We start from the raw sequence: 138,716 nt of genomic DNA, 5'->3' as shown, positions 1-138,716 counted from the left end.
TCTTTAGTATTTTTCAAATACTCAAGAATGTTCTACCAATGATTCTAACTTAGATCTTGCAAGTATCCTTTCACTATCCTAGTGAGTATACCATTTTCAGTCTCATACATGGTGTACATGATAGAACAAATTTTACACATAAACACCTTATGTATGTTGGATTGAAAAAATTCAAACAGCCTCTTAGATCTATCTCTATAGATCTTCATCCTTAGGATGAGAGGTGTCTTTTTCCAAGTCCTTTATGGAGAACAATGATAATAGTGAAATCTTTATTCCCTACAATATAAAGAATATCATTTCTGATTAAGAGAATTTTATTCATATATAAAATAAAAAATATACTCACAGAACTATTAACCCATTTGTATTTACAGGATTCTTCTTCATTCTCAACGAAGCCATACGTTTTGATCATTTATCAAAATGCACATTCCAACTCCGAAATACTTAGCATTGCCTCAGGAGAAAATATCTCATTATGGTCAATACTATAATGTTAACAATATTCTTAGGCAATCAGATGAGCTTTGTAGGTCTCTACCTTTTCGTCTGCGCTCTCTGATCCTATTGAAGATCTACTTACATCCTATGAATTTTATCCCTTCGAGTGGATCAACGAGTATCCATACACCATTGATCTTCATAGACTTTATTTTGGATTTTATGACTTCAAGTCACTAGTCGGAGTTGGACCTCTGCATGACATCCATATAGACGATAAGATCCTTGTTATTCTCATCGAGTTCAACAGAATCACGTCCTTGACTTAGATACCAAAGTATCTATTCAACGGATGCGGTACTCTACCGGATCTCCTTAATGGTGCCTCTACAATAGATTTCAGATTTGATCTAATCAAATTTGATCATATGGGTTTACCGGATTGTGTCGGTTCTTCTACCTATCGAACTTCATAAGTTCTATATTAAAAGCATCAATACCTTCACCAAAGTATTCCTTTTCTAAAAAGAATGCCGAACAACTGTTATTTTTTAGTAAGGTAGAAGTAATATCTTTTAGATTCTTTGGGGTTATCCTATAAAATAATACATATAGAATCAAGATCCAAGCTAATCGATCTACAAATGCTCGACATAAACTAAATATTCCTAAATCCAAAGGTAAGAAAATATCGGCTTACGCCTAGTTCATATCTCATATGGAGTCTCTGCGACTGATTAATTTGGAATCTAGTTCAGAATATGACAAGAATTTTAAGAGCATAATCCTAAAAGGAGACTGACAGACTTACAAACTCTATCATGGATCGAACTATATCTAACAAAGTTGATTCTATAAGAGAGAATCTTATTCTCTTCTAGATATGTCAAAAAACTCACCGGAAGGACATTCTCCTCTTTGATCTGATCAAAGAGTTTTAATACTCTTTCTAGTTTGTTTCTCTACCTTATTATGGAATCATTTGAATATTTCAAATAATTCAAATTTATGGCAAACATGTTCATAGATCCAATATATCAGTATGTATCAGATTCAGAACATCATTGACTTGTTCACCTTTTCTAGCAAAAAGTGACTTGGTCATCTTATTGAGGGAATAGGATTGACAAATTGACAATGATTCATAATCATTGACTTCGAGAATTATCTCCTATTGATCCTATTCTTATTTAAATGACCAAGTCTAAATTGTCAAAGATAGACATACAAGACATTATCTATTTTAGGATATTTGATTAATGTGTACATTACACTAACAGACTGCATAAATATCATTTCTTAGTTGTCCACCATGATTTTAACATCATTTATAATGATATCACAAAAATTATTAGATAATAATGATAATCACTAAACCGACATTATTAAAATTGAAAATAGGCTCGATGATTCCTAAAATCAGGATTGGAACATGACTTTCAATTTCAACATTCAAGAACCTCTTGCTGTTTTCAAACTTTCTACAAACCTGAAGTTGTTGCAACAATTTGCATGGACTTTCAATATCCAATACTGAGGCAGTAGTGTCATAGATAGAGAATCATAAGGTGTTATCATATAAGTACTTTATCTAGCAATCTTTAAATGATTTCTCTTCCTTAGCCTGTTCGGATCAAGAGACTCTGTCAGACTAGATTAACCTTAGACTCTTTTGTCAGTTCGGACTTCTTAGTCCAAGCACAACTCTCTTGCACCTTCTTTTTCTTTTCTTTCTCAAAGAATTATTGCTCCACTGAAGACATATCTTTAGAGGTGCAAAAAAAACTCCTTCAATATTTGAAGGATTTCCTCCCACTAAGCATTAATGAATTTACAATTAAAATCATGTTCTTTGCTTTCAAAATACAACACATGGTGATACGATCATTTGGCCACTTTTGATAAGTGCCTTTAATCACATCATCTGTGTTGAATGTGGGAACTTCAGGTGCTGGATCCATAATCATATGTACGATCCATTCATACTCTAGAACTATTTGTAACTTCTGATACCATCTATCAAAGTTGGGTCCTATAAATAAGTTACTGTCAAACAGTGAATGGAGCAACGGATATCTAGCCATAACTGAAAGAAAAAACTCAAGACCTCTATGTTTATGAATTGATTAAGCCTAAAGACTTAGACTTTAGTCTAAAAATTCTCCTATTATTTTAGTCGAATTGGTAGCCTCTACCTCCAATCTGAGAAATTATTCTAATTCTTTAGCGGGTACTAGAATCCACACAAACTGCACACGAGTCCGACTTTGGTCAGCTCACCCATGTACATCTATGAGTAGGTTCTTAACTAATTATTTCATCAAATAAGTTTTAATCATTGATTTAGGTTCAGATAAATTTTTAGTTGACTTTCGTCTTCTCTACAAGTCCTAGTTAGGTCTAACTATTAACATGATCATACTTACGAATTTAACTATCAAATAATAAGATCCGACTTTGACCAGCTAATCTGATCACTTGACAGAAAGACTCGACTAAGTTATCATATTATGAATGATAATTTCAATAGCAGATGAATACCAAGTCTTTGGGCCTCCAATGATCATCATACTAATGGACCTATTATCATCCAACTTAATGGGATATTCTCATAACTAGCTCATTTTAAGAACCTAATAATTTAGAGAGTTTAATTTATGAGTCAAGAGAAGAGAAGAGATCAATCAGTAAACTACAATCTTTCCACTAACTTCATCAAGTCATTGAATTGAATTAAGATCATGCTGATTGAACTGGCATCTAGATCAGTCACACTGATCAACCTTAATGATATGGGTCAACTCGAATCACTTAACGATCTAATCAAGATATAATTCATCAAATTGACCAGATAAGTGAAATCGGTGGGAGGATCTATTAAGCTTGCCTTAGACACTATCGAAATGGCTAGGTAAGCCACTCTCAATTAAAAATCATCGATCGAAATGTCCAACTTATCTTAGACACCAATTGATTAATTAGTTTTGATTTGACCAACCTAATGATTCGAATTCAATCACTGAGCCATAATCAAAGTTCATTTGGTCTAATCAAAGATATGGACTTGACTATCTACAACTATTATATTGGTTCTAGAGAAATTCTGATTTAATCTAATTCAATAATTGATTAGATTTAATCAATTTCTCTGGTTAGTCCATTAACTCTTTGATTCTAACCTTAGGTCTAACCCAATTAAGAGGACCTGATTTGAGCTAACCCATATCTCCATATTTTATGCAAATGATATTAGATCTTTAATTCATAATTCTAAATCTAATCGATTCTATACTTAATTCTCAATTAAGTTCAGCATCAACATGGGTTTAGGTTATGGTTTGAAATAATTTAATCTTTTTATTTTGTAAATAATTTACAATAAATTTTATGCAAAGATTTTCTATTGTGAAACTGGATTGACTCAATCAACAATGAGCCAGCTACACAAAGAGACTAAGTCAACTTAGTTCAAAACTGGATTAACTCAGTAATTGTGTGAGTACGATTCAAAGAGTTTCAGATTTGAAAATTCTTACATAACACTAAAATAAAATTAATCATAATATTTTTAGATCATATCTAAAATTTTTATGATTTGAGATTTTATTTTTTTATGATTAAAATAATTTTAATCATATAGATTAGATACTTTATTTTTTATACGACTTTATATCACATACAATAAACCTAGGATTTCAAGATTTAAGATTTTGTAGAAAAATAAGTTTCTCATTTCATGTTCTTCTTCATGGGATCTAATCACATGACACTCCTACACACCATAAGAGTACCCCATCGAATGAGAAGAGAGGGCCTTTAAAACCTTCTTGCTCCTATGACCGGACGGTCTGGTGATCAATCCAATCCAAGTACTTGCTAATCGGATCTTCTAATCTAATCACATATCATATATACATGAATTTAGATCTAATCTAAATTATATCAAATTTAATTATAATTTTAGATCACATCTAAATCAAATCATAAGCATCACATGCATGACATAAAATCAGATTTTATCGAAGATCAGCATAAACTAGGACAATCTTTTCACTGTAAGGGATAAACTCTATAGCAGGATAATCTTATATCAGTTTGTGCGATCAATCATTAATTAAATTTAGATCAAAATATCATATATCATATATAAATAAAATTAAATTTTAAATTAAATATATGTATATATATAATATGTCATAATGAACTTAAGCTCTAATACCACTGTTGGAAAACGTAGGCGATTTCATACATATATTTTGAAACTTTTTCAAAGAAATTATAGTGAAAGATAATTAGATTAATCAAATTAATCTAACATGTATATAATCTGATCATCAAATCAAACTACTCTAGGATCTATGACATGATATATTACATATAAAATCTGAAAAATACTGAAGATAAAATTAGCATGCATGCATGTGAGCAGTAGATCATATCTACTTCTAATCTGAGCTTAGAACTCGATATCTGAGCATGGATCGATGATCATCACTACTGAGAGATATGGTAAAGAAGATCCTTACTGATTGCTCATAACCGCATATGCATCCGGCCTTTACGAAAAATCTACTCGAAGCCCCGATCTGATCGATCTTCTCAGGAGTGTTAGCTTGCACAAAGATCTTCTTTTTGACTAATCTGGATCTTTTTCTTCAAGTCTCTAAAATATTTTTAGAGATTAAAGATAATCATCTGAAGGAGATGAGGATGTGAAAGAAGAAAGAAGAAAAAATAATTTTTTTTTCATATTTTTCTCTCTTCCCAAACCTTAAGGACTGAACCCTAGAAATCAGCTTTTGCGCTAACCCAAAGAGAGAGGACTCTCCTCCTCTTTTTCACATCATGAACTAATATCCTAAGCCCCTTCATGTGAAGAACTCTTCTTTTGATATCTTACACATACAAAAGAAACCTCAAAAGCCCCTTTTATAGATGTGTAAGGAGATTGGGTGGAGAGTCCAACAATGTTTGGACTCTTCCATACATTGTCGCCTCCTCTCATGATTCCACGCCCAAAAGAAACATGGGACATCCCAACAAAAAATTTCTCACATCAAATTAGATCCTTATCTGATTTTCCACAGTGAGAAACTCCCTTTTTTGGTCGCACAAAACATAAGAATAAAATAAGTGTATGGAGAGTTTGTAGATAATATCAAATATTATCTAAAAGGTATCCTATTTCAAATCTGATTTAAACATACCTTTTAAAATTAGATCTCATCTAATTTTAGATGTGAGAAAGAGAGGGGAAAGGACTATTTGGCATAAAAAATCTCATGCAAAAACTATTTGTGCATGAGGATATATGGCATCAAAGTGGGAGGCGCACGGGAGAAGAGTCCTATTCCAATAAAGACTCTTAATTTTCTTATTTGAATCCAAACCAAATCACATCTAGTTTAGCCCAAATAAAATATATAAAATTTAATCTAATTAGGTTCATAAATTATTAATCAAATTTTAATCAAATTAAAAATTGATTGAACTAAAGTCCTGATCAAATCAGGGACTATTCTTTCTTAGCGATTAGATCATCTCATAACCTAATCGGATCAAACCTAATTGAATCCAATTCAATTAGATTTTATTTAATCCTCTTTGCTCAATCAAATTAAGTTAATCAATAATTTAATTGCTAATTAATCTTTCATTAAGTTATTAACACTTAGTGAATAAATTTATTATAACTTTTGCATAAAGTTAATCATCAATCGAATTGACGATTAAGTCCTTGAACGATTCTCAATCATTGATTAGCCACATGATCAGTCAAAATTTTTTTTTTGAGTATGATCCCGTAGGTTCGAACCTAAACCCATAGTATAGAAATAACTTTCTGAACCAATCGATGTAACTATCTAGCAATGGTGACTCGATGTCCAGATAGGTCGAATAAAGATGAAGTAACATTCAAGAACCTATTGGTGTATGATTACCGTATAATTTATTCCTTTGATCTTAATGCTCAAGGACGACTAAAGATTTAACTGTCAATCCTAGATAAGTCATCCACATTATATTTCAATCTTTTTCAAATCCATCACATGGATTATCCGAGCTCAAATTTTACTAAATTAAAATACATTGATACATTAACTCCACTAACTCGGAGGAATCAATCCCATCTTGACTCACGCACCAACTTGACAAGTACTTGACTGTACCAAAAAAATTTTCATCACTAAATTAGAAACTCAGTTAGTCTGACATCAAAGTATAGTGAGTTGCTTGCAAGTTATCGTGATGATCTCAGGTCGGAGGGATACTTATATTCATACCCTTTGCAAGCTATCTTTGACAGTAGAGTGCTCCGTAGTTGGTCACGTTCAGTGACGATATACTCTTACATCTCACCTATATGCCATACCAGTGTCTCCACATCATTTGATTACGAGGACAACCAACGTATGTGGCACACAACAACCTACACTTGATATCGCTATCGTCCTAATAATAGCGTATCGTTTGGTCACGAACCAATTTAAAGATTACGCGATAAATCCTTTTTTATCGATCAAAGTAATTCTAAGGACTTTATCACAGCATAGGAGTTCATTAGAAGATGTAACCTTGTGATGAATAAGGTCAAATAACTTTTATTATTTATCAATTCATATACAATTATATTTACCACAATCGTTAAAGGATTAGCTTTAAGACACATTTTTCAATAATAGATCCTTGATAAAATATAAAATAGTGTAAAAAATTAGTCACTAACAGTTAATAGCATTATAGGTTCCAGAGATCACAATAGTCTCGTAGGAAAGGAAATGAGGGGGATTGAAAAGATATTTGAATGTAGTAGGGTGAGAAAGGAAACCTCATGTTGGGAATGTCCTTGTTTGTAATAAAATAGTAGTCTATCTTATAATCTAAAAAATTAATGATCAAAATTAGAAATCCTATAAGTTCAAGAGATTATAACCGCCTCACAAGAACGGAAATAAGGAAAGATATAGGAGGATAGTAGGGGAAGAAAGGAACAATCATGTTGGAAATTTTCTTGTTGATAATGAAATAGCAACTTGTCTTGTGGTAGATGAGGGCATCTTTCTCGGTACGGAGCTTGAGCAGTATTTGGTGGAACAATCAAAAAAAGTCCATAGCCCAACATTGATATGCTAGCTTTATATAAGAGGGCTGAATGAATTGGTTGATGAGCTCTAGCTCCCCACCCACATCTCCATATGTAATCAATGGGGAAATGCAATGCTTTCACCCTCTTTTTGTTGCATAAGAGAACGTTATGATTTAGAAGCCTTAGCTCCTCAATCTCTCTCTCACAGCCAATTGCTCACTCATTTCATCAATTATCAAATAGGCTCCATCTAGTAAAAATGCAAGAGATTTGAATGTAGAAGAGATCCAAGAGAAAGTACAACTTAAGGTAAAGGATAGGGTTTGGTGGAGGAAAACATGGGACTTGAAAGTTATATCCTTGACAATTTTTTAATAGATTTTCATTTTGATCATGTGATCATGTTATGTGTAGGACTAGAATTAGGCTTGGGCTGGGCTTTGGGTTAGGCCCAATATAGTTCAGATCGGCCTTGGATCTACTTATAGAATCTGTTTGTTTTTCGGATCGAGTTGGGATATATCTTTGACCCAGTCTGGATCTGGGCCCAAGTCCGAGCCTAAAGTCCAGTCCGTAAGAGCCTAATCAAGTCTCCTCTCCCAGGCCCAGATGCAATTGGACCGCATCAAATCCCATGGTGGATAACATGCCACGCTACCCCTTGTATTTCACCTATTCTCGATTGTGCACTATCCATCGTGCATATGCTCTGGGATTTGCCTTGGTACACTTGGACTTGGTGTTCCGAGATATACTCTGGGATTTGCCCTTCTCCCAGTCTCTATTAACCCAAGCCCCAGCCGTCCCTAGATCTCCCTAAGGGCTCCTATCAAGAAAGTAAGGTAGAGCGCGTTCGCTTCAACAAGGATCATGCTACCCTTTAGCTCGCTGCTGTCAATGGCCGCCATGCCAGTGTCATCATCCCCAATAACTCTGACCTCATTGACATTCTTGCCATGAACGGCATCGACAACTCCATCTCCGAGGGCGACAGCAGTAACGACCTCTTCATCTTTATTGATAACCTCCTCTTCCTTTTTTTCATTTTTGCTGGCCTCTTCTTCCTCTTGCACCACACCCACGGGGGCCTAGAGATGACCTCGGAGGCCTCAATGGCTCTATGAACTTCAATCGCTTCAAATCTAAGTTCCAAGAAGTCCTGATGTCACCTTCACTGACGTCGTCAGTGGCGACTAGGCTAACCTCAAGCTCTAAGAGGTCATCGTCATTGCTGAAGACCCAATAGTCGTCGTTGTAGCTGTGGCTAGAATGGGTTAGGATTTAGGTTTTTTTAAAATTTTTTAAGAGAGGAAACCTGATTAGGCTAGCTTAATCAAGTTCAAGCCAGGCTTAAGCCCAGTCTTGGGCCTGAGTTTTTTAAAAATTTTTGGACCTAAGTCCGGTTCGAAGTCTGAAAAAAATTTCGAACAGAGGTGTGGTCTGGCCCACTTTCGGCCTTAGTTATGTGATGGCTATTAATAGTTGGATCAATCCAAATAATCATGAAAAATGTCAATATTTAACTAAAACATACATGGTACAAAATATAAGTTTACAATAACATTTAAAACAAATGCTATACTATATGAATACTTATCAAAAAATAAGTAGCATTTCTACTAAAATGCAAAATAGTTAAAGAAAAAAATAACAACATTTAAATAATATTTCATCAAAAAATTATTTGGTCATTGTGCTAGTGATTTTTCGTAGGTCTCAAATGTCAACATCCCTTTAAACTATTGAAAAAATCCTTTAAGTGGATGAAATAATCATTATTTTTAAGATCTTCTTTGTCGACAATCATCATCTTGATTTTCCTTAAAAAAAAACATCTTCATCTTGATTTCACAACTATTATACTAAGAATCGAAATCTTTTCTATTCTAATTATTTTTCTATAGTTTTATCTTCGTGCTTTCTATGATCTAAGTTTTTAACATAGAATTGAATCGATTCAAAAAGAACTCACGTTCATCAAAGCTTGTTTGACAAACTTCAAGATAATCTTTTGTATAAATTCATGTTCTTGTTTTCTTTAAAAATTTATCATATCAGTTTTCTAGATAAGAGAATACGAACGATTGATTTTGGATGGATTAAATAAAAATTATTTTATAACCAATCTAAATATTTTTATACATAAATGCTATAAGTTTACACATATTTATATTTACCTAGCACATACATGTGCACTGTAACTACGATAAGTTATATTATACATATTAGTTACATTTGTTATTTTGTTATATATCAATTTATAGTGCAGTGAGAGCTTTTATACGGATTATGATCTTAGTTTACTTATTTAAAAATTATTTTAATTCTAAAATATCTAATATTTTTTAGATTTTTATTATAATTTTTATTTTATTTAATAATAATAAAATTATTTTTATTTAAATTTATTTAGAATTATTTTTTCTGGTGTAAATCTAAATGGAATCTGGGATACAGTACGCAAGATCTCGAAGGATCGTATGGGGCTCCGTGCAAGCCCACGTTCCCTCCCTCGCAAGCAGACTTTAGCGCGATGCAAGCCCGCATATTCTCGCCCGGCCCTCTCGCCTACGCAAAGCACCCGAAAACATCCAGAAAAAAAAGGATCAAATCCCAGGCCGCGGAGCGCAGTACGACCAACGCTTCACGCCCAAACCCCTCGCTAGCCGCCGCTTTTCCTCCCAGTCTCTACCTCCCTCTCCCCTCCCTGCTCTCTCGATAAATACGTCTCCGTTTCGTCCCGCCCCCTTCCCATCCCACTGCATGCGGTTCGGATGAGGAGAAGATATCCCGCTGCTGATGGGAGCTCAGAAGAGCATCCATGCCGGCAAAGGTCCGGTTTTTCTCCCCTTCTCCTCTCACCACCTCCTTTCTTTTGGTTGATGTGCTTATTTTCGGTGGGATTTTGATGGGTGTTGCTGGCTTTTTTGATGGAAAAATGACTCAGCGAAGATAGACTTCAATGTGGACCTGTCCCACAAGCTATGCTCGGCCCTCTTGTTACCTCCTCTCAGGTGCCTTCCTCTCCTCCTCCATTGTAACAGTTTCCATTCACTTTTCTCTCTCCGCAATCAAAATCCCTTTTTTTTTTTTCCCGTCGTGTTCAGGAATTCTAGCAATCCCTTCTCCCAGATTATTGGAAGGTAAGGATGGTTGTTTTTTGTAAAAAGTTGAGTTTTGATTGGATAGTTTGCTTGGTTTCTTTGGTTATTGATGTAATTGTGGTGGTGTTCTCATAGGCTTTCCATCAAACACCCCAGCCTGTTTGGGAGAAGCGAGAAGTTGGACGTGTTGTGGGATAAGGGGCTCAATGATTCTAATATCCTCATTGCCTTCAGGCGCCCGAGGCCTGAATGGCTCTCTCAGCAGTCATTTGTCATACAGGTCAATCTTGGTATCTCTTTGCTTTTTGTTTGCTGAATTTCTTTATTGTTGCTGTGCATTTTACCGGCGTTGTTGGTGGTAGAATCTTTGAGTCTGGTGTTCTGAATGAAACAAAAGGAAGGAAATAGAGAAGATGAAGCAATGTTAATACTACTTTTTTCCCCCAGTTTTCTGAAACTAGATGATATAGTGGATAAAATGTTTGAATACCTGGTTGAGGTTCTTTGGTTGTGTTTCAATTTTGGTGGTTATTCACGAAATCATAAATCCAATTGCTCTGCTTCTTAAGTGGCTTCTGTTTTAAATATCCAGCATTCAATCACACCTGAGATTGCGGTGCATGGATTACCTGTTGATCATTTCTCTCATTCGGGAAGTGGGGGTGTCAACCTTTGCCGCCTGTCAGTAGGAATGGACCTCAATGAGCCTGCTACTTCTCATTGGAGCAGCACAACCAGCATCAAATTCGAGGTGGGTATCAATATCATTCTTCACAGTAAATGGTAATGTAGACTGAAGTCATTGTGCGTGATCTCTTTGTGTTTGATCTTTTGTAATTCAGCATGTTCGTCCTATCAACAATGATGGTCGTTCGATAAATAGGGATCTTGATGGTTTTCCCATAACTTGCAGGTAACTGGACCAGTATTTCTCATTGATATAGTGTCAAATTAATCTCATGAACCAATTTTTAACATTTTGTTTCATGTAGTGGTGGTTCTCATGACAATATGGTGGTTCTGAAACAAGAATCACAATATGCAATTGCTAATGACAATAGTTTCACAAGAGTAAGTCCCCAGTGATATGGTCATGCTATCATTTCTTTGGTAGAACCAATCTGAATTCTCACACATTTGCTTCTTAAGTCTAAAGCTAGCTTTTAATCTGACTGTCTGTGGCAGCTAAATTTTCAAATGGAACAAGGATTGCCTCTTCTATCAAAATGGCTAATTTTCAACCGATTTAAATTCATTGCCTCAAAAGGAGTCAAATTGGGGCCAACATTTTTAGTGTCAAGGTGGGAAAAATGTGTTGTACCTTCTTTTCCTTTTTTTGGTATATTTTTCATCACAAGCAACTCTTACCTTTTTCATCCAACAGCCTGACAGGTGGTTCCATTGTAGGGGACATGGCACCTTATCAAGCATTCACTATTGGGGGACTTGGCAGTGTTCGAGGTTATGGTGAGGGTGCTATTGGCTCAGGAAGATCATGTCTAGTTGCTAATAGTGAATTCACAATCCCACTGGTATGTGAACTTTGCTTTTTCTGAGATTGCTAAACATGTCTTCCATGGTATTGACACCTTTCAGTTGGATCATCCAATCCCTCAGAACAAGTGGGATCATCCATTACATTCTTACAAAGAAGTTCTACCTTTCAATTGTTTTATTTTGGAAAATTCAAGCAACCTTAATTGTATATTCTAGGTTAATAAATGAAATAGAAATTATAAACATGAAAAATCTTTAGTCTTCAACTTTTCATAAAATGTTATGTGCATGGCACTGATGCATTATCTAGTAGTAATGTGTTAGTACGAAATCCGTTTATTACTAAAGATTACTGCAACTGAACTAATTCATGAACTGCATAAGTTTGAGTTAAGTGGCAAATTACGAATTTTATAGTCAAACATTCTTTCTGTTCTGTAATTATATATTTCAATGATCCTACCATAAATCCAAAATTTTCTTGTTAAGAATACTTCCTGAAGTTTTAATTGGATCAACTTGTAAGTTGAGAATAGAGAACCTAGAATATTTGTGGCATTGCACCTTCCAAGAAGGCATTTGCTATCTTATAATGCGGCATGAAATGGGTAACAGATTCTCTATCCCGGTTATGTATAGCATGTACTACCAGGCTACTAAGGTCCATTGTGTCACTAATTTTTAATGCAAAAACTTAATTGAAGAGCTATGTTTAATCCAAAATTTTCTTGCTAAGAATACTTCCTGAAGTTTTAATTGGATCAACTTGTAACTTGAGAAGAGAGAATCTAGAATATTTGCAGCATTGAGCTTTCCAAGAAGGCATTCCCTATCTCATAATGCAGCATGAAATGGGTAACAAATGCTCTGTCCTAAGTTATGGATAGCATTTATCCATTATTTCACTATTTTTCAATGCAAAAACTTAATTAATGGCAATCTTCAAAGAAAATACTAGAATTTGACTGGTGGCAAGATTCAAGCCATCTTTATCTTTTTCAGATAAAACATAAGTGAGAGATGATCTTGAAAATTTTGTGTCAAAAGTTTGTGCATCTTTCTCATGGCTTTGAAGACACTCAAGTGCAAGAAGGTTATGCAGTTGCATTGAAAAATTTCCTATCTTGCACTTGAGTTTTGCAAGAGTTCTATTTTTTCAATATGATTTTTTTTCTTTGGTTTGTAAGTCGATAATGTAATGACACTTGGAGACACACTGTAATTTATCTAATTCTGTTCATAATAAGCAATAAAATTTCTGCCTGAGTCTGAAATAGGGAAAGCATCATTTATTAATTTCCTTTATTATGTATATTAGCTTTTGTTTTGAACTCAAAAGTTACATATAAAGCAAAGCACATGAAGGTGGTCAAGCGGCAAGTCACGCATCACATTAGACAATCCTTTGAAACTTGCCATACTCATTGCCCCTCAAAATTTTAAAAGGTGGCCATGGTATACAGGTGGTCAGGTCACTGGATAGTGCATATTCAGTATATGGAAGAAAAAGGCAAATGCAACAGCAGCAAGAGAATTAAAAAAATAGAAGAAAACAACAACAACAAGAGGGGGAAAACTATTGACCTGTCCATTGCTGTCCACCAACGGTCTTCATTTGCTGGAAGTCACCATCCATTGAGCACCTCAAGTCAAATGATATGGTTAGGAGTTTTAGGCCTCGATGAAGAAGCCAAGATGAGAGAGGTATTGGGAGAATTAACGGAAGTTAGAGAGGTGTTGGCTCTTAATCACTGCCTGAATCCATCCAACCTGCATCTGCTTGCCCCAACCCATTTAGACCTGCCTCAAATCAAGTGGGATGTGAACCCCCTCTGCCCCATATGCAGGCTGTGGACTGCATAGGTGGCCCAATATGCAGTCCAGCGCATGTGGATAGCACGTACTCTATATGCCTATGCACCTGTGGCCGCATATATGACTATTAAACACTGATTTTCTAAGGTTGTTCAGAATAGGCGACATTCCATTATTGAAAAACAAACTGAATTGAAATCCTTCCATCTAAAATCCCCCATCACCCTATTTACTGAAGACTTAAGGCCCTCTCAGTAATTCTCACATCTCTAATCTCTGAGCCCTTTAATTCTTTATTCTACAAACTATTTTGTTGGTTAAGGTGCCCCAATTTTCTCTTCACACACTGTCACCATTTTTTGTTGCTTTTCATTTAACCATCCCCATCACTTTCCTTTCCGTATAAGCAGTAGGTTAATTTGATTTGGCAGGGTTCAGGAAATCAAAGATTGCCAAATGCTAATATTAATGATTGAAAGTCTCTATGCAGAAAAGGACTATTGCATAAGAACCATTGAAGTAAAACAGGGTGATGTTGAAGGTAGCTTTTAAATAAGGAAAATGGAAGATGAGGAAGCATGGAATATTATGTGAAAAGCCTTCAGAACATTTAATTGTTGCTTTTAGGAACTTTAAATTAGTGATATGGTCCAGCATTTGTCTGCAGATACAGATCGTGGCTTAAATCATACTGTTTGCACTTTGCATTATAGCTCGTTTCTCTCTTGTGCTTTACACATAAGTTAAAATGATACATATTCTTGAATGAATATGGTAGAAATGAGATGTTGTCTTGAATATGTGGTAAAACTAGGATAAGCCTGAGATAGGAATGGAGGCAAATAAGTTGCAGTGGTTTAGGACAATGTAAAGAAGAATTGATTGAGATGATATGGACATCTGCAACATAGATTTGATCAGCTTTGATAAGAAAGGTTCACTTGTCTATATCCTAGAGGAGGCTATGGTTAGAATTATAAATAACAAAGGCATGTGAACGTGTAAAGTTAGCTTAAATTATTGGGTCAATATTTGATAAGTCTAATTATGAAACTTAATAATCATGTGCAGTTGCCATGTCAATGACCACCAAGGGATAGCATCCTTGTCAATTATGCTAAATGCCTTCATTTTTGTATTTAGTTTATACGTATACTCTCTTTAAATTTTTCCCTCTTTCTTCCTCTGTTTAGACTCCATTACATATAGTTGCACTATCTCTCTCCAGACGATGCTTTAGAGAGGGACAGAGAAACAAAAGAACACATCAGCACAAGTATCAGAAAGGGATTGTGTGTATTAATCATTTATTGTCCATCTCTTGTTCTTCTCATTTGCCCTGACTGTGCCATGCACTAGTATATGTAGAAATATTTTGAAATATAAAGATTGCTTTTAGTTAATCACGATATTAACGACTCATTAATTAAGTTGATTGATTCATCTATTGGTTGATCAAACATATTAGAGTCATTAATCAAATTTGACTTGAACAAGTCATAATTTGACATTCTAATTGCCTGATGCTGCTTTGTTGGTCTTCACTGTTGTACAGTGAAGATCCAAATATCAAAGATTTGAAATTGGTGAGCCTTAGAAGAATCTTGAGGCAAAAACCGTTGCTATGGATTCGATTGGTATGACCTAAGATTTAAAGTATGTCTTGGATATAGGATTTGCTGTGATTATACATGTTTTGTTTGGTAGAAACCCTTTTCCTCCTCTCCTTCTCCCTTAACCTGCAGCGACATGCTACAAATGAGTGCAAATCCAACCACAAGTTTGGCCAAAGACTACCCTTAATGGCTTTTATATGTACATACTGAATTCATTCTATTTCATATATCAACAGATTTGGCAAGATATTCAACTTAATGCTGCTAACTTCCTGTATATCCATTTTTCCCACAAAACCTGATCTTTTAATGAGTGACAAAACCCTAAGGGGCTTAGAAACTCTACTTTTCCAGTGCTTTTCTCATTTTGCTGGTTGCTTTGCTTAATTGTTAACATCATACTCTATATACTACAATTATATCTTCCTCCACAATATTATTTTATTTGATCATGATGGCTCTCTTTGCCCTATTTGTGCAACCTTCAGCCTGGGGTGTTTTAAAACATTGTCCCTTAATAGGTCAAACAAAGTTTAGTTTGCCAAGGACATTAGCTGTTTGCAGTTGTATTGTAATGTTCCACTGTTGACCCCCCACCACTAAGGCCGAGGTATACTATCATGGTATGAGCTTCATTCGGTTCACCTTATTTACATCTGTTCAGAATGTTTATTTTTTCATCATTTTAGCTTACTATGGAATTTTTCTTTGGTTATCTATTTTTAGTGGAAAATGATTTTATATTTCATTTGTCATGGATTCTTTAGGCGGAAGTGTCCAGAAAGCAAACACACTTTTGTCGTTTTCCAATATTTACATATTCTTCTCAAAGGCATTACTCTTTGAGAGTTCCTGCCCTATATTTTCTTGAATGAGATGGTGGAAGCAAGGGGAACTTGATAGATTCTTGACAGATGGTGAACTCATTGTGGGACTTTATCTCCCTAAACCAGATCAACACAAGGGGAAGAAGACAAAGATCAGAAAGATCCCCTAGCCTTCTCCTCTTGGATCAATGCTATGAGGTGGTACTAAGGCTATGGGTGGAGGTTGGTAGGAGATGGCGTGGTAGCGGGTCAACATGAGAATGGAAAGAGGTGGCGAGGTGGAAGGAGGTAATGGGTTGGAGAGGGTGGGTGGGGGTTGAAAGAAACCATGGGGTTAGAGAGTGGGGAGGCTGAGGGATTAACGATTAGATGGGCTAAGAGGCAAACTAGATTCGGGGATTGCAATATTGGGAGGGGCTAGACCAGGGTTTTGGTTGAATGGTGGTTGTATTGTGATTGAATTAGTCGCTCATGACCCAAACGTCAAGGTGGTTTAGTCTGGGTCACCATGTCCCAAGCAATGAGTATGTATGTAAATCGACCAAGTCCGGTTTTAGCAGGTTCATATATCAAGCTAGCTAACTTGGCCAACCCATTGAGAGCCCCTTAAGTTGATCTGTTTCTTTTGGTTACTGAACAATGCAATACTTTTGATTGGATTTTTTTCCCTTTCATGATTAATATTTACAATAAAATATCTGATAATAAGTCTTCAATATCTTTACTATCTTCTATTTAAATTAGGTAACTCATCATTAGGGCTTTTTCTCATAGACAGATTATAATTTTCTATCTAATAGGTTTTTTTCGTTAATGTTATGGGTTTCTACTTTGGAGGCCAGGACTTTGTGGTCGAAGATACATAAAGTCAGTCAATTTATGGCTTCCAACACTTGGTTAGGTGTGATGTGGGTGTATATGTATATGTATGATAAGGTCCCACCTTGGGTTTCTAGGTATGTGCTAACCTAAGCCCAAACCTGACCTAACAACAATTTAAATTTCAACTTGCCCAACATAACCCAATAAGATATATTTCTGGACCTAAATCCAAGACTGTTGGTGAGGTTTAGGTTAGTTGGGTTATCAGTATACATTACCACTGCTATTTGCAAGACAGTTATTATTGTTTGGCCTAAAAGGGTATTCTAGTGCACGGCACAGCAGCCACTGTGGGGTTTAGGGAGGATTATGCAACCTTTACCCTGCGTGTGGAGAGGTTGTTTCTATGTTTTGAACCCTTGACACGCAGGTCAAAGTGGAGCAACCTTATTGTTAAGCCAAGGCCAACCCTTTAGTTGTGGCTATTCGGCCTAAGGTCGAAAATTTTTCTTGTGTTTTAATCAAGGGGCATTGATCTCTTGACATTCTCCATCACATGGAGATTTTGCAAATTGTAGTGCATCGAGCCTGTTTTCTTGCAGGTTTTGATCCTTGAGACCTTCATGTGGACTTGAAAATTTGGGCTTATCATGCTTTGTGATTTTAATTTTTAAGTTTGAGGGATAAAAAAAAGTTAAGCAATAACTGGTGTTTTTATCTACCTTTTTCTCATAGCTCCTCTCTTCTTTCCATTCTTTTTCCTATCTCCTTATATCCGATTCATTTTAGGAATTACTTTTTCTGCAAGTTTCTATTTGCTGCTGCTTGTGCTTTATTTTCTGCATAACTATAATTCTTATACAGATCTATTGCTTCAAAACATGAATATCGATATCATAATGCTACTGATTCTGATGCATGTATGTGTGTTAAATCCTCATTTTAGGTTCTGCTGAATTTCTGGACAGGGTAGCTAACGTGTGTATTGAAACTTCTCTATGATGTTAAGGGCATCTAAGACCCTGGATTAGCTAGATCTCTTGTTCTTCTTACTTGTGGAGTGCAGATACTTTTCATTTTCTCAGACAGAAACAGGAAATCTGCTAGGCCTCCAAAATCCTTGATGATCAGTCCTTAGCTAAAGGCTGCATCAGTAATAATTCATCATTGAGATAGATGGAAAAGTGGTTCATACTATGCGTGGTTTCTCTCTTTGAAACCTAGTTTTGTTAGTAATATGTATTTATTAACTAGTAGGCCTGTCTCTTCCTTAATCAAGTGTGAGAGACTAACTATTTACTCCACTTCTGCTCTGCCATCATTGCGAGTTTAAATGCCCTGGCTAGACTCATTTGTTAAATTGGCACTTCTTAGATATTTTGGCAAAACATGTACTGCGGCATGCTGGTAAAGTTTGTTACCTCCAACTGAGCTCATCTCTCAATGTTTGTGGACCCACTGTTCATAGATGGTCATCGGCTTGTATTGCCCTTGATGCAAAATTTGTTGGTCCTCCTAAATTGTGATGAATTATTGCCTTGATAAAATCACAGTCACCAAGCTTTCTTAATTCTAGTTTTAGAAGTAGAAATGTTTTTTGCCAACAGTTTATGATGACATACCTTTAACCAAATACGAAACCAGCAAGTTCTTTTTAATCAAGTATTGAACCAGCAGTGCTTTTGGGGCTTTTGCTGATTTTGATCTTGCACTGCATCCTTCTTGATAAGTGATTCTTACAAAATTTGACACTGACATCAGGGACATGCTTGGGTATCATTATATTTTTTTGCAATGAATTAAGTTTGTGCATACATATCAAGACAGGAAATCTGAGGATGATTTTGGAAAGTTAGTTAAATATGTTATTTATTGGCTTATCGCATAAACTACTGTTGTCAATGGACTAAAAGGCATTATTTTCTGTTAAAGACAAAGGAATTGGAAGGTGCCGTCTTCATGGACTGCGGAACAGACTTGGGCTCTGCTCGTCATGTCCCTGGTATTGTTAACCTTTCTGAATAGCTTAAACAGATCAGCAAGTTGAATATGCGTATCGATCTGGTCATATGCATAACCATATACTTCACGAAGGACTGGCACATTAACTCTTCTCTGAGAATCCTTTTTGCTCTTACTACTGTTATGGACCATCCGAAATTCTTTGAATCTTAATGCAGTCTATGAGTATGTTCTTCATATTATTGAGAAATAGATATGATGTCCTTTTCTTTTATCCATGGAATATTCAGAAAATGTGATGCTTAGTTGAGAAAGCAGATGATCAATCATTTAAGATGCATTGTTATCTTATTAAATCATTAGACTAATTATTTTTGCTGGTGTGGGGTGCACCTGGAAAAGTTAAAATGCCGTGACACGTGTATAGTTATGCATATAATTGCAAAACAAAAAAAATATCAGAAAAGAAAGGAGTTCATTGGAAAAAAAAATGATTGAGTACAGCCACAGAGAAGTTCTGTCAGCAACAAACAATTAATTGATTAAACAAAACAATTAATTGGAATAAAATCATTAAAAATTTATAATATGGTTTATATCAAGGTGTTCTGATGATTAAAGTAACTAAATTGATAGATTCACACACTGCTAGTAATTAATAGAGCCAAATAAAAGCAAACCTAGATATGTTTATGAATTATTGCCTCACCTTCTTCGAAATCTTTTTTATTTTAAATTTCCTTAATGGTGCTCTATGCATATTGTACTTGTTTTTGCACTGATGCTTTTTTGTTGGTCATTTGTTTCCACTTCATCCACTAAAACTCGTGCGTTTACAATGAACTCTCCAGGTTCTTTTCTCAGACATTTTCCAGACAACAACTAGACTAAATTGATAGTTAGAATGATAGGTTGCCATAGAATATTTTTCCTTGTATTAATTTATTTATATCGTTTTTGTATGAATGGCTGTATTTGATTGAATGTTCAGGCAATCCTGCTCTTAGGCAAGGCAAACCTGGGTTTGGAGTTGGTTTTGGGTATGGTATTCGTTTCAACTCGCAGTTAGGTCAGCTTCGGGTTGACTATGCCATCAATGCCTTCCACAGGAAGACAATTTATTTTGGCATTAATACTGTCGGCTCATGATCTGCATAGATTGGTTTTTAGAGTTCCAATCTCATACAGGAAAAAGGGGAATCAATTTATTTTGTTCATGATTTAGGTTTTAAAATTCCTCATGTCTTCAATGAACTTGTAATGCAGATATCAGTAACAAAATGTTTGGCCAATTGTAAATGTTGACAACATCAAATGTAATTCAGACTTGTGTTGCACATCACTAATCAATTTCTTATATGAACTTAACTGCAACCTTTTGACCTTTTTAAAGTTTTGCATACACTTTGCAGCCAGCTTGTCTGGATTCAAGCTGAATCCAGTGTGCAGTGGTTCTTCTATTTAGTGCATAAAAATATGCAACTTTTGTAAGATGAATAGCAATTTATCCAACGCCACCTTTCAAAATTAGATCCATACCATGACACTTGAACTCTTGTGAACTAAACATGTAGCTCAGAATCTACTAGCTTGCTTATGCTAAAACCTTTTAATTTTAACCATGCTTGTAAAATAGAACCCTTTATTAAAATGGATGCATGAGTGCAAAAATGGGGAAATTAAAACAATTAAAACTAAAAAAAATTAGCACGAGGGTTGATGAACTCGGGAAAGATCGACATACTGGCTTTAAAAACTTCAATATAGAATGTTTTTAAAATGCTTTGAATGTTCATTCCCATACCTTGAAGGGGTGGATAAAGTCTGAGATGGGCTGGGAAATGGGCGGGTGATGTTTTCGGGTAAGCTGAAATGCTCCTAATAGCAATCTGAAAGCTACAAGAAAATGGAAAGAGGTGGAGATGAAAAGGGATCAACCAGGAATTAAAAAGCCAAAGATGCCGTGGTCTCCTCAAAGTGATGGTTCCTGCATTTGATTGGCTGAGCTCCGACCAGAAAATATAGAGGTTTTCTAATGAGATCTCCTCTTTTTTTTTTTTTTTTTTTTTGAAAGGGTATAGATATTAGTTTTCTTTGGATAAATTATGTTTTTAGTTGTTAAATTATATCATATTTTTTTAAATAGTTTTTAAACTACAAAATCGTAATTTTTTGTCTCTAAAGTTTCTGAACCGTTTTAATATTTCCAGCAACTCTCTCTCACCGGAAATCTTATTTGGCATTATCGGTGCATATGTGGTTAGTTTAACTTGAATATGTGGTATCGGCGTGGAGCTGGAAATAAGTTAGTTAAAAAAAATGATGATATGACATCCGTCCTCTTCTTTCTCTTCTTCCTCGTCGTTGTCTACCTCTTCGCCATCCTGCCCCTTGTACGGCTGCAATGGTAAGAAACAGGAAGTTGCTGCACCGTTGGAAGATGAGCAAGGGAGACGAGCAATGCGGAAGCGAAGCAAAGAACAAACCCATCGCAGTCGGGGAATAAAATAAAATCTCTTCTTTAGTCTCCATCTCTCCCTCCTCCCCATCTCTTCCGAGAGAGCCATCAGCCATGGTGGTCGTCTCCTCCATGGCACCGGCTTCCCTCTCGGCCCTGGATCAGGACCCCTTCGATCCTTCCACCGATCCCCCGGCCTGCTTGCTGGACTTTGGAAGCCCTGAGACACTAGCTCTCACCCGCTCCCTCTCTGACGTCGGTGCCATGACCCGCCTACTCCACAAGTGCATTGCCTACCAGCGTAGTCTCGACGTCTGCCTCGAGTCCCTCCTCTCACATCGCCCCGATCTCGACCACCATCTCCTCTCCCTCCACCGGTCCTCCCACCTGATTCTGTGATATTTTTCTGAATTCGACGAGTTTCTGCTATGGTTCTGGAGTTATTGACAAGGTCTATCCATTTTCGCTGCTGTCACTGCCGCCACCCCCATAGCCACCGTCACCTTCACCATCACCATCGAGAAAGACTAGCAAGCGATGGCTGGCTTTCGTGATCGTGGGATCAGTCACTAGCTTTTGTGGCGAAAATGAAGGGGGCCCTTTCATCTCCCCTTCAGGGTCTAAATCTCGAATATTCCGTCGATAGGGTTCATGGGTCATGAGGCAGCAGAGGAGGGGTCCGTCGTCGTTCAAGGATAGGGCGGCGGAGTTCACCTTCGTCGTGCTTGCTGCCGCCACTAAAAGTTTCTCCTTAGAAACCAAAATCATTGATGGAGCTGGAGTCGAATGGCGGTCACCTATCAACGAGGGCGACGGGGATGGTGGGATACATGGACCCCGAGTACTATGGGCTCCACCATTTGACGGTGAAGAGCGACGTCTACGGGCTTGGGGTGGTGATGCTGGAGGTGTTGATGGGGAAAAGAGCGATCTTTAAGGATGGGGAGGGTGGGGATCCGACGAGCGTGGTGGACTACATGGTATCGAGGATCATAGCCAGGGAGTTGGTGTGGGTGCTGGATTCGCGGGTGTCGCTGTCGAGGGCAAACGAGATGGAGGTGGTGGAGTTGGTGGCGTATACCACGGTGCACTGTGTGAGCCTCGAGGAGAAGGATCGGCCCTTCATGGCCGATGTCGTCGCCAACCTCGAGAGGTTTCTCATGCTTTGAGAGGATAGTTATGGCAGCATCTTCAGTGCCAGCATCTCCCTCGCCTTCGTTGATTGAACATAATTTATCCAAAAAAAATTCAATCCCTCTCCATCGTGTAAGCATGTCAGTGTCAACTATTCAAAAAATTACCACATAAGCATCGGTTCAACGAGAAACAACTAAACCGGTAAGAGAAAATCATCAAAAACTGGTCGAAGGGCAACATTAAGATGGTTCGAAAAGATCAGAGATCAAAAGTTATGATTTTATAGTTTAAGGATCATTTAAAAAAATACGATATAGTTTAAGAACTAAAAATATAATTTATCTATATTCTTTTATGTGATAATAAATGCTTTAGGAGGTTCAATGAGTTTTTCTATGCAACAAAAGCCTCTCGAGGATCGCAACGATTAACATTAATCATGATGGATCTTCAAAGACCAGACATCATCATTCCTAAAATCTCTTTCCTCTGGTCATTCAGATAACCCTTAGGTTGCATTTAATAGTTGACAATCTATTTAGATTGTTGAAAATTTAATATGGTTATCTGGATTATCACATTTGGTATGCTTTTTGGGTGGGTAATCTAGATTACCTTGACAATCAGATTATCTTTCATGAGGTAATCTGGATTATCAAAGGGAGGGTTGGCTATCCAGATTACCACCATTTTGATAATTTTGTAACAAAATTTTTAAACGTAATTTTTCTCCGATGGCTGCCCCTCCTCCTTCGCTCTCTCGCACTCCTCGCACACCGCCAGCCGTTCTGACGCCACCGACCTCCTCACAGCGGCATCCCATGCGTGTGATGGTGGTAAAATCGAAGGACTCATCGACGGGGACCTTGCGGTGGACCTTCGATAAAGCACGGGCCTTCTTGTGGCGGACGAGGGAGAAGGAGATTTGGTGAGGAGCGATCCCCATCGATGTTGACCTTCCACTCCCTGTCGAAGGTGGGGTGGACCGCGACGGTGCCGATATCGATGTCCCGCTCCTCATTGAAGAACACGACGGAGAAAGAGGAGGCGATAGTGGCGACAGCCGACAGCTCCATTATCTCACCCGCGAGGTTGCAGCAAACTCCAGCGCGGATGCGGCGGTGCGGATGGGGTGGGTGAGGGCGGTGATGGAGGCAGCCGTGGGGGTGCGGGGTGCGGGTTCACCGAGGGTCGGAGTGTAGATGGGTGAGGGCGATGAGGGCGGCGATGGGGGCGACCGCGGAGGGCGCGGGGTGCGGGTTCATCGGACGGCTGGAGGGTGGTGTCAAAGGCATAACAGGCGGGGTGCCATAGGGGGTAGGTTGCGCAGAGCAACCAGGGTCGTCGGGGGTGGGGGGAGAGGGGGTCGGGGTGTGGCGTGCAGGAGAAGGAGAAGGAAGGAAAAAAAATAAATAAAATAATAATAAAATAATAAATAATAAATAATAATATTTTTTTAAAAATAATAAATAACAACAACAATAATAATAAGTATTAAAAATAATAAAAATAATAAAAATTAAATAAATAATTTAATTATTTTTAAATTTTAATATATCGAAAAAATTAAATTTTTTAATATATATTACATAGATTGATCTGACTAATGATTTGGATCACTGATTCTACTAAATATGTATTAAAATATTAAATTAATAATTTAATTTAAAGATATTTTGAAAATTTAATGTTATATTATCAGTAACTTGATTGTTGTACCAAACATATCAATCAAGATTTTCAATAATTTTACTGTAATATTACTTACGTATATCAAATATAGTAATCAATATTATTGATAATCTATGTTACTGATAATTCAGATTGTATGGTGATGCTTTCGGATAAACTAAGATACTCCTAATAGCAATCTGAAAGCTATAAAAAAAAAAAAAAAATTGAAAAGAGCTGGAGATGAAAAGGGATCAATTAGGAATTAAAAAGCTGTGGTCTCCTCAAAGTGATGACTCCTGCATTTGATTGGCTGAGCTCCAACCAGAAAATATAGAGATTTTCTAATGAGATCTCCTTTTTTTGAAGAGAGTACAGATATTAACATTAATCATGATGGATCTTCAAAGACCAGGCTTCATCATTCCTAAAATCTCTTTCCTCTGGTCATTCAGATAACCCTTAATTATTATTATGTAAATGATTGTTATGTAAGACATGCTGCCAACAGTAACACCCTTGCTTACCATGTTATCGAAAATTGCCGTTACTTCGTCACGTTCTAAAGCCTAATCGGTCCATGTAGAAGTGCACCTCGTGCCGAGACACATTTAGAGCACTATGACATTTTTTTTTTTTGCATCAAATCAAGGGCACTTTCTAGTTTCTCCGAATCCGGCAAGCCACAATGACACCCGGTCAGCAGAAATACCCCTCCAAGATTTTCTTAGCAGATGCCACGGATGATGGAATCAAGAGTGATCACATCTGGATAGCATTTCTTCTGAAGCACCAGTGAAGGAACGGTTTCTGCTTAAATTGCTAAGGAGATGCATAGCAGTTGCAAAAATATTGCAATTCAGTGCTTTACTCTCTCTCTCTCTCTCTTTGGTAAAAACTAACTCTCTCTTTGGATTATGAATTTGACAATGTCCTACGCCCTGTGGAACATTTTCCAACCAAGGGACTCTCCCAGACTTTGATTACCAATTCTTGGCTCTTGGTTAGGATGCTGCAAGCGAGAGAGTCAGGTAAGATGCCACCTTTAATCATTCTAAGAACGAAGAATAAACTAGAAGTTTTGAGTTTCATATGAAATCAGTGTAAAAGTTTATTCTTAGATCACTTTTGTTGAACCATTAATTACTTGAAAGTCCTTGAGTTTCAAGATTCATATAAATTCTGCAATATTATTGGCTCTAAGAAAGAGAGACCTTAACAGGGTCAGGCGAAGAAAAACAAAAGGCTTGATTGTTTGGTTTTGGATCTGGTAAATATGGAAATGGCTAAATCCTAATTCTTAGGTAACTTAATCATCCAAGTCCAACATGGACTGACTTAATTCTCAAGCCAAGGGATTTATTTAAACATAAAATCAGAGAATTGATTTAATTCTAAAGCTGGGGCAACTGAATAATATTATATATATATATATATATATATATATATCAGATCGATCGGATTTAGATTTAGATTCGATCAGATCAAAATTTTATAATAAGGATTCTACAATGATTCAAATTATTGAATGTGATTTATTACCTCAAAATTGTTTGCACATAAAAAAATCATATGATTTGAAGACCCCTAGCCCATGCATTAAGTAGTCAAAAATTGGACAGCTTAAATGAAATTGAAATAGATGTATTTTTTAATCACTTGATGTATAAGTTAGAGGTCTTCAAATCATATGAATTTTGGTATATCAGTAAGTTTAAAGTAGCAGATTATATTCAATGATTTGGATCATCGATATAGGATCTTCATTATCTAGTTTTGATTAGACCAGATTTGAGTCCAAATTTACTTGATCTTTTTCAAATCTACCCTTATATATATATAGATGAGAAAAAAAATAACAAACTTATATATGAAGAGAGAGAGATTGGGTTCAGATCGATCAGATTTGAGCTTAAATTCGATTAGATCCCCATCTGTCTGAACATTAAGGATCTTGATGCCAGAGAGTCCAATAGCCATTTGGATGACCTAATGAGAGAAAAGAATATACACATTAATGAGGATATGATGGATGCCCATGCACATGCAGTCTCTCTCTCTATCACATTTTAAATGTCAGATTTCCTCACTCCCCATATTGCCGACCCCCCATCCTTCTTCTTCTCTCTTCTATTCAAAAATCCTCTCTTCTCCTCTCTCTCTCTATTTAAGTTGTTGGACCTCCTCCTCTCTTCCCCAACCCTCACCCATTGCCCCCTTAATCCCCTCTCGTAAATCTTCTTCCATTAAAGAAATCACCTCCCATCTCCTCTATTTTCATTTAGAGTCAAACCCCCACCTCCCAATCTCCTCTCCTCTCTCTCTCCATTTAGGATTATGGACCCTCATGATCTCGTCTTTTCCCCTGTCCCCACCCATCGCCCCCTCAATTTCCTCTCCTCTCTTCTTCCATTAAAAAAAAATCTCCTCCCATCTCCTCTCTTCTCTTTCTCTATTTAGAGTCGTCGGTCCTCCTCCTCCTCCCTTCTCCAATCCCCACACCCATCACCTTCCTCCTCTCTTCTCCAACCCCCACCATTGTCCCAATCCATTGTTAGTTCATCTTCTCTTCTCTTCCCCAACTCCCATCCGTTGGTGAAGTTTCTTCTCCTCTTTTCTCCAAACCCCACCCATGCCGGCCCTCCTCCTCTCTTCCCAATTGGCCCTTTGCTTCTCTTCCCCAACCCAGTCTTTCTTTCCTCTCAGCCATTAGAGCCCACTTCCTTAGCTGCTGGATGTAACCCATCGGAGGCAATCCCTCCCAGAGGCAACATGCTGGAAGATACGCTCGCTCCAGGTAGGCAAATCTCCCTTATTGATTATAATTTAAGCTTTTGAAATAAAGAAGCAATCTTATGAAATTATTACAGTCTTAGAATGAGTTTAACAAAGTAGCAGCATAATAACTTTTGATATAGGAGGTTGTAAATAAAAATAAGCTTTAATACTTTCTAATTGAGAAAAAAAAGCTATTTAACTATTCTCTTAAAAATAAAAAATTACTATTTATTTATTAGTATTTCTTATTTTTCTTTGCATAAACATTTAGCTGTAGTTTGAATAGCTTTGTTTTCAACTCCAGGTCTATATTGCATCTAATTATTTGAGAAAAAATATTATATCAAATGATGCTAACCACTTAATTTAATATAATTTTAGATTAAACTGAAGCATGAGGCAGGCTATAAACTTATAAACTTAATTACCACTTTAATCCTATAAAGTCCCAAGCCGAGATCCCTTAAGGAGGCCACTAGAGCAAACTTATACGATATTTTTGAAGTTGACCAATCCATCATAAATCTTAAAGCAAAAACTTATAAGAAGGTTGGCAGTCTTGGACAAAATAGAAGCATTGATCTCACACTATAGGCCATTTTGGATTCTTTTTTCTCCCTTTTTTGCCATGATTTTTATATTTGTCACTTAATAAGCAAAGAAATTACAAACTTTTTTCTTTGCTGTACTTCAAAATGATTTTTTCCCTCCTGTAGAGAGGTGTACTATTCATAGAGTTTGGCCATTATCATGATCATTTTAGACTAGCTTAGAGCATGTATCTCTTCTAAGATTCAAGCATTAAAATATATCCAATATCTAGATATGCTTGGTATATTAGATATAGTCGTGGTTAATTGTTATGTGCCTTATCTAAATTAATGCTTCTTCCTTACTCCTAAATGATTGATTATGTAGAGAATGCTTAATTTGTTAACTTATCTATGTATGTTCTATTTAGTAAAATGCAGGTAAGTTATAACTACCATTATTTCTTGTAGATGGCTTGTGTGAAGTCCTCGAGATATCATGAGAAGAGCTCTAGAATCTCAAGAAAGTAAAAGAGAGCTCTCTGTCATTTGAGCAATTGTTGCTGGTACTTAAAGCAATACATTGAGCTCACTAGGGGCATTTGAGAGCAGTTGAGGGATGCTCATAGGGAGTTGATAGGGTAGATGCCCTTCTGCTATATGCATAACATCCTAGTGATCACATACAACAGACAATCATAGACCAACTCATCCATTATTGTGATAAGAGCAGGAAAGGTTTCTGATTGAAGGGCAGACGTTGATCTTTTATGCGAAGGATGCCATCCTCATTCTGAGACTACCTCTTAATGCATGGGCTAGCTATTAATATAAAGAGGGCTCCCCAAAATATGGTTATGATCATAAATTTTTTGGAGTCGATAGTTAGAAGGGATGTATTGGAAGATAGGATCAAGGTGTATGTTGTTGCTTGATACATCTTTTAGTGCCACCCGATTTACGATGCAGTTGCTTATTGCACAACTTTTACATATAGGTTTGTTTCATTTATCAAATTTTAGCATTGCACCACGGATCTTCTCCTATATCGATCCTATAGAAAAGATTGACTCGTACAATGGGCAAAAACAATCCATGAGCATCTGATGCAATTCATCCAGAGGCTACTGAAAAGGTAAAGAGGAGGGAGAGAAGTGTAAAAGAGAGCACTGGTTATATTAATGGATGCATTATAGTTTTGATGGTAAGAGAGATATTAAGTTATTTAATTACCTACTTATTTGATGAGGTTTATAATTTTGAATTTGTATAAGGCATTGTTGATTATATCGTCCACTAATTGCTTGCTTTTCTTTCAGTTTTAGCTTTTTGAGATAACAGATATAGTCAAACTACATATATATGGTCTACTTCGAAGAATCCTAAATTGGGTGAAACCCCAGTTTATGAAAAGGACCCATTATGGAGCAGTTTTAAAGGGCCTTAAGGAAGATGTATAATTATTTTTGATATTTGGCATTCTTTATATCTTTTTTAAAATTGAGGACTAATGATTTTGACTTCACTTTCATATTAGAGACCCACTATGTGCAACATAGGATGTTGCTCATTGAAGCAGAGCATTCCAACTATCAGATGGAGAGGCATGAAGGCCGAATGAATAGGGCAGCTAGAAAGATGAGCAGATTTGAGAGTACATATAACTTTGTCATGGTGTTGACCTCTCACTTGATTTGATTTTTTTAAATTTATTTTTAACTTATCTATTTTTTATCTATTTATCCTTAGTTGCAGCTCTTCTATAAATATCGATATATTTTTACAAAGGCCAAGCAGAGGAGGGTTAGAGAGAATGCCAAGAAGACAGAACTCAAGAGGGTTGTCATTGATTAGTAAATGTTGATTATTAAGCTGTAGGTGGTATTGAGGAGCAAGGAGGGGAGAAATTTTGCGAAAGAGAGTACTCATAAGGTGGAGGCTGATGTGCTGTCTATTATACTTGAAAGTATTGTAGCTCGACAATACCTCAGGAGCATGTAGATGCATAGCTTACTGAAAGGCATATTATGTAGTAGATACTTAAAACTTCTATCTCCTATGCAGTCCCTTCGTCTACTACCTTCAAGTACCTCAGCTTCAGAAAGAAAGCCAGAAAGAAGAAACCCTATAGAAGGGATGAAGTGAGGATAAGTGAAATTACAATTTACTTGAATATTCATATTTTATTCACAGTCAACATGCTCATGTGACATACATAAGCTTTTTGAAACTAGCCATAACTTCTCTGGCTTGCAGCTTCTTGAGTGTCGAAGATCATGTCTTCATACAATACTAAATTATCAGTATTTTCTGAGTTTGAAGTCTGATCAATATAATCTACTCATTTAGAAATCCTCTCTACTTTTTAATGAGAAAGAGAGAGGTGGGGGATCAGATTTCGATAAGAGAGGGGTGGGAGCCGTGGGGTTGGGAAGAAAAGATAGCAATAAGAAAGTTGGAGTGACAATGCTTCTACCAGCAAGACATAGAGAGAGAAAGAAGATATCTGACAGCGTGATGTGGAGAGAGAGCTTGGGTGGATGGTTTTGATAAGAGACAGAGATAAGGAGGGGGGAGAGAGAGAGAATGAGAGGATGAGCCAAAAGAGAGAAAGAGAGTTATTGCTCCTTGAATTGATTTTGATGATTACAAAGTATTTGAGGGGGTTACTAATGATTTTGACTTGAAAAAAGATTTATTGTATTTCAGGAGTAAAATCATAATTTTACCAAGTTCTGATTTGGAAGCCTTAAGAGCAAGAGCAGAAGATTTGAAATCTATTGGAGGTAATTTCAATATTTTTGGATGCGTATTTTGAAAGAAAATCATGTTTATAAATTTGAGTCGACTCCATGAGTCAACTCATGGCAAAAGGGGCTGAATGGCACACTGAATTCTTTGGCTGGCACACTCTATGAGTCGACCCCATGAGTCGACTCCTGAGCATGAGTCGACCGTATGAGACGACCTCTGCTGCTGTGTAGGCCAAAATTATAAAACAGTCATTTTCTGTTCTGTACCACAGAAGTCGACCCTATGAGTCGACTCATGAGCATGAGTTGACCCTATGAGTCGACTCCTGTGATGGAAAAATTCTGCTACGGCTAGTTTTCAGCTCATTTTGGCTGCATTTAATGCCTATTTAATGTGCTCCAATGGCTCTATTTCAGTCCAGATTACTCTCCACTATTATTTGAAGTTATAAAAGGCACTCAAAGGAGGGAATCAACAAGATTTTGAAAAGTTTCTTCAAGCATTCATTTCAACCCTAAGCAAGAGCCCTCTTAAAAGTTTAAGAAGCCTTTATTTCAAGTTTACCAACCCCTCAAGAGCTCATTCAAGTCTTTAACCACCTTGAGAAAAATCAGAAGAGCTTCGTTCTTATTGTGTAAAGTGTATTTAAAGCTTTATTTGCTTATTAAAGGAGTTATATCTATATTTCTGTGTGATTAACTGCTATATTTTATTTTGAGTTGATATTTTATTTTGGAAGGGTTCCAAAATGTGGAAAGGTTGATCCGAACCTTGAATCGGATTGTATTGAGTTGGTTTGTACCCGAAAAATATGTGTTCTAGCTTGAAATAGCTAGAGTCGGAGGTTCCGACATTGTATTCGGATTGAATACAGTTTAGTGGATTTGAATTCCCAAGTAGGAGCTTGGGGAGTGGACGTAGGTGCAAGATTGGCACCGAACCACTATAAATCTTTTTGTTTGTGTTATGCTTACTTGCTCTCCTTTTAAATTTTTTTATCTTCTTGCATTCTTGCATCTAACTTCTACACCTTGCATAAATTTCACTCTCCATATTTATCCTGTCCATTGTTAAATAATCCTCATAGTTGTAAGTTAATTTTTAATTTTTTAAAAAATCCAATTCACCCCCCTTCTTGGGTTGCATAACTGGACAACAAGTGGTATCAGAGCTTGGTGCTCTAGTCCTACTTTGATTTAACCATCAAAGAGCTAAAGATCTATGGCAACTCAAGTTGGTGCTTCACTAGCCGAGGGGCAGTCCGCAAACTGACCTCCACTTTTCAATGGATCAAATTATATCTATTGAAAAGCTTGGATAAAAATTTTTATTCAAGTATTTAACTATGATATGTGGAGTATCATAGTAAATGGACCACACACACCCACTAAAATAATTGATGGTGTGGAATCAACCAAATCCAAAAAATAATGGGATGAGGTTGATAAAAAAATGGTTCAACTAAATACTAAAGCCATGAATATTTTGTATTGTGCTCTAGATGCTAATGAATTCAATCGTATTTCAACATGCATGTCAACTAAGAAAATATAGGATAGATTAGAAGTAACTCATGAAGGAACTAATCGAATGAAGGAACCAAAAATCAACATGCTTGTGCATAAATATGAATTTTTTAAAATGAGACATGATGAATCAATAACTAAGATATTTACTCATTTTACTGATATTATTAATGATCTAAAAAATTTTGGTAAGTCTTATTCTAACAGTGATCTCGTGAGAAAGATTCTTAGGTCTTTATCAAGAATTTGGGAGGCCAAAGTGACTGCAATCCAAGAAGCCAAAGATCTAAATATCTTATCCTTGGAGGAGCTTCTAGGATCACTGATGACTTACAAGCTAAGCATGAAACAACATCAAGAAGAAGATGTCAAAAAGAAGAGGATAATCATCCTCAAATCCACTGCTCAACCTGATGAAGAATCCGATGATACAGAAAAAGAAGAGCAGGATGAAGAAATGGCCCTCATTACTAGAAGGTTTAAGAGATTTTTTAAGAAAAGAAGACAAGAAATGAGGAAGAGGCCATCTACAAAAGGAGAATATAGCAAAGAGAAGGATAAGGAGCAACCCCTTATTTGTTATGAATGCAAAAAATCGAGATACTTTAAGTCTGAATGCCCACAACTGAAGAAAGATCCCAAGAAGTACAAGAAGAAGGTCATGATGGCTACATGGAGTGGAAGCGATGAGTCAAACTCTGAAGAAGAAGACTCAAATGAACAAGCCAACTTGTGTCTTATGGTACATGAAAATGTGGTAAATACTGAAATCCCTATTGACTTTACCTTTGAAGAACTTCATGAAGCATTTTAAGATCTAATTAATGAACTAAAGAAGCTAGGGGTAAAGAACAAAGAATTAAAATCAAAGAATCAATTTTTACTAAAAGAAAATGAGAGTATTTCAAATGAAAAATCAATCCTGTCTCAAAAAAATCTGAACTTAAAAAATGAGATTGCCAAGTTAAAACCAATGGTTGAAAAATTTATTTTAAGTTCAAATAAGCTTTACATGATACTTAACAATCAAAATGCCATTTATGATAAAGTCGGTCTTGGATATAACCCTTTAAAGAAATAAAGATTTTTGAAAAATATCTTTGTAAACTCTTCGTACAATAAGTTTTCAAATATAACTTGCTTTAAATATGTTAAAGTAGGACAAATTCATATTTTTTCAACAAATCTGAAAATTTCAATGTAAAGAAAATGTGGGTTCCAATAGGAACCATTATGACTAACCAAAAAGGATCTAAAAAAACTTGGATACCTAAAATCAAAACTTGATTCTTGTGCATAGATGTGTCTTGCATCCCAAGGAACAAACCAGAGATGGTACCTTGATAGTGGATGCTCAAGATACATGACTGGTGATGAATCTCAATTCATCACACTTGATGCTAAAAATAGAGGGATGGTCACCTTTGGAGACAATGACAAAAGAAAGATCATCGGTATAGATAACATTGGTATCACTCCCTCTAAGTATATTGAAAATATTTTATTAGTAGGTGGTTTAAAACATAATTTATTAAGCATCAGTCAATTTTGTAATAAAGGATACAAAGTCATTTTTAAATCTTCAGTTTGCATTGTAACTAGTCCTATTAATGAAGGCATTAAATTTGTTGGGCATAGACATGGTAATGTTTATATGGTAGATTTGAATGATCTTTCCAAAATAAATATGCAATGCCTAGTAGCCTTGAATGCCAAGATTAATGAGACTAGTTAGCTTTGGCATCGTAAGCTTGCACATATTAGCATACATTCACTCTCAAAATTTATTAAAAAAGAATTGATTAATGGCTTATCCAAATTAAATTTTAAAAAGGATAGAATTTGTGATGCATGCCAAATGGATAAAGAAACACGAGTCTCATTCAAATCTAAAAATATTGTTTCAACTTCTAGGCCATTAGAACTATTGCACATGGATTTATTTGGACCCACTAGAACTACTAGTCTAAGTGGAAAACGATATGGTTTTGTTATTATTAATAATTTTTTTTATTTTACATGGGTCTTCTTCTTAGCACATAAGGATGAAACTTTTCATATTTTCTCAAAATTTTATCGAAAAATCATAAATGAAAAAGGTTTTTCAATTCAAAATATTCGAAGTGATTATAGAACCGAATTTGAAAATCAAGATTTTGAAAAGTTTTGTGATGAAAAAGGTATTGACCACAACTTTTCAGTATTTAGGATACCCCAACAAAATGGAGTAGTAGAAAAAAAAATAGAACTCTTGAAGAAATGGTCCATACCATGCTATGTGAAAGCAACCTTCCAAGATATTTTTGGGTGGAAGCAATTAACACGGCATGTTACATATTAAATCGTGCTTTAATTAGATCAATTTTAAAGAAAACTCCTTATGAGCTTTGGAAAGAAAGAAAATAAAACATTGCATATTTTCATGTTTTTGGTTGTCGATGTTTTGTTTTAAACAATGGTAAAGAAAGACTAAGAAAATTTGATGTAAAATCTGATGAAGCGATTTTTCTTGGTTACTCCTCTTCTAGCAAAGCTTTTAGAATTTTCAACAAAAGAACTTTAATAGTAGAAGAGTCAATACATGTTATTTTTGATGAAACTAACGATCTTCCTTCAAGGAAGAATGAAGGTATTGATGATGCAGATCCTCTTATAGAAGGGATGAAGGAGATCACTCTAAAAGACTCAACCATTCAAGATGATGAAAAATATGAAGACAAACAGGATGAGGAAGGTGAAGAATAACAAGAACAACCTCTAGGTACAAATGATCTATTCAAAGAATGGAGGTATGATCACAATCACCCCAAGAAACTAATCATTGGTGATCCTACACATGGTGTAAGAACTCGCTCTTCACTTAGAGATGCATTCAATCATTTTGCTTTTGTCTCTCATCTTGAACCTAAAATCATAAATGAAGCTGAAAAAAATTATAATTGGATAAATGTAATGCAAGAAGAACTTAATCAATTTGAAAGAAATAATGTATGGACTTTAGTTTCAAGATCTAAAAATTATTCAATAATTGGCATAAAATAGATATATAGGAATAAATTGGATGAACATAAAAATGTGATAAAAAATAAAGTAAAATTAGTTACAAAAGATTATAATCAAGAAGAAGAAATTGATTTTGATGAGATCTTTGTACCTGTTGCTAGATTAGAAGCAATTAGACTTCTACTTGCATATGCTTGCTTTATGAATTTTAAGTTATTCCAAATGGATGTCAAAAGTGCTTTTCTAAATGGATATATTGCTGAAAAAGTTTATGTAGACTAACCTCTAGGTTTTGAAAATCATGCTTTTCTTAATCATATTTTTAAATTAAACAAAGCATTATATGGTTTGAAATAAGCACCTAGGGCTTGGTATGAAAGGCTAAGCAAATTTTTGCTTAATAATGGTTTTTCAAGAGAAAATGTAGACACAACCCTTTTTATTAAAAGAAATCAAAATGATATATTAGTTATATAAATATATGTTGATGACGTTATTTTTGAATCTACTAATGAAACTCTTTGTCAAGATTTTGCTAAGCTCATGCAGGGAGAGTTCGAGATGAGCATGATGGGAGAACTTACATTCTTCCTCGGACTTCAAATCAAACAAACAAAGGAAGGAATCTCTATCACCCAAAGCAAGTACACAAGAGAACTACTCAAAAGATTTGAAATGGAGAACTCTAAAGCAATTGGTACACCCATAAGCCCATCATGTAAGCTTGACAAGGATGAATGAGGTAAAAATGTAGACTTAAAATTTTATAGAGGCATGATTGGTTCCCTATTGTAGTTAATTACTAGTAGACCAGATATTATATTTAGTGTTTATCTTTGTGCTCGCTTTCAATCAAATCCGAAAGAATCTCACTTGAATGTAGTTAAAAGAATCCTTAGATATTTAAATGGTACACAAACTCTAGGACTATGATATTCTAAGGACTCATCAATTGACTTGATAGGATATTCAGATGCCGATTTTGCTGGATGTAGATTAGATAAAAAAAGTACTAGTAGAACTTGCTAATTTTTTAGAGTTAATCTCTTAGTATAGCAAGAAGCAAAACTCGGTAGCACTGTCTACAGCCGAATACATTGCAGTCGAAAGTTGTTGTGCTCAAATCTTGTGGATTAAGCAACAACTTGAAGACTTTGGCATCAAACTTAATGAAACTCCCGTAAGATGTGATAACACCAGTGCTATAAATCTAACTAAAAATCCAATTCAGCATTCTAGATCAAAACATATTGAAATAAGGCATTATTTCATAAGAAAATATGTCCAAAATAAAGATACAATTCTTGATTATGTTTGTACTAAAAAAATAATTAGCTGACATCTTTACCAAGGCTTTAAGTGAAGATAGATTTTGTGAAATTAAGAGAGAACTAGGAATCCTTGATCCATCAGCTTAAGTATCTCTCTGATTCCAAAAATTCATTAACCAAATCTATTGAGCTCAATTCTCATTTTTCTTAAGAGCTCAAAAGCTCAAAACTATCATTCACATGATCAATACTTAGGTAAACATCCTTCTCTCAGAGTTTCAAATTTTTTCAAAATTGTCCCATCATTCTTTTGAATTTTTCTGTGCCATGAGTTGACCCCCAGGGTCGACCCTAGGATAAACTTGTAATTTTGACAAAACCCTTCAGGCACTTTTTTCTTATTGAGAATTTTTTCTTGAGCTGACTCAGCCCTTCGACTTCTTCCTCCCACCGAACCAAAAGCTCTCCATCTTTTCTCCCTCAAACCAAAGATTTCTCTCAAATATCTCCTCCCACCGATTTTCACTCTTCAAATCGTCCGTTTAGGAACCAAATTTTTCTCCTCTTCCTTCTTCATTTGGGACGGTTCGAGCTTGCCCTAGACTCTATCCGTCTTCTCCAAATCGGCACATCATCTCTCCAAAATCTTTGCCTTTCCACTAGAATCTTTTCTTCTCTCCCTCTCATTTAGTCTCCAAAGCTCCGTGCAAGTCCTTCTTGTGCAAATGGCTCCCAAAATGAAGCTTCCACAGAGGAGAAAATTTGTTCGTGGGTTGGAAGAGAGTGTGCGCAAAAAGAGATTAGTAGCCGAGCCCTCTCCTGCTCCAATCCCTGCTCTAGATCCTGCTTTAGCTTCCACTCAGTCCCCAATCAGCTCAAGCAAGGTACCTCTCTCTGACCGAAAAGTGGAACCCAAAAAAAATATTGATTTCAAGTTTTTTGAAAAAGAAGGGTTCATTATTGGATCGAAGATTAAGAATCAAGAATGAAAATTTTACTACTCTTTAAAGAAAAATACTTATGTCGATCTAGTTAGAAAATTTTACTTAAATTTGAGCTATAGCAATAGAACGGTGAAATCTACAGTAAAATGTATTGATATTATTCTTGATCCAGCACATTTAGGACAGATACTGCATTTGCCTTGTGAAGGTTATACCAATATGGAGTTTCCTATTAAAGAAGAAGGAATTAATGTTATCTTAGGGAGAACTTATACTGGAGGTCTAAATAAATTGGAAGCAAAAATTCTTTCTGTTGAGATGAGGCTATTACATCACTTGATAACCAAACTGTTTGTCCTTAGGAGTGGTAGATACGACCTTCTATCTGGTAGGGACATTTGCATTATATACCATGTGATCACCCAAACCCTCCTGAACCTTCCAGTATTGATGTTTGAGGCCATAAGAGAAATCCTGAACAGGTCCAAGGCTCACTTGCCTTTTGATATGACACTCACCTTAATTTTTAGAAGGTTCGAAATCAGTTTTGAGGGGGAGACAGTTGCTAGACTATCTCATTCCGACACCATCAACCGCCACACACTGCATCGTATGGGTTTCTCTAAGACTGATGGCGGTTGGACAAAGGGTGTTGAGGAGAGAGCGGAGGATAGAGCAGAGGAGGAGGGACCATCTTCACCTTTACGTGATCACAGAGCATCCTCAAATATTCAGTTCATATCTGATCATGAGGCTGGTCCTTCAGAGTCTGTGAGGAGGCATGCTTCAGTTCTACAATCAGAGAGCAGGATACATCCTTCAGAGTTTAGACTAGCAGATGATCAGATTGAGATGATGTCCCAGTGTGTAGTTTCCATTCTATCTCAGCAGTTTGTCACTTCAATCTTTGCACAGAGATCAACATCTCAGGATGACTCAGATCAGACTCTGATCCCTCACATTTCTACTATTTTTCAGATGCTTACTGATCCGTCGGTACGTATTGAGCAGCTTGAGGGATGTATTTTGAGATTGACAAACAGAGTATTAGACTTGCAGGGGCAAGTATTAGCTTTAGCCCATCCCCAGCCGCATGAGGATATCACAGAGGTCTCAGACCTATCTGCAGAGGCAGCTAGACTTTGAGTTTTAGAGAGTAGCTTTGACTTCTTGAGGAGAGAGATCAGAGACTCCAGTGAGAATATTTTTACTCAGTTCAGTGTCCTGATGCAGTCTGTATCGAGAGTCTTGGATCTTTTGGACACCATCAGACTTTCTCTTATAGCACAGTTCGTAGCTTCTCAGGCTCCAGGATCCTCTCACCCCTCTACTCGTGCTGGTACCTCTATCCGTGATCGAGACAGACGCGGTCGAGGTCGTGCCCGTGGACTTGATCCTACATCTCCTCACCCTATCTCTGATTCTTTAGATTCTGATCCCTCTAGCCATGACATCTATTAGATCTAGATTAGTTTGTCTCCTATGTCTAGAATTTATCTTATGGGCCTTGTATTTGTTGGCTAATTAACTCTTGGATAGTTTTTATCCATGACTTTTATATTTTGAGTTGACTCATGTGTATTGGGACATCTTTTGTATTTAGTCACTTTTGAATATATATATATATATATGTGCTTTGACTTTCAATGAATATTTATGAATGTGATTAAATTGAATTATTTTAATTATAAGATATGAAAAATAACTCATATTAATGCTGAGAAATACTATGAATTGCAATACCTTCTAGATGAGCAAATTGATATATCCTTTATTTTTGCTATGTTGAGGGGGAGTAGAGAAATAAATAATCAAAAAAGAAGGCTAAAGAAGTAAAATATGGTATCAAAAAGGAGGAATAAAGAAAATATATCTTTTTTGTCATCTTTCTTTTCTTTTCTCTATCCTTAAAATTTCTTAAGATCTTAATTAATGCTATCAAAAAAGGAGAGTAAAGAAAATTTATCCTTTCAAGATCTCTTAAAAGAAGAGTAGAGAATCTTAATTGATGCTGTCAAAAAGGGGGAGTAGAGAATCAAAATCAAATTTGAGTAATAAGTAATAAAGAAATGTGCAATAAGCAATAAAAAAATTAGTAATAAGCAAAATTGTTAAGCAAATATGTCAAAGAACCAAAATCGTCAGTTATTTTTTATCTAATTTTCAAAGCAAATAAACTTATAAGCAAATTTTAAATTAATCTTCAAACTGTTTATGATGCATTTCGTTCAAATACTTGGCTATGATATTGGAGTGATGCATCTTCATAAATTTGAAATTCATGTTCAATGCTTTATATATGCTTTTGCTCAAGTATTTTGTCATCATCAAAAAGGAGAAGATTGTTACTCCTTGAATTGATTTTGATGATTACAAAGCATTTGAGGGGGTTACTAATAATTTTGGCTTGAAAAAAGATTTATTATATTTCAGGAGTAAAATCGTAATTTTATCAAGTTCTGATTCGGAAGCCTCAAGAGCAAGAGCAGAAGATTTGTAATCTATTGGAGGTAATTTCAATATTTTTGGATGTGTATTTTGAAAAAAAATTATGTTTATAAATTTGAGTCGACCCCATGAGTCGACTCATGGCAAAACGGGTTGAACGGCACGCTGAATTTTTTGACTGGCACACTCTGTGAGTCGACCCCATGAGTTGATCCCTGAGCATGAGTCGACCCTATGAGTCGACCTCTGCTGCTGCGTAGGTCAAAATTACAGAACAGTTATTTTTTATTTTGTACTATAGAAGTCGACCCCATGAGTCGACTCATGAGCATGAGTCGACCCCTGTGATGAAAAAATTTCGCAACGACTAGTTTTCAGCTCGTTTTGGCTGTATTTAATGTCCATTTAATGTGCTCCAACGGCTCTATTTCAGTCCAGATTATTTTTTACTATTATTTGAAATTATAAAAGGCAATCAAAGGAGGGAATCAATAAGATTTTGAAAAGGTTCTTCAAGCATTCATTTCAAGCCTAAGCAAGAGCCCTCTTAAAAGTTCAAGAAGCTTTTATTTCAAGTTCACCAACCCCTCAAGAGCTCATTCAAGTCTTCAACCACCTTAAAAAAAATCAGAAGAGCTTCGTTCTTATTGTGTAAAGTGTATTTAAAGTTTTATTTACTCATTAAAGGAGCTATATCTGTATTTCTGTGTGATTAACTGCTATACTCTATTTTGAGTTGATATTTTATTTTGGAAGGGTTTCAAAATATGAAAAGATTGATCCGAATCTTGAATCGGATTGTATTAGATTGGCTTGTACTCGAGAAACAAGTGTTCTAGCTTGAAATAGCTAGAGTCGGAAGTTCCGACGTTGTATTCAGGTTGAATACGGTTTAGTGGATTTGAATTTTCAAGTAGGAGCTTGGGGAGTGGACGTAGGTGCAAGGTTGGCACCGAACCACTATAAATCTTTTTGTTTGTGTTGTGCTTGCTTGCTCTCCTTTTAAATTTTCTTATCTTATTGCATTCAACTTCTGCACCTTGCATAAATTTCACTCTCCACATTTATCCTGCCCATTGTTAAATAATCCTCATAGTTGTCAATTAATTTTTAATTTTTTAAAAAATCTAATTCACCCCCTCCTCTTGGGTTGCATAGCTGGGCAACAAGAGTTTAGATGGATGGTTTTATTGAGTGATAGAGATAAGGATGATAAACACTAACTTATTGGTGTAGAGAGAGGGAGAGAGAGAATCATAGGTTGGGCCAAAGAAAGAGAGAGAGCTTGGGTAGTTTGTGTCAGTAAGAGAGAAAGAGAAGAGGGGGAGAGAGTGAGAAATTAGCAAGAAATAAAAGAGAGAGGGAGTTAGGTTATAATATTTCTATTTGAAATAAAAGAGATGATGAGTGTCCCATCCTCATTAAGGCTATTTAATTTTTTTGCTTTTTCCTCATCAGATCATCCAAACAGAAAAGAAAGATAGAGGATGAGTGTCCTATCCTCATTAGTATTTGTATTCTTTTTCTTTTCAAATGACAGGTCATCTAAAAGGTTGTTGTACTCTCTCTGTTAACCAAGAGTTACGACATTAAGATCCTCATGGATCGGATGGATAAGGATCTACTAGATTTAGGCTCAAATCCGATCAATTTGGGACCAATCTCTCTCTCTCTATAGAGAGGTTGAGCTCCTTTTGAATGGATTTGGAGTCAGATCTAGTTGGATCTCCCATTGTCCATTCTATATGGATCTTATAGCTACCAATTACCACTTAAATAGTAACTTTTTCTATTTGTCTTAAGAGAAAAAAAAGGAATGCATTTGATGAGATGGGATGGGAGGGCCACGCATGTGCCCAATCCCTTCTCTTTTTGAATGTCTTTCTATAGAATCTCTCACTATATTTCTCTTGTAATTCTTTCTCCATTTGAACCACAAACAATAGAATCCCTCCACCTCTCTATTTCTCTCTCATCAGAAGTTTCTCTCTCTCTACACTTCTTTCTCCATTTGAAGCTCCTCCATTTCCCTCCTCATAGCACTCCCTTCCCAACCTCTCCAAAACCCCGACCCCCCACATCCCTCTCTCTCACTAGAACCCCAACCTCCCCTCCATGTACCTTCCTCTCTCTCATCAGAAAGAAATCTAACCCATCCCTACCATTTTTCTCTCTCTTTACAGTAAACATCCCACATCTCTCTTTCATCGGAACCCCAATCCCAACCTCTCTCTTTTGCTGAAACCTAAACACTCGACCTCTTTCTCTCACCGAAATCCTCACCTCGACCTCTCTTTCTTGATAAAACCCCAACCACTGCATCTCTTTATCTCTGTCTCACTAGAACCCTAACCCCCCATCTCTTTGTCTCTCTTTTACTAGAATCCCAACCACCTTATCTTTCTCTCTTGACCAAAAGGAGCCCAGCCGCCTACCTCTCTCTCTCTCTCTCCATATTAAACCCACTTATCTCTTTTTGTTGCCAAAAGGAACCCCTTCTTTTTGAAGGAAGTGGCCTCTTTATCCTCACTAAAAAACACCTCTCTTCCCTCTACATGGCCAGTTTGATCGCTCAGAGATCATAATTTTGTATATATCTTTAGTTTAAATCGATCAAGCATAAGGCCAATCAAATCCTATACACTTTCCTAGTTTAAGTCTATTATGTGCATCTGTGTGCATGTTTTATTATCATAATATATTGGTTGCACAGTAAACTACTCTTCACACTAAGGAGTACAACTACAAGATCCTTGAATATTTTATTTTTTAGATCTTTTAGATCTTTTTATTTTTATATTTTTTCCAACTAGCATAAAATTTCTTTTATCCCTATATTGCAAGTATTGTAATAGAACTTCTTATCACTTCTGAGTGTTTTATATATTACTTTGACAAGTATTTCATATCAGATATGTTTAGATAATACTTGAAGATTAGAAAGCATATATTAGAGTAGTTGCAAGGACATTGGTGGCAAATATGATCAACAAAACTAGCAAATGAGGTTGGTAGGAGTAGTTGGTATATCACAGTCATCTCTTTTTGGTAGAATCTAGATAAATAGTAAGGGTCTGAGTTCGAAGTATCTCGGTATTTAGCATACTTGATAATTCTTGTAGTAAGAAAAATTTGTTATTACATAAATAAATTTGATCTACAAATATATTCTGCAAGAAACTATGTTGACAAGATAATTACTTATTTTTGTAAAAAAAATTTCATCAGACAACACATGTTTTAGAATTTAGAAGTTTAACTTTACATAGCTTTTCAATTCCTTGGTCGCAACAAAAAAATCTGATCATAAGTCCTTGACACTACTTTCCATTATATTTACCCTTTGCTTTTTCTTCCCATTATTGGTGTTTCATTGCTAACTTGCAAGCTATTGCCATGATTTTCTTGTTTGACAGTCTAGCACATCCAATTTTATATGATAAATACATAAAAATTATTTTGAAAAGGCACTATAATATACAGAACTACAGCATAGATAATATGATGACAAGCAAGTTTTTGCAGCTCAAATTCAGATATTGCACCATAGTAATTTGAGAAGATCAATCAAAATATACATATAGAAATAAAGCTAGCATGTGCAAAAAGATAAACCCTAGGAGGAAGGAGGAGGCTTCATCTATGCTGTTATAGCTGTAGCCATATGATCAAAAGCTTGGGTTCGGGTTGCATCTTTTGCGCAAAGGAATGATTGATCTTTTTCCATGACATCAACCTTTGGATTGCATCTTATATATATTCCAAAGCATTCCAATCTCTTCTTTCATCTATGTGCATAGATCTCGAAGTGGATATTATACAATCTAATGGTTGGCATTGCTGAAGACGAGTCATTCTTTTACATGAAAGATACAACTTGAACTGCATAAGCTTGTCCTTCGATAGCTTTAATTTCTAAGAATGATATGTCTAGAACCACATTAATTATATATGATGTCCAATAGTACAAACTTTACTACTTGCATGGCCATTAGCAAATCATTTTCAGCTTACACTCCATTGATAAGAAAGCTCTAAGCTAAAAGAAGCCGATATATTGACAAGAAAGCCAACACATGATCTGTGTTTGCATATACCTAGTAGTATTAAATATTAGCCACATATTATTCATTATTTTATGTTAATATACAATTTGTTGTTGATAAGACTATGCACCAATTTGTTGGTCAAATAATATTATATGGATCATTGATCAATTAGGAGATTGTTGATGAAAACCAAGTAAGTTTGATATTCCTATATCTTATCATACGAGGAATAAAATATCATCTAGCTAGCATAGGCCTGTGGCTATTCTATTTGCATATTATCTTTTTATTTTTATTTTTTTCATGTATCCTTACTTTAGCTAACAATTATTTATAAAAGAATTACTGCATTTTTAGCCTATGGTATATTTTTATTTTAATTTCTATGCATATTGTATTATAATTGTGGGGATAGCTAAGTTAGGAGAGCATGTTCGATCCACACTCACATCAAAAATAAATATAATATAATTTTTTATTTAAATAAATTATATTTTACTGTTTATTGCTTGTACAAAAGTTACTTCTTTTCTCAACTAGCTAAATATTTGTTATTAAACTTAAAAAAATAATATTTTATTGCAACGACAAGTGTTCCACAATCTCTACAAAATATAAAAAATAATAAAATTTTATTAAAATTAGATATACACTTTATATTATAATTTATAATTTATTGATATTTATTGCTTATATAAAAATTATTTTTTTCTTGTGATAAATGTTCTTGATTATCAAACTTGAAAAATGATATTTCATTGCAACCATAATAGTTCTTAAAACAGAATTCATTATGCGGATGCTTTTAAATATCAATATTTTAGGATAGGTTAGGCTTGATTCCATTTCATTTCCATCGTTATATATCTAATCATACTTTGTAGGAATTCAGATTGCTGTTGTTTAATTGTTTCTTGATGAAAAAAGCTATTATCCATTAAGAATCATTTGTTGAATTACCTTGAGATAGGGAAGTTAGTGATTGGCTGAGCACTGCACTATTAAGCCGATCATATTTGGCACTAATCCCAAATTGAGCAGTGATAAATGATAGGTAGTATCCCTTTTTATAGTTTTGTCACTTTTAAATAGGTTATAAATAATTTTCCACTTAACAAAAAAAGAGAGCTTGTATACAATTGATAAATTTAGGCTAATTAATCATACCATAAAATGTTCATAAATCGGACCAAACTTTCAATTAGTGGAACCCATCTTCTTCAAGGTTGTCTCACTTATAGTAACTTTGCCAGTTTTCTGCAGTTATACTGCTAACCAATAGGTTTGCATCCAAAGTTCATAATAATCACTAAAATTTAGTGAAGTTAAGAGAGGATATAGATCTTGTGGAAAATCTTGAAGTCTAAAACAGAAGGACTTTTGGTCCTTTCATTATGGTCAAAATTTGCCATACCAATTCATATCGTATCATATCAAACATGTAATAATATACTCATACTAAATTGGTATATTATTTCATACTGAATTGTACACCATATATCAATACTATAATAGGATGATATTGATATGAAATCTAGTATCGAAACAACAAATGTCAATTTCGATTCTTCTAAACAATAATTGGTCCCCATGTTAGGTGGCCTATATATAGAATAATAGCTTAGTAAGCTCATTACTTGGTAGAAGGAAGTGAGTAACAAATTGCTTTTTATGGTAAAAATTCCCTCCCACTGTTTTTAATTTTTCCAATATTTTCCACATGCGTATTAGCCTTTTGGTTAATATCATTGGTATTTTCTAAATATTACCAAAACTCTTTGTAATTTTTTGACTAGAGAAAATGGGACATGCATTTTTTGTATATATGATAGGATTTCTATTAATAAATTATGGACTTAATATCTACCAACATATTGAATTAACCCTGTGAACCATATGTTATCCCTAGAATGCCTATTAACCTTTTTTGTTTTCTACAAATATGTTGGATATTCTTTAAAGATTTAATTCAAAATTTTTTTCATGTGAAACATATGATAATTCAAAAAGTTATTAAAATATCATGATATTTTCCATTCTTTTATTTAGAATTGAGTTCTCAAAGACTCATCCTGAGATTGCTTCTTGATGCATATATTGCGCTTAACCATACTAATGAATTGTACTTTGATAGCATTAAGAAACCGTGCATGTTTTGCCACCCGCACCAGATAATTTGCCCAATGACCTCGTTTGTAATGGATTACACTGCCTCCACTTCGGGAGGCCATAGGCAAACTTTTCATGCCAACTTCCTACAAGTGGTTGATTTTTGATTTTTTTTTAAATTTTGCAACCTAAAATCTAAATTTGAAAGGAGATGTAAATGGACTAGTCATGTTGACTTTATCCAATTTTTAATAGATCCAAGCAATATACAATTAGGCTCTTGGGATGGCCTAATTCCATTAGTCAAATAGGGGTAGCAATTTACTCCATCCCATTGGGAACTCAAAATAACTGGTTCTAATGAGATGAGTTTTATTTGACTTGTAGTAGATGGTAGGCATAGACAATGCTAAAACCTGTGCAAATCAAATCCAAATTTATAACTCTTTATAAATCCACTTTTTCAAGTAAAAAAAAAAATTATAATTTTATTTGAACCGATCTATCCAACCTATCTTGTAAGTTTAACTCTATCCATCCTGCGTTACTCCAAGACTCTACTTGTCTCACCCCACTCTAAGGTAAGTATTGGGCGGATGATGGCCTATCGATCTGGTGAAAAGTTGAGCACCTAATCAACACAGAGAACTCAATGGGTGAGCTAAGCTTGGATTAGTAGCTCTTGATTCAACCACTTTGTGTATGGAAGATGTTCAATACCACAACCACTACCATCATGGGACAGTTAGGGGGAATTCTTAGTATGATTGAATGTGTAGCCCTTAGTATTACTCTTTCTCAATGGATCTCATGATTTCAAAGAAAATTGAGATTTTTTTAATAACTAATATTTATTTTTGACTTACTAATTTTTATCTCTTTTACAAATAATAATAACAATAATATGAAAATAAAATAAATTTATTGTCTAAAAATGTATTTCATATCTCATATCATGATCAATTGTGCTTTTGCTGATTTTCATTTTAAGAGGTTTTTATTGATTTTTGCTATAAAGTATTTGGAGACAAGTACTTCCGGAAGTATTCCAACCTAATTTCATTTTTATATCCGAGTGATGTATATGTTGACCACTAAAACATATTCTTCTTAATTTTTAGATATTCTTAGTGCTATCCATCATAAGCAATAGTATGAATTTTTATTTTGGATGTCTCGTTATTCGTTTGGAGTCTAAAGGAGTAGAAACAATCTCCTTCCATTGAAGAACATAAAACAGAGATACAAAAATGATAATAGTAAATAAATATAAATATAATTATTAATTTCCAACTTAGGATAGAGCCTCGGCCCCCAAATCAAACTGACCCCTTATGAAACTAGAGTTTTCCTAATTGGCATCAAGGCGAGAATTGGGGCTACTCAAAATCAAACCCCTATTGTTAGCCAAAAATAAAATAAAATAAAATAAAGAATCTCTATTCTCTTACCTACGTAGCAAAAAAAAGATATCATTCAAACTAAAGTTCCACAGTAGATTGTCACTCTTTTAAATCAACTTCGAGATATACATTTCTGTCGCAAAATACACATGCTAACATCATACCTTATTTACATAACCATAGTTAGCCATCATATTTTGCTATCAGATTACTAGCTCAGGTTTGACTACTAATCCGATAGCTCGTTGGGTCATACATCCTTCCATTTCAATAGATTACTCAAAAAATCCTCTCAAAAACCCTGCAATATGATGATAAATTGGTTGTGCATTGTAGGGGGCGGCTCAACACATTTGGAGGCCTAAAGTTAAATACTAAAATATAATTTTTTAATTAAAATTTATATAAATTATTTATTAAAATTTTATTTTTCTAGCTTTTTGAGATGCAAAATTTTTAATTAAATTTTTATAATCAAGTTCTTCTAATATTTTTTTTTTCAATTGATAATATAGCCAATCCATTTAATTTTTCTTGAGATATTATTGATCTTAAGTAAGATTTTATTAATTTTAATTTTGAAAACTTCTTTCTGTCGAAGCAATACTTACTAAAATTGTTAACATTATTCTAAAAATAATATATGTATTTGAAAAAGAGTCGAGTCATCTTATATGATTGAGTATGTCCATTGGACTGTTATCTTCTACTTGTATAATTTTTTTAAAAATTTTTAGCTCTGAAAATAAATTTAAACCATCAATATTAGAGTAGTTATTATATTTTAAAGAATATTCAAGATTAAGATAATATTCTTTCAAACTATCATTATCTAATAATTTCAATTTTTTATCACTAAATAGAAAATCAAAAATATTTTTATATATCTTAAATTATTTAAACCTGTTTTGAAGTAAAAAAATTATTCAATCTACTATATATAAGAAATAATCAATTCTAAATAATTCTTCAAGAGATTTTGTTGTTTTATTGTCGACACCATCATCAAATTATTTTGTTCTATGAATGATACGCTTATTATGAAATTTAAGTTCTATTTTCATTTCAGATGTAATTTCTTTAGAAGAAATTATAGTGGATGTAAATCTATTTTTTTTATATTTTTTTTATATTTTTTTTAAAAAAAAGATCTTTTAATTATTCTATAACAATATCAATATGCATATCTTTTGATTGTAAACTTTTACTAATTGAGTTAACAATAAATAATATATCATAACAAATAGTCATGCCCAATAAAAACTCAAAATTTTTAAGCTCATATGTTGCTAAGCAATTAGCTTTACTTTTAGTTTTAGGATCTTCACAAACTTCCGCTAATTTCAATAAAGCATCTCTTATTTATGGAGCTTGGAATCTTATTGCTTTAATATTTTTAATACGATTTTCCCAACATATTTATGATAATAATTTAAGAGTTAGATCGAAAATATTATCTTGTAAAATTTTTTATCGTTTAGTAAAAGAAGAAAATAGTGAATATATATATTGTACCACTCCAAAAAATAATATAACTTTAGTATAAGAACTAGCCATATCATAAAGTACTAAATTTAGACTATGACAATCATATGGTGTATAAAAAAATTTAGGACTTATGTCTAAAAGTCTTTTTTCGCACTCTTTATTATTTGTCCTTCATATTAGATCCATTATCATATCTCTATCTTGTTAAATTATTAATATCAATTTTAATATATTTTATTTCATCCATAATGACATCAAAAAGATCTTTTTTAATTATATCATCTACTTTTAAGAATTTAAAAAAATATTTTATAATTTTGATTGGACTTGATGAAATATCTACATATCGCAATATAAAAGATATTTGCTCTTAATGACCTGCATCTGGAGTGTAATCAAGTATTATTGAAAAATATTTTACTTTTATAATTTTTTAATAATTTTATTTTTGATTTCACTTGCTAACAAATTTATTAATTTATTTTATACATTATGTCCAAGATAATGAGTATAAATTATATTATCTTTAATACGTCAAATATGTTCTTGCATCACTGGATCGAATTCTATAATTATTTTAATTAGACTTAAAATTTTTTTATTATTTTCTTGATAGATCTTTTCATTTTTTTCATGAAAAGATAAATTATTTTTATCAAGAGTTTTTGCTATAGCAAGAATTCTTAATAATATTTTTTTTTCAATATTCTTCATCTCTATTTATTTATTCTTGATTATTTTTATCAATTATTTTATTTTTCAACAATCTCATTTCTAAATCAATCCTTGAACTCATATTAATAATATGCTCATTACTTATCTCATGACTCTTAAGCTTAGCACTAAGATTTCTCCAATCTTTACTGCCAACATTAGTTGTTTACTTATACTAGAGGTAGAATTAAATAATTTATAATAAAAATAAAATATTCTGTCCGAGTTTTTTGAATAAACTAGCCATCTTCTTTCATGTTTCTCTTCATTTGTCAACTTTTGAATATAGTATGTAGTAGAAAAATATCTTGAGAATTCATCTTTAGAAAAATCTATATCATCAATTTTAATTAGACCTTTTCTACTAACAAATTTCTTAAATTTATATCAATATTTATCCACTAACTTGGATCATAAATATTTTTAGAAATGCAATCATTTAAATTAACCGATTGGTTCTCTTCACCATGACTTTGAGGATCATTTTGAATCTTTTCATTGTCTTCTTCTTATTCTAATATTTTATTATCATCTAACTCTAAAAAATTATTAACTTATTCATTTAAGAAATATTTATCAATATTTTTTGATTTATTATTTTTATTACTTGTAAAAAATTTATCAAGAGCTCCTTTTGAGATTGTATTAAACTTTCAATTCTTCTTTTTTTTTGAAGCTTTGAATAATCAGATTCATATTTTCGAGTTGATATATTTAAAATTTTATTATAAATTATCAAAAAAATTAACTAGGATAATTATCTTATATTTTTTAAATAGCTAATACAAGATCAATAATCAAAATTTTTAATTCAATGAATCAAGTATTAAATAAAATAGAGATAATATATAATAATATAATATAAATTTTAAATTAAATAAAAAATATATAAAGATTAGAATAATATTATTCGATTGTTGAATGCTGATTGCAAATGAGATGATCAATAATCAACTAATTTATAGTATCTGATTGTTAAATGCTGTTGTACGAGAGTACAAACTAAAGAAAATATGAGTTAGAGTTATTATCAAGAAGAAAAATAAAAAAAATAATAAAAAAAGAATTAGAAAATAGATACTATAAATTAAAAAAAATATTTTTTTATAGAAAAAGAGAATTGTATTAATCTAGAGAAAAAATAAATAATCCTATTGTACTTATAAATACAGAATAATTCAAACTACAAAATATCAAAGTACCAAATACTTCCCAACCCCAACCAGTTTTGAGATTTTACAAATCTTTCGAAGGAGTACAAAAATAGATAACAAAAAAAAATTCAAAAACTGAATAAAATTCTATATTTCTATGGAGCTGTATACGCTGTGTAAAATTTGGAGTATTAATAATATTTCTATCAAAATATAATTGTATAAGAAAACAACCTATTTTTATAAAGGATAAAAGGAAATGACCGTAGGCGGACTAACTCGGCAATTGGCCACTGTTAATGAAGCAGGCCATCCGCTGCCTGCTCCTTTTTTTCTCCCACACTGTCATGCACAGTAATCGCCTATAGTCTGCCACGTGACCCTGGAAAACTTAAAAAAAAAAAAGGCCGATGGACCTTTCGTCTTCCACTGCTCCTTGCCATCAGTGACTGGCCGATCGATCGTCGGAGACCACTCAAATGCTCAGGACCTCCGGTGAGCGACGCTGTTCATCTTCTCATAGGCCGAGTGGAGGGGGGCCTGGAGGCAGGGGCCTTCCGAAAAATGAAAAAAAAATCATCTTCCAAGGGCCTTCGGTCCTCTGTCCTTGGAAGAGTTTGATGCATGGCGCCGACGGCCCGACACTGTTCATCTTCTCACGGGCCGAGCGGGGGGGGGACCTGGGGGTAGGGACCTTCTGGAAAATGAAAAAAAAAATCATCTTCCAAGGACCTTCGATCCTTGGAAGAGTTTGACGTGCAGCGCTAGCGGCCCAGCACCGTTCATCTTGTCGCGAGCCGAGCGGAGGAAGAGGCCTGGGGGCGGGGGTTGCCTGGAAAAAAAAAAGGACCGTCTGCCGTCGCGCCACTCACGGAGACCTTCGATCCTTCTGTGATCCATCTTTCTCGCCATCGGTGACCAACCGACTGTGCGCTCAGCCGTTCTTCCTTGCCACGATGCCGTTCATCTTCTCGCGGGCCAAACGGAGCGTCGGGGCCACCTGAGGGCTGGGGGCAGCCAGGCGGGGGTCATTTAGGGTGGAGGCATCCTACCATCCTGTCTTCTCAGAGGCTGAGCAGAGCCTGAGGGTAGAGCCGTGGAGAGAGATTTTACCGAGGTGGAGGCTGGGAGCGAGAGGTAGCGGAGGGCCTGGAGGTGGGGGTTTAAAGCAAGGGCTTCGATGGCCTTGCCCTTCAGCCGCCTCTGATGCATTGGGACACATTGAATTCAATGTAAAATCTCTAGGAGTGTAACAGCCCAGTTACTTGGGCCTGTAGCTCAGACGGCCCAACAAAAAAAAAATATATAGAGGAGGAGGAAGACTCCTAGCCGGAGTCTTCTTCCTTCCCGTTTCTGACGAAATCGGACTTAAAGAGTCCAACTAGGGTAGGAAATCTTCACTATAAAGATCCTCCGTCCTCCCTTAGAATTTTACAACAAAAATTTCGAAGAAAATCGAGGGATTTGAGAGATTTTCTCAAAGAAATATCGTGGGTGGTTGATCGGAAGAGAGGGGGGTCGTCGGAGCTATCTTTGGACATCGAAGCAAGGTATTCTTCTTCTCTTTTTGATCCTCCGATCATCGATGTACTTGGAAGCCGGCGAGGTGTCGGTTCGGGCTCAAACAGGGACACCCTGTTTGTGTTGTTTCTTTTTTCCTTTTCTGCCACCGGCAACAAGGATGGTGGCACTGCCATCGAGATGGTAGCATCACCGTCGTCGAGACGTTGCCGGGGAGGGTGGCCGGAGGTGGCTCATCTGGTCGAATTAAGGGGAGGCGCTCGAAAAGGGGCTCGGATTCCCTGTTTTCAAGTGTGAGGAAGAGGAGAAGAAATTTCTTCTCTCTTCTCTAAATAAAAAATAATATATATATATATAATATAATTATATATATATACATACATATATATATATAATAAATAAAAATAATAAATAAAAATTAAAAATATATAAATAAATAAATATATATATATATATATAATATAATTATATATATATACATACATATATATATATAATAAATAAAAATAAAAATATATAAAAAAAAGGGGGACATGGGTAAGAGTCAGATAAACCTCAATATATATATATTTTTAGAAAATTTATTTGGTTAAATTAATTTATTTTATTTGATAGGAGAACAGTCTAACGATCAGGGGGACAGTGAGTAGGGTTTGATTTTCTGACTATAAGGCTGTGAATTTGAATTTTCATTTATCGAGGTAAGAATCCTGTACATGATCATCGATAAATATATGATTTTTATTTATTAGTCTTATATGTTGAATTTGCAATATCGAAATTATAATCGATGAGTTTTCTATGCTCGAGACATTAATATATAGCTTATATGAATTTTTTTTTATATGAGTATGTTATGAAAAGATTTTTATGATTGATGGTATGAGTCTTATGGATATGATTTATCAATTTCATCATTCTGTAATTTAAAATAATTCGATAAAATCAAGAATTAAATGAAAAGGATATGTTTTGGACTAGCCTCGACATATGAATCAGCCGGTCAGGAGCTCATCCTGGGACAGCCCACCAGGAGCTTATGCCTGGGACAGCCTCTCATGGGCTTTCGTACGTGGGACAGCCGGCCAGGAGCTCATCCTGGGACAGCCTTGAAAGGCTTATATGAAAGAATAATTGGATTGGGAAGAGATTGAGGTATGGTCTGGATTAGTCCAAAGCCAAAAAGAGGTAAAACATTGACAGACTGAAAATGTGAGAAGATATAACATTTAATATGTAATTCAACAATGAATGAAGATTTCACTTGATGATATATGATGATCCATATTATTAAATGCATATTTATGATAATATTTCAGTTATTATATACATATGAGTCTTCATCAATTGTATTGATTTCAGAAATATTATTTTTAACTACTGGCTTAATGTACATGTGTAGTGATTCTTACTGAGCTGGAGAAGCTCATATTTTCTTTCTTATTTTTTTTCAGACTCATAGGATGCTTAGTTGGATGGTTTGGGCGAGAGCAAATGAGAATTGAAGCCTTTAGTAATTTGGTTAGCTTAGATTCTCTGATACCAATGAACATTTGAATAATTGTATTGAATAAGTTTACATTTGATTTGAAGTTGTGACTCGGTTGATTGATTTGGTAATTACTTGATTATTTAAAATTTTTAAAAGTGTTAAATTAATAAGCCTTACATGATCCTTAGGGCGCTGCTCTAGGATTTGTGTGGCCGTGTCACGTGCCCAACTCAGGTACTGGGTTTGGGGTGTGACAGAGTGGTATCAGAGCCTAGGTTTAGGAATCCTAAGGTTCATTTCAGAGGAAGAGTATATGGGTAGATTTTTAGATGGAAATTGACTAATATGAGATATTTTTATTAAGTTCCTGACTAAAGTGAAACTGTGTAGGTTGTCATGGCACGAGGGACTGAGCGTGGGCGAAATCGAAGACCTACTCATTTTGCGGATGGCTCTAATGCTTGGGAGCCAGCTATACAATAAGAAAATGCTCCACCCTCATCGGATGATGACGCACCACAACAAGAACATCCTACTGAGCCTGTAGAGGTCACTCCCGGAGAAGAAACTCCAGGAGAACCTGAAATTCAACTTGGGGAACAAATTACTGCAGCTCAGTTAATGCAAGTACAGGTTCAACAACAAGTGGCTGTAAGAAAAGATATGAGGAGGATATTGGAGGTGCAACAGGGACAACAACAGCAGATCATACAACAAATATTTCAGGAGCGACAGTCCCAGCAGCAACAAAGAGCTGAAAATCAGTATGAACGTCAGATCAATTTATTAGACTTAAAAAAAATATGCACCACCGGCATTCTCAGGGACCTCAGATCCTATGAAAGTTGAAAGCTGGCTAAAAGCAATAGAGAAAGTTTTCCTTGCTTTGAGATGTTCTGCGGAAGACAAGGTCACTTTTGCCACGTTTATGTTACAAGGTGAGGCAGTCGATTGGTGGGAGATGAAAATTGGAAAGTTAGGGCCAAATGATGTACCTTTTACATGGGAAGAATTTAGAAAAATTTTCTATGAGAAGTATTTTCTCCAGAGTATCCGACTCCAGAAATTTTGAGAGTTCGATCGACTGGTACAGGGCCACATGACAGTTGCTCAATATGCAGCCAAATTTGAAGAATTATCGAGATATGCCCCTGCATTGATAGCTGAAGAAAATGTTCGAGCCAGAAAATTTGAGAATGGGTTAAGGGAGAGAATCCAACAACTGGTGACTATTTTTGAGCTGCCCACTTATAAAGAAGTCGTAAACAAATGCTTAATAATAGAAAAAGGACTTAATGATGCTCAAGCAGCAAGAGAGAAAAGTATGAAGAAAAGGGGTCGAGCAATTGATTCTCAAGATCAAAGTAGCAGAGCCTTCAAACCAAAGACCCCAAAACCAAACCAGACTGTCGTTGAAAGTAAAGCTCAATCTCAGGGGAGCATTATATGTTATAGATGTGGAGGACCCCATCTTAAACGAGATTGCACATGGCCTGGGGGACAATGTTACAAATGTAGACGAGATGGCCACAAAGCAGTTATATGCCGCAGTGGAGGAGAATCATAGAGACAGCAGATGCCTCAAAATCTCCAAAATACCCCCGCGAATCGGGCACCCCAAGATGTACAAAGACAAGATGTGGGACAATAAAAATCAAAGACCCAAGGACGAGTCTATGCACTTACACAACATGATGCTAATGCTTCTAACTCAGTGGTGACAGGTACTGAACCGATCTCTTAAAAAAATTTTTATATATATGTCATGAAATATTATATGCTTAGATATATAAGGACATATAGCCCTGAATGATAAATGAATATCTGATAGGTATGATTAAAATAGCATCCAACGATATCTATGCTCTATTTGATCCTGGAGTTACCCACTCTTTTATAGCAACTAGTTTTATTAAGAAGACCAATGAGATGTCTCCTACACCTCTAGAAAATAATCTCTGTGTCTGCACACCAAGTGGAGAAGTGATATTGGTTAATTTAATTTGCAAAGATTGTGTACTAAGTATTGAAGATAGGGAGATGAAAGCAGACTTATTAGTTTTAGAGATGAAGGACTTTGATCTAATCTTGGGGATAGATTGGTTAGCAGCATATCATGCTACAGTTGATTGCTTCAAAAAAATAATAATGTTTCAAATTCCAGATCAGTCAGAGTTTAGTTTTAAGAGTACTAAACCCTTCTTTCACCAGAAGTTCATCTCAGCTATCCGTGCCCAGAAATTTCTTAGAAAAGGATGTGAAGAATTTCTAGCCACTGTATTAGATACTCAAGATAATAAGCTCAGGTTACAGGATATTCCTATTGTGAAAAAATTTTCTGATATTTTTTCAGATGACCTGTCTGGACTACCTCCTGATCGAGAGATTGAGTTTTCTATTGACTTGATCTCTGGTATGAGTTCAGTTTCCAAAGCCCCTTATCGAATGGCTCCAGCAGAATTGAAGGAATTACAAAAGCAATTACAAGAGTTGTTGGACAAAGGATTCATTAGACCGAGTGTGTCACCTTGGGGAGCTCCAGTACTGTTTGTGAAGAAGAAAGATGGTAGCCTTCGGCTTTGCATAGACTATCGAGAATTAAACAAGGTAACAATGTGAAACAAATATCCTTTACCATGAATCGATGATTTGTTTGATCAGTTGCAAGGGGCTCAGGTCTTCTCAAAAATTGATCTTCGTTCTGGCTACCATCAGTTGAAGATACAGTCTGGAGACATATCAAAAATAGTTTTTCGAACTAGATATGGGCATTATGAGTTTTTGGTCATGCCCTTTGGTTTGACCAATGCACCGGCAGCCTTTATGGATCTTATGAATCGAGTGTTTGCATCATACTTGGATCGATTTGTAGTTGTATTTATTGATGATATTTTGATTTACTCGAAAAGCTTACTCGAGCATGAAGAACATTTGAGGATTGTATTACAAATTCTGAGGAAAAAGAAGCTGTATGCAAAGCTACAGAAATGTGAATTTTGGATGAACAGTGTTACTTTCCTCGGGCATGTTATCTCCAAAGATGGTATTTCAGTTGACCCAAGGAAAGTGGAGGCAGTAGTCGACTGGAGCCGACCTACTAATGTATCGGAGGTACGTAGCTTTTTGGGGTTGGCTGGCTACTATCGAAGGTTTGTGGAAGGTTTCTCTAGTATTGCCATGCCTCTATCTCGTCTAACACAGAAACAAGTAAAGTTTGAATGGACAGACGAATGCGAGCAAAGCTTTTAAGAGTTAAAAAGACGATTAGTGACTGCTCCAATCTTAACCATTCCATCCGGGACAGAAGGTTTCACTATCTATAGCGATGCTTCTCGTAAAGGTCTCGGTTGTGTTTTGATGCAAAAAGGAAAGGTGATAGCTTATGCCTCTCGATAATTGAAGTCATATGAGCGAAATTATCCTACTCATGACTTAGAATTAGCAGCTGTGGTGTTTGCTTTAAAAATATGGAGGCATTACTTATATGGAAAGCATTGCGAGATTTTCACGGATCATAAAAGTTTAAAATATATCTTTACTCAGAAGGAGTTAAATTTGAGACAAAGAAGGTGGTTGGAACTATTGAAGGACTATGACTTGACAATAAACTATCATCTCGGGAAGGCGAATATTGTAGCCGATGCTCTAAGTAGAAAATTTTTTAGTAAATTGGCTGCTCTAATTACCTCACAAAAGCCTATATTGCTAGATTTGGAGAAATCAGGAATTGAAATACGACTACATGATTCTCAAGTTCAGCTTGCAAATCTTGTACTACAGCCTACTTTGATTGAAAAGATTAAGGCAGCTCAAAAGGAGAATTCAGAGTTACAAAAGGTCAAAGAAGCAGTGGAATCCGGTATACAGATAAAATTTTGGACACATGAGGATGGGTCATTGAGATTTGATAACAGACTATGTGTTCCCAAGATTTCAGGATTAAGGGACGAGATCCTAGAGGAGGCTCACTGTTCGGCTTACACTATGCATCCTGGAAACACAAAAATGTATCAAGATTTGAAAAGAAATTTTTGGTGGTCTAGTATGAAAAGGAATATTGCACAATTTGTAGCCCAATGTTTGGTATGTCAACAAGTAAAAGCTGAACATCAAAGACCAGCAGGATCATTGCAGTCTCTTCTTATTCCTTAGTGGAAATTGGAGCATATTACTATGGATTTTGTGACTGGATTACCTAAAACACTTCGAAATAATAATGCTGTATGGGTAATTGTTGATCGATTGACGAAATCAGCATATTTCTTACCCTTTCGGATTGGTCTCTCCTTAGAAAGATTGGCAGGCTTATATATACAGCAGATAGTACGACTGCATGGAGTACTAGTTACTATTGTGTCAGATCGAGATAGTAGATTTGTTTCTCAGTTTTGGAAGAGTCTTCATAAAGCTCTTGGAACCAAGTTAAATTTCAGTATAGCTTTTCATCCTCAAACTGACGGACAATCAGAACGAACCATACAGATCCTAGAAGATATGTTAAGGGCTTGTGTCATGGACATAGGCGGAGCATGGGATAATCACTTATCATTGGTTGAGTTCGCTTATAATAATAGTTACCAAGTAAGCATTCAGATGGCTCCTTTCGAGGCATTATATGGAAGGAAGTGTAGATCGCCCATTTGTTGGGATGAGGTGGGAGAAAGAAAACTGTTGGGACCAGAAATAGTACAACAGACAGCGGAAAAAATACACATGATCCAGGAACGGCTTCGTACAGCTCAGAGCAGGCAAAAGAGTTATGCTGATAATAGAAGAAGGGAGCTAGAATTTCAGGTAAGCGATCTTGTTTTTCTGAGAGTTTCTCCCACTAAAGGTGTAATGAGATTTGGAGTTCGTGGTAAGTTGAGTCCAAAGTATATTGGTCCTTTTGAAATTTTAGACAGGATTGGAGAGATTGCATATCGGTTAGCATTACCACCGGCTTTATCTGGCGTACATAATGTATTTCATGTATCAATGTTGAGAAAGTATATTCTAGATCCAAGTCATGTGGTGAGTTATGAACCTTTGCGTCTTCAGAAGGATCTGACTTATGAAGAATATCCAGTACGGATTGTTGACAAGAAAGATCAGGTGTTACGACATCGAATTATTCCTTATGTGAAGATCCAATGGAGCAATCATAGCGAGAGAGAGGCTACATGGGAACTCGAGACAGAAATGAAGATTAAGTATCCACAACTTTTTGAAAACTTAGGTATGTAAATTTCGAGGACAAAATTTTTTTTTAGGGGGGGAGATTGTAACAGCCTAGTTACTTGGGCCTGTAGCTCAGACGGCCCAACAAAAAAAAAAATTACAGAGGAGGAGGAAGACTCCTAGCCGGAGTCTTATTCCTTCTCGTTTTCGATGAAATCGGACTCAAAGAGTCCGATTAGGGTAGGAAACCTTCACTATAAAGATCCTCCGTCCTCCCTTAGGATTTTACAACAAAAATTTCGAAGAAAATCGAGGGATTTGAGAGATTTTCTCAAAGAAATACCGTGGGTGGTTGATCGGAAGAGAGGGGGTCGTCAGAGCTATCTTTGGACGTCGTAGCAAGGTATTCCTTTTCTCCTTTTGATCCTCCGGTCATCGGTGTACTTGGAAGCCGGCGAGGTGCCAGTTCGGGCTCAAACAGGGACACCCTGTTTGTGTTGTTATTTTTTTTCCTTTTCTGCCACCGGCAATAGGGATGGTGGCGCTGCCACCGAGATGGTAGCATCGCCGTCGTCGAGACGTTGCCGGGGAGAGTGGCCGGAGGTGGCTCATCTGGCCGGATTAAGGGGAGGCGCTCGAAAAGGGGCTCGGGTTCCCTGTTTTCGAGCGTGAGGAAGAGGAGAAAAAATTTCTTCTCTCTTCTCTAAATAAAAAAATAATAAAAAATATATATATATATATAATATAATTATATATATACATACATATATATATAAAATAAATAAAAATAATAAATAAAAATTAAAAAAATATAAATATATATATATATATATAATTATATATATATATACATATACATACATATATATATATAAAATAAATAAAAATAAAAATAAAAAAAAAGGGGGACATGGGTAAGAGTCAGATAAACCTCAATATATATATATATATATTTAAAAAATTTATTTGGTTAAATTAATTTGTTTTGTTTGATAGGAGAACAGTCCAACGACCAGGGGGACAGCGAGTAGGGTTTGATTTTCTGACTGTAAGGCTGTGAATTTGAATTCTCATTTATCGAAGTAAGAATCCTGTACATGATCATCGATAAATATATGATTTTTATTTGTTAGTCTTATATGTTGAATTTGCAATATCGAAATTATAATCGATGAGTTTTCTATGCTCGAGACATTAATATATAGCTTATATGAATTTTTTTTTATATGAGTATATTATGAAAAGATTTTTATGATTGATGGTATGAGTTTTATGGATATGATTTATCAATTTCATCATTCTGTAATTTGAAATAATTCGATAAAATCAAGAATTAAATGAAAATGATATGTTTTGGACTAGTCCCGACATATGAATCAGCCGGCCAGAAGCTCATCCTGGGACAGCCCGCCAGGAGCTTATGCTTGGGACAGCCTCTAACGGACTTTCGTACGTGGGACAGTCGGTCAGGAGCTCATCCTGGGACAGCCTTGAAAGGCTTATATGAAAGAATAATTGGATTGGGAAGAGATTGAGGTATGGTCTGGGTTAGTCCAAAGCCAAAAAGGGATAAAATATTAACAGACCGAAAATGTGAGAAGATACAACATTTAATATGTAATTCAACAATGAATGAAGATTTCACTTGATGATATATGATGATCCATATTATTAAATGCATATTTATGATAATATTTAAGTTATTATATACATATGAGTCTTCATCAATTGTATTGATTTCAGAAATATTACTTTTAACTACTGGCTTGATGTACATATGCAGTGATTTTTACTGAGCTGGAGAAGTTCATATTTTTCTTCTTATTTTTTTACAGACTCACAGGATGCTTAGTTGGATCGTTTGGCCGAGAGCAAATGAGAATTGAAGCCTTTAGTAATTTGGTTAGCTTAGATTCTCTGATACCAATGAACATTTGAATAATTATATTGAACAAGTTTACATTTGATTTGAAATTGTGACTCGATTGATTGATTTAGTAATTACTTAATTATTTAAAATTTTTAAAAATATTAAATTAATAGACCTTATATGATCCTTAGGACGCTGCTCTAGAGTTTGTGTGGCCGTGTCACGTGCCTAACTCAGGTACTGAGTTTGAGGTGTGACAAGGAGTCCCAACAAATTCAGAGCGACCCAAGTGTTATCTTGGCCAAAATGCCACAAATCCAGAATACAAATTTCATCACATGACAGGTCCACCAGTTTTAAGATCTTCGTTATAGGCACATCTAAAGAGAGTTGGCAACAAGCCAGGAAACAAACAATCCCGGTACATCCATCTACTTTTGTGTAGAAGCACCACTCTCCATAAAACAATCCCTGTACATCCATCTACATTTGTGTGGAAGCACCACTCTCTATAAGGAGTGAGCCTGTCTTGGTACCGAGAAAACTTATCCTCCATCGTGTGCACCACATGGCCATACACACCACCAATCACAAACGATCGTTCGTATAGACTGCATTCATCAAGTGCTTATCTCCATGCACTACCATATGAACTAGCGGCAGTGACTAACAGCATGCACGGCCAAACATATGCATTTCTCCTTGAGATAAAGCTGAAGCAAAAAGTAAAAAGTTTTGCTTGCTGAAAAGATCAAACAAAAGCTATCTACTAAAGAAGCATAAGATAACAAAATGAACTTCTAGCTACTGATCCAAAGAATTTACAAGTGGGGTATGCAACACTCTCATCCAAATCCATAACTTACTTTTGGACCTGTAACATCTGACTCAAATGGAATTGCAACTCGCTCTTTAACAAGACAATGGGGCTTCCCATCTTCAATCACCAGAACTTTCCCAGGTGGGCACTGAATAGAACCGTGCCTTTCCTCGCTTGCTGGCTTGCCAAACAACTCCAGGGCCTTGAACGGAATGGCTCCTTTTCCAGGCATTGGCTTGTAACCAGCTAATCTTAGAATAGACACGACACTAGCAAACGTTATCAATGATTTAGCTACCAATCCAAAGAGATATGTTATTCCCCTTGGTGAGTTTCTGCTCCCCTGGTGCGAGCTCTGGTTCTTTTCTGATTCAACCATGCACTGCTTTTGAGATTGCTTGCACTTAGTAGCGAAGTGTGAAGAAGGATGGAGATCATCCAGAACAAACAAGTCAGGTAGGTGACTTGGGTATGGAGGGAGGAGGAGTCCATCATCATGCTCAACAGTTTCACCAGCAAAGGCTGCTGCTTCATGAATCACTTCCAAGTCCTCCCCTTTATACTCCTTAAGTTTTCTAAGTAATACCATTCGGCTGCGATCAATCTGAGCTAGAGTCACTTCTTTCTCATATCTTTGTTGCTGTTGCAGAGCCTGCATGCAGAGGGGAAAACGAAATCTGATTCCAAACTAGATGTAAATGGAAAGTTATTTTATTTCTCAGTTTCCAAGGGTATATGCACTGTATTTTAAGCCATTAGAGACCATCACAAACAAATTTGGACTGATGGTTTCAAGGGAGGTTCATGTTAGAAGAAGCTTGCATTAGAATCAAGAAGGTTTTTCCCAGTGCCAAAACCCCTTAGTGTGCAAAATGGATGATACAATGGGTTATAAGTGGGATGCTGAGACAGGACTAAGTGATATGCTATTTCAATAAACATTCAACATTTAGAAAGGGAGCAACATACTGCAAAGCCACCAAACATAGACATAAACATATTGTAGTTAAAAATATAAAAAAGGCAAATGGTATAATCATGCAGTCATGCTCTAAGAAACTATTCAAGAATCCCTAAATGCCTAATGAGTGGACCAGAAAAGATTAACATAAGTATAAAAAATCGTTACATACATCAAGTAATGATGCTCACTCAAGTGAGGCATCTTCTATGCAAACAGAACATATCTTAAGAAGTTAACATCAGTGACACACTTCTATGTGAGGGTGGATAACATTAGCAAATAATTTCAACGCCTTCAACACTCATGAATATAACATGATGAGTTGAAAATTAACCTACAAGAAAGGTCATCATAAGTGGAAGGATAAATAAATTTTTATCTAGATAAAGGGCCTTTTCTGCTCCACATGATTTAGTTGGTTAACTTTCTAATGGGTATAAAAGTTTGTCAAACAGAAGTCATTTAATATTTCATGAAGAAGTGATTGTAACTTCCAAAATTCTTGTACAACTACTTGAACATACTATAATAGCCAATAAAAGATATGGTAAGCAATACATTTGATCCGTAATCTGTATGACATGTCACGTTTGATCAAAATGAACAACTTCTGCAATTAAATAGGTGCATATCATATTCAGGTACAGCACAAAGCATGGCATTATAAACTGATCTGGCCTACCATATGAAGTTCAATCCATTCTTCCAATTGCCAAAGTATCCACAGAGGAGTCATGGATTGTTGTGAATTTGTGGATTAGCAAAATCTTATTTTTTTTCATGTCATTCAGGTTTGATAAGCAAATTCACAGTACAAGCATAAAACATGTTACACTTTATCTTCTTCTGAGGGAAATGATAACTTGGAATAAGCCTAAGCAATTGCAGAAAACTTTTCTTCATTTATAGACGAATTTGATAATTTAAATTTCATTGCAACAAGGATACATTCCTAACCAAGAGATAAATTAGAGTTAAAGAATGTTAAAAACACAATATCAAAGAATTTATAGGTGAAGAAGCGAGAACAGAAGCAGATTTACATGCAGCACCAAGAAAACTGCATGCTTGATGAAAGGAGATGGAAACATCGATAAGCATTATGAAATACTTTAAAGCTGATAAACCATGACACCTGAGCAGCCTTATAAAGACAATTACTAGAAAGATTTAAATCAGAGCAATATGGAAACAAAGTAACCAAATATATATATTCACATATCCAGAAGGCAAAGATTAGAAGCACCGGGAAGCAGGAGACTTGATCAGTTTGTAAAGCAGCAGTAGCATCCACTAACCTGCAACTAACAGAGGATTACAATTGTGAACGTGATCTATACAAACTCTTCTCAAAGAATCAAAATATTTAAGTCTCCATTTTCCTTACCAACGGTAAAGAATGGTATTCTCTAGATGTGATACAAGGCACAGAGTTCTAAAGTCTCTATGACAACACTAATGGGACAAAGAAAAGGAATTTTACTCATATGATAAGGATGCTACTAAGGGGGTATCATCCCGATATTAAAGGTGGGTCCGCATTCCAGTACTTCACTAGGATGCCATTTTTTATTTCTTGTTTTCTTTTTTTCCTAGAATATGTCATTTCCGATGATTGTTTGGAGGGTTTTAGTGTTTGCCATAATTTAGAACTAGGATAGGCTTTCTATATGATGATTAGGTTTATGGGGCTAATGCGGCACCCATTTGATATTGAGTTTATGGTGTCCATGATCTAAACCATCTCTCCCATGTTTCTCTTTTTCTTCCTTCTCTTGTTAGGTAGCATCCTATATTTAGATGATGTGCTAGTACAAAGCCTCTCCCTAATCCTTCGACCAGGGGATTGAGAACCATGGCGAATAGATGCATTCAATCCATGATCTAAACTTTCTCTCTCTCTCTTCTTTCTCTTTTCTTTCTCTTGTTAGGTAGTATCCTATATTTAGATGATGTACTAGTACGAAGCCTCTTCTTAATCCTTCAGCCTTGGGACTGAGGCCCACTGCAAATCCATGCATTCAGCCTCTCAATAGGGTGATTTTTCTATACATACATAGACATATATGCACGCGCGCGCGCGCGCACAGAGAGAGAGAGAGAGAGAGAGAGAGATGTATGCATGTATGTATGCATGCACAACAAATAGGAAAAAAACGGCCCATCCTTTTTTCTTCATACGTCTCAATTGCCACTAGCCAATCAGCTGGTACAGGCCAATAACAACCAGGATGACCCAGTTTTACCAGCAACCGATCTCATACAGGTCTGACAACTGAAATAAACCAACATTGACTGTATCTTTAAACCTTGATTTACATTAATGGTACAACTCTAAAGCCAAACAAGATTATAAAAGGTCGTATTGCTACTGAATAGCCAAACTTCCTGCGCGCTACCAAATGATCACATTTGAAACAAATTTCCAATCTATAGTAAAAATTCCATCTCAAAATGCTGATTCAATCTTGAAAGAAGATTGAACATCAAGGGAAATAATGTTGAACCTACAATTAGTGATGAACATTTCATACACACACATGACGATGGGTCACCAAAGAGGATGATGTAGCCAAGGAATCGAACTTTATATCCTATGGTGAAACCCAGTGTAAAATCTTTATCTTTGAAGAGGAAGATAAGAATGTGTCAGAATATATAATCTACCAAAACAATTATGAAAAGAAAAGCATATGGAAGATACATAATCCTGTTGGATGTCGAAGCAGAAGACTTAAATAAAAGACTCATAATGACAAAAAATCAACAAATGAAGACTCTTCTTCTCCCACATGTTGCTTATGAATACGTGATTTTCTTTCTTGATTGCATCAGACCTTGTGATGGGAGTTGAGTTATTTACTAATTCTAGCAACCATCGTTCAAAAAGTCCTCTACACATCTGTTAATGTTTTATGATCTCCCCTAAACCAAGCAAAACAAACTTTGAATAAGTTAGTTTTCCGTTCCTTCTCTAGTTCAGTTATTATTCTAAGCATAGAAAGCCAATATTATCTCTATCAATCATGCCCAACCAAAATCTTTCCCCTTCAGGCCTAGTTTAACACCTTCAAACCTTAATGTACTCCCATCGCATGCACTGTAACAAAATCCTATAGTAGTCACGTGTATTCATCCAAAAATCCAAAAAAAAAAAGACATCTTTAACACTTCTCCACACCCCTAATGCACTAAAGATTTTTCTTTTCTTTTTCTTGTTTGAATCAAAACATAAAGAAACCCTAAACCCAAAACGAAAGCGAAAGAGCGTGAGAGATGAATACTTGGAAGGCCGCGAGCTGCCGCTCCAGTGACTCAAGGGCATCACTGATACTGCGGAGACTTTCTTCTTCTTCCTCCTCCTCCTCCTCCTCCGCCGTCTCCGCCATTCCTCCGACGCCGGGATCTGCTTCGCCGCCGCTCAGATCGATGCAGTTGCTGATCTTGGCACGAAGCTCCGACGCTCGGGCCAGCACCAGCCCTATCTCCTCTCCCTCCATAGCACTCGACTCCTCCCCCCTCCCTCCCAGTTCTGGTCGAGAGGAAGCTACGAGAAGAAGACAAATGGCGCGTTCCAGGCTTCTTTTTCTCTCGCGCTCGTCAGGTCGTTGTGTGGACTTTGCACTCCCTAGAGGGTTGCATCTCACGAGCGAAAGAATGATTGATCGTTTTTCGCGAAATCAACCGTTGGATGGCACAGTCCACAGCTATCAAAGCACACGGATCTCCAAAGCATCCCTTGAGAGATCCAACGGCTGAAATCGAGAAAGAAGGTGAATCATTCTTTGGCGTGCAATATACCACCCGAAAGAATGATTGATTTTTTTTTTTTTTTTTCTGCAGATATCATTGGATCATGTCTCTCAAATCTCTCAAAACACTCCGAACCATCATAGATCTTATAGCAGCTATTACGAGATCCAACAGTGAACATACAATCCCAACCTGATGATCGGAGAAGACTGGCTTGACCCGGATGGCCCTGATCCCACCAGCACAAAGTCTCCCCATCGTAGCATGCTAACCTTGATAGGCTACATTGGCTGATAAAATGATCTTTTAGATTGATGGGCAAGTATTTAATCATCTTAACTCATTGCAATAAATAATTGTAACAATATCATATCAAGGTTTCAAAATTTTGTGCACTTAATAGAAATCAAATATTATATTTTCGGTAGTCTCTAGATTATGTATTAAATAGACATAAAATAGTTAAATTTTTTTGTGCTAGTATACTAAAACATATGATAAAATATTTGAATTAAAAATCTACCTTATTGATCTTGATCTATATATTTATAATATTTATAGATCAAAAATCAATATATTTTTAATACTTAATTCATAGTAAAATATGACTATAGATCATTTTATTCATTAATTTTTATGCATATTAGATGCAAAATTAAAGGCTACCAAAATACATCATTTTTGATGTATAAATATTTTTATTGATATAAATTATAATCAATAAATAGAATTTCGCTTTAGATGCTTTATTACTTGTTGGGTGGATGACTGGTCAGGACACCACCTCCCAAGATCCTTTCAGTACCACGCGATGCAGCAGGAAGAAAGAAGAAACAAAACAAAAGGAAAAACAATCAAAATACGTGGATCAGCCACAAAAGGGCTCACCTCCACGGGGCATGCAAACTTCACTATGAAAAAGAAATTTTACAAGAGGAGACCTCACCCTCAACCCTTGTACACCCAATTCTCTCTCACCTGAAGTTTTCCTCACAAAAGCTATCTCTCTCTCTTGGAGACCCCCCTGAACCCCTGAAGAGCCTGGCGACCGCTGTCCATAAGCCTCCTGCTCCTTCTCTCACAGCGCCCTAGCCTCTCTCTCTCTTCAATCGGGTTCGTACAGCTGTACAGCGAGAAACCCGAGCACACCACTTCTCTGTTTGTCTCAGGCCCTTTTAAAGGGTTAAACAGACTTTAAACCTTGATTAGAGAAGGATTAGGAGTCCTAAACAAAGCCAAAAAATCCCCTGGACCGTCGGATCAAGACCGGGAGCCACCTGGACCGTTGGATCGCGCTTCGGTCCACAGAATAGTGCCGTGGACAGTGAGAAACGTGTGGGAAACACCCACGCGGTCCACAGGCCGCGCCGTGGACCACCTGGTCCACGATGGACCGGGGCAAGGGGCCAGCAAGCCTGGGTCGTGCGTCCCGCACAGGCCTGGGCCTGGGTCGCACGTCCCGCGCGGGCCTGGGCCTGGGTCGCGCATCCCGCGCGGGTCTGGGTCGCGCGTCCCGCGCGCCGCCGCCTGCGGCCGCGCCGCTGCCGCCCGCCGCCGGTCGCCGGCGGTCCTCCGCCACCTCGATTCTCGTGCCGACTTCAAAAGCTCGTATCTCCTCCATCCGAGCTCCGATTCAGGTGATCTTGATCTCGTTGGACTCCGTTTTTCGCCGCGAACCTCGCTGTGGACTCAATGTGGGCTGAATCTTGAGGCGTCAAATCCTAACAATCTCCACCTCGACTCGATATTCGGCCTCCTCCAAACTCCGAGAGCTTCTGGATCTCCGCGCCCCTATGCCCTGGGGCAATCGCCTGCTGATCATGGATGGGCAAACATGGGAGTCGAGCCAGGCTGCTCGATCCCATCTCCGTTGTATGCTGTGCTCCTCCTGACCTGAGACCTACTCGGGGCATCATCCTGCGGCAATAGGAATCTTACCTTGCGACGTCGCCTCTCGTCCTCCCGAGTCTCCTGTCTCGTGCCCGATCCGCCTCCTGGAGCTCCACCTCGCTCTGGGCTCCACCTGGCTCCCGATGCTCCACCTCGCACTGGGCTCCCTGCCAGGTAATAATGTCCTCTGCTCCCCTTCTTCCCCTCCAGCACAATCCTATCGCCGCGTAGCACCCTCAGGATTCCTCCACCAGCTACCGTCCTGTAGCCTCTCGAATCCAGTCTGCTAAGTGAGATAAGATTTCGCTTGAAATCGGATATGTATCGGACCTCCCCCAATCTCCTCACTGCACCGTCATGTGTCCTCCAGCTGACCGTCCCAATGCCTCTGATCGCACAGCTCGATCCATTCGGCAGATATACAGTGCTCTCACTGTTCTCCAGGGAGTCAAACTGCTCCTCTCTGCAACACACATGATAGGGGCATGCAGAATCTAATATCCACTGCTGGAAAGAAGCAGATACCTCGTCAGATATCTCAAAGACATCTCCATCTAAATCACTGCCGGCCGTCGCTACAGCAGCCACCGTCCGATTTTTCAGTTGAGGGCAATCTCTGGCTAGATGCCCCAACTCCTCACACCGGTAACACCTGATTTTGCTCAAGTCCCTCCTGGACTTAGACCGCCCTCGTTGCGATCTCCTGTCGCTCCGTCTACCGCCTCCTGCACCTCCAGAAGCCACCAAAGCTGAGCTATCGCCACTTGAGCTCGAAGCTGGGTTCTCCCTCCTGAGAACCTCGTTCTGGAGTATCGCCGCGGTGACCTCGTCTATCTTGATAGTGCTCTTCCCCACTAGAAGAGCAGTCACCCAGGACTCGTACGAAGGGGGAAGCGACGCCAGCAAAACCAGCGCCCTGGTCTTCTCCTCAACGTTCTCGCCAACGCTGAGAAGGTCGGTGAGGATCTTCTGGAAGTGGCTCAGATGCTCCTGCACGCTCTGTCCCTCAGTCATCCGCAGTTGGTAAAACTGCCTCCAAAGGAAAAGAGTGTTGGTGAGAGACTTCGCCATGTACAACTCCTCGAGCTTCGACCACAGCACCGTCGGGGAAGTCTCGCTCAGCACATGGATCACCACCTCATCCGCCAGGTACATACGGATGGTACTCACCGCCTGCATCTGTAGCCGTTTTCAATCCCGCACCTCCATGGTGGTCGGCTTCTCATCGCACAAGAGAGCATCGATCAACCCCTGTTGGATGAGCACGTCTTTCACCCTTGCCTGCCACAAGGAGAAATTGCTCTTACCATCGAATTTGTTGATCTCCATCTTGATTGTTCCTGTTTTCTCCATCTTCAGTCTTGCTCACCACCACTGCAATCTGCGTCTTTGTATTGCCTTGCTCTGATACCACTTGTTGGGTGGATGACTGACCAGGACACCACCTCTCAAGATCCTTTCAGTACCACGCGATGCAGCAGGAAGAAAGAAGAAACAAAACAAAAGAAAAAACAATCAAAATACGTGGATCAGCCACAAAAGGGCTCGTCTCCACGGGGCATGCAAACTTCACTATGAAAAAGAAATTTTACAAGAGGAGACCTCACCCTCAACCCTTGTACATCCAATTCTCTCTCACCTGAAGTTTCCCTCACAAAAGCTCTCTCTCTCTTGGAGACCCCCCTGAACCCCTGAAGAGCCTGGCGATCGCTGTCCAGGAGCCTCCTGCTCCTTCTCTCACAGCGCCCTAGCCTCTCTTTCTCTTCAATCGGGTTCGTACAGCTGTACGGCGAGAAACCCGAGCACACCACTTCTCTGTTCGTCTCAGGCCCTTTTAAAGGGTTAAACAGACTTTAAATCTTGATTAGAGAAGGATTAGGAGTCCTAAACAAAGCCAAAAAACCCCCTGGACCGTCGGATCAAGACCGAGAGCCACCTGGACCGTTGGATCGTGCTCCGGTCTATGGAATAGTGCCGTGGACCGCAAGAAACGTGTGGAAAACACCCACGCGGTCCACAGGCCGCGTCGTGGACCACCCGGTCCACGGTGGACCGGGGCAAGGGGCCAGCAGGCCTGGGTCGCGCGTCCCGCGCGGGCCTGGGTCCTGCGTCCCACGTGGGCCTGGGACGCGCGTCCCGCGTGCCGCCGCCTGCGGCCGCGCCGCTGCCACCCGCCGCCGGTCGCCGGCGGTCCTCCGCCGCCTCGATTCTCGTGCCGACTTCAAAAGCTCGTATCTCCTCCATCCGAGCTCCGATTCAGGTGATCTTGGTCTCGTTGGACTCCGTTTTTCGCCGCGAACCTCGTTGTGAGCTCAATGTGGGCTGAATCTCGAGGCGTCAAATCTTAACATTATTGATTTTAAACTTGAGAAGAATAGATATTCTTTCCTCTCAAGAGAAACAAAATATACCCCTTGTTACAATAGCTATTATACTTATAGTTATCAAAATTGAATTTGATTAACTGATATGATCAGAAAATTGGCAAATTGGATGCCTAGCCAATCTGATTCTCAAATAGGACAAAAAATGTGGTTGAATCAGTTGAGAGCCATTGAGTAAGGATTTGCACGCAAAGCTGTCATCCACCTAGCAACAATTTATTGATGACACAGTTAATCAAGCGACAAAAATTATAACTATCTTATTAAAAAATACTATTTACTCAGTATTTCAACAATCAATTCTTTCAATAAAAAAGAAAACAATTTATTTCTTTTGCTTTGTTACAAGATTAAAGAATATATGTCATACATTCAGATAGTTTTTAAACTTTACTATTTTAAATAAAATATCAATAACTTTTAGATATTTCCCTAAATTATATACAACTTATACTTTTTAAAAATTAAATGAATTATGATTCTTCTGTTCATTTTGCAACTAGAGCAGTGTATAATGTAGATTAATATATTTTAATTGTAATATTTAAAATGAAAAAAAATATGAATAGTTTTCATTAATAGGAAGAAATGTAGAAATGAATAAATATGTATATATATTACAACTAATTTGTTTTTACTTTTAATATTTTGAAAATTTTAGCTATAACTTGTTCTGGTTGATTAACCTGATGATAGGACCAATGCCTCGACGACGTGGTGATTAGGCCCTTGGTCAGGTTGATCATTGGTTCAATTTACGATTATGGTAAAAAAAAATAATAGAGAAATAATAGTGTTATCTTTCAAATCATTATTTATTTCATAAAAATTTATTTTTCAAGCTATATAATCTTTTTTTGGGGAAAGTGAATTAAAAAATTTGAATATCAAAATATATTATTTATTAAAAAACAACATAAATGATAAATGATCATTATTTTACATTATGAGAGGCTAGGGAAAAAATCTATCATAATGACCTTTCCATTTTTTTGATTTATTATATTTAGAAAATAGTGAAGGGGCTATGAAAACATAATTTTAATTTTGCGCACACAAAAGTTCTACCATATGCAATGGGATTTGTTTACACAATTGGGGTAGTTGAATATCAAGTTAATTACCAAGTTAGTATTAGTGAATTTAAAAAAAAACAAAAGATTGATTACCAAGTTAGCATTAGTGAATTAAAAAAAAACAAAAGATTGTGCACATAATAAGAGTCTCAAAACATTTTCCCTAAAAAAATTATTGCTACTTGTGCTTGGGCTTATGCAAATGTTTCTAAGAAAAGCAAACCTATAGTTGGGTGCAAGAATTTATTGGAAGTTAGAAAATTGAATCTTACGAATGTCAAGAAAGTCAATTAGAGTACCACATTTCCCCCCATCATCATTGCCGAAGAATGCAAGAATAAATGGTGATAATTGACATCAGAGGAAGTAGATGAGCAAATCACGCATATGCACCCAGTGGGGGTGGCAAAAAACTGACATTGACCTGCCAGCTTGCTCGAATACGATAGCTATAAATGGTTGTAGTTGTGGCTGTTTTGGAAGCTGGATCATCTCCTGGTTAACTCAAAGTGAATCCGATAATAAATGGATAGGTCTGGATTTAGCCCCTACGCTTGATCCAGTCAAGAACCAAATTGGTCCTAAAACCAATATATTCGACGGTTCTCTAAGTTTGGTATTTGGTTTGGCTTTGTCTACTCCAAGTTAACCCAAGATCAACTCAACTATAAATGGTAGGTTTGGATCTAGCCCCTAAATCTAGTTGGTCACTCCAAATGATCTAATTAGAACACAGATAGACTAGGATTTGGTGGATTGGATCTCCACTCAGATCTTGTTAGGAACTTAATTGGATGAGGAATGTCGATGATTCATATTATTGGATGTAATTTATTATCTTGTATCTAAAAATCATTTGATTTAGAGACTCATAATCTATACATTAAGTAGTAAAAATTGAATAATTTAAATAACATGAAATAATACATGCCGCCATTTGATGAATAGATTAGAGGTCTGTAAATTATATGATTTTTAGTGTATATGTAGTTTAAAGATAATAGGATACATCTAATTGGTGGGATCATCGATATGAGATTTTTATCGTCTAATTTAGACTTGCTTGGATCCTAGTGGAGATCCACTGAATTAAATAATAAGTCTCTCTCTCTCTCTATATATATATATGCGCGCGCGCACGCGCCTGCCCGCCCGCCTGCACAGTAAGAGAGAAGGTGATGGCCATGGTGGACTGCGGGATTTCAAGAAATAGGGTTACATTTTAACTAGTTTTATCTTGATTAATATTATGTATCCTACACTCCTATCGTGACTATGATTGATAAATTTGTAGTTAAGTTTGACTTTAACTTTATTATTTTCCGAGCGTCCTATTTAAGCATCCACTCAGTAGTCTATTTTTCTGAGGGAAAAAAAAAAAAAAAAAAGAGGAGGAAGTGAGACACTTAAATTTTTCACTTATTAATTATATATAGAGGTATATATGAGTTGCTATGCTTGAGTGGATCTTTACTTAGATTGATTAGATCTAGACTACATGATAGAGGTCTCATATTGATGTTTGTACCAATGGATATGATCTCCTACCTTAGCATCATAGTTGCTATCAAAGTTCCATGAAGTTTAATTGATTTAAACATTCATTTATATACAAATAATACAGCTTAGTGAGGCTTTATGTACACATATATCAACCCTAATTGTACCCAAAAAAAATAAATTAAAAAAGAAAGAAGAAAATAAACAATCAACTCATCCCAATCTAATCCACAAACTCCCAAGCCTTTTTTTCCCCCTCTCTTAAAGATGTATTTTGTCAGTTAATGTGAGGAAAAGCTAATTCTCTTGATAGCAGATACCGAAATGTGAAATTGTAAGGTATCCACTCGATGACCTTGTTTGCTCTTCCTTGTTGGCATCTCTGCATGGCCATCCTAAGAGTCTCTGGAAGATAGCATTGAATCATGTCTACCAAACCCTGTGAACTTAATCTTGTGTCTTTCGCATACGCATCGATAACCTTTGGCAGAAGGATCTTCTGCTCCTTCCAAATAGCGACGGATGCTCGAATGAATTCTTCTTTCGCAGCTTCCAGCTGTTGGAACAATCTCTTGGATGTATATATCCGGACCTGAAGATGCAACACCAGTTTCAGAAGAGACTTAATTCCAGCATTAGTGTTTCAAGTTTGTAAACATTATTCATTACTGGCTTATTGCAGTAATTCTAATGGATATCAGGTTTTTTCTATTCCAAATATAAGTAGAATGTCAAGTGAATCCAGAAGTAAACGAAATACATGGCAAGGTTTATATGATATGATAGGAGATGGCAAGAGGAATTGCAATCCACATTGAGACTGCTCTGGCTCAGGCTATGGAAACAAGAACATGCAACAATGCCAAACCTTTGGACTTAATCCTTCTTTCTAGCTGTTTCATACAGTGTAATTTTAAAATATAGCGAGACTAGATGTAAAAGGTTACCGCAGGATCAGAATGACTTCCAGAACAAAGTGCAAAGCGTAGGAGAGGTTCTGGTTGCTCAATTGCATAGGCTTGCCACTCATCTCCAACTTTATACTTCATCCTTGGATAGAGAAATGTCCGAAGCCACTACAAATAAAAAAATAGCCGTTAGGTTTGTTTTGAATTGTTTATTGAAGTACGAGTGAGCAGTTTAACCGGTGTTATGGTAAATGAGAGAGTTTTAATTTTGTGAAAGCTGATTTTCTGGTGGACAATAACCAAATGGTTATTTTCTGCTGCGGTAGCACTATTAGATAATCATCATGTCTCTTAGACTCTGGAAGTCCTGAATAGTTTTTTTGATGTTAAACCTTTTTTTGAAAATGATTTAGATTTTTTTTTTTTTTCTTTTGATTGGAAAGGGAGGGAAGTCCCATCCAACTAAAATGGTTAAGAGTTTTCATTTACTTTTAGTTACAATAAGAATAGCATGTCAGTATGCAAACTTCTCTTAAGATGCAAGATTCTGGAAACTGAAACAATTACCATTACTGAAGTTAGAGATATTTCAGAAAGCATGAAAATGAGCATCATTTGTGTTAAAATCTCCAAAATCACAAAAATATAAGTAGAAATTGAAAAGGATATGAGACAAACCTGCCCGGGACAATTTGAACGGCATCCTAGAATTGAACCCTGTATTGTTGCTGCACTTACAGAGCGGCCGCCTACTATGAACGCAGCCTGCAGTAAAGAGATCATGCCGAGGAGATTTGTCACTCCCTAATCACTCAACCAAACATTCTTCTGTTTTGGGAGGTTAAGACCTCTGCGAATTGCCATTGTAATTACCTTGATGAGAAGTGATGCTTTTTTTGCATTATTTTGTGGAATGCCATATTCTAAATATGCCTGCAGAGGCAGCACAAACTAGTACTAATTATATCATGCAAGAAATATTAGATATCAAATAGAGAACAGCAAGATGAGGGTTTTACAATAATGGGAGAGTCATTACATGCATCATTAAGGCATTATGTATGTTGATCCAGAAGGCAAGCTTTTCTTCATTCTTCATCTTCCTTGGATCAACTGTTTCCAATCGTTGAATGATGGACCTGAACAAGTGATAAACATATGGTTAGAAATTAAAATAACAAACATGCCATGGATAGTCTGATTAGGTGCTAGAGTTAATTGTCAAATCAATAAAATAGTGGTAAAAATGGGATTATTCAAAGAAACTAGTTACGCGGCTTACGCCATCAATTTCAATATCTTTTTTTTTTTGGTCAAAAATGCTTTGTAAAAATTAGCAGGCAATAACAATTTTAGAAGGTACAGAGAATGAATCAAACAGGATTAAACATAATAAATAGATCAACCAAACTATTAATTTATACAGTAGAAAATAATTTCATATACACGATATAAGCTGATAATATCGATGTCGGGAGACTCACTTATAATTCTGTAGCAAGTCTTCAACATCTTTCAACCTCCGACGATCTCTACATATCAAAGGCACCTCCACCATCGCATTGTATGGTCCACTAAACTCTTTTAAACCTTCAACTCGGAAAGGATTTATTAAACGAGCATCTAGAGTAGATTCTCTTTGATAGCCAGGACTCCACATATCCCCCAAATACTGAGGAGATAATGCACTCATTGATGAAAAGGATGAAGTAGGAGAAGAGGGGAGTCCATGATGAACTAAAGGAGGGTCAGCAAGTTTGCAATATATGGCACTCATGCATCTAACCATATCCTCAGAGAGTTTATTAGGAGTCTCGGGAACATGATCCGTGATATTGGTACCAAGATATTCTGCTAAGCTTATCACCCCTGAAGTAGCATTCTGTTCTTCCTGTGCAGTAATGATCAAAAACCTCAATCAGAAAATTTCAGATAGTCATTCAGTTGGTTGTTGGAAAAGTGATAGATCATCTAGCAATAAGCAAAGCTAGAAGTCCATTCATTCACCTCAAGAAATGATAAAGGTTGAGAATGGCATGAGCGAAGAGCTCTAGCTAGACTTTCTTCTGAAGGTGATATCCTAGCTGAATAAACTGCACGTTGTGAAAGCGAGGAATGACTCCGATGAACACCAGGACCAGCTAGCTTTTCCTGGCACTTGACCTCGTAAGCTTCGTTCTCTGCATTGGTAGCCCACTCTCGAGGGAGCTGTATCCGACTAGATTGAACTGCTGGATTTCCCCTGTTATATGATATGTCATGCTTTTCAGCTTCTTGAGATGGACCTGGTTGGGTGCTTGATAGCTTTTTTGCTCTCTCTCCAACAGCAGAGGGAGATACTGTGGATACTTGTTCATCAAAAGCTTTTCGATAGAGTGACAGCAGATATTGCTCCAAATGTGTAACTTCTAACTCTAACACAGCAATCTCCCTTATCAGTTCCTTGGCAGGCTGAAGCAATAAAAGTAGTATTAACTAACTTACCAAGAATAAGATAAATCAGTTCAAAAAAATATTAAATAAAGTCAGAATACACAAAATCCAAGTTCATAAATGAAAATCCCAATACAGCAATAGAATCATTAATCTATAGTTTTTAAGTGTACGACTTAGTCAGAGCTTACCTTGGTAAATGTCACATATGAAGAAACCCAAAGAAAGAAAAAATAGAAATGATCTCACATTGTTGTTTTATTCCATCAAATAAATGTAGAGTCAAGTGGGACAACATTAGCACTGGGACATATTCTTATGAAAATAATAATAAAAATTGACAGTTACAGTAGCATCTCAGACCATAAGTTAAAGGTATTTTTGCGCGAGTGAAACATTTATCACATTGGTTCCTGATGGGAAGTTATAAAAGAAAACTAAGCATTTACATATAGAAAACAGAAAGATGCTACCTTTGGCATCAAACTATCATTCGAAGAATCAAGAGCTGAACACCTAAATCCCAATGCTTTTTCTAGAGTACCACGCACCATCAACTGATCCTGCAGTCGTTTTTCAAGTTGCAGAATCTGCAGAGAATGGACAGAATAAGGCAAAATGATCAGTATGCAGTGATAACATAAATTAGTTTCTCAAAATCATCCATGATTATCAAGAAATTTCCAATATCAGAAGAAAATTCGCATTCCTCTCTAGTGCTCAAAGTGTGAAGTGCTATCAAAGATTCTCCTTATTTACATGACAATCAAAAGAGAAGCTGCAGCTTCTCATACGAGCTGAAACAGTTCAATTCGAAGAACCTGCTATCAAGAAGAATGGCTCTGAAACAACAAGAGCATCACATGATTTTCACCCAAAACTAGGTCATGACCACTGCAGCATAAGGGTAATTGCAGTAAATCATTCTTCACATACTGATAGCCTTCTTTGCACTTAAAGTACAGAGAAAAGTTTCTGAGAGGAGACAGGTCCAATCACTTCTTGATATTTCATTGAAATGTTGTAAGGTGTATTAAAAAAAAGAAAACTCTTAGACCAAGGAACATTGCTTAATGTAGGCTCCTCATATATGTTTAAATCTTGTTTAAATCAAGCAGAGATTTTATAATCCTAATAAAATTCTATCAAATTCACTAAGAAATAGAAGAGCAAACTAAAATTTAAAGCCATCCATACCCAAGGATCATTAGTGTTTGGTAAATGACAAACTTGTCCAATGGCTGTCTTTTGAACATCCAGGAATTGATGTTCAAATGATCACAGGCTCATTACAGTCATAATTGGAGCGAAAAAGAAAATGACTGAGTCACCAATCAGCCAATGGAAGCTGATGTTTGAGAGGAATCAACAACAAACCAAAAACTGACAGATCAAGATGGTAATAACTTGGTTACCAAGACAAATTCCCACTATTCTTATTTCATAGAGCTAAGCGTTCCATTGCATACCTCTTGTTTCAAAGAGTGCTGGATCTCAGCATCAGGCATTAGTTTTTTTTTCATGTAGAAATCTCCCTTGCCATTTCCCTTCTGCTAAAAACCAAATCAAATAAGTAAGAATCTAGTATTACTTCTACTGAACAAAACTAGACTGATCGCAGAGAAACAAATTCACTCCAAATCTAATCAAATAAAATCTTACTGCCCCTATGGCACCATCTTCAGAGCATCACCTTTTCCCATTAACATGACTTAAAAGGTTCTTTAGAATCCAAAAGCCACAAACATGGGAAAAAAAAAAGATAAAATCTCGGCTAAAGTCTAAGATCACCAGAGCTTAAGACCATTACAATCAGAGTCATTGACCACAAGTTTTATTTTCCTCAGCATATAAAAGCTTAGAAAACTTAAGGATTCCAGATACTGGAGATGCTAAAATGGAGGGAAAGATCATAAGATTTTTAATTTACCTGCTTAACCTTTTGGAAGGCTTTAGATGAAGAATCCAATTTATCTTCCCTAACTCTCCTTTCAGAATCACTGTCATTTCAAAGCAACAGTTCTGTTATGCAGAAATTAATGCCAAACCTTTTAAAATACCATATATTTTTGAGGTAAGACTCCTGAACACTTCCACTATTTTCTAGCAAAAGCAACCAAACTTCAACTTTCCCAAAAACCTTGGAATTACTTTAAGAACCAGCAACACAAAAAACAGAGAAAAATAAGTAGAACCAGATCTCCCTAAGAAATCAGCTACCTCTTGGAGCGCTTATGCCTTGAAGACATTTTGCTGGAGTTCGCTGCCTGCAAAAAAGGCTTGTGGTATCTCACCTCTTCCATTTGGATGTCATTGCTTTCCTCAGATGCCATTAGCTTAGGCTGTCAGGATATGACCAAGCTTTCTATCAGTGGGGGCTGGCAAACAGCCACGACACAGGAACACTTTATCAGAAGTAAATAAGTAAGAGCACGGAAACAGAATGAAGACATCTTAAGTCTTGAGAGGGGGAGAGAGAGAGAGAGAGAGAGAGAGAGGGAGATGGAAGGTACTCACCAAAATGGGTTGGTTAGCACTAAGGAGTCAAAGAATCAAAGCCAGTGATCCAAGGGCCTGATGGGTTTTTAGATATCTCTACTTCGCATCAAAATCCAACATACTTTCCTGTGTGAAAAGCCACCACCCAAAGCATTCCCACCAATCAAACAATGGTTTGGTGAAGGTACAAGCGTAGCACAGTAAAGAGAGCAACTGCTACACTCGTGAGTTTTTATAGCCCATAAATACTCCTGAGACCAGCTATTTTGACCTGGCCATATTCTAAAATGTGTTAACTTTTAATTTCCTTTTGGAGAAATAAAATAATAAAGGTGTACCTTTCGTTGATAGTCACGTAGCATAGTAGTCCCACCAAACATCAACCATTCAGCCCTTCTTCGTTGACAAAAGTTATCAGTGGGAACTGATGTTTGTCTAACCGAGTTTGAGTTGCATCTTTCGCAACAAGGATGTTTGATCTACTTTCGCGATGCAAATGGTTGGATCGCATTTTGTACAGTTTTTAAAACATTCCGATCTTCTTTACTCTATCTGCAGTATAGATTACTAAATAAATATTATATTTTAAAAATTATATAAAAATATAATCAATAGCTCATCTTGTGAAAGAAGATCAAACATTCTTTCGCAGGAAAAAAATTCTTATCTGAGTTGATATCAAATATTGAAAAAATAAAATAATAATTTTTCAATAATTTTTTAAATAAAATATTTTATAATAAATAATAAAATAAAAATATATATAATTAAAATATTATAAAAATATCGATAAATATTTAATTTTATGTATAAATAAAAATAAGTAAAAAATATTATTTTATGTCATCTGTAAAATGATTTTGATTGTATTAAAATTTTAATAATTTTTTTATATTAAAAATTAAAAATTAAATAAATAAATTAAAAAATAAATAAATAATTATTTTTTAAATTTATTGTTTTTAATAAAAAATAATATAAAAATTAATTATATGATCTTTTCTCAAATTGATGGATCTGTAATGTGTGTAAAATTAAAATATTAAAAAAATTATCATATATATAAATTTATAGATAATATATATTTTAAAATTTTTTGAGGGAGGTAGTAGCCCCAACTGGTCCCTCTTACGCTCCACTATTGGTAGAATTTAAAAGCTACCAGCAAAATTTTAATTATCAGACTAACGGTCTAATGTTGGGCCGCAATCCCAGTTTCAGTGCCATAAAAAATTACTAATATTTATCAAATTCTTGTTATCGTGACATTTATTAAGGTATTCTGCTACATTTTTTTTACACATGCTTCAAAGTCCAGACCCCTCCTAATCTAGATTACTCTGCATTAAAGACAAAAAGGGTTTTGTACAGAGAATGTTAAGGGCTTTTTAAAGGTGAAACGTAAAGATAAACAACCCTCAAAAGGGACGAAAGTGAGGGATAAAGGGGGCATTGGGTACTTCGAGTGGAACCGACTCTATTGGGTTTTTGCTTTTGTTTTTGGCGTAATGATGTTAAAAGAAAGCTCAAGATACCTAAGTTGTCTTCTGTTCCAGAGAGCTTATTGTTTGTCAAAGAATCAGTTTTTTAAATGATGTTGGTAGGCTTGGCCTTTTGCAATACCAAGGCAAGAGACAATGAGGGCAAGGTGGTCAGCACCACGCATCCTTTTTTCCACCACTGGTAGGAAAAAGCTCAGCTTTTTAAAGCCCTACTGGAGTGCGCAGTAGAAAAAAACACCAAAGTCTTCCTGTCACCACTTGACTTTGTAGCTTTGCAGGTTGAGAGTATTCTATGCGAGCTTGGGTAGACATCAGCATTGAGTAAGAACTGACATGATCTAGCTGGAAAAATTGGGTTTCTTTACTGCTTATTTTATGTCGATTATTATTATTATTATTATTTTATAAAGAGAAAAATGAGAGTTTGAAAGAATAATTTATCTTTTTTTCATGATATTAACCATTGGATCGCACAATAGCCACTTCGAGATCTATAGAGATGGATGGAAGGAAGTGTTGGGGTGCTTTGAGAGCTGTAGAAGATGCGATATGATGGTTGATGCCGTAAAAAAAGATCAATCATTTTTTTACATGAAAGATATAACCTAAATCGAGGCTAAAAAGCCCACCATTTTTATCTCTAATACTACTTGATTGTACCATCTTTATTGGATAAAATATGGTTAAATAAAATGTTTAATTATCTTCCCTTGTCTTTCACCGGTCATCATTAGTAATCTTATGAGACTTAGCATCAGAGTTTCACTTGCATCAATTTCTTTTGAGATTTTAAACAAATTTCTTGCCATCTTATCAGATTGCAATGTAGTCCTATTTTTAGGGGACGTTTGGTTCGTAACCAGAACCAAAATGAGAATGGAAATGGGAATAGCTTGGAATCGAAATCGGAATGGCCAAATCCTCCAAAGTATTTGGTTTGTGACCGGAATCGGAATTGAAATGAAAAATTGAATCCATAAAGAAGAGTAGGGATTGAGTTCTATATAGATTGATCCATTTCTATTCCACTCTGAAATCGAAATCGAAATCGGAATGGGACTCCTCCCAACTAAACGGTTGGAATGGGAGTCACCCATTCCAATTTCGATTCCAGATTTTCATTCCCCCCCAGTCAAATACCCTCTTAATTTTTGAGATGACAATTATGTTCCTTCTGCAGGATATAGTAGTCAGCATTCTTTAATTCATTATTTCCTTGATCTAAAGAGACACCATAAAGCATTACATACATATAGACATGTCAATTTTAGATTCTCCTTTGCTTTCTTACTTCTTTCTACTATTGCAATAACTAATTATTTCTCATCCTCTGTTTTATTTTTATTTTTATTTATTTTTTCAACCTGCTAACAATGCTAGATGAGAAGTGCCATCTTAACAATGCTACGGTTTAGTCAACTTGTACTTCAGTCTTCAGAATTCTATTACGTATGACAAATCTAAGACCAACAAACATATTCAATCTTTTGCATCTAGATTTTTTGAAGATGTGTACCCAAGTCAGAGAAATTAATTGCCTTCTCAATAAATTATATTTTCGCAGCCCAACAACTACATGATAGAAGAAGATTAGAATACAAAAGACTGACAGACATACTCGTAGTTTCATGTAATAATGGAGCTGTTAATGCAAAGTTTTTAATTCAGATGTCACATGGATCAGAATCCCTTTTCGCAGCTAAGCCTTTTAGATTGAGATCCACAAAGATGCTCATGTGCAATGTAGTCATGAACTAGAATAAATACTATCCAAGGTCCACCTAGGCCTTTTAGCCCTGCTGTTCTTTACTTGAAGGTCAAAGGCAACAGAATCTCAAGTCAACTTTCTCCAAAAATTTAACTGATATAAGCTTCAATTCCAACGTTTAAGTTCTTCATGAAAGAAATCATAGTAATTTAGACTGATCAAAACTAGAGAGTTACGAAAACAATTCAATGATAGAAGCTATAAGAATCTATTTGAAAAGGTTTCCTCTCGTTAACCAGGACCAGTTATCATTAAAAAAAAGAGAGAGAGAGAAAAAACGTGTCTAGATGAGAGAAGAAATATATAAAAAAATGTATGCAAATTTACTAAAGTTTAAAGGGTGATTCATCACTAGTACCAATAAAACTAAAGGGAGATAAAGAAGAAAGAGAAGGCTATGGAGAAAGAGCTGGATATATTGATATACTAATATAGTAGGGTGTAAAACATCAACAGCGGGAATCAGGGTCGCTTCTCCCGGAGTGTCATAAAGCTCTCAGGGGGATGTGTGCTGGATTGATGAGCAGTGAAAGAAAAGAGAAGGAAGTGAAAGAGAGAGCGTTTAGATTCGAGGCCAAAATAGCCGGGAAAAGCGTGCATTTCCAACGCTTTTTAAACCAAAGTTGACATATTTTATGGATATAAGATGGATTTTGTTGGACGTAAAAGACAAGAGAACTTTCCGAAAGGAAGTAGACAAGGAGTCAAATGGTGGGTAGCTTTTAGTTGCAGAGCCGCTGGAGAGGTGATGGAAAAAGAGAGGCCAATGCCAGCCCTTACCACTAAGCTATCTACCACTTTCTTGGATCCTCTTCACCCTATTGAGCAACAGCATAAAGTCCTAGTATCAAGTCATTCTTAACTAGCGGCCATGCATGGAGATTGCAATAAGAAATTAAAAGAAATGCTGAAGTGCTGCTTTACAGTGTTGAACAGGGGGTCTAGTCTGGATTAGGCTTTTTTTTTTTTTTTTTTTTTTTTGTGAAACAGTATTGGCGCTTTGTACATGTAATGCAAGATGATGATGACTGTTATCGCAAATAATGAAATTTTATAAATATCTATGTAGATTGAATTATATCTCTTGGTTAAAGAGAGAGGCAGCGAGATCCGGAGGAAGAGGATTTTACCAATCAGAGAACAAGAGAAGTCCAATTTTAGAGGGAAGAGATGGATAAAGGTGGAAAGATGTTGCATGAGCGACAAACTAAGATTTTGCATCAAAATTAACAAAAGTATGCTAATGATAAGAATTAAAGATGTAGTGGCTGGAAATCAACCCACATGGTTTGTTGGTTCATTATTTCATGGCAGAGTTCAGATTCTACCGTACATGCTATGATCATTCACAAACAAGCTCACACTATGGACAAAGCCAAAGAATGCAAGTAAACTCTACTCTAATGAGTGGCATCTCATTGGAGGTTCCTTGGTTCCCACAATGACAAAGCAACACAGTGGTTACCCCACATCCACTAAAAATTGCACTTCACCCTAACATTCAGGTCTACACAATTCAGACAGTTTTTTCTTTTTTTTTTTTAGTATTGCACACACACACACACGCACACGCGCACACACCCGGAAAACCTGGTGTAATCACCTCCTGGTTTGGTTTTAAAATTGAATAATCCATTCTGCAAATGTGGTAGCCAGCTAGTCACCTATAATAAAACATCATGAAACATTGTTGTAGTCCACATCCATCCTTGCTAGAATGCTTAGCAGAGTCTTGTAAACACATGCCTAGGTGAAAAACTCATTCCACAACACTGGATGGAAAGAGGATACTTGATGATACCAAAATTGCCACCTTATCATATCAACATTGGTGTTAGCCAAGCACCCTAGACCACTGTAGAGTGGGATCCAATAGATAAACATACCATTCTTCAAGTTAACTCTTCTTACTATATACTCCAAATTAGATTTAGGAGATCCGAAGGCAGAAACAAGGTTCAGAAGCTAACATCGGTTGGTTAGGGCATGAAAAACAAAATGAATGAACAGTATCAAGCACTCAAACAATCAGACAAGTCATTTAATTAAGAATAGGTAACATGCACTGTGCAGTTCTCATGATCTCACACTTCAGAAATTAGAAAAACAGAATTTTTGGCGCAAATTGAAAGCAATTTAGCCAGGGCCATTGCCTGGTGCAATGGTCAAAGGATATAGCTTGACAAATGGAATGGGTCCTGCGACAGCCACTTTGTACCCAAAAAAAAGAAGAAAAAAAAAGAGCCAAATATTAGATCTGTCCCCAATTTGCCCATCCAAGACCTTGGATTGCTAGGACAAGCAATTTAACCTACAAAAACAAGTATGTGGTGGCATTCCTTTACATGGAAAGGAGCTTTAAAAACCTTGTTTCTGCATTGGATAAGAAACACAAGAATTCTCTGGATGGTAGGTCATTCTGAAAAATGGAAGGGCTACATAAATAACTTAAAATTACACCAAGCAACTATGCACCAAATGAAGGGATGAAGAAGAAGATGCTACATTATTAATTAATGCAGCTACCTGCAAATGAATAAGATACATGCATGGCAGAACAGTCTCAAATCCTCAGCTAGTTAGTCCTTACAAGGGGCTTCACCTTGTGCTTGTGGCCCATACTGTTCACCAGATCTTTGCGGGTGCATACAGGAAACATATTAAGGCCTGGCATCTTTAATCGTCTGAGAACATAGGGAAAACTAAGCTGATCGCGTGATGTGAACCGGACCACCTCATTGAACCAAAGACACATGAAGAGATTCGTCATTGGTGTGTGCTCCCTCACAATCACAGAAGCTTCAGCTAAAGCTGCAAATGACAACACATTACTGATGTATCAGTTTTCTGGAAATCAGATACCACATAAACACTACATACAGACAAATGGCTTCTAGAATAGGTGCATTTCTGAATAAGGTTCACTCCAGAGAGGAACAATTAACCCCAAAATGGAGTGGGCTGAGTAGTATTCAATCTGACAGAGTATTCGCTCATCCTCAACTGAAAAGCATATTTCAACTTGACAGCATATCAGAGCCTGCCACACATCCATCCAAGGTTACCCTAAATCTAGTTCAAAAGAAACTCTAGCCAACCACCTAACCTTATAGTGACTAGCATCAAGACCCTGGCCTGCGGGACCTACCCTTCTCACAATGCTCTCCAAGACAAGAGACACATTGATCAGTATTTCAGTACACGTAAACTTAGAAGGTATGAGTAGAAGCAAACCTTTCTTTCCATTCAATCGTTTATCATCAGGAATACCATCTTGCCGGTACTGATTTAACTGCACCTCCACTTCTTCCGGGGTTGCTTTGTGTTTTTTAACAATGGCCTTTCCCTCGTCATACAGGCTACTGCGTGCTCCATGTTCCGATATGGCAAGGACAGAATTTCTACGCCAAAGTAGAGCTTCCAGAACACCTAATGGATCTCTTCGAAATTGAGACTTTGAGTCTACCCAAATTGAATACCTTGCTTCAGGAAAAAGGCGATGGCTCAACATCTGTAGCAGTGAATAAGAATGTCATCTCATGCACTAAAAAAACATCTGAACAAACAGTTCCTACAAGAAGAGTATTCAATGCATAGAAAACTGAACAACTAGCTGAGCCAATTTTAAATACTGCAGCCTGTTGTCAAGATGAAGGGTGAAAAGCTCCATTTTCTAGCCAACCGGATAGATGGAAAACAGATATCCATCACTTTCAGAAAAACCATGCATAAACAAGATAACAATAGAGTTTCCATCCATCATTTTCAATACGGAAACAGAAAGTACCACAAATAGCTTTTACTTTCTTCTATGAAAAAAAGTTATCCAGATTTTTGAGACATACAAGTGTAGTGACGATTGGTTTTGTTAATAATAAATCTCACAAACCAACAGAATTGTGCAAAACTTCCACTGAAAGAGTTTCTAACCATAAATCGCTGTCACAATTAACGGTTTTCATACCTAGAAAAATAAAATATATGAAACAAATTCAACTTTTCCCTTATCAATAAAGCTAAAGTGGTAGACTGTTTTTCAACTTAACACCATATCATGCTCACTAGTCAAAAATTTGGCACAAGTGAAATAAATATTCCTCCTTGTCATTTTAGTATCTTATGCATTAAATATTGGAGAGAGAAAGATGAATATATGTAACACAATTAGAACTTGCTAGATTCAATGAAGAAGTGCGTCTAGGGTATCATGTGATTGATGCATACCTTAAAGACTTGAGAAAAGATTATATAGGACTACTACAAAGGCCTCAAATGTTGTATGACTTGGAATGTTGAGCAATAAAGAGAGTTCAGAAAGTAAGTTGAGTATGGCAAAAATGAGAATATTAAGATTAACGTGCAATAAAACTAGAAAGAATAAATTGAGAGATGAATATATTACAGAAGCTGAAGGAATTGCAGAAGTTAAGGACAAAGCGATGGCAAAGTGATGGAACATCGATTGAGATGCTACAGATATGTGCAACAAAGAATTTAGGGGGCTCCAATAAAAAGATTTACTTTGATCTGTACTGAAAGATGTAGGTGGAGGGGAAGATCTAAGGTAACATAGATGGGAATTTTGAGAAAAGGTATGAAAAGCTTGAAATAAGACAGTAGAGGTAGCACTAAATAGAGATTTTTGGCGAACGAGGACCCATAAAACCAACTCTAGTAGTTGGCGTAAGGCTTGGTGGTTATGGTTATGTATTTAAAAAAAAAAAAAGAAAGAAAGGAAAAAAAGCATTAAAGAAATGATGGAGACACTGCCTGGAAAAGCTGAAAGTCGGTGAAAATCTCAAAATATTTGCAAAAAGATCATCATAAACATTGACCAATAAGTATGATGTACATTCACATCTTTTCTTTACCTTTGGGATTTTTCCATTCAACCGTTGATCTGCAAAAGGAAGATCCTTAACAACCACAATATGCCATTTACCAATCATATGATCATCACCAATTACTCTTCCTTCTGCTTCCTGAGCTAAGCGAGAGATTTCATCCCAAAATGCCACATAGCAAACCTGTTTTGAAACAAGATCTATGCATAAGCAGGCAGAATGTCCAAATTAATGAAACAGAACTTCGCAAAATAAAACCTTTTCAAGTGATGCCTCCAGCATCCCAATAGGTTGGTAGAGATCATCCCCACCACCAAATGCACATGTAGATACAACAGCTTTGCAGGTTCGCATGTAATTTTTGTCATCGTCAGAGATCATAAACCCTCCATTTTCACTGTAGAAACCACAATGCACAACAGCAGTTTCATTCACCTGAAAACAATCATAAGTGCATGTAACCTATATGCTAGAGTAAACCAAACTAAGAAAAGCACAGCCAAGGAGAAAGGTCCATCACAATTTACAAGGCAGTGATTAGGCAGAACTTAGACATTAACTTATACTATGGTAAGTATCATTGCAGTAAGATACTATGGGCATCAAATTTCAAAAGAAATTTTGTGCAAAATGTACTCTTGAACACTAAATATTCATTAGGATCAGAATAGAACCTTGAAACTTTTTTCTCTCTCATGGAGTGTTTGATTACCGGTGAATAAATTAAATCTTGTAGTTCCAGCATATTGTGGCCAGAGCGTGGCTGCAATGTGGTGTTCTCCTGAATCTGATTTATATACAACTCTCTTAATGGGAACATTGCCTTCCACACCAGCAGGGAACTCCAGTTTCTGAATTTTTTCAGGACTAAGGATCTTCAGGCAAGCTGTCAAATCCAGAAAATAATTCTATAAGAAAAGAAGCTCTAAACTTCGATTGAACACCTGAAGGTATAAAGAGCAGAGTAACATAATAAAGTTGTTAAAGTTCTTCCATAATGGGAAACAGGCAGATTGAGCCTGTTAAGGATGCTTCTGAAAGTGAAGATAAACAGAAAGACTAGACAGTACATAATCAGCAAATCCAGGAACAAACATTTTTGAGTCACTACTTATCATTCTACAGTCTCATGTGTCTGATGTCCATCATTCATTGGTCCATGCCCATGGCTACCTGATCAAGATCGACATTGATAGCCACAAGTTTCAGCTCATGACATTGAGCCCAGCTGGTATTGGTAAGGCTGGCATGTTTTAACCAAAAATAACAGTTGGACAAACTTGGAAATATAATGTAAAGTTCAACACTCATAAGCAAATAACTTGAAGGCAGCAACATGGATCTACCTCCATAACTTGTAGCTTTTTCACTTCAAAATCATCTTCAAAAATAAGATGGATCTCTCCCTCTATTCCCTCCCAAATTCTTTCAACTCATACACTCCCCCTCTGACACTATCCTAGTAGCATCTCTTGTCTATGGGAGTTAGGCCTAAAAACAGTTCTTCAAATATAGTCACTAATATCACCACTTATTCTTCTTAAGTATATATTATAATATACAAAAGTTTTACTCCATGGTGGAAAAAAGACATACTCTGTTTTTTTCCTTAATTTGGACCCATAATTTGGGGATAAAACAATAACATCTAAAGCATCCTTTTACCTCATCGGCCATCTTGCGTAGATTATGGGCATAAATAAGTAAATGACATATAACACTGTGTTGGGGAATACCGACCGACCCCGCTCACGCCGACTTATAATCGGGCATATCTGACCGACCGGCCGACCGACCGACCGACCGATCGCCGGACGCCATTACCGACCGACCGATCGGCGGACGCCATTACCGACCGATTAACGGCTCTCTACCGACTGAGGATATGTCGGTCGGGCAGACCTTTTCCACTCTTCCGACCGACTGCATCAGGGAGTCCGATGGCCGACTCTCGTAACATGCCCGATTGACCGTCGGAGGGGTCCGAACCTCCACCCGACGCCACACAGCTGGCCACCGACCTAAGGTCGATCGACTCCTCCGATCGCCGTACGGCTGCCAGAGACTGTCAGCCCTGACAGCAGCATGCGGCACTGCCGCCTAAGGGCATTATCCCACCTAGGGCATTGTCAACCTTAGTGATTTGACAGCCCCACGGCGATGTGATACTTTCACGGTGACTCTGACAGTCTACAGTGAGTTGACAATTCTTCAATTGTCTGCGCCATTAATGACGACGCCATTCTACGCTCCACTATATATATCGGGGAAGGCTACAGTGCTACAGGCCCTTCGAAGCGACAGGCTCGCTCCCTCACTCTCTCATTGAGTTCTTTACTTTCTTCTCATTGTTGCCTAGTCTCCTCTCTGACTTGACCGTCGGAGGGTCCCCGCCGGAGCCGCCTCCAGTCAGGGCGGACTTTCTTTTGCAGGCGCTCGTTCTCGGCGACCAGGCGACGAGGGGATTGGCCGCAACAGATTGGCGCGCCAGGTAGGGGGGTCACAGTGACAAGTTAGTGCTTCATTGACAGCACCAGGGATTGTAACCCCCACGGGATCCAAGATGACAAAGACAAGAGCTCAACGATCGAGAGTCACCGGGTCGGTGAGGCGCTCTTCCCGTCGGGAGGAGGCTTCTCCGCCACCTTCCGCGGCAGAACCCAGCTCTCCGCACCCCGCGGTCACCACGGAGGCGCAAATCGCGGCAATCGTACGGCAGATGACCGTGCTGACGGACGCGGTCAAAAGCCTTCAGCAACAACCGGCGCGGCTGCCGCCATCGCCGGCCGGGCAACCGGCGGCACGTCCGATGCCCTCCAGGAGCAGCCGCCGGCGCCCGCGTCGATCTCCGTCCTCTCCGCGGGAGCACCTGCCACAACGCTCCCACAGAGAGGAGGAGGGGCGGCCGCAGCGCGATGCCCATCGGTCCCAACAGCTTTCTCCCTCCCAGCTGGAGCGAGCGAGGAAGGAGAAGTGACCGCGAACGCTGTCCGCCTCTCTCTCGGAATCTTCTGGAGACTCCACTCCTGGGGTCTCTCAGCACCGACGGACGGACGACTACGAACGCAGGTTCGAGGAAATCGATCGACGGCTTGCACAGTTGCAGGTGGACGGGCAGAAGTCTTCAAACGATGTCGACTTCCAGACCGCCCAACCTCTCTCCTGACTCATCCTCGACGAACCGATCCCCAGTCGGTTCAAGATGCCGCACGTGGAGCCCTATGACGGCTCCACCGACCCAATCGACCACCTGGAGAGCTATAAAGCTCTCATGACGATTCAGGGGGCAACCGACGCTCTCTTTTGCATCGGCTTCTCCGCCACGCTCTGCAAGGCTGCCAGGGCCTGGTACTCCGGTCTTCGATCGGGAAGTATCCACTTCTTCGGACAGCTCGAGCACTCTTTCGTGGCTCACTTCAGCACCAGCCGGAAGCCACCGCGAACGTCGGACAGCCTTTTCTCCCTTAAACAAGGGGAGAACGAGACGCTCCGGCACTTCGTGGCGCGATTCAATACGGCCACGCTTGAGGTCCGGGACCTCAACGAAAACATGGCTATCTCGGCCATGAAACGGGGGCTGAAGGCGTCCCGGTTCACCTACTCCCTGGACAAGACCCTCCCCCGCACATATGCCGAATTGTTGGAGCGCACGTACAAGTATATGCGCGCGGACGAAGGAGCCTCCGACCGGCGCTCGACCGAGTTCAAGGGTCCGAAGGAAAAACGAAGGAAGGGTCGGGACCCTGCCGAATCTAGCAGGCCCCCAATCGATGGTCGGGTCTCGCCCCCGCGACGAAACCAAAAGTCGCCCCGACGGCAGACTCCAAGGCCGACACGCCCCAGGTATGACTCCTATACTCCTCTCTCCGCTCCCCGTGCGCAGATTTTGATGGAGATCGAGGGGAAAGAATACCTGCGACGGCCTCCGCCTCTGAAGGCAAAAGGCCTCGATCGACGGAAGTACTGCCGATTCCACCGGGGCCACGGCCACAATACCGAGCAATGCATCCAGCTTAAGGATGAGATCGAAGCTCTCATCCGCCGAGGGTATCTCGGTAAATTCTGGAGGAACCCGCCGACTCGGCCAGTGGCCGACCGACGACCCCAGCCGACTGAGGAAGCGACCACCAATCAGCCGACGGCCGGGGTCATCAATGTGATTTCCAAACGACTCGGCCCAGGGACGTCTACTGGAGGGGAGCTGACGAAGAGGCCACGCCCGGACGACGTGATTACTTTTACGGAAGAAGACGTTCGGGGCGTCCAAACTCCCCACGACGACGCTGTTGTTGTTTCAGCAACAATAGCAAACTATGATGTAAAAAAATTTTTTGTAGATAATGGAAGTTCGACAAACGTTTTGTTTTACTCGACCTTCTCCCGGATGCGACTATCAATCGACCGACTCAAGAGGGTCCCTACGCCGTTGATAGGCTTTGCCGGGGACGCCGTTGCGACGGAAGGTGAAATTACCCTGCCCGTGACGGCCGGTACCGAACCACGACAAAGCACGGTTCATTTGACTTTTGCGGTCGTCCGAGTGCCTTCGACCTACAACGCCATACTCGGAAGACCCGGACTAAACACCCTCAAGGCGATTATCTCGACGTACCATCTCTTGGTTCGATTTCCGACCAGGAACGGAGTCGGGGAGATGCGCGGGGACCAACAGCTCGCTCGCCGATGCTTTCAGATCTCCGCTCAGAGCGACGAGTTGAGGGGCTCCCTGACGATCGACAAACTAGACCAACGGGAGGAGGAAGAACGGGGCTCGCCGGCCGAATAGCTCGTGTCGATCCCGATTGCGGAAGACCCCGACCGAAAGGTATGGGTCGGGTCTCAACTGCCCGGCCCGGAACGGCAACGGTTGATGGAGCTGCTAACGGCCAACGCCGACATATTTGCTTGGTCGGCAGCAGATATGTCAGGCATCCCCCCAGAGACAATAACCCACCGACTCAACATCGACCCGACGATGAGGCCGGTGAGGCAGAAGAAAAGGTCTTTTGCTCCCGAGAGACAGAAGGCCATCGACGAAGAAGTGGACAAGCTGCTCGAGGCGGGCTTCATCAGAGAAGCCACATATCCCGATTGGCTCGCCAATGTCGTCATGGTCAAGAAAGCCAACGGAAAGTGGAGAATTTGCATCGACCACACCAACCTGAATCGGGCCTGTCCAAAAGATAGCTTTCCACTTCCAAAGATCGACCAGCTGGTGGATGCGACGTCCGGATTTCGACTGCTCAGCTTCATGGACGCCTTTGTCGGGTACAATCAGATCCGAATGGCGCCCGAAGACGAGGAGCACACTGCCTTCGTGACCCCCAAGGGCCTCTACTGTTATCGAGTGATGCCCTTCGGACTGAAGAATGCCGGCGCCACGTACCAACGACTTGTCAATAAGGTCTTTAAAGACCAGATCGGGCGCAACATGGAAGTATACGTGGACGACATGCTGGTAAAAAATGCGCAGATTCCGGATCATGTCCAGGATCTCGAAGAAACCTTCCGCACTCTACGACAACATTGAATGAAGCTGAATCCGACTAAGTGCGCTTTTGGGGTGACCTCAAAAAAGTTTCTCGGATTCCTCGTTTCTCAGCGAGGAATCGAGGCTAACCCTGAGAAAATAAAGGCGATCATCGACATGCGCCATCCGAACACCAAGAGGGAGGTCCAGCAGCTGAACGGAAAAATCGTCGCTCTTAGCCGGTTCATTTCTCGATCAGCTGAAAGGTGCCTCCCGTTCTTCAAAACTCTGCGGCAAGCGAAGGGCTTCTCTTGGTCGGATGAGTGCCAACGGGCCTTCGAAGATCTGAAGAGGTACTTGGCTTCCCCACTGCTGCTCGTGAAGCCGGAGGTCGGGAAGACTTTGTATCTCTATTTGGCCACTTCCTCTGAGGCGATCAGTTCGATACTCGTCCGAGAAAACGAGAGCCGAACCCATCAGCCCATCTACTATACCAGCAAAGTGCTCCGTGGCGCGGAAGCTCGGTATTCGGAGACGAAAAAGATGATTTTCGCCCTTACCGTCTCCGCGCAGCGACTCCGACCATACTTCCAGGCACATGCCATTGTGGTTCTCACCAACCAGCCCCTGAGGGCGATATTGCACCGACCGGACACATCGGGACGACTGGCGAAGTGGGCGATGAAGCTCAGCGAGTTCGACATACAGTACCGACCGCGACCTGCCTTAAAGGCCCAGGTCCTGGCCGACTTCATCATTGAATGCCCGACGGCCGACCAAGGGTCGGAAGATGCGGACCCAGGACGAGACGCGGCCTCCGAGCCAGACCTGGTCTCCACCTGGGTACTGCACATCGACGGAGCTTCAAACGCTCAAGGGAGCGGGGCTGGGTTCCTGCTCACCAACTCGGATGGGGTAGTCACCGAGGATGCCCTCCGATTCGACTTCAAAGCCTCCAATAACCAAGCCGAGTATGAAGCGCTCCTTGCCGGCTTGAGGATGGCGAAGGAACTTGGGATCGACAGCCTCCGGGCATTCTCCGATTCTCAACTGATCGTGGGGCAGGTCAAAGGTGAATTCGAAGCACGAGACCCAGCCATGGCAAAATATCTCCAGAAAGTGAAGGATCTCGTAACGCGCCTTAGATATTTCGAAATTTCCCACATCCCTAGGTCGGAGAACGCCCGGACCGACGCACTCTCCAGACTGGCGACCTCGGCTTTCGACTCTTTGGGCCGGACGTTCGTGGAGAACCTCGAGCAGCCGAGTATCGACCGGGCCGAAGAGGTGCTACAACTGACAGCTGAACCAAGCTGGATGGATCCGATTGTCCGGTTCCTGACCGACGGGATCAGCCCTGAAGATCCCACGGAGGCCAGGCGGCTCCGATGGTCGGCCTCCCAATATGTGATCATGGAAGGCCGACTCTACAAAAGGTCGTTCTCCCTTCCCTTGCTCAGGTGCTTGGGACCGACCGACGCAGATTATGCTCTCCGAGAAGTGCACGAAGGAATCTGCGGGAGTCGCTTGGGGGGCAAATCCCTAGCCTACAAAGTCCTGCGACAGGGTTACTACTGGCCCACCATGAGGAAGGACGCGGCTGAGTTGGTCCGGAAGTACGAACCTTGCCAGAAGTACGCCAACATACAACACCGACCGGCCAGCCAAATCACTCCTATCGTCGCTCCATGGCTCTTCGCTCAGTGGGGGGTCGACATTCTCGGTCCCTTCCCTCCAGCATCGGGCCAAAGAAAGTTTATAGTCGTCGCCATCGACTACTTCACCAAGTGGGTGGAGACCGAGCCCCTGGCGCAGATTACCGAGCGGAAGATGGAGGACTTTGTCCAAAAATCCATCATCTTCAGGTTCGGATTGCCGCATACCATTATCACCGACAATGAGCGGCAATTCGACAACCAAGACTTCAGAGGTTTCTGCGCAAGATTTCACATCGCGCACCGACTGACTTCAGTCGGGCACCCACAGTCCAACGGCGAAGTCGAGGTGACCAACCGGACCATACTACACGGGCTCAAAACCCGACTAAATGAAGCCAAAGGCCTCTGGGTCGACGAGCTGGGCTCCGTTCTGTGGGCTTACCGAATGACCCCCCGCGTTCCGACCGGGGAGTCGCCTTTCAGTTTGGCCTATGGGACGGAGGCGATGATTCCACTCGAGATTGGGCTGCCATCTACCAGGGTCGAGCGGTATCAAGAGCCGGACAACTCGGATTGCCGGAGAGCCGACCTAGACCTCCTCCCCGAACTGCGGAACGAGGCCCAACTCCGTATGGCTTCATACCGACAGAAGGTAGCCCGATATTACAACGCCAAGATCAGGCCAAAGCTTTTCAGGCCTGGGGACTTAGTCCTGAGAAAGGCAGAAGTCTCGAAGCCCCTAGACCAAGGGAAGTTGGCTCCGAACTGGGAAGGGCCCTACGTGGTAGCAGACACCTATGGGCCGAGGGCTTACCGACTGGAGACTCTGGAAGGGAAACCCATTCCCCGGACCTGGAACGCCGACAACCTGAAGTTGTACCACCAATGAACTTTGTACTTGTTCATTCGGAATACAAATCCAGTTTCAAATTTCGGAGTTTAACTCTTCGACTGACGATCGGCGCTCACCAAGAAGGTCGAGTCCCGATGTCCCGACTCGGACCTTGTGTCTGCGTGAAACCGACGGCCTGACCGCCGACGATGTATCAGGCGCTCACAAGGACCGAACCATCCACGACGATGGAGCTGACACTCCTTCTACGGTCGAACTTCCGGGCCAGACTATCGGCCGACTTACCGATTGAGCCCCGACCAAAAAAAGACGAAATGCCTACGCGACCGCCGTCGCAACTTGCCGACCGAGCCACGGCCGGTCGAAGGATATTCGGCTTACCACCGTCTATCACATGACGCGACCACAGTCGCATTCATGACTCACCGACCGATCTACGGCCGGCCGGAAGATATTCGGCTTACCACCGTATATCATGAGGCGCAGTGTAAATATCCGACACAAGGGTATCGGGATCTGACTTATCATCGTTTCCCCGACTAAACGCGCCGGACAATATCCGACTAAACGCGCCCGACTCACAACCGGGCGAAGGACGCCCGACTTAGGCCCTCGACCATCCAAAGGCCGATCCAAAGTCGGGACTTATTCTATCTTCGTGACGGCACGAGTTGCCGAACGTCCTAACTGATCTATATGGGTTGGCGACTTACGTGTTCGGATGCATTCTACAACACATGAAAAAAGAAAAACAGGCAGAGGAAAAAAGTTTAAGTCCAAGAACTTTGATTTCATTGAAGATCAAAGTAGGCTTTACAAAGATGGGTCGAAGCCCGGATACAAGCCGGAGCAAAAGCAAAAAGGAAAAACAAAAACTGACTAATCATCGGAGTCGGCCTCCTCCACTGGGTAGCGATGGGGGACGGTCGGCGGATCCGCTCTGGCTTCGGCAGTTGGGGCCACCTGATCTTCGGTAGCCTGCTCTGCGTCTTCTTCGGCTTCCGCCCTGGTGGAAAGGCCTTCCGATACTGGTTCGGCCGTCTCCTCCGCAGCTGGGGCCTCCGACTCTGGCAGAACTACGCTGCTGAGATCGAGCTCCGGGTACAGGCCTCGAACGGCTTCCCGAGCATCCTCGTACCCGACCCGGTACGAGAGGAAGCCGCTCTCCAGAAGCTCTTCTCGGTACTCTTCCGAGTCACGGAAGTCTTCAACAGCCCGACCCAAGGCCTCCTTCGCCGACTCTGCTTCGGCCTTCGTGATGTCTGCGTCGGCTTGGGCGATGGACAAGCCTTCTTCGGCCTTGACGAGATTTCTGAGGCGTACTCGGAGCTGCTCGCGGTCGGCCTCCAGCTCCTTGGCGAAGCAGTCTCGCTCGTGCCGAAGCCGGCGGATGGTCCGGGACTTCTTCTTCGCGTCGTCCCTGGCCGACTGCAGCTCCGACTCCGACGACGCCAAGGCTCCCTTGAGTCGGGAGACCTCCTCCGTGAGTCGGGAGACCTCCCCCTCAAGTCGGCCCTCCCGATCGGCCGACTGTTGCAGCTGGTCGACCAGGATGACCTTGTCGGCTTCAAGGGCCGCGACCTTGTCCCTCCAAGCGGCGCGCATGTCGCCGAACTTCCGGTATCCGGCCTCTAGCTCGGATATATTGAAGACCAGCTGCACAAAACAAAGCCGACCGATAAGAAACCGAATTTGCGGGAACTGCGTTAAAGGCAAAGAAAGGAGAAACTTACCCGGATCATCATCGGATAAAATGAAGACAGCATGTCGGAGACATGCTGGTTCTTCATTGCATCGATGTCGGCAGGAAGGAGCGCCTGGCACAGTCTCCTGGCCAAGTCATGGTTGGCCAGGCCCGACGCACCTTCGGGGAGCGGGAAGTCGGTCGATCCTCTGCCGGCCGATCGTCCTTCGTCGCCCGACGCCAGGGGGCCTTCCCTCGGCCGGACGCCCAGGCCCTGACGTCGGAGATCGACGGCAGGCTCGAGCCCGACCGAGTCTCGACCGACGGCGCGGCGGCAGCGGGCGCCGGTCGCTCGGGTTCGTGGGCCTCCTCCCGATCTTCCTCCGCCTGACGGGCGGCCGATGCGCCGTCTACGGACTCAGCTGCCCGTCTTTCGGGCGAAGCGGCGCCCTCGCCCGACGGTCCCTCGGACGGGACTTCGACGAGCACTGTCGGCGCCGACAGCGCGATGACTGGCTCCGCCCCCGACCCAGTCGGTTCGCTCGGCGGATCTGCATGGGGCCTCTTGGGAGGCTGCGACGGTCCGGCACCTTGCGCCGGCCTCTTTCTGACGGCGTACTGACGTACGTCGGCTGCCGTCAGTCGTGATCTCGGCGGCATATCTGAAAAAGACGACAGATGGTCAGTACCATAAAGAAAAAACAAAAAGAAGAAAAAGGGCAAGAAAAATGAAAAACCGCCCTAGGCGGGGGACCGGACTAAGGCCGGCGTCGTACAAGGCCTGCTCGGTGACAAGCTCACTCTGCTTCGGCACCGAGATGTCCTTCAGCCGGTGGAAGTCCTCCCGATCTTCAGCCTCCACCCGACTGTTCTCGTTCGGCTCAGTTCGGGGATTCCCCCAACGGACGGGGAACCCCCAAGGAGCAGAAGACGATGGAAAGAAGAACTGGTTCTTCCATCCATGAATGGACGACGGAAGACCAGTAATGAAGGAGAGCCCCTTCCGAGGAACGAAGTACCACCACCCTCGGGCTTTAGGGTGGGGTCGGAGGACGAAGAAAGCTCGGAAGAGGGAGATCCGAGGATCGGTCGGCAAAAGCCGACACAAAAGCGCGAAGCTGACTATCAGCCGAACTGAGTTCAGCGCGAGTTGTGCCGGGCACAGCCCGTAATAGTCAAGGATGTTTCGGATGAACTCCGGAACAGGAAAACGAAGGCCGGCCCGGAGGTCCTCCAAGTAGAAGGCCACCTGGTCCTCAGGCGGGCTGTTAACCCGACCGTCGGCACCAGGGGCGAACAGCCGAAACTGCCCCGGGATGCGGTATTGCTCCCAGAGCCGATCGACGTTCGGCCCCGAAAGTGAAGAAACCTCCACCTCCGGGGTCGACCGAGTGTCGTCAGTCGGCTCTCCCGACCGACCATCTCGTGGAGACGTCCTAGCCATGGACTCAAATGAATGACAGGGAAGAAGAAGAAGGAGACGGTGAAGATGATGATGGCCCTCAGAAGAAGAAGAAGGAACTACAAAGAAAAAGAGAAGCGGGGGAGAGTACCTGGAATGAGGACTTACGCGGGTAGAGTCTCGACAGTGAAATGAGGGGCGTAAAAAACTGAATAGGGGCGACCCTGTATATATAGTGCCCCCTGACGGTCGAGATGAAGGCACGACCAACGAGGACTCCCCAGATCCTGCTGCGTGGCGTCATCCGGGCCGTCCGTCGGCCCGACGGTTCGACGCACCTACCTTCAGATCGAGCCACGTCACCTCCATCCGCTCCAACGAACCCGTCCCAATGGCCGCACGCCACGTGGCGTAAAGGCCGCGACGTTTCATATCCTCGAAGGGACGGCGGGAACGGCGGTTCCCCCTCCCGATGGGATGAGACGTCTGACACCGACAGGATGTCTGACACCGGCGGGACGTCCGACACCTGCAGGACGTCCGACGCCGACATGACACCTGACGCCGACGGGATGGGACATCTGACACCGACTGGACACCTGATGCCAGCGAATCGCCCGGCATTCATGAGACACCTGACATCATATCAACCCGCGGTACGGTCGGAATTTGGCACACAGTGAATCCACTCCTTTTCGCCCGGCGTTGCTGCCCAAACGAAGTCATCGGCCAGCGCACCGTCCAACTCAGAAGTGGAAGGGGGCAACTGTTGGGGAATACCGACCGACCCCGCTCACGCCGACTTATAATCGGGCATACCCGACCGACCGACCGACCGGCCGACCGATCACCGGACGCCATTACCGACCGATTAACAGCTCTCTACCGACTGAGAATATGTCGGTCGGGCAGACCTTTTCCACTCTCCCGACCGACTGCACTAGGGAGTCCGATGGCCGACTCTCGCAACATGCCCGACTGACCGTCGGAGGGGTCCGAACCTCCACCCGACGCCACACAGCTGGCCACCGACCTAAGGTCGATCGACTCCTCCGATCGCCGTACGGCTGCCAGAGACTGTCAGCCCTGACAGCAGCATGCGGCACTGCCGCCTAAGGGCATTATCCCACCTAGGGCATTGTCAACCCTAGTGATTTGACAGCCCCACGGCGATGTGACACTTTCATGATGACTCTGACAGTCTACAGTGAGTTGACAATTCTTCAATTGTCTACGCCATTAACGACGATACCATACTACGCTCCACTATATATATCGGGGAAGGCTACAGTGCTACGGGCTCTTCGAAGCGACAGGCTCGCTCCCTCACTCTTTCATTGAGTTCTTTACTTTCTTCTCACTGTTGCCTAGTCTCCTCTCTGACTTGACCGTCGGAGGGTCCCCGCCGGAGCCACCTCCGGTTAGTGCAGACTTTCTTTTGCAGGCGCTCATTCCCGGCGACCAGGCGACGAGGGAATTGGCCGCAACACACTGCATTGCCCCAAGTTTACATTTCCCTAAACCAATTATCAGTTAAAAACCATATTTTGAAATATGAAACTCCTTTCGACGATGGAATCCCAAAATTTTTGCAAGACAAACAACTTGCATAAAGCACATAACATATACGAAATCCGCACAATTATAATTCGTTTACACTAAATTACCAAAAGTTAGGGCTTTCCAAACCAAAAAACGAAAAGATGAAATCTTCCGTCCCTTTCAAGTAATATATAAGTGCAAAAACACGAAAAAAATCCAGAAAAGAAAAGAAGAAGCCAGCGATTCGAATCATATTACGCTCTCTAACGCCATTGACGACTCTGGTCGTGGCGTCGAGGCGGTTTAGGTTCCCCGTCGAGACCTCTATGGACACGGGTTCCGATTTGAGCTCCGCCTGGGGTTTCCTCGCCAGCTTCGAGCTCTCGAGGAGGAGCAGCGCTATTGCCGGGAGGAAGAGGAGCACCGTCCACCATCGTATCGCCTTCCCCACAATTCTCTGGCAGAGCTCGCGCCACCTGCGGGAGCCGAGCTTCTTGCGCTTCTGGCGGACCCGGACCCGCATTCGGCCGGCGACCTCGTCGTCGTCGGAGACGGATATGGAGATCCTGTTGAGCATCGAGGAGGACATAGGCGGTGAGAAGAGGGATTGGGAAACGAAGTAGGATTGGGGTTTTTGGGGCCTTCTTTCCCTCTTCGAGAGGAAAGCTTTCGATCGCCTCGAACACGGAGGTCCAACTTCCGGAGCGAGATCGGAATTAAGGATGCCATCGTACGATAGGTAACTGGGATAACAGGAGACGGAAATGGTTGGAAACTTAGAATAGCCACGTGATTGAGTTGGCCTGAAGAGATTCGAACAAAATCCCACAGTACGCGCTATAGAGGAAATTGGATAGAGCGAGCTTCTTTTACCAATCCGTCCGTTTTGAAGTAAATATAGTGTTGGGGACTTCTCTTGGATCCGTTTGGCTGGGATGATCTCGCATCAAAAAATAAATTTTATATTAAATTATTATATTAAGTAAAATAAATAAAAAAGAGATGATAAAAAAGAATTAACAGGCCTATGTTTATTTTCATGAGGGAGAAGGTAAAATAAATATCATTGAAGATTGGTATTTGCTAAATTTTAGAATAGTGACAATATATTCTTGATAAAAGTACTTCCAATAAAATTGTATATATAATTATTAAATTTATTTTGATATTTTTTCAAATTTATTCAATAAAAAATTTTTGCAAAAAAATTAAGATGGAGATGATATTATAGAAAGGATTATATGATTATAGTCATTATATAAAAACTAATTGGAAATAACAATACTATCCTAGTATTAAAAACTTATTTTATATTGAAGGACATATTTGAAAATTTTATCATATTCCTATATAAGAATACTTCCAACCAAATATAATAATCTTTTTTAGTATCATTTTTTTGGAGTAATCTTTCTATCAATCAGACATAATTAAAATTATTTTTTTTTGCAATCATTTTGCTAGATAAATGATTTTCATAAATCATCAGATTATCTCATGATTTGACACACCTCCATTAAATAGATCTATCCATCCCATGACTTAATAAAATTTAAAAAAAAAACATAAAGTCTCGTTGATGAGGCCATCTGGCTATAATCCTCTTTTCTTCCTTGTCAAGTAATTGTTTCTTCTTTATTTGCACAGAGTTTTTTTCTCCTCTAAATCTTTTCCTCATGAAAGCATCTATCCCAAATGTGTATAACATGATTGTAGACTATGTATTAGTAAACATTATATTTTGAAAATTATGTAGCTAGGTATATATCAAAAAAGTTTAAATACATATCACAAACTCACGAAATATGTATCGTCTAGATATTTATTATATATTAGTGAACATGATATTTTGAAAATTATATGAATTCGTTTGAATATGTATTGATTCATCTTAAAAGTATATATTGAGTTGTCATTAGATATATATTAAAGAAGCTTAAAGTATGTACTGAAAACTTCTTGGGTGTATATCATATGGACATGTATTGTTTACTAGTTAATGTGATATTTTAAAAATTATAAATCAATTTATCTAGATGATATCAATTTGTTTGAAAGTATGTATTAGATCGCAGCTAAGTAGATATCAAAGAAACTTAAAGTATGTATCAAAAACTCATTGAATATGTATCACCTAAACATATATGGTATACTAATTATGGATATACTATTCTAGAAATGGTATATTCATTTGTCACAAGGAGAAAGGGATGCAATAATTTGTAGGAGCGGATGGATGGAGAGTGGAGGATGACTTATGAGGAAGAAAATAGGGCTTTACGTAGTTCCTTTTTCTTTTTGTTAAGTCACAGGTCAAATTCTATTAATAGGAGTTTCGTCGCATTTTGACTCTTCGATTTTCACTTTACGGTGAATGTGATAAGATATATTGCTAACAAGGAAGATTGCTCTATATGATCTTTTTCGATGTGCACATTAGAGGATTTTGTTTGGTAGGTAGCGGTCTGACTGAATAAAGATGCAAAAGGATTGATATTGTTTCACCATCTAAGACTACCTACTAGTCTAGAAAACAACAAGCATGTTTATTTGAAAAATGATGAACCCGGGCAAACTCCATTACTATTTGAGTCAATATTAAGCATGCTTGAGCCTGCTCATGTTTGGTTTGTTTAAACACTCAACCAATACATGATCCAAGAATCTATATTAATCTTGCTCGAAGCCATGCTCGCACCATCTCAACTGATGTTTGTTCAGCCAAATCACAGTAGAGTGCAGTTCCTGAGATATTCATGGAGATTCAACTGTAGAACCTACAAATTCAATCGCAGCACCTACTCGATTCCGAGGAGAGGAGTTAATCATAAGACTATAGGCCCATTTGCAACTAGGGAGGTATTTGGCATGGGGCGATGATGCTAGGATCACTAATGATCCGGAAGAGGCGAAGGAATCATTTTATTTGATTGTATTTAGTAATCTTATATGACGGTGATCTTGAATCACCCTCACTTTTTAAATCACCATCCAACATGATGATAGAAAATACATGAACGGATATCTAACATCACTCCATCACGATGATATTAGATTAAAATATGTTAACTAAAATACCCCTCATAATCACCAGACTTCATGGAAGAAAAAACCATCCTTTTTTCCTGTGATATTTTTTCCGCATGTGGGGTAGGCAGTGGGAGTATTATCTCCATGAAAAAGAAAAAAATCCTTTTTTTTCTTACTGTAGTAATTAGAAAGAGGAGAAATCTCTTCTATTAGATTTTTTTTCTAAGATCTTTTCTGCATGAATCCTCAATCTCAACTCCCAGAGCTTTATTGAGAGGGTGACTTAAAGCAACAATTTCATTTTCATTGATCCAATGTTCATGGATTTTTAAATTTTACGTATTACCATTCTTAGTGTTATCCTATTTATTCATGGTGTTAGCTACATATACATTATATATACAAATAATATCCAATAGAACTAATATATTAAATCTTTTACGTTCATTCAAGTTAAACTTTGTTAAATGATACGGTGCTTGGTTAAGGTTGGCATGGAAATAGTATATCAAAATTGTTTGGCTCATAGCAATATATTTCAAGTTCTTGGTTGTTTGATCTTGAAATGATTTGGCACTCCCAAAAATAAATATTTGCCAAAATGTATTAAAAGTGTAGGTACTAAATACATCTTTTTAGAGTGTCTATTCAATCGACTTTTCATGAGACTTCAAAATTCAAATATTTTAGATAACAAACAAATATCACATTCAAGTTTTTAGTCACATCTAGTTGCATACTATGCATTTTCCTAATATTCGGTCCATGACTAAAGTGCCACTAAAGTGCCAATTTAAGCAAATGTTATGGCTATTCAACTTGTTTAGTGAATAACCTAAAAAAATTCATCTGAGATATGCCAAGGATATTTTTAGTAATATATAGTTGATAATCTTGAATTTCCATAGCATGCCAAATAAGTTATATATATCCGAAAATTTTTAATCACTACACTATGGCCAATCAAATATAATGATCTTAGATCATCGAAAATCAGATCACTTCAGGATTTGGATCACTGATGATTTTAGAACATTATGGTGATCCCATTTAGGTCGCCAATCATCTGATAGCAGTTTTCCCATTAGCTGTCTAATGGACGTATTTTCCTATCTTCTGAAGTGGTTTGATGATGAACAAACATGATCTAATGAAGGAGAATAAATACTGCACAAGACCTCATCACAGTTTGGGGTTAGAATGGAGAGGGTCACTGGCTCACTGCTGATCACAGCTCTTCATGATTGGTGCAACGGCCATTGTTGAGCCAACCTCATTCAATATGGTGTCCCTGTGCTGCAAAAGACCTACTCAATCAAGGCCATAATACCATGCAGGACATCTATGATGGGCGGACCAATGCTCTCATAAAAAATGTTAAAATAGTAATTAGCTTTGCAAATAAATACTATATATCTATGGTCGGAATTATTAAATGGTGGTTTTGCCTTGAGGTAACTCACACATGTTTTTTGCAATCATTTTTTTTAAAAAAAAAACAAAAAATTCAAGAGTAGCCTATAGAACCAAGGTGAGCTCAGAAGTATGCAGCTTTGGTAGAAAAGGCAAAGGTCACTGGGTCGGATGAAAGAACCAGCAAGGAAACAGCCGCGCCAAAAAACCTGCAATCAATCACCAAAAAAAAAAAAAAAAAAAAAAAAACACTGCAATCAGCCTGTATCCAAATTTGCCGCTCATGTGTGCAAGAAAAAGGTCTGTTCAACAAGACATCAAGATCAAAACACCCAATACTAAAAATAAGATTTTTAAGAATTTATCAAGTTTAGTCACTGAGACTGCCCATGTTCTGCGCTTGGTTTTAACTGAACTGAGAAAACCATTGTTCTGCCATCTTGAAACATCTGGACTTTTTGGGATTAACTACTGAGTGAAACTACTACAGTGTTAGATCGGTGTTTTCAACTAAAAGACAGCACCTATACCTAGTGACAGTGGCACCACGATAAGTCGTCACAATGCTTTCCATGTACAATGACAATGCAAAGAAGAAAAATGGAGGCAAAGCATTTGGTAATTTAATTTCATAGGCATCATATCCTTAGCTCCATATTGATCATACAACCACAGTATGCTGGTTCGAAGATGCTGCTACAGTATGCATGGGATCATTTTAAAGTTCCCATAGTTCAAAAGAGCCCTCATAAAGTTTGCAGGAATGAGTTAACTGTACAATGGCTGCGATGAAGCTATGTATGAAACAAAAAAAAAAAAAAAAAAAAGGTAGAGAGAGCATAAATACATCTTTATCTCTGTTTGGAAGCCAATAAGTATCAGGAGAGGAGAAAAAAAAGGATAACTGGAAATGCTATGAAGTATAGCTACTTCAGCGAGAGCTGTGCACATGCAAATAATGAAATGGAAGATGGATTCAACTCCTCTCAATCATATCGCAGGCATGTTGAGATCAAAGAGAGTAACACCTCCGGGATCATCTTTCCTGGCACGTTTTCTTGAAGAGCATACACCCTCCACTGCACTCGAAGATGCATGCAACTGGAAGACAGAATGCCTGCCCAGTCCAGTTGCACCTATATTCCAGGTTAATAATATTTTTGTCAGTGAAATGAGAAGCATGGCTTCAAACTTTATAAATTTTTTTTTTCCAATATTTCTTCAGAGAACATCAACTTACTGAAGTAAATACTTGATCAAGATGGAAAGAAGGATAATAAAGAAAATAAAACAGACATGACAGCGGATATTGATGTCATGCCTGATTTGTTGGCTAAAATAACTATCATGGGAAAAAACCTTTTACCGGTTCCATTAATAGTCGAATTCTGTTGCAAAGAGTTGCCACCATTGTCAGTTTTCAGGTTCCTCAAGCTTTCATCAGAATTCCAACATTCAGAAAGTTCTGATGCCCTCTCAAGGCCCCTAGACTTGTATGGAGCGATGTGGTGAACTGAATGTTTCAGGGGATACAATAAATCATTCTCTATGCATTGGTACCTGCAAGAAATATCACTTCAGTATCATAAAACAAATTAACCAATTCACACAAAAAATTTATTGAGGGCAAACTCACATTTCTTTGCAAGAATTATCAACAATCCTGGATAAATTGATGACTTGCATACGTGTTCCAATAATCTCTTCATCAGTCAAGTGCTGAAATTCCTTCTCAAGAAACAGAGACAGCTTCTCTACATTAGATTCTAGCTGTTGTTGTTGGTCTTCAAATAGATTTTGTCTGATTTGTCTTTCACCTGGTGTCATCTCATCCTTAAACAGCTCATCCCCAAACATATAGAAGGCAAATGGGTATGTATATGAAAGAACACGCCTTGATCTGAAGAGTCTATGCAATCCATTCGACACCCAGCTGTAATCTTTAATTCCGGACTCCTTATTTTCAGATAATGAAATTCTTTCCTGAATAGTTTTCATGAGATTGCTTTCCTGCTTAAAAGAATCCGTATGGGCCTTGTATCGGTTATAGTAGTGCATGTATCTATGAAGTTTCCGTCTTTCAGTCTCTACATTACTTCGTTCTTCTTCTTTAAAACGGTTACAACTGTGGCCACCTATACTACTCCATGTATGATCTCTCCCAGTAGCACCACCACATTTGTAACTGTTAAAAAAACAATAAAATTGATCAAGTCAGTACTAATGACATCACCTTACTAGTGTTATTAAATGAAACAAAAAGTTGTTTTGCAAAGCATTAAGAAAAAAATGCATTTAGTATGGAGTTTTATAAGGGATCAAACTTTAAGTGTCATGGTCCCATGGAGTATCAAGCAATCTGGTCAAGCTACACATAATGCAGTCATAATTTCAATTAATTGCATACACATCTTCAGACAGCTATAAGGAAAATATATAACTAGAATTCCTATGGTAGCTGTTAACATGTAATGAAGTATCAGTTGAATGTTCTGAAATTATTGAGCTCCGATGGAGTATCACTATTAAAGATGTAATGCAACATAAAAGATCATTCCCAATGATTAGTGTGTAGCCTTATCCACTTCAAAACCGTCATGCTACGAGATTTAGTGATCAATATCTAGAGAAGCTGAACACTTGGAAATGGAAGAATAATTAGGAAGATAAAAACGTTACTGTTTTCTCCATTAACAAACCCCATATTTACTGATAACTCAAAGCTTGCAGACTCAATAAGAAACCATTCACACTGTCTCTCAAAGGTAATAACTTGATAGAGTCAAATTATAGTGAAAAAGATTTTAATAAGTGTAATGAGAGGCAGAGTTATCATTAAGACAAAATATCCTAAAGCTATGCAGGATTTTAGACCAAATGCCATTTCTTCTGGTTTACAAGTTTCCCATTCTTTTGCTCATCCTTAAAGGAGACCTATAATATAGCTCAATCCCGGTCAACAAAACCTGCAAAGATACATGAAAGCATCCTCAAGTTGTGCAGGCTTTTAGACACCAAAACCAGAGTGGCAAGGTTAATAGAAAGCATCCTTAAGATGTGCATGCTTTTAGACCAAATACCACTGCTTCTGTCTAGGCCTATCCATAAAGTCCTTCAGTATATAGTTCAATCCAGGTCAGCTAAAATTAGTGGTCCTGATCCTTTTTGGTTTTGTTTAGCTGTAACTTTGTGGAAAACCAAAATTATTCTTTTATTTAAGAGGTAAAATCTGGCATTTGTTAGCATGAAAGAGCAAATGTAAAAACATAGATTTGCGCATACGATATCGAGTTGGAAGATTGAGACATTACTAAAATGGTTACCGCGATTCTCAGCACACTCCCTAAACCTCATAAACTCAATGACATTATAACCATTATAATGAACATTCAATGCCAGAAGTGCATTACAGGGGACAAAGACACCTTACAAGGGATAAAGAAACTCAAGGATGATTGATAGAAGAATGCCTACGCTACCTTCATTCTCCAATGTATTTCTTCCAAAGTTGAGATTTCAAGACATTTAAATTAATAAAAATTAAGTAGAATTTATTCTAAAATATTTGAGATGAAAGTACTAGAAATATCTCAGGCAAGTTCGTGCATCATAGTATTTCGATAATCTTTGAAACATGAAATGCAGCCCATAACTTTTAAGATACGAGCTTTAACTTTTTCAGTATTTTATGCAAACATCATTCTCCTATAATCAAGGATATAGGTTTTGGTGCAGAACACAGACAACAAAATTAAGTTTAAACATGAATCTGGTGTCCTACAAGTGCTGCGATAATGAACACTGTGAGAGACAGAAAAAGAATAAGATCTTTTCTGATGGAAATAGAATAAGCTTTTAGTTATCTAATTAGAATGCCAATCAATCAGGATCAAATTATTAAACTAGGAAATATATGATATCAATGTGAGATAACATGTCATTTATAGAAACAGAAGAGGTTAACTGGAAAATAGTCTACTAAAAAGTCTTCGAGGTTGGATTAAAAAAATCCATATTAAGAATTCTCACCAGAAATATTGTCCGCAGACACATCTAACTAGGTTGCAGCCACCATTCTTTTCGACAGGCTTGTGACATTTGGGGCAGTGTTTCGTGTGAGCCGTGATCCAATTCACATTTTCTGATTCATTATTGCATTTCTTGACCCAAAGATCCCACATCAAGCATGAACAAGGTGAATGTGATTCTAACAAGCAATTAAAACAAAACTGGAGACCACATGTGCACTCAACCTCGCAATATATATCACCCTCAACACGTATTGCATTTCCACAATGCGGTTTGCTAGGACACCATTTAACCATGTTATTATCTTCAATGTAAGACTCAAGAAGGAAACGGTCAAAGCGATCTGCAGTATCTGGGTGCCTTTCCCTGACGAGACTTCTAACGACGGCTTCATCACAAATAGCATTGCACTTCGAGGCCATGCACCTAATGCACCGACTTTTCCCATCATTTATCTGGATGATAAAATGTTGTGTCCAACCTAAGCAAGAAGCAAAATATAATCACATATTTAAGTAATTATAAAAAAAAAATTAAATTGATATAAGCAAGGTTTAAAACTCAGCTTTGGCTTCAGTTTTGGATCTCCAAGTAGGGTTTCAGTTTCGGCAGTTTTGCTTCAAGTTTCAAAGTCTTGGTCAAAAAAAAAAAAAAAAAAGAAAATCCCATAAAAATAGAAAAATAAAAGAAATCAAGACAAGTTATTTCACATCATCTTATTATGTTTTGAGTTATTTGTCATAACTTATGCAGCTTCAATAGTTATAAACTGAAAATTCTTATACACATGCACAATTTTCTCTCAAAACTCTTATTTTCCCCCTTTTGAAGTTTGAACATTGGATATACCTTCAAAATGGAATGGTATATCTGTACCCAAAAAAAGGGAATGATATTTCCATAAAAACTATTCAAACAATACTATCTATTTGATTAGCATAAAAACACTGCATGATATGTACAAACCAAGGAATGAGGAACCATCCCGAACCACTTGGTTTGGGGCACCCTGAGCCATGCTGGCAGTAGACCAGGACGGTTGTGACGTTCGGAATGAAAAACTAGCAAAGGAGGGGGAGAGGGAGAAGGAAAGAGAAGAAGAGATAGAGAGAGGGAGAGGAAGAGGGAGGGAGGGTCGTAGAAGCCACCGAAGGGCGTAAAGAGCTGGGGAGGGACTCCACCCTTCGGCCAATTGAAATAGGGGCCATGGGGCCTCTATTTTTTTAAGTTTATGATTTTTATACCGATTTCACTTGAAAATCCAAACATAAAAGAAAAATAGGGTCCAATGGACCCCAGGTTTGATTGGCTGGAGGGTGGAGCCCCTCCTTCAACCCTCCATGCCCCTCGGCAGCCCTCTAGTGGCCTTCGTGACCCTCCGATGGACGTCCATCTCCCTCCCTCTCCATGTCTCTTTTTTACTCTCTTTCATTCTCCCCTTCACCGCCCTTTCTGCTATGCCGGTATGGGCTTGGCATAGATTGGCACAGGGGCGTACCAAACTGTGCCATCGACCAACTGATCCAGCCCTCGATATCCGCACAACAAACCTTGGTATGAACCGTAAGATTGTTAATAATGATCACAAGTATTCCTTTTTTTAACAACCACATCCTATCAACAGACAAATAAATATAGCTAGAGATACCAATGAAATAAAAAAGAGAACATATGCCAAATTACTGAACCTCAACATGGACCACCCTCATGCCTATTTTTTCCCCTTTTCTCTAGCACTTCTAAGCTGCACTTCAATGTTTCAAATCTGCCATCATGCAAAGGTGCTGATGATTGATGCCTAATGCATAAATAAGCAAATGAATGAACATATTAATGAATTCAATTAATGATTGGGTGATATTAATAATGCTTATAAAATAGTAGGCATATTTATTTTTAATGAAAAATATATGAAATTGAAGCAAAAACCAATCGAAACTGCAACCAAAACTGACCCAAACCCAAAATTACAGTCAGTTTCCAATTAGTCTCAGCCAAAATCTTTTTGTTTTGGCAAAAACATTAAAATTTGAATATAAAGGTTCTGAAGCGAAGCATGATCTCCTAAATAAGAAATATAAACCCCAAAAATCACTAACTCAAGTTACAAAATCACTTGCTAGAACCAAACACATAATGCATCAATAGTTCATGATAAGTACAAAATCAGAAAAAAAGATATGAGAAACAGGAACAGAACAGAGAACATAAACAATGAACGGTGAAAAATGCTCAGATATTGTCAAATCTTTTGGGTAAGAGAAGTTCATAATTTGATTCATGAACCGTTTGCTTATAAAACATTTGTAAGTTTAACAATAATCCAAAAAAAGAAAAAATATTTTTTATACTGTGTTTTGATAATATCATAAGAATAATGGCAGAAAAATTCAAAATGGGTTGAAATCTTCCAGTAGCATGGTAAAAAAAGAAAAATGCAATGAGGCTGCTGATAATGTTCCTTGAATCTGATGGTATTCTAAGTAAGAATCACATAGAAGGCATTAAAAAGTCCAACTCTAATTCTAAACATACATACATACATAGATACAATATGTATATACATATACGTGAAGATAGAGACATACATACATCTGCACATATCTCTGCACCTATCAATTCGATATGTGCACCTATCAATTCAAGAGTAGGTTTAAAGTTCTCTAATTGACCAGAATAAAAACAAATAGCAAAAAGAAGTTATCATATTTGCTCTCAAGAGGAGAAGAAGAAGAAAGATTATTGGTAAACCAAGATGACAAGTCATTCAACATTAAAATACATGAGAATACTTACAATCATTACAGTAGCAGTGTCCACAATCCATTGCTGTGGCTTTACTGGGAGCAACATCTTCAAAGCATATACCGCACGTAATGGGGGATGAGGACTTCAATAAGTCAAGGCCTTTGTTCTCAGTGATAGAAACCCCTGCATCACAACACAACTGTTCTCTCCCCTTTCGTTCAAGCAACTCATATACCCTCTCCACATTCCACCGGTAATAGATAAGCAGGGTTCGCGCATGCTGCTCTTTTATAGCTAACACATCCATCACCTTTCGCAAATCTTCCTTCTACAATAGAATTCAAAAGTTATAATGTTACACAATAAGAACCAAGGTTCAAGATTTTAAAGAACACATCATACCAATACAATGATTCCCCACAAAAACTATTATTAACCATTATAACAGTTATAATGGGAGTTTTTTCAATCATAATATAATATAAAATAATGAAAAATAAACTTAGCATATACAATGGTCATAAACTAATTAAATATTAAACTAGCTGATATGCAATCCACATCCCAAAAAACTATGACCACCAACTTCATCATCTTAACCATTTTTAACTTACAGTAAACCAAACCACATGAAAAAGAACTATCAGACATTGGCTTTTGGAGCCAATTGTTTCTCGACCGAACCGCCTCCAATGTCCCATTGGGTTGGGTGGTAAACCCAAACCAGGCCATTTATGATCAGGTTATTTTTTGGGTCTACCTGGAACCAACCCAATTTGAACCCATTTATTGCAAGTGGGCTCGTGCAGGTTGATGAGTGTGGATCAGATTTTGCCACCCCTACCTCCTATTTACTTTTCACTAGATAAAAATATATATTTTTTTGGATTGTGTAATCAATTTTGGAGGGAATTTAATGCACAAAATCTGAATTCTCAAAAATAATATTTTATTTATAGAAAGGTAGAAGTTAAAAAAAATACATTATAATGGATTGTTATAACAGTAACTAACATTTTATGATGGCCATTATATTTCCTTGATATGTGTGCACACACACATGCACACACACCCATATATATATGGAGGCCCTTGGCCTATGTATCAACTAATAAAAACTACATATAATTTAATGTTATTTAGGCCGTTCATTTTTTTTGGCCATTTGATGCATAGAATAGGCATCTCCAAATTATATGATTTTTGGTATGTAGACATTTTAGAGATAGCAGATCATATCTAATAGCTTAGATTCCCTATCGTGCAATCTAGATATAACTGGATCTGATTGGAAATCCACTCGAATATAGCCAAGTCTAACTTTATACATACACACACACACACACACACACACACACACACATATATGTATATGTATATATACATATGTATATGTATATGTATATGTACATATGTATATGTATATATATATACACACACACCTATACCTACACATACATATATATAATTGGGGAGGGGGGTTGTGGTTAAAACTGTTATAGCATCTATTCTAGTGGTTATCGCACCATTATTTAAAACTTTGGCAAGGATTATAACAATGGATACTGCAATGTACTAATTTGCCACTATATAGTTTCAGAGCATGCAGTTATGTTATATATGTTACTAACTTGAATTTAAATAATCACTGTTATTATGGAAACAACAGTTTTCAGTTGACAATCCACTGTTCATCAGAAAAATTACTATTTTCAAATTCAAATCTCTCAGACAGCTGTTTTCATTCAGCTGGTGAAAAGTGACTGAGCACAGGAGCTGGTTTTTTTCACATTACTGTATGCCATTTACTGTTATAACAGTCGTTAACTACAGTTCTGACAGACATATATTTATTAGCAAAAGCTAAACGGGTAAATAACAGCCATCATCTCTGTTTTTTGACAGCAAAAGAATGGTATATTATATGAGGACATCGACATCATCAAGAAATATTAATATCATTATTCCTATTTATGTGTCTGTATAAAGACCATCTTATGTCATCATGCGCAGCAAAATAGCTTACCTGTGCCGCCAAGAGAGACTCACTCGTGATGACCTGCAGAGCACAAGTTAAGCAACAAAGAAAACTCAGTTAAACAAGTGAAGACATGGTGAAAAACACAAAATACATTGCTATTTCACTGTTAATCTTACCCAGTAATCATGGATTTTTAAAAGCTATCAGCCAGAAGAACATCCAGCCAAAAGGATTATCACCAATTCTAATAAAGATCAGAACTTTTGCATATTGGAATTAAAGGGAAAAAGTAGCATATCGACCAAGAACATCGAGTAACAACAACAATATATCTCCTACAATTAACCCGATGTTTTCTTATTCACTTATCACAGAATTTCTAGAAAAAATAGCATGGCAAAGATACGATTACTAATTTTACTAAAGACTGAAACATTTTTCGAACAGGATGAAGGGGAAAAAATTATCAAAATAACATCAAGTCACAACTGTTACATATCTCCTGCATTACCACATCAATGCTAATCTCAATCAACAACTAAAGCGCTGTAAAAGCTGGCTGCCAGAAGAACAATCTGGAAAACAAGATGATCAAAAGTAAAAGAAAAGGAAATGAAAAATCGAACCTTTTCCATATAAGATTTAAAAAACATATCAATTTATGTACCAAAAAATAAAATAAAATAAAATAAACACCAGGTGAACAACTTTCACATATCTCCCATCACGGAAACACCAAGGAACCAAAGAATCCACATGAAGTAAACCTTGATTCGCCCAACGAAAAGATAAGAAGAGGAAAGAAGAAGGAACGATCCTATACCGAAGAGATGGACCAACTGACAGCATCGTGGGGCCTATCAGCGGCCTCTTCGATAAACACGTCCTCATCGATGTAGTCATCGTCCGCATCGCCCGAAGACGGGTAGTAGTCGTCATCCGCCATTAGAGAAAGCGTAAAGAGTGCAGAGAAAGCAAGCTTAATTCGATCGAATTCGAGGTGGTCCGATTCCACTCCGAAATCAAAGGCAAGAAGACGCCTTTGGTGAAGGAAGAGAAGGCGAATCGAATCGAATCGGAGACGAAGAAGTCCGAATCGAATCGGAGACAGAGAAGAAGTCTCTCTCTCTCTCTCTCTCTCTCTCTCTCTCTCAGCTCCAGGGGGTGATAAAGGGTAGAAAGGATTCCAAAGGATTTTGGTCGTTTTGTTCCGGGATTTACCCTGTTTAGGAGCTACCAAAAAGGCTTTGGGAATTAGGAAGGGTTGGATCCCCACGTTATAATTGTTCTTCCGGACATCATCATAATATTATGTATGCGGAATCTAGATCGAACGTTGTTTTTTTCGCGTAAAGATATCTAATCCGTTCGTTAGCGGCGTCACCTCTGGGTTCTACGTTTTATAGAGAAAAGGAAAAATATGCTACCCAATCTCCACAATCGACACAACAAACTACCGCCCGACGTGGTACAACGTGGCCACTGATGATTGCACAGTTCCGGTTGGTCACTCTCAAGTGCACCAAATTTCTTCCTACCACGTCAGACGTGGTAGGACTGTAAGTATATGGCACAAGTGATTCCACTGTATAACAATAATCAATTTTGAATGGGTAAGACTTGCCAAAAGTGGACGGACTGATGGCTTCACTAACCGGATGCAATCGATTCGGATCGAATTGAATAATTAAAATTTTAAATTTAAATTAATTTAAAATATTTGAATTTAAAATTTGATTCGAGATCGATTGGATCTTAATATATGAGTTTAATTTTATAAAAAATAGATAAAATTCAAGATCGATTCAATTTCGATTTGAATATCAATCAAACTGTATTTAAACTCGAAATCGGATCTTAATATATTAATAATATATATATTAATATATATATATATATTATAAATAAAATAATATTATTAAATATATATAAATTTAAATAGGCTCGCATGTTTTCGAATCGACTATCTTACTATTCGAGCTCAATTTGAAAAATTATTCAAATTATTCATGTTCGATAATAATCGAATCGAATCGAGTTCGAGTAGTTCACAGATGGCTCAACTCGTTTACACTCTTTGGCTTCATAAAAGGACATCAACGATAGATCGAGCACTAAGTTTGGTGATGCGTCGGGTCAGATGTGGTTTGGATCGACTCGAGCCCGATCCGATATCTCAGCATTTTGATCCAAATCCGACCCATAACTTGGAGGATAAATATTTTTTTTATCTATACCCTACTTGATTGGGTATTGGGTTATTCGATCGGATACTCGTCTTATCTAAATGAGATTTTCTAGACAAAAATAGAAGCATTGAACAATAGCTCACTACCATTTTTTAGCTTTTAAGATCTTAACCAAACCTAAAGGTCATAACGCCCACATTTCATACAGCAAGCTCACATTTAAATAATATATATACATAAGATCGGGTTGGGTTTGGATAGGATAATGGATCGGGGTGGCCACTTTCTGAATCCGATCTGATCCGAAATATAAATTTATTAGATTTAGATCGAGTTAGATCAAAATTTGGTCAACACATTGACCAACTCGACCCATTAGGATCGGGTCGGATAGGATCAAAATTTGTCTGGATCGGATATAATTACCAAGCCACCCTCCATATGTTGCAGGTGAAGGAAAATTTGGTCTCTTCTATGAATTTTTTGCCAACCATTGAAATTTTTTTTTTCCTCCTTTTACCAAACTTGCTTAGATAATAATTAAATATAAATTCAAATTTAATTTTTTAATTTCTAATTTAATATATATAATTTTAGTGAGGAAATTATTTTTTTTTTCTTAAGCCTCCGCTTTTCCGTGAGTGTGAGGTGGGATCGTTTAATGAGCCTTGATGGGCGTACCTCCATCCGTCAATGTAATATATGATCTGATTCTTCTTGCTATTACTTAATGCAAGTAGGACCTACAATGAATGCACTGGCACAGGGTGAACAATATGTTAACAAAAACATAGTCTTGATATGAAGAACTCCTCTATATCAAGACTTTAAAAATAATAGTATTATAAATTTTAGAATGATTTTATACTTAATAATGAATGAAAAGTAGCTATTGTAGTATATTATTCACTGTTATAGTAGTCGGTTATAACGTAAATAATGATCCTTATTTTCAGCTATACCTTTTTCTATATAAAATATGCAGTTTTTTTAGTAAATTGGATAAATTATAGAATTATACCAATCTTGAATGACTACGTTCATGAAAGTAGAAATACAGAATATCTAAAATAAATTATTGAGTTTTCAAAATTTAAATTTTCTAAGTTGATTTTTTTTTCAAAATACACTTGTACGGTCCACAAATAATATTGTCAACAAAAAATTAAAGAGGAGTGGAAAACAACACTGTTATTTTCCAGTTATTGCTCATTATAACACCATCATTCATTATAACATCATTCTAATCCTCATTATGACAATTATTACTTAAATATTAGAAGTTGAAATGCCATATTGTGGGACAAATAATGGCCATCATAACTATTGTCAATTATGATTTAATCATATGACCTACATTCGTAAACCTGACCTTGCTTGAGTCGTTTATCCAATGAATTATGAGGGTCGGGCATAGTTATATATTTAATAAATGTTAGATTTGATTTTAATTTTCTAAGTCATTTATTAAATTATATTTACATTGACATGTATTTTTTAATGCATATGTCTCAACCCAATCTAAATCCAATTTGACCCGCCCCACTATCTATACCGAGCAAGACAGAAATAGTAACTATTTTAGAGCGTTGGAAAGATAGATTTATGTTGCAACTGATCGCTAATTTTCTGTGAGTTTTTTCTTTTTTTTTCGGTAGAAGAGTTTTTTCTTTTTTTGAGGTAAATTTTCTGTGAGCTTAAAGACTCCCTGCAGCTGACTTGTCAAAAAGGAAGGGAAATGTTCTGCATTCCACTAGACACAACTTTCACAATCTCAATGAAACGAATTGAATTGCTAGGTCGGGTGTGGAAATGTAGTACCAAAAGTTAAAGCAAGCGATTGTGGCACATCTAGTAGATTATGCATAGAGATACATGGAGGAAGGAAAAGTTTGATATAGCCAATGCTCAACAAAAATAATATCCACACACATATACATACATACATACATACATACAAAACCTGAGTTTCAAGGATGATATACAATACTTGCACAAATACTAAGAAAAATCCGAGATTGATATAGGGTTCGTGTTGTATCTTTCGCATGAAAAAAATGATTGATCTTCTTTTATAATATCAACCATTAGATCATATCTTGCATAGATTTCAAAGTAGTCCAGCTCCTCTTTCTATTCATTTGCTTACATCTTAAAACAGAAGTCGCACAGTCTAATATTTGACATGGCGAAAGAAGGTGAAGCATTTTTTCATGTGAAAGATATAACCTGAACTGATCGATAAAACATTAGTATAACAATTTAGAACAATAGTCATTGCTTACCAGATAAATACAATAAAATTTGATGTGTCAAGATTAATGCTCAGACTAGAGCCACTCTGATGTGCACCATCATGAAGAAAGAGATGATCACATGCCATATATGGATCCAAGAGCCAAATTGATGATTTTGCTCACGTGCGTAGAAGCATGATGTGGTGCGAATCAGATTTGGCAGGAATTTGAAAGAAATTATTGCTTGAAAAAAGGGCTGAGTTTAGAAGCTTGTTTTGTTCTTCCTAATTCACCATGATCTCCAGCCACCATCATTTCCATAATAACAAGACGCAATCAAGATTGTTTTGTTCTTCCTAATTCACCATGATCTCCAGCCACCATCATTTTCATAGTAGCAAGATACAGCCAAAGTTATTTTGTTCTTCCTAATTCACCATGATCTCCAGCCACCATCATTTCCATAGTAGCAAGGTACGGCCACTATCATTTTTTTTGTAGCAAGATATAGCCACCATCATTTCTATGAGAGTCAAATTCTGTTATTTCCTTTCATTTACTGAATTTGTCTTATGTTCCCTCTCTTATCTATATAAAGGGAGGCGACCTATGTATTCAATTTAGATTTCAATGAATAAAAATGAGTGTTGCTGATTTCTCTTATTTAACCCCTGTGTGTTAGTGGCGAGTTATAAATCCTAGAACTTATCACTCACATTCTTCTTTTCTTGAGTGTGGCGTTCTACCCCTTTGTGATCTGATTGTGGTGATTTTCTTATCAATCAGATTTCAAAGGTTTCTTTTTTTTTCTCTTTTTCTGTGCTCCAATCTTTATTCTTACCTACACAAGATAGTTATTTAGGCATGGGCACATCAGTTTGGTATCAGAGGCTAAGGGAGTGTTTGACATCCAAATCATGTCTGGAGGAGACGAGGCCCCTGTCATTCCTAGAGGCATGAGTCTGGAACAAGCTCAGATTATGGGGCTCCAGCGGCGTCAAGAAGAGATGATGGAGCAACTCAATCGTCTAACACAAGCATTTGAGCGGTTGGCAACACTTCCCCCACCACCACAGCGGCATGGCCATCCAGCACCACGACGAGTTGATCGTAATGATGAAGAGGAGTATGACGAACTCGGGGATGATGATGGTGTGGAGGAACACCCATGGCAAAGGCGGTAGCAAAAGAGTTTGGGAGACAATATTAAGATAAGGATCCCATCCTTTAAAGGAACCAGCTCACCCGAAGAATATCTGGAATGGGTGCAACGTGTGGAGAAGATCTTTGAATGTCAAGACTATTCTAAGGTAAAAAAATATAAACTTGCTGCCCTTGAATTCACTGATTATGCTAATCTTTGGTGGGAGAATGTGAAAGCTCAGCGTAGGAGGGATGGAGAAGAGGAAATTCGAAACTGGAGGCTTATGAAGCGGATCATGGAGAAGCGATTTATCCCTCAATATTATAAGCAGGAGCTGTACATCAAGTTACAAAGCTTGAGACAAGGGGGATGTGTGTTGAGAATTATGTCAAAGAATTTGAGATGTTGATGATGAGATACGATTTGCGAGAACCTCAAGAACAGACCATTGCAAGATTCTTAGGAGGCTTGAATAAGGAGATTGCTGATACGGTGGAGTTGCAATCTTATGTGTTCCTTGACGATGTGATCAAACTTGCTGTTAAAGTGGAGAGACAGCACAAGCGTGGTGCAAGTAAGCCAAGTAAGACTACCAACTCATCTTCTTTATCACCATGGTCCGTCCCTAAGGCGGTGCCAAAACAAGTAGAAAAAGGTGATTCTAGCAAGCAAGTCACAGATGCGGCCAAAAAAAAAGAGGTGGGGAATTCACAACCTCCCAGATAAAGTCGAGATATCAAGTGTTTCAAGTATCTTGGTTACGGTCATATAGCCTCTGAATGTCCAAACAAGAGGGTGATGTTCATTCGGGAGTCACAAGAAGAAATTGAAAGTGAAGATGAGGCTATTTTGGAAGAGGTAAAAGAAGATTATGTGGAGTTTGCAGATGAAGGAGAGCTGTTGGTTATTCATCGCAACCTGAACCTACAAGCCAAAGTGGATGATGAGCAGCGCGAAAATATCTTCCATACTATGTGCACCATCCATGATAAGGTATGTGGTGTTATCATTGATGGAGGTAGCTGTACCAATGTAGCTTCTACTATTTTGGTAGAAAAACTTAATTTGGTGACTATGAAGCATCTCCGTCCCTATAGATTGCAATGGCTTACTGACGATGGTGATGTGAAGGTTACAAAGCAGGTTGTAGTACCTTTCTCTATTGGCAAGTCCTACTAAGATGAGGTTGTTTGTGATGTGGTTCCTATGAAAGCCAGCCATCTTCTTTTGGGAAGGCCTTGGCAGTACGATCGGAGGGCTATTCATGACGGCTTCAAAAATACCTATTCATTTGTCAAGAATGGGAAGAGTATAGTGTTGGCACCACTTAGCCCGCAACAGGTCCAGAAGGATCAGCTTGTGATTGAAAAGGGCAAGAAAGAGAACCTATTTGCCAACAAGGGGGAAGTGAAGCGAGTTTTGACTAACCATGAAATTATTTTTGTTCTTGTAGCTAAGCAGGTTCCAAGTGAAGAAGTCTCCCTTCCACCGCAAATGAAGGAGATCTTGGAGGAATTTACCGATGTGTTCCCTGAAGAATTACCAAAAGGATTGCTACCAATCAAAGGGATCGAGCATCAGATTGATCTCATTCCAGGATTTGCCCTACCAAATAGACCAGCCTATAGATGCAATCCCGAGGAGATCAAGGAGTTGCAGGGGCAAGTTGCGGATCTTTTGGAGAAGGGTTATGTGAGGGAGTCTATGAGCCCATGTTCAGTACCAGCTCTGTTGGTACCAAAGAAGGATGGATCTATGCGGATGTGCGTGGATAGTAGGGCGATAAACAAGATCACAATAAAATATCGCTATCCAATCCTGCGACTGGACGATATGCTTGATGAGTTGCATGGAGCTAAGGTCTTCTCAAAAATAGACCTTAGGAGCGGATACCATCAGATTCGCATGAAGGAAGGTGATGAATGGAAGACCGCATTCAAGACCAAGTTTGGATTGTATGAGTGGACGGTCATGCCATTTGGCTTGTCCAACGCACCTAGTACATTCATGAGATTGATGAATCATGTGCTGCATAAGTTTATTGGTGATTTTGTGGTTGTATATTTTGACGATATTCTAATTTTTAGCAGAAATCAGGAAGAGCATATGGAGCACCTCAGGGATATTTTTGAGGTTCTGCGACAAGAGAAGCTATATGGCAACCTCAAAAAGTATCATTTTTGTCAGGATCGCATAGTCTTTCTTGGCTATGTTGTGTCACAACATGGAGTGGAAGTTGATGAGGAAAAGGTGAAAGCGATCAAGGAGTGGCCTGTTCCTACTAATGTATCTGAAGTGAGGAGTTTTCATGGCCTAGCATCTTTTTATCGGAGGTTTGTGAGGAACTTCAGCACTATTCTTGCTCCTATCACTGAATGCATCAAGAAAGGAGGAGAATTCAAATGGACTGAAGCAGCCCAAAGGAGCTTCGAGTTGATCAAGAAAAAGTTGAGTTCAGCACCCATTCTAGCTCTACCCGACTTTTTCAAGACTTTTGAGGTAGAATGTGATGCCTCCGGTGTGGGCATTGGAGCTGTTCTGATGCAAGAAGGGCGTCCCATAGCATATTTCAGTGAGAAGTTGAAAGGTGCAAGCTTGAGCTACTCTGTCTATGACAAGGAGTTCTATGCTCTGATTCGGGCTTTGGAGACCTGGCAATATTATTTATTGCCAAAGAAGTTTGTCATCCATACTGATCATGAGTCTTTGAAGCACTTGAAAGGACAAAGCAAGCTGAATCGTAGACATGCCAAGTGGATGGAATTCTTGAAAATTTTTCCTTATGTGATCAAATACAAAAAAGAAAATGTCAATATCGTGGCTGATGCACTTTCCAAGAGGTATGCTTTGATTTCATTGCTTAATGCTAAACTAATGGGATTTGAGTTGATTATAGATCGATACAAGGACAATCCAAAATTTGTAAATATTTATGAAAAGTGCGAGAAAGGAGCTGTAAATGGCTATTACAGGCATGACGAATACTTGTTTAAGTCAGGTCGGCTGTGCATTCCTAACAGTTCTATTAGAGAGCTTTTGGTGAGAGAAGCTCATGGTGGCGGATTGGCGGGTCATTTTGGAGAGAAAAAAATATTGGAGATGATGAAAGAGCACTTTTATTGGCCAGCTATGATTCGTAATGTGCATCACGTCATTGAGAGGTACGTTACCTGTAAGAAGGCGAAGAGCAAAGAGACTTCACAAGGGTTGTATATGCCGTTACCTGTACCAGATCAACCATGGGTAGATTTGAGTATGGATTTTGTGCTTGGGCTGCCAAGAACACAAAGGGGGAAGGATTTGATTTTGGTGGTTATGGATCGATTCTCAAAAATATCTCATTTCGTGCCATGCCACAGAACTGATGATGCTTCACATGTTGCAGAAATATTTTTCAAAGAGATAGTACGTCTGCATGGTGTACCAAAGAGCATTGTGTCTGATCGAGATGTCAAGTTCTTGAGTTACTTTTGGAAGACCTTGTGGAAGAAGCTTGGTACTAGATTGCTCTTCAGCACAACTTGCCACCCGCAAACCGATGGTCAGACCGAAGTGGTAAATCGTACCCTCTCTTCTTTACTTCGCACTATTGTTAATAAGAATATGAAGAATTGGGATGAGTGTTTGGCTTATGTTGAGTTTGCTTACAATCGTAGTATTCATAGCACTACCAAGCATTCTCCTTTTGAAGTGGTTTATGGATTTAATCCTATCACCCCACTTGATTTGGCACCACTTCCAATCAGCGAAAGAGTTTGTATGGATGGGAAGAAGAAAGCTGAGTTGGTTAAGTCCATGCATAAGAGCATCAAGGAGCAGATTGAGAGGAAGAATGCGGCTTATGAGAAGGCAGCCAACAGAGGAAGAAAACAAGTTCGCTTGGCTCCAGGTGATCTTGTTTGGATACATCTTCGCAAAGAATGATTTCCAAACCAAAGAAAATCTAAGTTCATGCCGCGTGCTGATGGTCCATTCCGAGTTATTGAGAAAGTGAATGACAATGCTTACAAGATTGAATTGCCTGATGACTACAATGTGTCCGCTACATTCAATGTTCGAGATCTTTCTCCTTACTTGGAGGATAGTTTGGATGATGAGGAAGACTTGGATTTGAGGGCAAATCCTACTCAACAAGGGAAAAATGATGTGCACCATCATGAAGAAAGAGATGATCACATGCCATATATGGATCCAAGAGCCAAATTGATGATTTTGCTCACGTGCGTAGAAGCATGATGTGGTGTGAATCAGATTTGGCAGGAATTTGAAAGCAATTATTGCTTGAAAAAAAGATCGAGTTTAGAAGCTTGTTTTGTTCTTCTTAATTCACCATGATCTCCAGCCACCATCATTTTCATAATAGCAAGACGCAATCAAGATTGTTTTATTCTTCCTAATTCATCATGATCTCCAACCACCATCATTTCCATAGCAGCAAGATGCAGCCAAAGTTATTTTGTTCTTCCTAATTCACCATGATCTCTAGCCACCATCATTTCCATAGTAGCAAGATACGGCCACTATCATTTTTTTTGTAGCAAGATATAGCCACCATCATTTCTATGAGAGTCAAATTCTGTTATATCCTTCTATTTACTAAATTTGTCTTATGTTCCCTCTCTTATCTATATAAAGGGAGGCAACCTATGTATTCAATTCAGATTTCAATGAATGAAAATGAGTGTTGCTGATTTCTCTTATCTAATCCCTGTGTGTTAGTGGTGAATTATAAACCCTAGAACTTATCACTCACATTCTTCTTTTCTTGAGTGTGGCGTTCTACTCCTTTGTGATCTGATTGTGGCGATTTTCTTATCAATCAGATTTCAAAAAAATTTTTTTTCTCTTTTTCTGTGCTCCAACCTTTATTCTTACCTACACAAGATAGTTATTTAGGCCTGGGCACATCACACTCACTCTAATTCAAACTAAAAGATGGCGGTCTAGTTGACAATGTGCATGAAATGCTTTCTCAATCGTTAAATGCAGTGAATGAGTAGCACATTATTTTAAAATGATATTTATTACTTTGAGTTGGGTAAGGGGTATCAAGATAGAATATCTGAGAAGTTTTGGATACTACTGGTCATGCTATCCTTATGCTTCACTACTTCAATCCACTTATTTGTATCAAGTCTTATGTTTATTAGTGGTATTAATAAAAACTGCATTAAAGATTAGGCCTATGGTTCCATCAAAACAGAGGCTTTACCTTCAATCCACTTTATGTTCTCAAAATGGTGCAAACACGAAAATACGACTGATCAACCAAGTGTGGTGTTCTCAGATTTTGGGTTCCATAGTTTAGAAGATCGGCTATTTAACTCTTATTATCTGCAAATCTGGTGCTTTCTTTCGTGATGCACCGGACTTAGTAAACTACATTACCTTTATGTATCCCCTATCCTAGTTAATAAGCTCTGGGTCTTTATCCTTTGCGTGTCAATACTTTTTGTATGGTCGTTGGTTTTATTGTGGCAGGATTTTGTATTTTGTACTTATTAGGATTTGATGCCTCGAGATTCAGCCCATATTGAGCCCACAGCGAGGTTCGCAGCGAAAAATGGAGTCCAACAAAATCAAGATCACCTGAAACGGAGCTCGGATGGAGGAGATACGAGCTTTTGAAGTCGGCATGAGAATCGAGACGGTGGAGGACCGCCGGCGACCGGTGGCGGGCGGCAGCGGCGCGGCCACAGGCGGGGGCACGCGGGACGCGCGACCCAGGCCTGCGCGGGATGCGCGACCCAGGCCCACACGGGATGCGCGACCCAGGCCCGCGGCCCCTTTGCACCGGTCCACCGTGGACCGGGCGGTCCACGACGGGGCCTGTGGACCGCGTGGACATTTTCCACGCGTTTCTCGCAGTCCACGGTACTATTCCATGGACCGGAGCGTGATCTAAGGGCCCAGGGGCCTCCCGATCTTGATCCGACGGTCTGGGATGCTGATTTGGCTTGTTTAGGACTCTTAAACCTAATCTAATTAGGTTTTAAGCTCTGTTTAACCCTTTAAAAGGGCCTGAGACGAACAGAGAAGGCAGTGGTTCGGTTTTTCGCACCGTACGGAGCCGTACGAATCCGAAAAAAGAGAGAGAGGCGAGAGCGCTGTGAGAAAGGAGCAGGAGGCTCCTGGACAGTGGTCGCCAGGCTCTTCAGGGGTTCAGGGGGTCTCCAAGAGAGAGAGAGAGCTTTTGTGAGGGAAACTTCAGGTGAGAGAGAATTGGGTGTACAAGGGTTGAGGGTGAGGTCTCCTCTTGTAAAATTTTCTTTTCATAGTAAAGTTTGCATGCCCTGTAGAGGCGAGTCCTTTTGTGGCTGATCCACGTATTTTGATTATTTTTTCTTTTCTTTTGTTTCTTCTTTCTTCCTGCTGCATCGTGTGGTACTGAAAAGGTCTTGGGAGGTGGTATCCTGGCCAGACATCCACCCAATAGTACTCTATCCTTATATTAATGAAGCAGGTCGCCCTTTCCCAAAAGAAGAAGAAGAAGAAGAAGAAGAAGAAGAGGAGGAAGAAGAAGAAGAAGAAAAGAAAAGAAAAAAAAACTGGTAACTTTTTCTATCCACACGAAGGAAAAGAAATAAAATAAATTGATTGTCCAAAAGTTCGCTTCTGATTTCAATTTTGATGGATCAAATGGATCTCGGTTTTTATAATTTTTATATTTTTTATAATTTATTAGAAAAATAATAAATAATTTAAAATAAATATATAAGAATAGAAAAAAATTTAAAAAAATATATATAAGGAAGGTAAAGAAACAAATTGGATGCCATCTCAAAATATATTGTATTGTTTGGTACCATTGAGGACTTGTTTGATTCGTCCAAAGTGGAGGGAAAAAAATATGGTCGAAGTGAAAAAAAAAATATTTCTATTCTGATAAAATTTTTAAGAGAGAGATTAAAAAAAATATTTTTATAAAAATATAATTTTTATATTTTATGAGAAAAAAACTCATATAGATTATAAATTTTTAGCTTTCCCATGGCATAAGTATCAAAGACTCTTTTTCTCCTAAAAATATTCTTTTAAGTTATCAAAACTTCTACTGATGAAATGAATATTTTCTCCATTATAATGCCTCAAATCCTCCTCTACTATGATTTGTGGCCAAAAATATTCTTAATCATCGTAATTTTTTATTTGCAAACCATGATAATGTGTAGAATAGGGTAAAATTATTCCTATAATATATATTTTATATAATTTTTTTAAAAAAATGGATACTCAACTAAACATAAGATATCATGGATTAAGTCACTTTTTTTTATGATCAAATCAAACATACCAAAATCATTTTCATAGGCATCACATTTTTGAAAATCAGCTTCTCAAAAATAATGCTCTAAAAAAAAATTCTTTTCATTAACCAAATGAGCCCTGAGTAATTTTTGGTGATTGTGTATTGAGAGAAGATACATATGTATGCATTTACATAACAGAGATGTTCAATTAATGCATGTACTAATTGGTTTTTTTGCTGCAGATCTTCGGCTTGAATCAGATTCGCTGGAGTGAGGCGGCGCCTGGCTTGGACAATAATGACCGAACCTACAAAATAAGTTTCTAACTGGAGTTGGCTCTAATAAAGGCCCTTCGATGCTCAAGTCAGGAATCGATAAAACAGATGGGAAGAAGTGCATGAGAGAATTATGTACCTTAGGAGTCTCTTAATTACCTTTATTTATAAAGGTGAGAACTGTAAGAAAGAAGAATTGGAGGCCATTCCAACTCTTTTGGATGTGCTATCTCAAAATCTTCGATCTGATTTCTTGGTATTGAGCGGTTGTAACCACTTTATCTGGTCTGTAGCCAGCTGCTCCTAGTGGTAGCATAGTTTGATAAAATTGTATGGGGTTTCATGTCAACCTTTTCGAATATGACGATCGAAGTAGGGGTCGGAGGGAGTATGGCTCGGCGGCCCGCTATGTATACTGCTAGAGATGAAGATCGATGGTGGATGCCTGGGTTGAAGCCGGTGTGGGGTTCAGAACTCAAAATTTGGGTCGGTGTTCGATGCCCAAAGATTACTTTGATGATGAGAGCGATGGTCAATGTATAGATTGGCAATTTGATGTGCATAGAGACGAGATCAGCCGCTGATATTGGGGTCGACGAACCAAGCATGGATTGATCTCACAGGAGTGAAAATACTGGCAATGAAGTTGAAAATCTGTGTATAGATCGGTGGCCGATGTATGGGATGGCCACGACCAGAATCCATCCATATCTTTAGGTCGAGCACCAGAGTTCCACCTATAATAGGTTTTATAAAAAAAATAAGAGTTAACAAATCAGATCATTCCTTATGCTTGTTGCTGTAAGGCTCGAAATCTGGAGTAGAGTAAATCGACTTGTGTGAGATTGAGCTGGAGCGATCCTTGCGATCTGATGAAAACTCCATCAATTTGTAAAACCAGTCAAGAAATCAGATTGAGATCCTTCGATTCTTGATCCTTCGATGCTTAAATCAGTTCGAGCCTTGAGAACAAGGGTGGAAAAGAATAGAAGAGCAAGAGAGGTTGGATGGAACTAGAAGAGGACTGGGTGGAAGCTAAGAGTCTGGCCTAATTTTCTACCGAAAGAATCTCTCCTAAGTTCAAAGAGCAGGACTTACCCATGGAGGATCCCTGATCCTTTATTTATAGAGAGGTTGAGGAGGCCATTCTAGAGTTTGTTAGACCATTAGAGGAGTTTGTTAGGCGGTTAGATAGCCATCTATAAGTGAGCTGATGCACAGCTATGCATATGAGCTGAACATAAGATCATGGCTAGCTATGCCTTGGTTGAAAAAATTATTATGGACGTTTGTAGAATGATTAAGTCCATCATTATAATAGTTTACCTCGATAGACGACTGGGATGAAATAGAGATGTCATAATATTCATCCCGAATAGTGAGGTATCGGGGTTCAGGTCGGTAAACACCCGACTTGAATATTTTTTTATTAGTTGAGATGTCATCCGGTTAGAACACAAGGGCATCCTTCATTCAGGTTGGTAAAAATTCGAGCTGAATCTGCTGACTGGTCAATTGGTCTACTGAAATCTGGTGCTTTCAGATTGACGTCTTTTTAATCTCATATGATTATGTCACGTATCTCAAGGTTGGTTTAATGCACCAATACTTTACCTCCTACTTTCTATGTCTGAGATGATAATTTTTTGATCAGACTAGAAAGTAAAAGTATCTTCATAAGGTTGAATTTTCACCAATTTAGGAGCCGTTTGCCATAGAGATCAGATTTTATTGGTCAAGAGATCTTATTTTTGAGTTAGAATTTTTGGCCCAGTCTTTTACCGACCATAGGATCTTATCTCCGCACTTGAATTCTTGATCTGGTTTTAATCGATTAGGAGATCTTATCTCCAAATTTGCTTTCAGATCAGCCTTCATTGATCAAGAGATCTTATCTCTGCATTTGATTTTTGGCTTAATTTTTCACCAACCAGGAGATCTTATCTCTATATTTGAATTTTCGATTCGATTTTCATCGATCAAGAGATCTTATCTCCCTACTTGCATTTTCAATTTGATTTTTATCGATCAAGAGATCTTATCTCCACACTTGCATTTTTGATTCGGTTTTCACCGTTTAAGAGATCTTATCTCCATGTTTTACCTCAAAACTTTTCAAACTGATGTTGCCACCATCTGGAATAAATATGCTGCATCTCGAGAGCATCAAAATTAATTATTTAGTTAAAAATGAAGAAACTTGATCTTTCAAGAAATGATCCACCAAATCTTCTACCATCATTGCTTAGGTAAATAGTTTGAAAATATCAAATAAGAGTGTGACATCTGTCAACATCTGGTTGGTTTATCAACTTGAGCATGGATCAATTTGTCATGACTGAATCTGGGAGGAGGTGCGTTTAACCACCGTCTAATCGAGCGTCGAATTAACGTTAGGTGTCACAAATCGATGAGGGGACCAGCCAATCCAAGCCATCGATTTGCCTATAAAAGGCTTTGGCCCTTCGATCACTGTTCATTTCTGCTGTTACCATGCAAAGGAGCTGCCAAACTGTTTCTAGAAGTCTCTCTGTGTTGAGCAGCTGTTGGAGACAGTGAGAAGCTTTGTCAGAGCGGAAGGAAGGGATTCCATTCTTCATCTCTTGGAAGGATTTTACTTGTTTCTTTTAGGTATCAGCCTTCTCTCATTTGCTCTCTTTCAGTCATAGGATAGCCTTTCTTTCTCTTTCGATTCTTTTCATTCCTCCCCCACATTTTTTCTCAAGAAACATGTCCAAGATGGGTAAAAAAGAAAAAGAGACCGTAGGTGACTCATAGATTAGGTCGACCCAGTCTTTACTGGTCATTGTGGTAGGAAATCCATCTGGAGAGGATCCTAAAACCAGTCTTATAGGTGAGAGGAGTTTGGATCACAGCGCAGAATCTTTTGTGTGTGGTCTCATGGACTACTTTGATCCAGAAATAGAGAGATCTATTTTGATCGAAAAAAATCTCTTAACCCTTAGGGATAAATATGACATATTCGATGAGTATGAGATGATAGTACCGGATCCAGATGATTGGGTATATGAACCTCCTGAGGGTTGCATAGCTTTTTACGATGAGTCCTTCGATCCAGCCTGTGGTTTCCACTAAACCCCTTTTTCGGTAATGTCTTTGATTTTTATAGGGTCCATCCCACTCAAATAACTCCAAATGCAATTAGGATGATTATAGTATTCATAATCATGTGCAACTTTCTTCACATAGATCTTAGGATTTTTTTATTTAGATCCTTGGTCCTTTTGAAGAGGCATTCGAGTGAGAAGGATTGATGGTACTTTTTTTTATAGAAAAACTATAAATTTGGATCTAATCTTTCCTCTTTGATTCATGGTTGGAAAGACCATTTTTTCTTTATCCGGACTCTCATTCTATGAAGTTTTAGGACTTTCTGGGGACGTCCGGACACCAAACATAACTCTAGTGATGAATTTTTTTTCGAAAATGAGATGGCTCATTCAACCCTGATTACCACCAAAATATCCAAGTTATCTTCTCTGATAAATGATCAGGCATTATATGATGCCAGCATCAGCTTATACTCTCCTCGGGGTAAGACTGAAGTATTTTACTTATTAACTTCTTCCTTTCTTTTTTTGTCTTCATTATTCTGAAACACATGCCTAATGCAGAAATGAGATTCAATCTGATGAAGGTGGAGGCTAGGAGGAGGAAGGACCAACCGAAACCATCTGCCACCATCCCCGCATCGAAGAGAGTCAAGAGTGCGGAACCTCCTCTTGCCTAGGTGGCATCTCGATCCTCTTCAGCGACCCTTTCTCCAGCCAACTCGAAGAGAAGTGAAGCCTCCCAGGGACCATAAAATTCTCCCAGGGCCCTATCATTGGAACCCCCATCTCACCAACCCATGGTGGTGAGGATCAAGAATAACGCCCAACCGTCAAGCTCGACCGAGGGGGACGTCGTGATAAGGATGTCACTCCTGGAGCAGCCTCGATTAGGCTGAGATCTTCTCGAATCAGTGATGACAATCGTCGATCTGGAGGCCCATCAAAAAAATAAACCTGAGGAGATCGCCAACTATGGGTTCGAGCAGCTCATGCATGTGAGTTTTTCTTTCTTCTCTTTTCTCTCCTTTTTTTTTGATGAATAATTGATCTGAACTTTCACCTTGCAGGTCGCCGTTGACTTCAAGGTCATGTATGAGAACATGGCCTACCTATTAAAGAATAAAGAGGTCATGGATGCCAATCTAATTATTCTCCAAGAGGAGAAGAAAAAGGAGTCCAAACTTGCTTCGAAACTCAAATATCAACTTGAAAAAAAGCTGAAGGCATTGAAGGAGAAAACTTAAAACCTACTAGATCTTCAGTGAAAGGATAATGAACAGGAGAAGAAGATTTTTGATTTGCATACTATCATTGAGAATAATAAAGAATTGGAGCTGAGGCCAAGAGAGGCGGAGAAGGCCAATGAGGCTTATGAGAAGGCCATAGAGGCCTTAAAGAGATAAATTAAAAAGGAGCAGGATAAGATGGCTAAGGTGGTGGAACTATACGAGGCTTCCAAGGAGTTCGAGGATAAAGTATTCGAGAGCTTCAAGGGTGTGTACGATTACGCCTTCAGTCAGTGCCGCAACTTAATCAAAAAATTATATCCAGAGGTAGATATCTTCAAGGTCACTTTAAAGGTGACCGTCGAGATGGGCGTAAAGTGGATCTTGAGTCACCCCATGAAGCGATAGAGGAACCAATGAAGGAATCTGGTCGATCTCTTATTGGAGTGAACGAAGCTGAAGCCATCACCGCAGAACCCATATTTGTGGTGCCTCCAGTAGAGAACGAAGTCCTCGAGGCCGATAAGAAGCCAGAGCCCACCCCAACTATAGAGCCTGCTACAATTGATACTATTAGGGAGCCAGAGCAATCCAAAAAAGAATCGACCAAAGAGAGCTCTAATGCATCGATAATCATTCAGTAGAATTTTTTTTTTCTCGAGATGTACTGACCTGATATAGGTCTCTTTCTATTTTTTTTTCTCTTTCTTTTTGGAACATGTAAATTCGATGCAGGTTCTCACTTCTATACATTCTTTTTATATTAATGTGAAAAATATTTTTTCAAATATCATGATTTAATTCATATGTTCTAATAAATTTCATTGCTTGTCAGGATAGAATAACCACACATCTTTATAATTCGACACACTATAAGAAAAGAGAGTCTTTGTGATGAAATTATTTATGACGTAAATATTTTCATCGTCAATAATTATATTTATGATGAAAAATTAAATTATTATAAATAATAAAATATTTATGATAAAAATAATTTTTCATCATGAATAATTACATATTAGCAATGGAAAAATATTTCATCATAAATATGAATTATTTATGATAAATTTTTTTATCATAAATAATTCATCATTTATTTTAATTTTAAATTTTTAAATATTTATAAATTTTTTTTTTATCATAAATAATTTAAGTATTTATGATGAAGATAGTTTTTTCATTGATAATAATTTTATTTTCAATGAAAATATTTTCATCACCAATATTAAAAAAATTTAAAAAATTTAAAAAATTTAAAAAATATAGATTATTTATGATAAAATTATTGCATCATATATAATTGAGTATTTATAATAAAAATAAATTTTTATCAATTATTTATGATAAAAATATTTTCATCATAAATAGTTAAAAAAATAATTAAAAATTTTAAAAAATTAAAAATTACTCATTATTTGAGATAAAATTTTTTGACCATAAATAAGCTCTTTTTATAATAAATTTTTTTTTTATCATAAATACGAGATCATTCTTGATGAAAATATTTTTATCATCAATAGTTAAAAAAATAAAAAGTTAAAAAAAAATAAAAGTTGATTATTATTTGTAATAAAAATATTTCATCATAAATAAGCTATTTTTATGATAAAAATCAAATTTTCATCACCAATAGTTAAAAAAATCAAAATTTTTTTTAAAAAATAAAAGTTGATCATTATTTATGATGAAAATTTTTCATCATAAATAAGCTCTTTTTTTGATAAAAAAAATTTTCATCATAAATATGAGATTATTATCAATAAAAATATTTTCATCATCAATAGTTAAAAAAATCAAAAATTTTAAAAGAAATCAAAAGTTGATCATTATTTATGATAAAAATTTTTATTGTAAATAATATTTTTTATGATGAAAAATAATTTCATCATAAATACTGAATTATTAATGATAAAAATATTTTCATCATAAATAATTAAAAAATTATAAAAATCAAAAGTTGCTTATTATTTACAATAAAATTTTTCATCATAAATAATGATTATTTATGATAAAATTTTATTTTCATGATAAATATATTTATTTACGATGAAAATACTTTCATTGTCAATATTTAAAAAAATTAAAATTTTAAAAAATTATAAAATTTAAATTTTTGATTTTATGTCAGACAACTGCATCTATTTTTTATAATTGTTGTATACATCTTTTATCTTTTTATATGATAAAAAATAAATATAAATTATGATCCAGACCAAACTTTTTGTATAGAAAAATCATATGAAGGTGGATGATATTCGTGGATTAGAATGAATAGATTCTTTTGAATGAAATGAGCTATACGTTTATTTATGCATAAAATTTATCTGTTCATCGCTGTCACTATTACTAATGATATCAATAAATCTTTCTGATGGAGTGTCTATCTTAAGCTACCGAAAGGAGCCTCCTTGCATACAGAAATTATATAGTTAAGCAGCACATTCTAGTATGACTTTTACAATCTCGAAAGGTATCGTGCTTTCTGTATCGATCAATGCTCAAATATATCTCTGTAAGAGTTCTAATCATAAGAAGATAAATAATACGAGCACTCATCTTCCTAGCAATGCAAGATATAAATATGAGCTTGTGCTTTATAACACAACTTGTACTATCCACAGATCTGCTTTAATTCTGGTTAATTGCTAGATCTTTGATGTTCACACAATTTTTGATGAATTTCTCAATCTCGATCCTTACATGCATGCAATATACGAGCTTCTAGAACGAGAACTCTGACTTCTAAAATGAGAACTCCAAGAAGAAGATAAGCTCTTTGGAGATTAAAGATCTCAAAGCTATTGATCTCTTATAGTGTCCCTTCCATTACGAAAGTCAAAGAGCTATTCTTATAATAATTATTAGCGACATAAATTAAACTTTTTATCGTAATTATATTTTTTATGTACGTAATTTTTTTGAAGAAATTTTTTTTTTGAAAAAAAATCATAAATTAACTATTTATATAATTTTTTGTTGATTAATAGAAAATTAAATTTTTTAATGAAATTATTTTGAAATTTTTTTAAACCAAAATTTTTTTAGATTAAAAAAAAATTATTTTATTTTTCACCATGAATATTTTTTTAATGTCATTTTTTTATTAAATTTTTTGGATGGAAAATTTTCTTGATAGAAAAAATTTAAAATTAATTTTTTATAAAATTATTATTGGAAAGATATTTAATTATTAACGATGTAAACTAATTTTTGTCAGAAATAATCTTTAAATTTTTTAATAAATTTTTTTTATAAAAATATATTTATAATGTAAATTTAGTTTTCATCGATAATCATATTTTAAAAATATTATTTTAATCAATTTTTGTGATAAAAATTTGTTAACGGGAAAAAAAATTATTAGAGGAAATTTTTTTTTGGACGGTAATTATTAGCGATGGAAATAAAATTTTTGTTGCTAATAATTTTATTAAAAATAATTTTTTTTCCATCATCAATAATTTATTTTTGGACAAAATTTTTTAGATAAAAAATCTTTTAATGGATAAATATTTTTGATAAAAATTATTGATGATGAAAATTAAATTTTTATTACTAATAAATTTATTAACGATAAAAATTTTTTTCATCATCAATAATTTTTTTAAGAGAAAAAATTGTTTTAGTGGGAAATTTTTTTTAGTGGAATTTTTTTTGACAGAAATTATTAGTGATGAAAATCAAATTTTTATTGCTAATAAATTTATTAATGATAAATTTTTCTTTTACATCACCAATAATTTTTTTTAAGTGAAAATTTTTTTAGTGAAAAAATTTTTTTAGTGAAAAATTTTTTTTGGTGAGAATTATTGATGACGAAAATCAAATTTTTGTTGCTAGTAAATATATTAACGATGAAATTTTTTTTATCGTCAGTAATTTTTTTAAGAGTAAAAATTTTTTTAGTAAAATTTTTTTTGATAAAAATTATTGATGATGAAAATAATTTTTCATCGCTAATAATAGTATTTGCAAAAAAATTTTTCGTTATTAATAGTTCTGCATTTAATGCACGTCAACTCGACGTCTCTTCGTACGAAATCCATTTCCTTCTCTCCTCTCCCCTCTCCTCTCCTCTCTCTCTGAGCTCTCTCCTCTTCCCTCTCCTCTTTCCCTCTTCAAGCTCTCCCCCCTCTTATCGTCGGTGAGCCCGTCTCCACTGTCGTCGCCGCCGTCCACCATCTGCACCGTTGCCGCGCAGCCATTGCCATCCGCCATCTGTCGGATGTAAGGGTTCTTCCAATCTTTTTTTTTGGGTTGATCGGGCCACCGAAGGGCGGAGGGGGTTGTGGGGGGGGTGTGGGGGGCTGGCGGTGCCACGGGGCCTGAGAGGGGGTCAGCCAGTGGGGGGGTTGTAGGGTATGTGTGGGTGGCCGGGGGCGACACGGGGTTGGAGATGGGGTTGGCGGGCGGTCGGGGGCGACATGGGGGCAGGGAAGGTGGGGCAGTCGGGGGCGACACGGGGCTGGAGAGGGGGTCGGCCGGCAGCGACATGGGGGTGGAGATGGGGTCGGGGGGCGACACGAGGGTAGGGAGCGGTCGGGGGTGAAAAATATGCATTTAAAGCATGGACGAAAAATATGCTTCATAGGTCATCAACAATTTCTATCTGGTAATCATTCTTGGAGGACCCGTTACAACCAATACTTTGATGGTAAGTCCGACTGACGTTTGCTACCTAAGAAGTTAAGTGGAGCAGAAGTTTTAGAATAACTTGAAGTCATTGAAAATGTCCAATTTGAAAAAATATCAGATACTCGCAAGTAGAAGCATACTGAAGCTGAGCTGAATTGAACAAAATGAAGTATTTTTTTTTTTGAACTCCCATATTAGAAGCAGCTACTACTTCATCATAATCTGGATGTAATGCGCATTGAGAAAAATATTTGTGATAATATCATCGGTACTGTATTGAACATTATAGAAAAAATAAAAGATAATACAAAAGCTTGTCTTGATTTACAGAAAATAAAAATTCGATCGGAGTTACATTTAGTTCATCGAGGTGATAGATTTTTTATGCCACCTGCATGTTATTCGCTGTTTGGCAAGGAAAAAAAAAGTTTCTGTGGATAGTTCAAAACTATAAAATTTTCTGACGTATACATTTTAAATATATCACGGTGTGTTGGGAAGAACGACGGCAATATCTCTAGCATGAAAAGTCATGATTCCTATGTGATGATGCAATGTTTGTTTCCTGTGATCATACGTGGCTATTTGGGTGGTGATGTTCGAACTACATTGATTGAGTTGAGAGTGTTCTTCTGAGAACTATGTTATCGAAAATTGAAGTTTAAGTTAATTGAGAAGTTTGAGAAGGATATCGTACTCATTCTTTATAAGTTAGAAAAAAAATTTTTACTATCATTTCTTGATGTTATGGTGCATCTGAATATTCATCTTCCAAAGAAAGCTCTTTTGGTTGGATCGGTACATTATCGGTGGATGTATCCTATTGAAAGGTAAAGAAATTATATGCATTTTGTCATATCAGTTATAAGATATAAATACATTTCTAAAATTTAATTTTATTTTTATTTATAGATTTTTGTGTATCCTCAAAAAGTATGTGCAAAATAAAGTACGATCTGAAGGGTCTGTAGCGGAAGCATACGTAGCTACGGAGTGTGTCATATTTTGCTCGATATATCTTGATGATATCAAAATAAGATTCAATTGTACAGATTGTAATGCAGACTATAAATGGGATGACAATGAATCGATGCTATCTATATTTAAACAAATGGCTCGGCCCATTAGTGGAAGGAGATATGAATTTATGGATGTGAATGAGCTATCCAAGGTATACTTCTACGTTTTAAATAAATATGAAAAAATTAAAGATTTTATTGAGTAAGTACCATTTTAGCATACTGTTTAATATTCTAAGCAAGTTTTTTATGTCGATATAAATTTAAAATTATGATTTGTTGTAGTGAGTACAAGAGTATACTATGTAGAGAGAATAATACGGATGCTGATGATCGACATAGAAAAAAATTTGCAAAATGATTTGGTGATCTTGTAAGTTATACTAATAATACGTTATTTTTAATAATTATAAAAATAATTATTTAAACCAACATAATTTTTTATGTTATGGTGTAGATGAAAATAAATATTTTAGTAAAGAAGTGGGTGCGATCGATGAGTTGTATGATTTAGCATATGGTCCCGATCGAAGGGTTAACCACTACGCATCCTGTATCATTAGAGGAATGAGATTTCACACAAGGGAGTTTGAGATACAATGATGGATCCAGAATAGTGGGATTGCTATGATTGGATATAAAGGAGAAGAAGAGATTGAATATTATGGTGTATTGATGGATATCATAGAACTGAAGTATGGATCCAGTAATTCTATATTCTTGTTTCAGTATGAATGATAGGATATTAACAATAAAAAGATCGATATTAATATCGATCCACACTTTATCAGTATAAATTTTGTATGAATATGGTACTGAATGAGCCATATATATGAGCAACTCAAGCGAAATAAGTAATATATTTAAAGGATCTAAAGTATCAAGATAATTGATATATATTACAAAAAATAACACATAGAGGCGTATATGACATACCAATCTGATTAGAGATAGATGAAAATTCAGATTTATATGAAGAGAAAGCTTTTCAAGAGGAAGAACAAACATTAGTCGAGCTTTTTGTTGATGAAGAACTTGTAACAACTCCTTTGAATAGGACTGATCTGCTGCCCAGTGAAGTTGAAGTTGATTTTGTATTTAATCTTGATGAGTCAGAGAGTGACGATCAATTCATAAATGACGATGAGATAGAAAATGACACATATGTCGATTCTTATGATTCAGAGGAGGATTTATACATCGAGGAAGATACAAATATTGATGAGTAGATCTATATTCTTTGTTCAATCTTCTCTTGCAATAATGGTATACAATATAATTCTATTCATTAGAATGTAATTTATTTTCTGTTATTATTGTTCAATATTATATTCATTTATATATCAAGAATTGCAGGTATGGCATCAGGAGACAGACGATGATATTGTGTTCGCAGTATACCCCGGAGGCTGAGGCACTTTCATCGATTTCCATTGCCACACCAGCTCTGTCATCAGAGGGTCTTATATTGGCAGGTCCCAATGAGGTGGATCCGAGTGAGGCTGGTTTGAGTGGTGTTATTATACTTTTTATATAATAAAATTTGATTTTTTTTATTTGGATAGCTATCATACTAATGATTTATTTATTATTATTTCAGACCAGTCCCCACCAATAGTGAGGCAAGGGCGAGGTCCATCGAAGAACCTCGCTCTAGAGCGTTAGAGATGCAAGCATCCAGGATAGTATCTCCGCATCTCTGTATTGAGGTACCATCTGGCTACATCAGGCCCATTAGGAGATGGTGCGAGCCATGGCAAATCGAGCTGGGCATCATATGCCGCAGCTATGCCCTCATGATGTTTTTCAATTGGCATCATATTGTACCGGCTTAGAAAGAGATTTTCTACACCCAGTTATAAGTAAAATAAATTATACTGTGAATATTTAATTAGCATGGTATTCTTCTAATATTTCTTATTGGTAGGGTGTATTTGATATTATTGATTTTGAGGACGACCGCATGTGGCGAGCTGTGGATGCTCATTTATCTTTGCATTTCAAGGAGTATCGCCACTGCATCCATCAGCATTGGTACCATGTGATGTAGGATCACGGGGTGAAGGTAGCGCAGCAGCAGCCCTATGACAGCATCACTATAGATGATTGGACTCTCATATACTGACATTACGAGAATCCGATATATCAGTTTACACATGTAATTTTTTTAAAAAATTTAATGATTGAATCATTTATTCTTAAATTTTGTTTATTACCTACTAATTTGACTACTAACTGTGCAGAAAAGATGTGTCCAAAATGCCACGAATCAGGCAAGACAGACCATATCGTATTATGGGGGTTCGAGGTTGTTCACTCATCACATGGAGCAGATGGTAAGTAATTTTTAATTAGTATATTTTAACTCTCTAACTATTTAAAAAATTTTTAATTAATTATTCTCAAATTACAGTGAGATGCAGAGAGTGGCGAGCTTCCTGGTAGGATTGATATCTACCAATGGACCCACCAGCGATGGTCAGGAGAGTGGACAACGAGGAGCCAGGAGCTTTTTGTAAGTTTTTTTAATTATTTTTTTCATTCGTAGTTTGATTTTCAGTATGAAATTAACATAGTTATAACTTTAATTTTTAAGACCGTATGATAGACATTAGATCCTAACTTACCACTGAGGGTTTGACCGCACCCACAGATGATAAGATCTATGATCAGATGCTTGGTACGAGATCCTGTTATGTTAGAAAACTAGAGCATGGGATCATTGCTCTCTCATCCTCACACTCGTCTAGGGCTGACATCCATGCTGCTTGCGATGCTCAACTGACGGAGGTGCAGAGGTAGGCTGATTAGCGAGTTAATGAGCAGACTGCACGCATCAACAAGTATCAGTGGCTCTAGATC

At 37.8% G+C, this 138,716-nt stretch overlaps 7 protein-coding genes across 12 annotated transcripts; 3 read left to right on the top strand and 4 right to left on the bottom strand.

The window, feature by feature from the left end:
• Positions 1 to 10,074: 10,074 nt before the first annotated feature.
• LOC105059861 (outer envelope protein 39, chloroplastic) lies at positions 10,075 to 20,548 on the top strand. Of its 3 annotated transcripts, none has more exons than XM_029260467.2 (11): positions 10,075 to 10,364; positions 10,484 to 10,545; positions 10,639 to 10,674; positions 10,771 to 10,915; positions 11,228 to 11,386; positions 11,478 to 11,548; positions 11,628 to 11,706; positions 11,821 to 11,936; positions 12,020 to 12,167; positions 19,145 to 19,214; positions 20,166 to 20,548. In XM_029260467.2, exons 1-11 carry the CDS (start codon positions 10,353 to 10,355, stop codon positions 20,321 to 20,323), a joined length of 1,056 nt encoding a protein of 351 aa, XP_029116300.1. In that variant the 5' UTR covers positions 10,075 to 10,352; the 3' UTR covers positions 20,324 to 20,548. The 3 variants fall into 3 exon arrangements, with proteins under 3 accessions (XP_029116300.1, XP_010941650.1, XP_010941640.1); XM_010943348.4 differs by lacking the exon at positions 20,166 to 20,548 and adding an exon at positions 20,026 to 20,146 and having other exon boundaries at positions 10,479 to 10,545; XM_010943338.4 differs by having other exon boundaries at positions 10,076 to 10,364; positions 10,479 to 10,545.
• A 37,669-nt stretch (positions 20,549 to 58,217) lies between these two features.
• Positions 58,218 to 59,456, top strand: LOC140855217 (uncharacterized). Its single transcript, XM_073251094.1, has 2 exons — positions 58,218 to 58,846; positions 59,318 to 59,456. The coding sequence occupies exons 1-2, from the start codon at positions 58,218 to 58,220 to the stop codon at positions 59,454 to 59,456; spliced, it is 768 nt and encodes a 255-aa protein (XP_073107195.1).
• Positions 59,457 to 61,439: 1,983 nt separating this feature from the next.
• Positions 61,440 to 66,047, bottom strand: LOC105059870 (plastid division protein PDV2). The gene is made up of 2 exons (XM_010943370.3): positions 65,723 to 66,047; positions 61,440 to 62,126 (listed from the first exon to the last, which is right to left on the bottom strand). The coding sequence occupies exons 1-2, from the start codon at positions 65,936 to 65,938 to the stop codon at positions 61,500 to 61,502; spliced, it is 843 nt and encodes a 280-aa protein (XP_010941672.1). The 5' UTR covers positions 65,939 to 66,047; the 3' UTR covers positions 61,440 to 61,499.
• Positions 66,048 to 73,103: 7,056 nt separating this feature from the next.
• LOC105059884 (uncharacterized) lies at positions 73,104 to 79,055 on the bottom strand. Of its 2 annotated transcripts, XM_073251584.1 has the most exons (12): positions 78,900 to 79,055; positions 78,603 to 78,724; positions 78,313 to 78,382; positions 77,852 to 77,932; positions 76,856 to 76,972; positions 75,957 to 76,400; positions 75,434 to 75,840; positions 74,989 to 75,088; positions 74,823 to 74,882; positions 74,628 to 74,714; positions 73,989 to 74,117; positions 73,104 to 73,633 (listed from the first exon to the last, which is right to left on the bottom strand). In XM_073251584.1, exons 2-12 carry the CDS (start codon positions 78,713 to 78,715, stop codon positions 73,319 to 73,321), a joined length of 1,923 nt encoding a protein of 640 aa, XP_073107685.1. In that variant the 5' UTR covers positions 78,716 to 78,724; positions 78,900 to 79,055; the 3' UTR covers positions 73,104 to 73,318. The 2 variants fall into 2 exon arrangements, with proteins under 2 accessions (XP_073107685.1, XP_073107686.1); XM_073251585.1 differs by lacking the exons at positions 77,852 to 77,932; positions 78,900 to 79,055 and having other exon boundaries at positions 78,603 to 78,862.
• Positions 79,056 to 84,165: 5,110 nt separating this feature from the next.
• LOC105059893 (probable hexosyltransferase MUCI70) lies at positions 84,166 to 100,466 on the bottom strand. 2 transcript variants are annotated; one of them, XM_010943392.3, is made up of 6 exons: positions 99,863 to 100,466; positions 87,670 to 87,881; positions 87,254 to 87,430; positions 87,023 to 87,178; positions 85,386 to 85,662; positions 84,166 to 84,962 (listed from the first exon to the last, which is right to left on the bottom strand). In XM_010943392.3, the coding sequence occupies exons 1-6, from the start codon at positions 100,191 to 100,193 to the stop codon at positions 84,727 to 84,729; spliced, it is 1,389 nt and encodes a 462-aa protein (XP_010941694.1). In that variant the 5' UTR covers positions 100,194 to 100,466; the 3' UTR covers positions 84,166 to 84,726. The 2 variants fall into 2 exon arrangements, with proteins under 2 accessions (XP_010941694.1, XP_019705155.1); XM_019849596.2 differs by having other exon boundaries at positions 99,927 to 100,466.
• A 3,582-nt stretch (positions 100,467 to 104,048) lies between these two features.
• Positions 104,049 to 114,016, bottom strand: LOC105059900 (probable E3 ubiquitin-protein ligase ARI2). 2 transcript variants are annotated; one of them, XM_029260482.2, is made up of 7 exons: positions 113,629 to 114,016; positions 112,851 to 112,883; positions 110,873 to 111,152; positions 108,077 to 108,557; positions 105,684 to 106,232; positions 105,414 to 105,607; positions 104,049 to 104,256 (listed from the first exon to the last, which is right to left on the bottom strand). In XM_029260482.2, the coding sequence occupies exons 1-7, from the start codon at positions 113,749 to 113,751 to the stop codon at positions 104,207 to 104,209; spliced, it is 1,710 nt and encodes a 569-aa protein (XP_029116315.1). In that variant the 5' UTR covers positions 113,752 to 114,016; the 3' UTR covers positions 104,049 to 104,206. The 2 variants fall into 2 exon arrangements, with proteins under 2 accessions (XP_029116315.1, XP_010941706.1); XM_010943404.4 differs by lacking the exon at positions 104,049 to 104,256 and adding an exon at positions 104,649 to 105,183 and having other exon boundaries at positions 113,629 to 114,015.
• Positions 114,017 to 119,376: 5,360 nt separating this feature from the next.
• On the top strand, positions 119,377 to 130,218 carry LOC140855216 (uncharacterized). Its single transcript, XM_073251093.1, has 5 exons — positions 119,377 to 120,419; positions 120,573 to 120,661; positions 121,088 to 121,536; positions 122,314 to 122,491; positions 130,042 to 130,218. Exons 1-5 carry the CDS (start codon positions 119,582 to 119,584, stop codon positions 130,216 to 130,218), a joined length of 1,731 nt encoding a protein of 576 aa, XP_073107194.1. The 5' UTR covers positions 119,377 to 119,581.
• The last annotated feature ends 8,498 nt before the right edge of the window (positions 130,219 to 138,716 follow it).

Source organism: Elaeis guineensis, chromosome 2 (assembly GCF_000442705.2).
Source record: "Elaeis guineensis isolate ETL-2024a chromosome 2, EG11, whole genome shotgun sequence".
Classification (NCBI taxonomy): domain Eukaryota; kingdom Viridiplantae; phylum Streptophyta; class Magnoliopsida; order Arecales; family Arecaceae; genus Elaeis; species Elaeis guineensis.
Note: the sequence above shows the minus strand (reverse complement) of the source record. Positions and strands in the feature narration are given on the sequence as shown.

Bases quoted from the DNA above. Each gene is read 5' to 3' on its own strand.
- LOC105059861 (XM_010943338.4), top strand. From the start codon at position 10,331: ATGGGAGCTCAGAAGAGCATCCATGCCGGCAAAG. The intron at 11,707-11,820 runs GTAAGTCCCCAG...TGTCTGTGGCAG, and splicing joins ATGACAATAGTTTCACAAGA to CTAAATTTTCAAATGGAACA. The intron at 12,168-19,144 runs GTATGTGAACTT...TTTCTGTTAAAG, and splicing joins GTGAATTCACAATCCCACTG to ACAAAGGAATTGGAAGGTGC.
- LOC140855217 (XM_073251094.1), top strand. From the start codon at position 58,218: ATGGCTCCTTTCGAGGCATTATATGGAAGGAAGTGTAGATCGCCCATT. The intron at 58,847-59,317 runs GTAAATTTCGAG...CACCGGCAATAG, and splicing joins CTTTTTGAAAACTTAGGTAT to GGATGGTGGCGCTGCCACCG.
- LOC105059870 (XM_010943370.3), bottom strand. From the start codon at position 65,938: ATGGAGGGAGAGGAGATAGGGCTGGTGCTGGCCCGAGCGTCGGAGCTT. The intron at 62,127-65,722 runs GTATTCATCTCT...CTCTGCATGCAG, and splicing joins GGCAGCTCGCGGCCTTCCAA to GCTCTGCAACAGCAACAAAG.
- LOC105059884 (XM_073251584.1), bottom strand. From the start codon at position 78,715: ATGGCATCTGAGGAAAGCAATGACATCCAAATGGAAGAGGTGAGATAC. The intron at 75,841-75,956 runs GTGAATGAATGG...ATTACTGCACAG, and splicing joins AACCTTTATCATTTCTTGAG to GAAGAACAGAATGCTACTTC. The intron at 74,715-74,822 runs GTAATTACAATG...TCTTTACTGCAG, and splicing joins AAGCATCACTTCTCATCAAG to GCTGCGTTCATAGTAGGCGG.
- LOC105059893 (XM_010943392.3), bottom strand. From the start codon at position 100,193: ATGTCCTCCTCGATGCTCAACAGGATCTCCATATCCGTCTCCGACGAC. The intron at 87,431-87,669 runs GTTCTATTCTGA...GATTGTTTTCAG, and splicing joins AGAGAGAAAAAAGTTTCAAG to GTGAATGAAACTGCTGTTGT. The intron at 87,179-87,253 runs GTTTTATTTTGC...GTTTCAAAACAG, and splicing joins TGGAGGCATCACTTGAAAAG to GTTTGCTATGTGGCATTTTG.
- LOC105059900 (XM_010943404.4), bottom strand. From the start codon at position 113,751: ATGGCGGATGACGACTACTACCCGTCTTCGGGCGATGCGGACGATGAC. The intron at 108,558-110,872 runs GTAAGTATTCTC...CTTCTTGCTTAG, and splicing joins ACACTGCTACTGTAATGATT to GTTGGACACAACATTTTATC. The intron at 106,233-108,076 runs GTGAGAATTCTT...TTTTTTTAACAG, and splicing joins GTCTGCGGACAATATTTCTG to TTACAAATGTGGTGGTGCTA.
- LOC140855216 (XM_073251093.1), top strand. From the start codon at position 119,582: ATGAAAGCCAGCCATCTTCTTTTGGGAAGGCCTTGGCAGTACGATCGG. The intron at 120,662-121,087 runs GTATCTGAAGTG...GAGTCTTTGAAG, and splicing joins AGTGGCCTGTTCCTACTAAT to CACTTGAAAGGACAAAGCAA. The intron at 121,537-122,313 runs GTACGTTACCTG...TCCAAACCAAAG, and splicing joins GTGCATCACGTCATTGAGAG to AAAATCTAAGTTCATGCCGC.